This window comes from Plectropomus leopardus, chromosome 10 (genome assembly GCF_026936395.1).
Source record: "Plectropomus leopardus strain MGB_pleo_1.0 chromosome 10, ASM2693639v1, whole genome shotgun sequence".
Lineage (NCBI taxonomy): Eukaryota > Metazoa > Chordata > Actinopteri > Perciformes > Serranidae > Plectropomus > Plectropomus leopardus.
The window spans coordinates 33,585,815-33,723,661 of NC_142185.1; the positions used below are offsets into that span (position 1 = coordinate 33,585,815).

Genomic DNA, 137,847 nt, shown 5'->3' on the forward strand with positions numbered 1-137,847 from the left:
AAAGTTCAAGACATTAATATTACTCACATAGACTTTGTCATACTTCTGTCCATAGTAGGTGATGGGACACGAGTTGATGTTAATTTCCCCAAAACTGGTGAATGCCTGATTTGTTGCAGCTGCACCTGAAGATGTGGAGACACATTACACACATTAAGTCTGTGTAGGTTTATTTTTAGCTATATGCATGAACGTCCCTATAATTAAAAAAGGATCAAGTTGTGATCTCTCTACCATGCAGTCTCACTATATTGCTTTTGGCGAATAGTTAGAAAGCCAAATAATATTTAGAAGTTTGCTTTTATGCTGAGAATTACGTGTTTGCTAAATATGTAGCTGGAGCACAAATAAATCTGCCTACCTCTAAAGCTCACTTAAAAACACCCTTCTGCAGGGGTTATGTGCCAGACTATTGCTTGGCGCAATAACTTCACAGGGTCCATACTGGTTAAAAATGGATGCAGTGTGAAAAAAGTCAGTGTGTTTGAATTGTGAATCTACCTGCCAGAAGGCTGAGTGCAGTCAAGTGAAGTATGAAGCAGAACATGTTGGCGGTCTGCAGAAAAAGACCTGAAACAGTCAGATTTGACAACCCCAATTTCAAAAAGTTGTGATGCTGTGCAAAAGCTAATAAAAAAACAAATGCAACAACTTGCAAATCTTTTTTAACCTATATTCAGAAATAAAACAAAATAAAAACAATAGAAAGACACGATACTTAATATTTATATTGATAAACATTGTTTTATGAGGAAAAAACACTCATTTCGAATTTAATGCCTGCAGCACCGTTTAAAAAAGATGAGGCGTTCAACAAAAGCCTGGAAAAGTAAACATCTGGATCATAACAGGTGATAGTATCAAACTGATACGAAAGGGGCATCCAGTAGGCTCAGTTGTTCACAAGCTAGCATGGTCACTTTGTAAAAAACTGTGGACAAATAGTCCCACAGTTTAATGCACACTTGCAACAAATTGCAAAATGCATTTTGAAAACTGGCTTGTATGAATAGATGACTCTGCTATTCTGTCATTAGTAACTGATGAAGGAAAAAAATACAAAGTGCAAGATCACACTTTATTTTTAGTATGTCTCTATTCATTTATTTATTATTTATTATTTTTGTTTTTGCGTGTATTTGTTTGTTTGATTGATTGGATTTTACTTTGAAATGTATTTTGAAAATGTAAAAAATAATATGGAGAAATAATTATACAAACAAGCAGACAGACAAAAAAGGTAATATGTATAGACAACGGAAAAAAAAGTAAAGCAAAAGATGTTGACTTGGTTTACGTAATCAAAAAAGAGTGAGAAGTATAGACTTATTAAATTCCACCTTTCCCCATCAGTCATTGAATTTTAATTGACCAGCTTCTGGTAAACTTAATTTAATTTAATTATACTGTAATTATTTTAGCTGATATGCATATACCCACACATTTATTTATTTATTTATTTATTTATTTATTTATTTATTTATTTATTTGTTTATTTATTTGTTTATTTATTTGTTTATTTATTTATTTATTTAATTTCTGAAAAATATTTCTCATCTGTATTCAGCTATCCTAAAAACTGATACAAGAGTCAGAATATTTAAAGAGACAAGACATGAGTCAAAAGTTTCCAGGTCTTCTTACCTTCTGCAGGAGAGCCGGAAAGTTGAGCAGTTCTGTGAAGTTTTTCTGGGTGCTTCAGCACTCAGACTGATGTCTCTGCCTCGTCTCTGCAAGGACACAACAAACTGTCTGTCTTGTCCATGATCCTGTTTACTCGCCAGCACACTGGAGGAATTCTCACAGATTCTTCTTTTGTCTTTTTCAAAGTGGCTTCTGTCACAAAACATTCCAGTTTCCAAACACTGTAATTACCCGAGAGATAGTGACGCAGACTGTCATAACAACTTGACAATATCAGGTGTCAGTTGATCATGAATGCCATTACATAAATCAAACCTATTATGAAGAAATGCAGCTGACACAGCCTTTTACTTGACACTCTGATAACTGAGAAAATTGGCTTTATTTCTCACAAAAACATGGAAAAAAGTGATGAGTAACTGAACAAGAAATGACACAAAAATAAGCAAAAAAAAAAAAAATAGTGAAAATTACCTAAAATCAATACAAATAAAAAAAGAAAATTAAAAGACCAAAAACAGGAAATGACTTGAAAAAAAGTAAGTTTCAAACAAACAAGTAATCAAGTAATCAAACAAACAATAATAAATTAATTAATTTTTTTTTTCCCCAATCTTTTTGAAAGAAATCAGACCATTTGCTTACGTTTTAAAAGTTCAAAAGCTTGTGAAGGGCATTTGAACATGGGACGAAAAAAAACTGATCCAGGTTTCATAAAAAAATTAGACATAGAATATATCAAAGTGTAGAAAATACAGCATTGATCTTACCTTCATGTAAAAATGTAACAATTAATAATTGTTGGTTACAATTTGGGTTTAGGGTTAAATAAGTTTCCCTTATCCACAACAAAGTCTGACTTGTGTCTATATTTAGTTTCCAAATGGGCATTGCGTGTTCTGTAACTGGTTGGACATGTGTTAAAACTGCACAAAGACAAAAGAAAAATATCCCAAAGCTAAAATGTTCAGTTCAAAACAAGAGAGATCAGGTCTGGAATGTAACAGCTCAGGACAAAGTTTGACAGCTCTTTTGTACATGTTGTCACTCAGGAGTTTGAGTTCTCCTCTGACGAAAAATTCTGACAGATGCAAAGGCCAGGTGTGGCCAGCCATTCAGAGGAGCAAACAATGGTTGTACTACTTCAGAGACTTACACCATGTCACAAAAGCACACTCAAACACACATAAACTCCAAATTCCAGTAAGATGCCAAAAGGACACACAATTTTGATGGTGTTTCGACATTTGGAAGGAAAAAACATAATGACAATTTGTGTAGATTTCTGTTGTTTACACTTTATTCAATACAAACTGCATATTTTACATTTGTCCAGACTTTTCAATTAAGGGGCATCATTGAATACTTCATTCGTTCTTCACAGAAAAAAATGTCTTTCTCTACAATATGTTGGCATCACAGGAGTCAGGCTGTAGTATCTTTAATGTTACAATAAGCTTAACAGATTTTAGAAACCAGGGGTAACAAAAAGCATAGATCACTGGGTTTAGACAGGAGTTAAAAAAGAACAGCCAGGCCTCTATGGGCACAGAGGTAACACCAAACAAGTTGCTCGGTCCTAGAAGGGAGGAACAAAAATATGGGCAAAGGCATATCAAAAACATAACTACAACCACACCGAGAGTCCTGGCTGCTTTCATCTCAGATTTCTTAGCAGTTACTTTCACTGAACCTTGAAGAGTTACAGCTGCAACATGAGAGTGCATGGCACGAGCCTGAGACACAGCCACCACAAATACTCTCATATACAGAACTATGATGACAGTGACAGGACCCAGAAAAGTCAAAATAAGGTCAACAACTCCTGCTATGTAGTGAATGACAGTCACACACTCTCCCGAGCAGGAATTATACCTGCCTGGCTGTTTAAAGTTATCCTTCATGATGAGACTGTTGTAGAAAACAGAACAAACCCAACAAAGACAAATGCAGATTGTAACTCTTCTCTCAGTGACTCTGGCAGAGTAATGCAGAGGGTCACAAATGGCTACATATCGGTCGACTGAGATGAGCACCATGTTTCCTACTGATGCAGCTGTAATAATGTACGATAGATACAGATGCAGGACGCACATGATGTCACCAAATAACCAGCAGCCATCAGTGATGAACATTGTAAAGATCATGTTCAGGCCGACAAAGAAATCTGAGACAGCCAGAGAGAGGAGGAGGAGGTTGGTGGGGCTGTGGAGCTGCCTGAAAGAGGAGCATCATGTATTATTGTTAGTTGCTGTACTATGAATTGCAATTCTATTTAAATATTTAGCAGCTATAATACATTAATAAACTATAACAGCAATATGAAAAATATAGATAAGCACATACCACAATCTGACATTTTCCTATCTGCTTATGCATGAACCATAAATATCTGTACATCTATCACTTTCATAAATGGATTCAGATATGTCACTACTTGAAGTGTGAGATGGAGATGATGACCAGCAGGTTGAGAGTCACAGTGAAAACAGAGATGAAGGACAGCAGACTGAAAATAAGCACAGCCTCAGTTTGTGGACGCTTTGGCTTCCTGCAGGAAGTGTTGAGGAGTTGTGGAAAGCAGAGTTCACTTTCTTCCTCTGTCTCCATCATCAGAGAAAAGAGCTGAGAGGCTGCTGAGCTCTGGCAGCGTTATGACCAAACCTCTCTTTCTACAGAGGATTTATCTCTTTGTTCCACTCCATCCCATCGTCCCTTTCGCCCTGCTGCAGGTGTGGCCAGCCAGTCCCAAACTGAGCACCAAACAATGTTGTAACACTTTGGAGAGTTACATCATGTCAAGAAAGCACAAACAATTCAAATTAGTTGCAACAAGAACATAACGTTTTCATGGGCTCATTTTCCAAGTGTTGACTCAGTAGGACAATACGCCCAATTTTACACAATTCTTTTGAAATCAAACTTCAAGTGTATCTCACAAGTGAAAGACTGGATGACAGGTACTTCTGCATTAGCTGAGTTTTCTTTATAGATTTCGGTCTCTCCTCTGACAGTTCAATCATTTCCAACACGTTCTTGTCACATATCTCGTTTTGTCGCAATAAATAAATAAATATAAATGTAATGATAAGAGCTGTATAGAAGAATCGCATTTATGCAAGCAAGGAGCCTCCACTGGTTTGCAGCTGTTTCTCTGTACTGGTGACTTGCAAACAAGATTTTTCCAAGTATTAGGAGAAGTTTCAGGCAATGCTTTTACATCTTTTAGGTGGGCTTGTCAGGATAACTACTATTGCTGGAACATATATTGCCACAGAGATAATTGCGAAAAACAATATTATTGTTGTTGTGAGACCATTTTATGTCACTGATACAGTGATAATAGTGTGATAATAAGAGTACACATTTCAGAGAGCAACAGGCATTTAATTCTTACAAATATTTAGAGGCTAGAATGTGGGAAAAAAATTACATTACACCTATTAATATGTATAGGAAAGTTTAAATTAAATTAAAGCTGAAAGCAATGATGAAAAGGCCCTTGCATCCGAAGTATGTCGAGGTACTGATGGGACAATAAGTAAAGCGGTCATTCATGACTGTGAATGTCGGATAATGCGCACAGAGAGGTTGCACCCTGGAGTAAGCCATTTCACATGATGTAGTACTTCCATCGGCAATTAGGTGGCAGTGGAGGGGACACAAATTCCATGTCATCTTAGTGTACATCATTTGTTGACCAAACCATGTAATTTCATGTAAATCCAATAACAGTTGTCCCTCAGGGCTTACTTGCTCTTGTCAGTAGGTGGTGCTATTACAACTAGTGAATTTTGTCATACAGATGTGGTCAGGGCAGGACCCTTATCAAACAATGTACACCAAAGTTATAACAATGTCCTGTTTTGTGACTTGACATCAAAATGTTATGCAGCGTCTCGAGAAAACTGTCCAAGTTTTGCACGGATCTTTGATAACTTTTCCTCAGCAAGGGGTTGAGATTGGAAACACCAAAATTCACTCAGTCGGATTAATCCTGTAGGACAAGAGCGTAAAAGTATTAAAAAACATAATTTTCCTGTGGCCACTAGGTGGTGCTATTATGACTGGTAAAATCTTCACACAGATGTGTTCAGGGCAGGACCTTTATCAAACCTATGAGGTTTCAGGCAGATCGGACAATGTACACCAAAGTTACAACAATGTCCTTTTTTATGGCGAAACATCAAAATTGTACACCATGCCATGGTACAACCGTAAAAGTTTTGCATGGACCTCTGATAACTTTTAATCATGAAGGGGTTAGGATTGGACACACTCAATATGAAGTTAATCAGATTAATACTGTAGGAAAAGTTTGCAAAAGTACGAAGCCAGAAATCACCAAAAACCAGCACAAAATTCAAAATGGCCAACTTCCTGTTCGGTTTCGGGGGTGGATCCAGGAGGCTTTTTTTGTGTCTGGGCATGATACATAAGTGTACCGATTTTTGTAAATATAGGTTAAACTGGGTATTAGGGCTACATGTTAGAAGGTGCTGTGGAGCCATTTTTCTAAGCCTGTTTCTGAAACCACCAAAATATGAAAGTTTTTGCCAGGCTGGATGAGCATACTACTTTTCATGAGTTTTTGGGAATGTTTAGGCCTCCAAAATGTGATTCATTGGGGAGAAAAATAATAATTCCATGCATTCCAAGAGGTTCCACGCAGGATTCATGCCCGGGCCCCAATTACAGTAGGATAGGTACGGGAGTAGCCCAAAATCACTAATTTAAGCATCCAATTTGGGAAAGCAGCACAACAACTCATATCAAAAAAAAACCTTCCCTGTAGACACACACCGGTGCTTTCATACTTTGGCTGCTGTGCTGCCGGGATGGATGGCCTGGGAGCCCAGCGGTTTACTTGTGGATTTGCAAAGTTGACGATGAAGTTGTTGATAGTTAGGATTAGGGGAAGAAGGCACATGGTATTTTGTGGATGCAGTGAATGCTGTCTGGCCATTTGCTGTCAGAAATAACACCACGACATATTCCGTCCAGCCGCGCTCTCACCTGGAGTTAGTTGTGCAGCAGTGGTTCATGCATACTTAAAAGGTACCTTTAGGCCTTAGAAACTCTCCTGAAAGCACTGTCAAGGAGGCTCTATTTCACCAGTTCAGAATGAGAAGGGGCTGTTATATCACACAGAGGCTCTGCATGAATGTGTTGGTTTTTTTCTTCACTAAAACCATCTTGAATATGTGGGTCAGAAAATGTATTTAACTACATGGTACAGAAATGTTTTTAAGTTCAGCCTACAGCTGTCATCAAAATGCATTTTTATTATTGCACTCTAACCTATAACTGCTGTGCAGTGTAAAACCAAATATATAGGCTATAGCTATATAAGCTCTTGTAAAGAGTGCAGCAATTACAAAAGCAAGGACTGCAGCAACCATGGCATTGTAGTTGTTGTTTGAATATTTCCACAGCAACAATGAAACATACTTGTAGTCTGTCTAAGTGGCTTAACTTTGCATTCTTTCATCAGTGTAGACTCGATGATGATGATGATGATGATGATGATGATGATTAAACACGTCACACAACAACTGAAGTCTGCGAGGGCTCAGTCTGCTGGTTAAAAGGGTGGACATTTTGGTTCAGCCACAGTCTCCCACTACAATATGTTGGCATCGCAGGAGTCAGGCTGAAGTATCTTTAATGTTACAATAAGCTCAACAGATTTTGGAAACCAGGGGTAACAAAAAGCATAGATCCTTGGGTTTAGACAGGAGTTAAAAAAGAGCAGCCAGGCCTCTATGGGCACAGAGGTAACACCAAAAGAGTTGCTCTGTCCTAGAAGGGAGGAACAAAAATATGGACAAAGACATATCAAAAACATAACTACAACCACACCGAGAGTCCTGGCTGCTTTCATCTCAGATTTTCTAACATCGAATGACAAAAAAATTAAGAGGAGGACATGTAGATTTCTTTTACACACATTTTCATAAAAGGCAAACTGCTTGTTTTACATTTGTCCCAACTTAAGTTTCAGTAGCATCAATTAATAGTTCATTCGTTTCTCACAGGAAAAAAATCTCGGAATGACTGAACCCTCTCCTACTATAATATGTTAGCATCACAGGAGTCAGGCTGAAGTATCTTTAGTGTTACAATGAGCTTAATAGATTTTTGAAACCAGGGGTAGCAAAAAGCATAGATCACTGGGTTTAGACAGGAGTTAATATAGAACAGCCAGGCCTCCAAGGATAAAGAACTGAGGCCCAACAAGCTGTTCTGGCCTGCAAGAATGGAGCAAAAATATGGGCAAAGACATATCAGAAACACAACTACAACCACACCGAGAGTCCTGGCTGCTTTCATCTCAGATTTCTTAGCAGTTACTTTCACTGAACCTTGAAGAGTTACAGCTGCAACATGAGAGCGCATGGCACGAGCCTGAGACACAGCCACCACAAATACTTTCATATACAGAACTACAATGACAGTGACAGGACCCAGAAAAGTCAAAATAAGGTCAACAACTCCTGCTATGTAGTTAATGACAATCACACACTCTCCTGAGCAGGAATTATACCTGCCTGGTTGTTTCAAGTTATCCTTTATGATGAGACTGATGTAGAAAACAGAACAAACCCAACAAAGACAAATACAGATTTTAAGTCTTCTCACAGTGACTCTGGCAGAGTAATGCAGAGGGTCACAAATGGCTACATATCGGTCAACTGAGATGAGCACCATGTTTCCTACTGATGCAGATGTAATAATGTACGATAGATACAGATGCAGGACACACATGATGTCACCAAATAACCAGCAGCTGTCAGTGAAGAACATAGCAAAGATCATGAGGAAGCCGACAAAGAAATCTGAGACAGCCAGAGAGAGGAGGAGGAGGTTGGTGGAGCTGTGGAGCTGCCTGAAAGAGGAGCATCATGTATTACTGTTAGTTGCTGTACTATGAATTGCAATTCTATTTAAATATTTAGCAGCTATAATACATTAATAAACTATAACAGCAGTATAAAATGTATAGATAAGCACATACCACAATCTGACATTTTCCTATCTGCTTATGCATGAACCATAAATATCTGTACATCTATCACTTTCATAAATGGATTCAGATATGTCACTACTTGAAGTGTGAGATGGAGATGATGACCAGCAGGTTGAGAGTCACAGTGAAAACAGAGATGAAGGACAGCAGACTGAAAATAAGCACAGCCTCAGTGAGTGGACGCTTTGGCTTCCTGCAGGAAGAGTTGAGGAGTTGTGGAAAGCAGAGTTCACTTCCTTCCTCTGTCTCCATCATCAGAGAAAAGAGCTGAGAGGCTGCTGAGCTCTGGCAGCGTTATGCCCAAACCTCTCTTTCTACAGAGGATTTATCTCTTAGTTCCACTCCATCCCATCGTCCCTTTAAGCCCCTGCTGCAGGTGTGGCCAGCCAGTCCCAAACTGAGCACCAAACAATGTTGTAACACTTTGGAGAGTTACATCATGTCAAGACAGCACAAACAATTCAAATTAGTTGCAACAAGAACATAACGTTTTCATGGGCTCATTTTCCAAGTGTTGACTCAGTAGGACAATACGCCCAATTTTACACAATTCTTTTGAAATCAAACTTCAAGTGTATCTCACAAGTGAAAGACATGATGACGGGTACTTCTGCATTAGCTGAGTTTTCTTTATAGATTTCGGTCTCTCCTCTGACAGTTCAATCATTTCCAACACGTTCTTGTCCCATATCTCGTTTTGTCGCAATAAATAAATAAATATAAATGTAATGATAAGAGCTGTATAGAAGAATCGCATTTATGCAAGCAAGGAGCCTCCACTGGTTTGCAGCTGTTTCTCTGTACTGGTGACTTGCAAACAAGATTTTTCAAAGTACTAGGAGAAGTTTCAGGCAATGCTTTTACATCTTTTAGGTGGGCTTGTCAGGATAACTACTATTGCTGGAACATATATTGCCACAGAGATAATTGCGAAAAACAATATTAGTGTTGTTGTGAGACCATTTTATGTCACTGATACAGTGATAATAGTGTGATAATAAGAGTACACATTTCAGAGAGCAACAGGCATTTAATTCTTACAAATATTTAGAGGCTAGAATGTGGGAAAAAAATTACATTACACCTATTAATATGTACAGGAAAGTTTAAATTAAATTAAAGCTGAAAGCAATGATGAAAAGGCCCTTGCATCCGAAGTATGTCGAGGTACTGATGGGACAATAAGTAAAGCGGTCATTCATGACTGTGAATGTCGGATAATGCGCACAGAGAGGTTGCACCCTGGAGTAAGCCATTTCACATGGTGTAGTACTTCCATCGGCAATTAGGTGGCAGTGGAGGGGTCACAAATTCCATGTCATCTTAGTGTACATCATTTGTAGACCAAACCATGTAATTTCATGTAAATCCAATAACAGTTGTCCCTCACGGCTTACATGGTCTTGTCAGTAGGTGGCGCTATTACAACTGGTGAATTTTGTCATACAGATGTGGTCAGGGCAGGACCCTTATCAAACATAAAGTTTCAGGCAGATCGGACAATGTACACCAAAGTTATAACAATGTCCTGTTTTGTGACTTGACATCAAAATGTTATGCAGCGTCTCGAGAAAACTGTCAAAGTTTTTGACGGATCTTTGATAACTTTTCCTCAGCAAGGGGTTGAGATTGGAAACACCAAAATTCACTCAATCGGATTATTTCTGTAGAACAAGAACAAATAAGTAAAAAAAACATACTTTCCTGTGGCCACTAGGTGGTGCTATTACAACTGATAAAATCTTCACACAGATGTGTTTGGGGCAGGTCCTTTATTAAACCTATGAGGTTTCAGGCAGATCGGACAATGTACACCAAAGTTACAACAATGTCCTTTTTTATGGCGAGACATCAAAATTGTACACCGTGCAACAGGAAAACCGTAAAAGTTTTGCGCAGACCTTTGATAACCTTTAATCATGAAGGGGATTATGATTGGACACACCCAATTTGAAATCGATCGGACTTATCCTGTAGGACAAGTTCACAAAAGTACGAAGCCCACAATCACCAAAAATCAGCACAGAATTGAAAATGGCCAACCTCCTGTTGGGTTTCGGGGGTGGATCCAAGAGGCTTTTTTGTGCGTCTGGGCATGATACATAAGTGTACCGATTTTCGTAAATGTAGGTTAAACTGGGCATTGGGTCTACACGTTAGAAGGCGCTGTGGAGCCATTTTGCCAAGCCTGTTTCTGAATTTTGGAAAGCAGCACAACAACTCATGTTAAAAAAACCCTTCCCTGTAGACACACACCGGTGCTTTCATACTTTGGCTGGTGTGCTGCCGGGATGGATGGCCTGGGAGCCCAGTGGTTTACTTGTGGATTTGCAAAGTTGACGATGAAGTTGTTGATAGTTAGGATTAGGGGAAGAAGGCACATGGTATTTTGTGGATGCAGTGAATGCTGTCTGGCCATTTGCCGTCAGAAATAACACCACGACATATTCCGTCCAGCCGTGCTCTCACCTGGAGTTAGTTGTGCAGCAGTGGTTCATGCACACTTGAAAGGTACCTTTAGGCCTTGGAAACTCTACCGAAAACACTGTCAAGGAGGCTCTATTTCACCAGTTCAGAATGAGAAGGGGCTGTTATATCACACAGAGGCTCTGCATGAATGTGTTGGTTTTTTTTCTTCACTAAAACCATCTTGAATATGTGGGTCAGAAAATGTATTTAACTACATGGTACAGAATTGTTTTTAAGTTTAGCCTACAGCTGTCATCAAAATGCATTTTTATTATTGCACTCTAACCTATAACTGCTGTGCAGTGTAAAACCAAATATATAGGCTATAGCTATATAAGCTCTTGTAAAGAGTGCAGCAATTACAAAAGCAAGGACTGCAGCAACCATGGCATTGTAGTTGTTGTTTGAATATTTCCACAGCAACAATGAAACATACTTGGGGTCTGTCTAAGTGGCTTAACTTTGCATTCTTTCATCAGTGTAGACTCGATGATGATGATGATGATGATGATGATGATGATTAAACACGTCACACAGCAACTGAAGTCTGCGAGGGCTCAGTCTGCTGGTTAAAAGGGTGGACATTTTGGTTCAGCCACAGTCTCCCACTACAATATGTTGGCATCGCAGGAGTCAGGCTGAAGGATCTTTAATGTTACAATAAGCTTAACAGATTTTGGAAACCAGGGGTAACAAAAAGCATAGATCCTTGGGTTTAGACAGGAGTTAAAAAAGAGCAGCCAGGCCTCTATGGGCACAGAGGTAACACCAAAAGAGTTGCTCTGTCCTAGAAGGGAGGAACAAAAATATGGACAAAGACATATCAAAAACATAACTACAACCACACCGAGAGTCCTGGCTGCTTTCATCTCAGATTTTCTAACACCAAATGACAAAAAAATTAAGAGGAGGACATGTAGATTTCTGTTACACACATTTTTATAAAAGGCAAACTGCTTGTTTTACATTTGTCCCAACTTAAGTTTCAGTAGCATCAATAAATAGTTCATTCGTTTCTCACAGGAAAAAAATCTCGGAATGACTGAACCCTCTCCTACTATAATATGTTAGCATCACAGGAGTCAGGCTGAAGTATCTTTAATGTAACAATAAGCTTAACAGATTTTTGAAACCAGGGGTAGCAAAAAGCATAGATCACTGGGTTTAGACAGGAGTTAATATAGAACAGCCAGGCCTCCAAGAAAAAAGATGTAAGGCCCAACAAGCTGTTCTGGCCTGCAAGAATGGCACAAAAATATGGACAAAGGCATATCAGAAACATAACTACAACCACACCGAGAGTCCTGGCTGCTTTCATCTCAGATTTCTTAGCAGTTACTTTCACTGAACCTTGAAGAGTTACAGCTGCAACATGAGAGCGCATGGCACGAGCCTGAGACACAGCCACCACAAATACTTTCATATACAGAACTACAATGACAGTGACAGGACCCAGAAAAGTCACAATAAGGTCAACAACTCCTGCTATGTAGTTAATGACAATCACACACTCTCCTGAGCAGGAATTATACCTGCCTGGTTGTTTCAAGTTATCCTTCATGATGAGACTGATGTAGAAAACAGAACAAACCCAACAAAGACAAATACAGATTGTAACTCTTCTCACAGTGACTCTGGCAGAGTAATGCAGAGGGTCACAAATGGCTACATATCGGTCGACTGAGATGAGCACCATGTTTCCTACTGATGCAGCTGTAATAATGTACGATAGATACAGATACAGGACACACATGATGTCACCAAATAACCAGCAGCCATCAGTGATGAACATCTCAAAGATCATGAGGAAGCCGACAAAGAAATCTGAGACAGCCAGAGAGAGGAGGAGGAGGTTGGTGGAGCTGTGAAGCTGCCTGAAAGAGGAGCATCATGTATTATTGTTACTTGCTCTACTATGAATTGCAATTCTATTGTAGTATTTAGCAGCTATAATACATTAATAAACTATAACAGCAATATGAAAAATATAGATAAGCACATACCACAATCTGACATTTTCCTGTCTGCTTATGCATGAACTATAAATGTCTGTACATCTATCACTTTCATAAATGGATTCAGATATGTCACTACTTGAAGTGTGAGATGGAGATGATGACCAGCAGGTTGAGAGTCACAGTGAAAACAGAGATGAAGGACAGCAGACTGAAAATAAGCACAGCCTCAGTTTGTGGACGCTTTGGCTTCCTGCAGGAAGTGTTGAGGAGTTGTGGAAAGCAGAGTTCACTTCCTTCCTCTGTCTCCATCATCAGAGAAAAGAGCTGAGAGGCTGCTGAGCTCTGGCAGCGTTATGCCCAAACCTCTCTTTCTACAGAGGATTTATCTCTTAGTTCCACTCCATCCCATCGTCCCTTTCGCCCTGCTGCAGGTGTGGCCAGCCAGTCCCAAACTGAGCACCAAACAATGTTGTAACACTGTGGAGAGTTACATCATGTCAAGAAAGCACAAACAATTCAAATTAGTTGCAACAAGAACACAATGTTTTCATGGGCTCATTTTCCAAGTGTTGACTCCGTAGGACAATACGCCCAATTTTACACAATTCTTTTGAAATCAAACTTCAAGTGTATCTCACGAGTGACAGACTGGATGACAGGTACTTCTGCATTTGCTGAGTTTTCTTAATGGATTTCGGTCTCTCCTCTAACAGTTCAATCATTTCCAACACGTTCTTGTCCCATATCTCGTTTTGTTGCAATAAATAAATATAAATGTAATGATAAGAGCTGTATAGAAGAATCGCATTTATGCAAGCAAGGAGCCCCCACTGGTTTGCAGCTGTTTCTCTGTACTGGTGACTTGCAAACAAGATTTTTCAAAGTACTAGGAGAAGTTTCAGGCAATGCTTTTACATCTTTTAGGTGGGCTTGTCAGGATAACTACTATTGCTGGAACATATATTGCCACAGAGGTAATTGCGAAAAACAATATTAGTGTTGTTGTGAGACCATTTTATGTCACTGATACAGTGATAATAGTGTGATAATAAGAGTACACATTTCAGAGAGCAACAGGCATTTAATTTTTACAAATATTTACAGGCTAGAATGTGGGAAAAAATTAACATAACACCTATTAATATTTACAGGAAAGTTTAAATTAAATTAAAGCTGCAAGCAATGATGAAAAGGCCCTTGCATCCGAAGTATGTCGAGGTACTGATGGGACAATAAGTAAAGCGGTCATTCATGACTGTGAATGTCGGATAATGCGCACAGAGAGGTTGCACCCTGGAGTAAGCCATTTCACATGGTGTAGTACTTCCATCTGCAATTAGGTGGCAGTGGAGGGGACACAAATTCCATGTCATCTTGGTGTACATCATTTGTAGACCAAACCATGTAATTTCATGTAAATCCAATAACAGTTGTCCCTCAGGGCTTACTTGCTCTTGTCAGTAGGTGGCACTATTACAACTGGTGAATTTTGTCATACAGATGTGGTCAGGGCAGGACCCTTATCAAACATGTGAAGTTTCAGGCAGATCGGACAATGTACACCAAAGTTATAACAATGTCCTCTTTTGTGACTTGACATCAAAATGTTATGCTGCGTCTCGAGAAAACTGTCCAAGTTTTGCACGGATCTTTGATAACTTTTCCTCAGCAAGGGGTTGAGATTGGAAACACCAAAATTCACTCAATCGGATTATTTCTGTAGGACAAGAACAAATAAGTAAAAAAAAAACATAATTTCCTGTGGCCACTAGGTGGTGCTATTACAACTGATAAAATCTTCACACAGATGTGTTTGGGGCAGGTCCTTTATTAAACCTATGAGGTTTCAGGCAGATCGGACAATGTACACCAAAGTTACAACAATGTCCTTTTTTATGGCGAGACATCAAAATTGTACACCGTGCAACAGGAAAACCGTAAAAGTTTTGCGCAGACCTTTGATAACCTTTAATCATGACGGGGATTATGATTGGACACACCCAATTTGAAATCGATCGGACTTATCCTGTAGGACAAGTTCACAAAAGTACGAAGTCCACAATCACCAAAAATCAGCACAGAATTGAAAATGGCCAACCTCCTGTTGGGTTTCGGGGGTGGATCCAAGAGGCTTTTTTGTGCGTCTGGGCATGATACAGAAGTGTACTGATTTTCGTAAATGTAGGTTAAACTGGGCATTGGGTCTACATGTTAGAAGGTGCTGTGGAGCCATTTTGCCAAGCCTGTTTCTGAATTTTGGAAAGTAGCACAACAACTCATGTTAAAAAAAAAACCTTCCCTGTAGACACACACCAGTGCTTTCATACTTTGGCTGGTGTGCTGCCGGGATGGATGGCGTGGGAGCCCAGTGGTTTACTTGTGGATTTGCAAAGTTGACGATGAAGTTGTTGATAGTTAGGATTAGGGGAAGAAGGCACATGGTATTTTGTGGATGCAGTGAATGCTGTCTGGCCATTTGCTGTCAGAAATAACACCAAGACATATTCCGTCCAGCCGCGCTCTCACCTGGAGTTAGTTGTGCAGCAGTGGTTCATGCACACTTGAAAGGTACCTTTAGGCCTTAGAAACTCTCCTGAAAGCACTGTCAAGGAGGCTCTATTTCACCAGTACAGAACGAGAAGGGGCTGTTATATCACACAGAGGCTCTGCATGAATGTGTTGGTTTTTTTTCTTCACTAAAACCATCTTGAATATGTGGGTCAGAAAATGTATTTAACTACATGGTACAGAATTGTTTTTAAGTTTAGCCTACAGCTGTCATCAAAATGCATTTTTATTATTGCACTCTAACCTATAACTGCTGTGCAGTGTAAAACCAAATATATAGGCTATAGCTATATAAGCTCTTGTAAAGAGTGCAGCAATTACAAAAGCAAGGACTGCAGCAACCATGGCATTGTAGTTGTTGTTTGAATATTTCCACAGCAACAATGAAACATACTTGGGGTCTGTCTAAGTGGCTTAACTTTGCATTCTGTCATCAGTGTAGACTCGATGATGATGATGATGATGATGATGATGATGATTAAACATGTGACACAGCAACTGAAGTCTGCGAGGGCTCAGTCTGCTGGTTAAAAGGGTGGACATTTTGGTTCAGGCACAGTCTCCCACTACAATATGTTGGCATCGCAGGAGTCAGGCTGAAGGATCTTTAATGTTACAATAAGCTTAACAGATTTTGGAAACCAGGGGTAACAAAAAGCATAGATCACTGGGTTTAAACAGGAGTTAAAAAAGAACAGCCAGGCCTCTATGGGCACAGAGGTAACACCAAACAAGTTGCTCTGTCCTAGAAGGGAGGAACAAAAATATGGACAAAGGCATATCAAAAACGTAACTACAACCACACCGAGAGTCCTGGCTGCTTTCATCTCAGATTTCTTAGCAGTTACTTTCACTGAACCTTGAAGAGTTACAGCTGCAACATGAGAGCGCATGGCACGAGCCTGAGACACAGCCACCACAAATACTTTCATATACAGAACTACAATGACAGTGACAGGACCCAGAAAAGTCACAATAAGGTCAACAACTCCTGCTATGTAGTTAATGACAATCACACACTCTCCTGAGCAGGAATTATACCTGCCTGGTTGTTTCAAGTTATCCTTCATGATGAGACTGTTGTGTAGAACAGAACAAACCCAACAAAGACAAATACAGATTTTAACTCTTCTCACAGTGACTCTGGCAGAGTAATGCAGAGGGTCACAAATGGCTACATATCGGTCGACTGAGATGAGCACCATGTTTCCTACTGATGCAGCTGTAATAATGTACGATAGATACAGATGCAGGACACACATGATGTCACCAAATAACCAGCAGCCATCAGTGATGAACATCTCAAAGATCATGAGGAAGCCGACAAAAAAATCTGAGACAGCCAGAGAGAGGAGGAGGAGGTTGGTGGGGCTGTGGAGCTGCCTGAAAGAGGAGCATCATGTATTACTGTTAGTTGCTGTACTATGAATTGCAATTCTATTTAAATATTTAGCAGCTATAATACATTAATAAACTATAACAGCAGTATAAAAAGTATAGATAAGCACATACCACAATCTGACATTTTCCTATCTGCTTATGCATGAACCATAAATGTCTGTACATCTATCATCTTTCATAAATGGATTCAGATATGTCACTACTTGAAGTGTGAGATGGAGATGATGACCAGCAGGTTGAGAGTCACAGTGAAAACAGAGATGAAGGACAACAGACTGAAAATAAGCACAGCCTCAGTTTGTGGACGCTTTGGCTTCCTGCAGGAAGAGTTGAGGAGTTGTGGAAAGCAGAGTTCACTTCCTTCCTCTGTCTCCATCATCAGAGAAAAGAGCTGAGAGGCTGCTGAGCTCTGGCAGCGTTATGACCAAACCTCTCTTTCTACAGAGGATTTATCTCTTTGTTCCACTCCATCCCATCGTCCCTTTCGCCCTGCTGCAGGTGTGGCCAGCCAGTCCCAAACTGAGCACCAAACAATGTTGTAACACTTTGGAGAGTTACATCATGTCAAGAAAGCACAAACAATTCAAATTAGTTGCAACAAGAACACAATGTTTTCATGGGCTCATTTTCCAAGTGTTGACTCCGTAGGACAATACGCCCAATTTTACACAATTCTTTTGAAATCAAACTTCAAGTGTATCTCACGAGTGACAGACTGGATGACAGGTACTTCTGCATTTGCTGAGTTTTCTTAACAGATTTCGATCTCTCCTCTGACAGTTCAATCATTTCCAACACGTTCTTGTCCCATATCTCGTTTTGTTGCAATAAATAAATATAAATGTAATGATAAGAGCTGTATAGAAGAATCGCATTTATGCAAGCAAGGAGCCCCCACTGGTTTGCAGCTGTTTCTCTGTACTGGTGACTTGCAAACAAGATTTTTCAAAGTACTAGGAGAAGTTTCAGGCAATGCTTTTACATCTTTTAGGTGGGCTTGTCAGGATAACTACTATTGCTGGAACATATATTGCCACAGAGATAATTGCGAAAAACAATATTAGTGTTGTTGTGAGACCATTTTATGTCACTGATACAGTGATAATAGTGTGATAATAAGAGTACACATTTCAGAGAGCAACAGGCATTTAATTCTTACAAATATTTACAGGCTAGAATGTGGGAAAAAATTAACATAACACCTATTGATATGTAAGAGAAAGTTTAAATTAAATTAAAGCTGCAAGCAATGATGAAAAGGCCCTTACAGCCGAAGTATGTCGAGGTACTGATGGGACAATAAGTAAAGCGGTCATTCATGACTGTGAATGTCGGATAATGCGCACAGAGAGGTTGCACCCTGGAGTAAGCCATTTCACATGGTGTAGTACTTCCATCGGCAATTAGGTGGCAGTGGAGGGGACACAAATTCCATGTCATCTTGGTGTACATCATTTGTTGACCAAACCATGTAATTTCATGTAAATCCAATAACAGTTGTCCCTCAGGGCTTACTTCCTCTTGTCAGTAGGTGGTGCTATTACAACTAGTGAATTTTGTCATACAGATGTGGTCAGGGCAGGACCCTTATCAAACATGTGAAGTTTCAGGCAGATCGGACAATGTACACCAAAGTTATAACAATGTCCTCTTTTGTGGCTTGACATCAAAATGTGATGCTGCGTCTCGAGAAAACTGTCCAAGTTTTGCACGGATCTTTGATAACTTTTCCTCAGCAAGGGGTTGAGATTGGAAACACCAAAATTCACTCGATCGGATTAATCCTGTAGAGCGTAAAAGTATAAAAAAACATAATTTTCCTGTGGCCACTAGGTGGTGCTATTATGACTGGTAAAAATTGTCATACGTGTGTTCAGGGCAGGACCCTTATCAAACCTATAAGGTTAGAGGCTGATCAGACAATGTCCTTTTTTATGGCGAAACATCAAAATTGTACACCGTGCCACGGGACAACCATAAACGTTTTGCATGGACCTTTGATAACTTTTAATCATGAAGGGGTTAGGATTGGACACACTCAATATGAAGTTAATCAGATTAATACTGTAGGAAAAGTTTGCAAAAGTACGAAGCCAGAAATCACCAAAAACCAGCACAAAATTCAAAATGGCCAACTTCCTGTTCGGTTTCGGGGGTGCATCCAGGAGGCTTTTTTTGTGTCTGGGCATGATACATTAGTGTACCGATTTTTGTAAATATAGGTTAAACTGGGTATTAGGGCTACATGTTAGAAGGTGCTGTGGAGCCATTTTTCCAAGCCTGTTTCTGAAACCACCAAAATATGAAAGTTTTTGCCAGGCTGGATGAGCGTACTACTTTTCATGAGTTTTTGGGAATGTTTAGGTCTCAAAAATGTGATTCATTGGGGAGAAAAATAATAATTCCGTGCATTCCAAGAGGTTCCACGCAGGATTCATGCCCGGGCCCCAATTACAGTAGGATAGATGCAGGAGTAGCCCAAAATCACTAATTTAATCATCCAATTTGGGAAAGCAGCACAACAACTCATGTTAAAAAAAACCTTCCCTGTAGACACACACCAGTGCTTTCATACTTTGGCTAGTGTGCTGCCGGGATGGATGGCCTGGGAGCCCAGTGGTTTACTTGTGGATTTGCAAAGTTGACGATGAAGTTGTTGATAGTTAGGATTAGGGGAAGAAGGCACATGGTATTTTGTGGATGCAGTGAATGCTGTCTGGCCATTTGCTGTCAGAAATAACACCAAGACATATTCCGTCCAGCCGCGCTCTCACCTGGAGTTAGTTGTGCAGCAGTGGTTCATGCACACTTGAAAGGTACCTTTAGGCCTTGGAAACTCTACTGAAAGCACTGTCAAGGAGGCTCTATTTCACCAGTACAGAACGAGAGGGGGCTGTTATATCACACAGAGGCTCTGCATGAATGTGTTGGTTTTTTTCTTCACTAAAACCATCTTGAATATGTGGGTCAGAAAATGTATTTAACTGCATGGTACAGAAATGTTTTTAAGTTTAGCCTACAGCTGTCATCAAAATGCATTTTTATTATTGCACTCTAACCTATAACTGCTGTGCAGTGTAAAACCAAATATATAGGCTATAGCTATATAAGCTCTTGTAAAGAGTGCAGCAATTACAAAAGCAAGGACTGCAGCAACCATGGCATTGTAGTTGTTGTTTGAATATTTCCACAGCAACAATGAAACATACTTGGGGTCTGTCTAAGTGGCTTAACTTTGCATTCTTTCATCAGTGTAGACTCGATGATGATGATGATGATGATGATGATTAAACATGTGACACAGCAACTGAAGTCTGCGAGGGCTCAGTCTGCTGGTTAAAAGGGTGGACATTTTGGTTCAGCCACAGTCTCCCACTACAATATGTTGGCATCGCAGGAGTCAGGCTGAAGGATCTTTAATGTTACAATAAGCTTAACAGATTTTGGAAACCAGGGGTAACAAAAAGCATAGATCACTGGGTTTAAACAGGAGTTAAAAAAGAGCAGCCAGGCCTCTATGGGCACAGAGGTAACACCAAACAAGTTGCTCTGTCCTAGAAGGGAGGAACAAAAATATGGGCAAAGGCATATCAAAAACATAACTACAACCACACCGAGAGTCCTGGCTGCTTTCATCTCAGATTTCTTAGCAGTTACTTTCACTGAACCTTGAAGAGTTACAGCTGCAACATGAGAGCGCATGGCACGAGCCTGAGACACAGCCACCACAAATACTTTCATATACAGAACTATGATGACAGTGACAGGACCCAGAAAAGTCATAATAAGGTCAACAACTCCTGCTATGTAGTTAATGACAATCACACACTCTCCTGAGCAGGAATTATATCTGCCTGGTTGTTTCAAGTTATCCTTCATGATGAGACTGATGTAGAAAACAGAACAAACCCAACAAAGACAAATACAGATTGTAACTCTTCTCACAGTGACTCTGGCAGAGTAATGCAGAGGGTCACAAATGGCTACATATCGGTCGACTGATATGAGCACCATGTTTCCTACTGATGCAGCTGTAATAATGTACGATAGATACAGATGCAGGACACACATGATGTCTCCAAATAACCAGCAGCCATCAGTGATGAACATTGCAAAGATCATGTTCAGGCCGACAAAGAAATCTGAGACAGCCAGAGAGAGGAGGAGGAGGTTGGTGGGGCTGTGGAGCTGCCTGAAAGAGGAGCATCATGTATTATTGTTAGTTGCTCTACTAATTGCAATTCTATTGTAATATTTAGCAACTAATATTATAATACATTTATAAACTTTAACAGCAGTATGAAATATAGATAAGCACATACCAATCTGACATTTTCCTATCTGCTTATGCATGAACAATAAATATCTGTACATCTATCATCTTTCATAAATGGATTCAGATATGTCACTACTTGAAGTGTGAGATGGAGATGATGACCAGCAGGTTGAGAGTCACAGTGAAAACAGAGATGAAGGACAGCAGACTGAAAATAAGCACAGCCTCAGTGAGTGGACGCTTTGGCTTCCTGCAGGAAGAGTTGAGGAGTTGTGGAAAGCAGAGTTCACTTTCTTCCAGGGGCTCCATTATCAGAAAAGAAGAGATGAGAGGATATGCTGCTGAGCTCTGACAGATTTGTGACCAAACCTCTCCATCTGCAGCTGATTTATCACTTTACACCACTTCATCCCATCCTCCCTGTTACCTCAGTACAGGTGTGGCCAGTTGTGACCAGCCAGTCACTGAGCATCAAACAATAGTTTGAACACTTGAGAGTTACATCATGTCAACAAAGTACAGGCAAACAGTTAGGAACTTCATATTTTGACTAAGACTCAGAGGAGTATATATATATATATATATAGAGAGAGAGAGAGAGAGAGAGACAGAGAGAGAGAGAGAGGAAAAGTTTTAACCCAAAAATGATCAGACTGAATTCAGCTACAAGCTTCAAGTTACTTCTGTGTCAGCACAGTTTCCTTCCTTCAGCTGGATTTCAGTCTGTCCTCTGACAGTTCAATCATCTCTGTTTGATATGTTGATTCCTCAGCTACCATTTGGGCTAGTCTTTGCCATACAGAAATGTGAAAGTTGTACGTCTATTGAATTTCAGTAAGTAATATGAAGTAAAAACATATGTAAATCATGTACAAACTATACATAAAACCTGTTAAAATAGCAACAATTTCATGTATTGACATATACATATGTCCAGCCTACATAAATATGTCAGACATATACTTATATATTTACAGGCCTGTATGTGTCATAGGTTTTATAAATAAACATAACCTCATGTTGCCAATCACATTTAAACACAGATTTTTTTTCTTTGTATCCATCGAAAGCCTAAAGATTTGTTTAACTAAGAAGCAGTAAAGAAAATGTGGCATAACTTGTGGGACACATAGCTACCTGTGCCCTGTTGGGACACATAGTCAGGTCTACATGCATGCTGATGGGACACATAGCTACAGTCACAATGTTGGGACACATAGCAAGGCCTAAATGCATCCTGTTGAGACATATTACTCCCTTCTCTCTTGGGAGACATGCTACATGCACCTATTTGGGATACACACCAACATCTGCCCTGTTGGGACAAAGAGCTACATGCACTCTTTTAGGACACATAGGTAAGCCTACACGTGCCCTGTTTGGACCATAGACTGTTAAAAAAAAAAAAAAAAAAACGACATCATGACAGTTCGACAGTTTGCCCAAAGTGTAACATCTGGATGGTTCCCTAGTGCCTGGATGCCTAAAGCCCGCCCCTTCATGATGGTGAATGGGACATATGCCAAAGGAAAAACTCAAAGTACACGCCAAATGAATTTTTCCCAGTGTTTTGGTATGAATTAAATTTGTATGAAAACAAATTGAAAAAAGGAAAAGAGGAATTACATATATGCAGACAAAGAGCTGTTTGTGGTTTGTAAGCAATGGGTTGACGCACCATAGTTAAGCCAGGGGAGGGAGGAGTGTAACTGGATATGTTTAAGGGCTTATTTAATTCATCTATGGCAGTGGTTGACCCTTTGTTCCTTTGACAGCACAGACCATTAATCCTAATCTCACCCAGTTTTGGGTGATCTTCGTTTTACCGCCAAGTCAGGTGTGATGAGTTTCATTAGTGTGTGTAAAAGGAAAATGGGGACGCCACAAGCTTGCACACTTTGTGTGTGTTTTTTTAAATAATATTTTTATGTGGCTAAATAATTCAGGGTAAAATGATCAGACTTCTTTTTTTACCTATCAGTATTGTCTAATTGTACGCTATTGTAATTTGTATTTACAAACCCCAATTCCAATGAAGTTGGGACATTGTGTGAAACGTAAATAAAAACAGAATACAATGATTTGCGAATCCTTTTCAACCTATATTCAGTTGAATGCACTACAAAGACAAGATGTTTAATGTTCAAAGTGATAAACTTTATTGTTTTTTTTATTTTTGCAAATGTAGCCAAGTTAGGACCCATGAGGGACTTCTGGTGTTAGTAAAACAAGCCAACAACGCCACCTTGGGACTCTCACCCAAAGAATGTTAATATATCTAATACCTGACCCTTCAACATTTAAAAAAAACACAGGTAGAACCACAAATGAATACAAAGGCATATGTTTAGAAAAATATAAATACGATCTTTTTTTTTTTTTTATTCCCATTAAAAAATAGTTTTTAAAACAATGATCTTTATTAATTTAATTTAATAATGACTGGAAATGTGCAAAACAGCTGGAGGTCACATGAGGTGGAAAGGAACACCACTACTTACATAGCAGGATTATCAGGTCAAACCTAAAAACAAAAATAGCAGCACACAACACATCTAATGAAAAACAGAAGGCACATCTAATGAAAAATAAAATCACAAGACAAGGCCTGACCAAATAATCCATGCAACCACAGCCACGGCCTCCTATACAGCCTGGACAGGAGTCCTTCAAACTGTTCCTGAGCAGAGTCTTTTTAGTTAAAACTGTTGTATTTCTAACCAAAAACAAAACTCTGGATGTAAAGCTAACAAAAAAAGGAAAAAACAACAACAAAAGGCAGGTAAAAAGACAAGGCAACAGTGGCCAACTGTAACAAAAACATAGCGTATTAGTCACCAATAAATAACAAACATCACACAACAGTAATGATAAAAGTAACAAACAATTAAGTTACCTCAGCTGTTCGCGACCTCACAACAACATTACTCCGTGCTCGTAATCCTCAAACCACGTACCCTCTGCACATTAGACACACCTAACGTAACAATGGCGCTCGTTGCAACACAGCATGCAACAGCTCGTACCTGCTCCTGACCCGGAGTCCTAAGAGACCTAGGGGAGCTCCCGCAGGTAATTTATTCCCCCCGGACCCAAAAGGGTTAACAGTTATTGGTTGGTGTAACCAGCTAATCAGCCGGTTACCGGTTACCCGTTTGTGGGCAAATAGTCCAACAGTTTAAGAACAACGTTCCTCAACGTACAATCGCAAAGAATTTAGGGATTTCATCGTCTACAGTCCATAATAACATAAAAAGATTCAGAGAATCTGGAGAAATCTCTGCAAGTAAGCGGCAAGGCCGAAAACCAACATTGAATGCCCGTAACCTTTGATCCCTCAGGATCACTGCATTAAAAACTAACATCATTCTGTAAAGGATATTACCATGTGGGCTCAGGAACACTTCGGAAAAACCATTATCAGTTAACACAGTTCATCGCAACATCTACAAATGCAAGTTAAAACTTGATCATGCAAAGCGAAACCCATTATAAACAACACCTAGAAACGCCACCGGCTTCTCTGGGCCCAAGTTTATCTGAGATCAACTGACGCAAAGTGGAAAAGTGTGCTGTGGTCTGACGAGTCCACATTTCAAATTGTCTTTGGAAATCATGGACGTCATGTCCTCCGGGCCAAAGAGGAAAAGGACCATCCAGACTTTTATCAGCACAAAGTTCAAAAGCCAGCATCTGTGATGTGTTAGTGCCCATGGCATGGGTAACTTGCACATCTGTAAAGGCACCATTAATGCTGAAAGGTACATACAGGTTTTGGAGCAACACATGCTGCCATTCCACCTACAAAACCTCAACGATTAGTGTCCTCAGTCCCCAAACGCTTATTGAGTGTTGTTAAAAGGAAAGGTGATGTAACACAGTGGTAAACATGCCCCTGTCCCAGCTTTTATAGAATGTGTTGCAGGCATCAAATTCAAAATGAGAGAATATTTTCAAAAAAATAATAAAGTTTATCAGTTTGAACATTGAATATCTTGTCTTTGTTGTGTATTCAATTGAATAAAGGTTGAAAAGGATTTGCAAATTATTGTATTCTGTTTTTACTTACATTTAACATAAAGTTCATTGTAGTAAATGACTACATTTCAGAGTATTCTTACCCTGTTACATTTCTACATTTGTATTCTATATATATATCATTGCCATATACTAGATTTGCTGACCACTCACATTAGAACCTTTTTTTCTCATATTTTTTTTGTGCTACTGCAAAAACCAAAATTTCCCCTTTTATGCTCAATAAAGGCTTATCATATCTTATTATCTTGTGGAATTAAGTAAACCTGTCAGTTCACAATAAAATGGAGATTTATCAGCATTACATATATGGCCACTTACATGTCCTAATATCTGTATACAGCTACATTATAGTGTGTTGTAAATGATTTATTACATATGTACATACAGCTTATAATGCTATATAAGAAGGGCTAATATGAAGAGTGTTACCTATAATGGTTGGCTGAAAAACAATTTGATTTCGGGTGTTGTTGTTCATGGTGTTGATGGAGAGACAAAAATATTATGGGCTCCTACTTCAAAGTAAATAGTATGTGACATTGATTGACATTTCTGACTGTTCAACAACACAGAGCCTCTGACTCAAACCCATAAACAGAGCACCAGTCCAAGGCAAACTAAAGACAGGCAGCACATTATATTGATAAAGACACATATGACATTGAATGACAAAAAAAAAATGGAGATGAGGACATGTAGATTTCTGTTGCACACATTTTATAAAATGCAAACTCCTTGTTTTACTTGTGTCCCAACTTAAGGTTCAGTAGCATCAAAAAATACTTCATTCCTTTTTCACAGAAAAAAAAAATCTCAGAATGACTGAACCCTCTCCCACTACAATATGTTGGCATCACAGGAGTCAGGCTGAAGTATCTTAAATGTCACAATGAGCTTAATAGATTTTTGAAACCAGGGGTAGCAAAAAGCATAGATCACTGGGTTTAGACAGGAGTTAAAATAGAACAGCCAGGCCTCGAAGACGAATGAACTAAGGCCCAACAAGCTGTTCTGGCCTGCAAGAATGGAACAAAAATATGGGCAAAGACATATCAGAAACACAACTACAACCACACCAAGAGTCCTGGCTGCTTTCATCTCAGATTTCTTAGCAGTTACTTTCTCTGAACCTTGAAGAGTTACAGCTGCAACATGAGAGCGCATGGCACGAGCCTGAGACACAGCCACCACAAATACTCTCATATACAGAACTATGATGATAGTGACAGGACCCAGAAAAGTCAAAATAAGGTCAACAACTCCTGCTATGTAGTTAATGACAATCACACACTCTCCCAAGCAGGAATTATACCTGCCTGGTTGTTTTAAGTTATCCTTTATGATGAGACTGATGTAGAAAACAGAACAAACCCAACAAAGACAAACTCGTATTGTAACTCTTCTCACAGTGACTCTGGCAGAGTAATGCAGAGGGTCACAAATGGCTACATATCGGTCGACTGAGATGAGCACCACGTTTCCTACTGATGCAGCTGTAATAATGTACGATAGATACAGATGCAGGACACACATGATGTCTCCGAATAACCAGCAGCCGTCTATGATGAACATCTCAAAAAACATCACCAGGCCCACGAAGAAATCTGAGACAGCCAGAGAGAGGAGGAGGAGGTTGCTGGGGCTGTGGAGCTGCCTGAAAGAGGAGCATCATGTATAATTATTTCTAGTATCAGTTGCAACTCCATTAAAATATTAACCAGTCAAATTTCAACAGTAAAATATCAGAGCAGTTTTTAATCATAGGTCAACACAAAGCCAGATCTACCATATACCTATATTTTCCTTTTTTTTAATGAACCATTAATTTCTGTACATCCATCACTTTCATAAATGGATTCAGATATGTCACTACTTGAAGTGTGAGATGGAGATGATGACCAGCAGGTTGAGAGTCACAGTGAAAACAGAGATGAAGGACAGGATACTGTAAATAAGTGCAGCCTCAGTGAGTGGACGCTTTGGTTTCCTGCAGGAAGAGTTGAGAAAGTGTGGAAAGCAGAGTTCACTTTCTTCCAGGGGCTCCATCATCAGAGATAAAGGATGAGAGGGAAGCTGTTGAGTTTGGCAGCGTTATGACAAAATTTACTTACTACAGAGGATTTATCTCTTTGTTCCACTCCACCCCATCGTCCCTTTCGCCCTGCTGCAGGTGTGGCCAGCCAGTCCCAAACTGAGCACCAAACAATGTTGTAACACTTTGGAGAGTTACATCATGTCAAGAAAGCACAAACAATTCAAATTAGTTGGTAGAACAATATTCCCTTTTTTTATAATTCTATTTTTAGCCTCACATTTGTGTCTAGTGTGTTCTCATTCCAACTCTTATGACATCACTACTTATGACATTTTAGGTATCCTTCTGCGTCAGCTGTTTCCACTCCGGGATGTTGTTATCGTGATGTCAACAAATGCACATGGTGGGATGAAGCAGCACGGTCCTCTTGTTTACACAACAGCACATGGAAGCCTGCGAGGACCGTCACCTATGGTTAGGTTTAGGCAAAAGAGGCACATGTATACATGTAGAAAAATAAAAACTCATATCCGCACAGGAAGTGAACTGCAGACTCCTGCATGAAATTCTTATGTTTGTGGGACCACCCACCTTGTAAGTGCACTTGCACACCTTATATTACATTGTTACCGGCAGCATTAATACTGTACCTGGTGCTGTCCTTTAGTATTTTTTAATGCACAACCAGTTCTGTCGGGCCATGTTCGAAAGTGACACCACCTGTGTGTGTTGTATGTGGATACCCCTGGTGCCATCCAGCCGTCCTGCGGTGTATAATAACTACACCACCGGATCTGTCTGAGCACATTCGCATGTCATCACCTAATCGTTTTATCATATTAGACATTTTTGTCATAATTACAACATAAATTCCTGAGTCATGGCCAAAAACATGTTTTGTGAGTTTACAGTGACCTTGACCTTTGGCCTTTCACCACCAAATTTGTATGTATTTTTATTATGAAGTGTAAGTGGACATTTGTGCCAAATTTTAGGAAATTCCTTCAAGCACTTTTTGGACGCAAGGTCACCTTGACCTTTGACCATCAAAATCTAATCAGTTCATTGTTGAGTCCAAATGGTTGTTTGTGCCAAATTTGCACCAAAAAAATGCCTCAAGGAATTTTTGAGATATCACATTCATGAGGATAAGATAGATACAATGTCATGGTGAACTTGACCTTTGTCCACCAAATTCTAATCAGTTCATCACTGAGTTAAGTGGACTTTTGTGCCAGATTTGAACAAATTGCCTCAAAGACTGGGAGGGACAACCCAAAAATAAAATGCCTTCAGCCACAGCTATCACTGGTGTGCAGACATAAAAACATATAAGTGATGGTTCAGGATTTTTTAAGTGAGTCTGTTTGAGATACTTATATATAGTCTGTGCCCTATACACTGACACATTTTTTTTTAAAAAACTTTAATTTACTTGTACAGTGTGCAGCTGTACTGTGTGTTAAATGACTCGGACTGGAGTAAGGGGCAAAAAAAAAAAAACTTGACTTAGACATTCCTAGTCATTATTGTTTATTAATGCATTTTTCATAATGTGGGCACCCATAAGTGAGGGCTGGTGTGTCAACAGCTAATTAATAACTACAGTAAAAGAAAAAAAGGATGTAAAACTCTCAAATGTGACTTTATAAGAGAACTTATAATTGTTTAAATGCCCACGCAAGTTGGCTTGATTTCTTTCAAAAACGTGAGAAGAAGGCAAAAAGCAACTCAGGAAGAAATGTCCCAGAACTAGCAAAAAATGTAAAAAGTGCAAGAAATATACTTAAAACTTAGTGATAAATAAATAAAACAAATGTGCTTAAAAATAATAATTCTGTTAATTGTGTTTAAATATATAATTATGCAAATTCGAAATACTTTTTTACATTTTTCCCCTAGCTTCTTTAAAAAGTTTTTTTTTTTAAATCTACTAATATATTGCAGTTTGTGGAACACGTCTTAACAAGTTGCATCAATTTGCTCTGGCTTCAAAGATTCGAATACTTGTACTGGCGTGTGAATGCAGCACAAGAAGAGTGATGTCGATCCAGGTTTCAGAGGAAACAGACACTTTAAATGTCCTAATGCCTCTGATACAACTGCACTGTAAAGTGGGTTTTAAATGCATGTATACAGCTTTTTAATTTAAGTAAGGAGGGTTAACACAGAGTGTTACTTACTGCGGTTTATTTTAGCCTATGTTGTGGCTGTTGAATGAAGCCTGAGATAAGATGTTTTTGTTCATGGTGTTGATGAAGAGATTATAAAAAAACATTATAGTTAGACCGACCTAAAAGTAAATGTACATCCTATTTCTTCAGTATTTGACATAAATTCTCTGACTGTTCAGGAACAACATGAGTTTTTCAAATCACACAGTGACACTGACTGAGTTCCAATAACAGGGCAGCAGCAGGCAGATTTCTGTGACTTGTCCATTATAAAAGTAACATACTTTACATTCATCCCTTTAACAACTGGATCAACATCAGTTTCTTGTGCTGCATTGAGATGCGTTTTACCAGTATTAAACCTCTGAAACCTGAGAAAATGGGTTTGATTTCTTTCAAAAACACATGAAAAAACACAATAAGCAACTTGATAAAACTGCAGAAAAAAGCAAAAGAAGTCAAGGAAATTATCTATAAGTTATCTGTAGGGGATTATTAGATATGATCAAAAAATCCAGATCCAGAAAACTATATTTATAATTCTCTTAATACTATATTTAATATTATGTCACAGAAAAAATCCCACTTTCTTGAGTTAATTCTTTTTTAATTTGTTTTTTTTTGTTTGCTTTTTATCCTTTCCTTTCTCTAATTTTATTTTTTAGGTTATTTTCTGTAGCTTTTTGTTAATTTCTTGCTAATTTTTGGGCCATTTCTTGTGAAGCTGCTCTTCACCCTCCTTCTAAGTTTGTGAAAGAAATCAATCCAATTTAAGGGTAGTCATTATAACTTGAATAAACTTAAAGTTTTATGAGCAGTTTGAGTTAGATACAAATATAATCGTTTGTGTGTGATATCCGAGACATAAACAGCAGTGCAGAAATACTGAGTTGTGGGTATAAACAGTAACAAAAGGTTACATTTGTAAACTGAGAACCATAAATAAAAGTTCCCTCTTCTCAGAAAAGGTATTATGACTACATATACTCTCTCTACAGTATGTTGGCATCACAAGAGTCTGGCTTAAATATTCTCAATGTAACAATGAGTTTAACAGATTTTAGAAACCAGGGGTAGCAAAAAGCATAGATCACTGGGTTTAAACAGGAGTTAAAAAAGAACAGCCACGTCTCAATGGGGAAAGAGGTGACGCCAAACAGGCTGTCCTGGCCTGCAAGAGCGGTACAGTAAAACGGGCAAAGGCATATCAGAAACACGATTATGACGATACCGAGAGTCCTGGCTGCTTTCATCTCAGACTTTTTTGCAGCTACTTTGACTGATTTTTTGTGTGTGACAGCTGCAACATGAGAGCGCATAGCACGAGCCTGAGACACAGCCACCACAAATACTCTCATATACAGAACTACAATGACGGTGACGGGGCCGAGGAAGGTCAAAACAAGGTCAGCAACTCCTGCTATGTAGTGAATGACAACAACACAGTCTCCGGTACATGAGTGATACCTGCCTGGTTGTTTCAAGCTATCCTTCATGATGAGACTGTTGTATAAAACAGAGCAGAACCAACAAAGGCAGTTACACACTGTTACTCCTTTCACTGTGACTATGGTCGGGTAATGCAGAGGGTCACAAATGGCTACATATCGGTCGACTGATATGAGCACCATGGTTCCTACTGAGGATGAGGTGATAATATATGATAGATACAGATGCAGAATACACATGATGTCACCAAATAACCAGCAGCCGTCTGTAAGGAACATCTCAAAAAACATGAAGAGGCCCACGAAGAAATCTGAGACAGCCAGAGAGAGGAGGAGGAGGTTGGTGGGGCTGTGGAGCTGCCTGAAAGAGGAGCATCATGTATAATTGTTTGTAGCATCAACCTGTCGTAGAGTAAAATATCAAAGCAGTGTTTAAATCAAAGGTCAACACAAAGCCATTAATGTCAGTGTGTATATCACTTTCACAAATTATTAAGATATGTCACTACTTGAAGTGTGAGATGGAGATGATGACCAGCAGGTTGAGAATCACAGTGAGCAGAGAGATGAAGGACAGCAGACTGAAAATAAGTGCAGCCTCGGTGAGCGGATGCTTTGGCTTCCTGCAGGAGGTGTTGAGGAGTTGTGGAAAGCAGAGTTCACTTCCTTCCAGAAGCTCCATCATCAGAGAAAAGAGACGAGACACTGCTGAGCTTTTGCAGCGTTCTGACCAAACCTCTCTTTCATCCAGGTGATTTATCACTTTTCTTCAGTCCATCCCCTTATCTCCTTTGCCCTACAACAGCAATGTTTTTTTTTTTTTGTTTTTTTTATTTCGACTGGGGTTCCTCCTCCTATTTTGTCCACTGAGCCACTTTCTTTCTTTGCCTATAGATACCTAAAGACCCACAATGTGAGTAAAAAGTGGTAAACACTACCAACTCTATGACAGGCCAACGGAAGTATACAAGGAATACATAGTTAAAGGAAGGAAGGCCCCAATCACACACATTTTATCATGCCTCTACAGTGGCAATAGCTAAGGCTGGAGGCATTATGTTTTCAGGTGGTCCAAATGCCCCAATCATGTGAATGCGCAGCCCATTCTAACTCTGAACTCGTCGAATATGTCTGCTCTGTCAGTGCTTTCGGCATACGAATATGACACCAAAAGCTGACATTTTGTCCAACTGACGTCAGATGAGAATGCGCTCGGACCACAGACTGGACAACATGACAGCTGCCCCCAAGTGTAACTTTTCAATCTGGATTGCCCCCTGGTGTCTGACTGCAGTATAGCTCATAAAGCCCGCCCCTCAATGTTAGTGAATGGGACATAGGTCAAACTAAAAAGTCAAAGTAGATGCCAAATAACTTTTTCCCAAAGATGGTTTCTGTCATTGAAGTTAATTCTCATCACCCTGATGTTTGTTCAACTGTTTGTTTTTATGATCAGTTCAGTTTTATTGAGGTATTTAATTACACATTTACCGCCATGACTGACTGCTGTGACAGCCAATCTGTGCACTTGCATTCAATGGAGCTGCTTGCAAACTCCCCCACCGTGGATATCACTACTGCACAGACTCCGGCTCTAAATGACATCATCAGCTCAAGATGGCAAGGCCCCTATCCCGGATATTTCATCTTGACTTAAGCATTGCGTGGTTGAGTGGGGGCACGTTATCAATATTTATTTACATTCTATGGTTTGGATAGAACTGGATCGATGGCACCATTGCAGTTTTGCGAAATATAGCTTTGTAGAAACACCTTATACGAACTGAAAACTTGAATTACAATGATTTTTTTGGCATGTTACCATTAGGTGTATTTTATATTGGCAATTTCAATTTGCGCAATTTGAGGATTAATGGAAATGTCTCACATCACTCTGCAGGCTGGTGGAAATGGAAAATTCCTTTTAACCCTTTGAAACCTGAGCAAATTGACTTGATGTCTTTGGTAAGAGGGTGACCAGCATCTTAAGAAGAAATGACCCAAAATTAGTACAAAGTTATGAGAAAATTGCCTAAAAATGAGCCCAAAAAAAGAGAAAGAAGTTTTAAAAAATGAAAAGAAAATGATCTAAAGAAAGTACTTAACCTTTAGAAACATGAAGTGACTTTACTTTTCTTGTGCTGCTTTCAGATGCCTTTGGCGAGTATTTAAACTTTGGAGCAAAGCAGCATGATTTCTTTCAGAAACATGGGAAAAAGCAATGAGCAACTTGATAATAATGTTCCACAAGTTAGTAGATTTGGAAAATTACTTTTTTAAAAAATCTAGAGGAAACATAATATTTATAATTATCATAATGACATATGTTTTTATGGTTTTTTTTTTAAACTTTGTTTTACGGTTGATATTTTTAATATCAATTTTCAGGTAATTTTATCTTACTTTTAACTAATTTCTTTCTAACTTTTGGGTAATTTCTTCTCTTGTTGCTCATTGCCTTCTTACCATACTTTTTGAAAGAAATTGAGCCAATTTGCTTTGGTTTCAAAAAACCTTTTATGTAACATAATTTATGATGATAACAACAGATGAAAAAGTCTGCTGCAGAAAGTAAAGTAGGGAGGAGCTTGGTACTGAAAGATTTGTCACCAGAGGAGGTGACGAAGGACGGACAGGGAGGAGAGATATGAATCCTATATGAATGCGTGAAAGAAACCTGTGGTCAGAGAGCTGCCAGAGCTCAGCAGCATCTTGTCTCTTTTCACTGATGATGGAGCTGCTGGAAGGAAGTGAACTCTGCTTCCCACAGCTCCTCAACACTTCTTGCAGGAAGACCGTGCGTCCACAATCTGCAGCCATGCTCATTTCCATTCTGCTGTCTTTTATTTCTCTGCTCACTGCAACTCTTAACCTGCTGGTCATCATCTCTATCTCACACTACAAGTAATATATGTTTTTTGTGTATCTGATGTTTGTATTTGCTGGAACTGATGCCACAAATAATGAGTGTGTTGCTCTCTTATGCCTCCAGGCAGCTCCACACCCCCACCAACCTCCTCCTGCTCTCTCTGGCTGTCTCAGATTTCTTCATCAGCCTCCTGATGTTGCTTCAAATTATGCTCATAGATGGCTGCTGGTATTTCGGTGACGTGTTGTGTGCTGTGTATTATGTTTCAGATTATGTTATCACCTCAGCCTCCATAGGAACCATGGTGCTCATATCAGTCGATCGATATTTGGCTATATGTGATCCTATGCATTACTCCACCAAAGTCACACAACAAAGGGTTAAAATCTGTGTTTCTATATGCTGGGTATGCGCCACTGTTTTTCACACTGTGCGCTTTAAGAATAACCTGAAGCAAGTGGGCAGGTTTAACTCCTGCGTTGGACAATGTGTGCTGGTCATTGATTATGCTGCTGGACTTTCAGATCTCATTTTGTCTTTCATCGGTCCTGTCACTGTCATCGTTATTCTGTACATGAGAGTGTTTGTGGTGGCTGTGTCTCAGGCTCAAGCCATGCGCTCTCACATTATAGCTGTCTCACTCACGGTTACACGCACCTCAGTGGGTGTAATGGCGAAGAAATCGGAGCTGAAAGCAGCCAGGACCCTTGGGATTGTTATTGTCGTGTTTCTGATATGCCTTTGCCCATATTATTGTGTCACACTTACAGGCCAGGAAGCCATGATTAATGCTTCATCAGCAGTCTTTATAATATGTCTGTTCTATTTTAACTCCTGTCTGAACCCTCTCATCTACGCCCTGTTTTACCCCTGGTTTAGAAAGTCTATCAAACTCATTGTTACACTGCAGATACTGAAGACTGACTCCAGTCAGGCCAACGTACTGTAAAGGGAGTGTGACATACAAAGAAATGCTTTCGAAATTTTTGAGTCCACATAGTTGTAACAGACAAGTTGTTCCACTTTAATACAGACAAACTGTCCACTTTAATACAAGCTGCACATTTTAACACAGACAAACTGGCCCTCTTTGATACAGACTATATACTTAAATAAAAGCTGCACATTTTAATATTGACAAACTGGCCCTCTTTAATACACACAAACTATATACCTTATTACAAGCTGCACATTTTATATAGACAAACTGGCCACTTTAATACAGACTAACTGTGCAGTTTAATACAGACCAACTGGTGAGGAAAATTTCACATTTTCATTTGAGATTCATTTTTTTCTTCATATTATGTCAGTGAATTAGACAACGTAAAATGTGAGAAAACTGAGAGAGGTGTGCCTTCTTTGGTGACATAGATAAATGCAATATATTTTATATATTAAAGTAATTGGTATATGAGAAACATAATGTCCTTTTTCCCCTCAAATGTTATCATGTTTTATATCATGTCCCTTGTAGGGGACATCAGGTCAATATTTTCCATAAAAATTATATTTAGGCATCTGGACTGATGACAAATTCACCTTCAAATCTCATATAGATGCACTATCAAAAAATGAGAATGAAGCTTGTTGTATATGCAGATACAACTCTAAGTTTTAGTGCTTGTGAAAGGCACCTGAACACATCAAAAGAAAACGGATGTTGAGCCAGGCTTTACAGGGTTAACAATAATTCACTGAAAAACATGTTATATACAATCTGAAACATTTTCAATGTTTTAAAATGAATTGCTTGTCTCTAGGCTGCAATGAACTGTATAATTTGAAGTCAAACTAAATTAATAAATAAATAATCTCATACATGTCACCTGCCCCTGGTGGATTATTAATGCACTGCAGGCAGTGGGCACTAGAGATGGCAAATTTGAAACTTTGAAACGTTTCAACATTTTCGAACCATTGTTTTGAAACATTTTGATATGTTTCAAAACCTGTTCGCTTAACAATGACATCCATGGGCAGAAGCTGGCTTTGAAGTTATCACTCCCTCTTCCCCATCCCAAAAGGCGATAGGTATCATGCAAATACAATCAAACTGGCAATCATTTATTTACTTCTTGTAGGATATAGTGACTGTTTCTTAGCATTATTATGTGACCTAATGATGCTGGTCCTGCGCTATAGTTAGTTGATAGTGCAGACACCCAGAAATAATACAATGCATGTTTTTATGATATGATGGCTGTGGGTTCAGAAATTACAGTTTGAATGGGTTTCAATGGTGCATCTTTTCTACTTGAATGTAACAATTTTGCTTACACAATGCATTTTAGATACATTGTAGGAGCCGAGAAATTCACAGATTAAATAGAAAATCATGCCATATGCATTAACACAACCAAAATTTTCTAAAAATGAAGAATGAAAAGTAAGGGTCCCCAGGGGTTCAATTATTATTATTATTATTATTATTATTATTAATAATATTATCATTATTATTATTATTATTATTATCATTATTACTTAATATATATGATATCTATCTATCTGCCTAACTATCTATCTATCAAACAGCTGCAGCACAGTCCTCAGAAATCTCTCTCAGTTTAATCAACACAACACCGGAAACGCCAGCATTTCCCGTGGTCCTTTAGTTTAATAATACATCCATGATATGTCCCAATTCTGACGTGTTCACGTGACGTTTAGAAACCGGAAGTGACGAAACACTTCGAAATAGCGCATTTTTAATAAAACAAACAAACATGGCGGCCCCCGTTCTCCAATCTGCAGATGTCTTCCAAGGAAATCTTGGCTCATTGTAAGGTTACGGTAAGAATAACTTTTATATTGTCACTTTTACTTCATTATGAATGTCTACTGAATTGAAACAACTCATAATTACTCATTTTTCAGTAGTTTCTATAGTAAAATCGGGTGGAAAGGTATTATACTTCAGGTGTTTAATCCCAGGAGTCCTGCAGAACCGCTGGTGATCTCGGCAGACATTTCTGTGCGTGAAAGCCTCTTTTTTAAAGCTAGTGTGAAAGTGGTGGTATCATTTGAAACTAGACAGTCTAATGCAGACCTGGGCATTTCACGGGCCGCGGGCCGGATCCGGCCCGCCTGATGGTTCTACCCGGCCCGCAATTGTGTGCGTGAAACCTATAAACTTGATAAATAAATAAAATTAAATAACGTAAATTGGCTTTTATTTTGAAACGCTTGTCTGTCGTGAGTTTGCTTCTTCCTGTGTCACAAGTAGCTTCAGCTGCTTTGACATCCGGCTGAGGTGCGTCAGTTTGTGAGCGCACACCAGAGCTTTGTTTTGTTGTTTTGTGCATCACAGAGGCGATTTTGAGGGGCCTGCTACTCGAAATGAGCGTTGAAGAAACGCATAAGGGCGATCACGAATGTAGTGTTTAATAAGCCATCGACTGCTGTATGTTTTCACGGATGTTGGCGGTAAAGCAGCGTGCTTAACTTGCAAGGAACATGTTGCAATATTAAAAGACTATACCTTGAGACAAAATGCGGAAAATGTAGAAATATGTGAAATGATCAAAGCAGCTGGACCAAAATGCTCACAGTCTCCTGTCCTTATACATAAGAGTTGGACACTGTCCCAAGTGATGGGAAACTTAAGCTGGCAGGCTTGCAGTCTGATGTGTTTGCACAGTGCTTCAGATGAGTGACAGTACTGACATGTCACTCATGTTTAAAGAGGAGAGCTTCCCACACATGAGAAGACTAGTGCTCACATTATTTTGTTACGCTTTGTTATGTTCTCCCTCATTTTTTATTTTCTTTCTTTTTTCTTTTACATTGACAATACAAAGTGACAAACAAAGTCATGTTCTGAAAAAAAGGGTTAAATAAGTAACGTGCATGTGCGTTTAGGTCAGGAGATGGTGCACAGGATTTTTTTCCCCATCAGGCTAAATCTTGCTTTTAGGGACCTCCAGTGTATCTTTGTATCTTTTGGTGTGCTGAGATTTTTTTTTTTTAATTTTCTTTTTTTTTTGTTTTGTTTGGTGTATGGTGTGTGATAATTGTTTTTAGTGTTGGAGGTTTGTTCTGTTTAGGGACTGCAAATGTAAACTAGCTAATAGCTTAATCTGGCATGAATCATCTCTCCTAATTTTGAGATTAATGTTTTTATCACGGTACTTGCTAAGATAATAATGCTCTGTTTTTCTGCGGCCTCTCTCTGCTGATGCTGGCCTCTTTGTGCTTGATTTTGTTATTATCATCATTACTATTATTATTGTTGTTATTATTATTAACAAGAATGTCCTTCCTCAGATGCAGACAATTATATCAGAAATAAATCAACAAGACATGCTCAAAAATGGGCTTATTGTTTGATCTATTCAAATCTCCTGCTCACTGATAACTGAAAGATTAAAACTAGCTCCACAGCCTGTTGGGCATCACTGTGATATCAGTGTGTGACTGCAGGACCAGTCGATGTTGAAGGAGCAGGTCTTGTTGATATGTCCTACGAACTGAGCAGGAAAAATTGTTGAACAATTGACAGTTTCTGAAGTTTCTTGGGAGTTGATGACCAATCATTTTATAACTTTCTACAAGAAAAATTGATTGACAAACAAAAAGCATGATCCTCATGTTAGAATTACAAGACTGACGTTAAATCAAACGTCTGACTGAGCTCCGAATTCTCCACAAAACACCCCATTCAGTGTTGTCAGATGCATGATAATTATCATATATGTACGACAATTTTGCCCTCTGTACGATGCATGATCAATAACTCCAAAATCAATGTAATGTGCAATAATTTTACCACTGTGACACTTACAAAGAGCACTTTTTTAAAAACACACAGTTTAGTTAAAACGTCTCATTTTCTGGCTCCTACATCCGTGTTTACGCATCACTTCTCACATGATCTCCTTACAGCCAATAAGGTTTGGTGAAAGCCATGATGACGTGAGGTGACAGGTCACGTTTGTCGAGCACACACCGCTTTTGTTTGTTTTCATAAACACACGGCCGCCGGTCATTTAGATACTTGTTTACTGAAGTTATGAATTAATGTTATTAACAGTAAAAGGCAGAAACACGACGCAGAGGGGGCGGCAGGACATTAATCACAACTGTTTCCGCAAACAACCGAATAAAAAAGATGCATATGTTGGTGAGAAGCATCAGAATGATGGAATGCTCTGTGATAAAGTGCGGCTGAGCAGAGCAGTCAAGGTTTCGTGCAAATTAGGTGCATTAATTGCATCTGGAACAAAATATTGCTTTTTAGGTTTTGACACAGCAGGCGGTCCGAGCTGGACGACAGCAGGCCTGTTCTGACTCCACAGGAATGAGGAGAAAATGTTTCAAAATGTGTTTGAAAGGAATAAATGTGACACTCGTGTGAATTTTGTCTTTGAATAATACCTCTGGCTGTCCTCTGTGTCTCTCAGGTCAGGATTGTATTGACATCGATTCCAAGTACAAGCAGGAGGGGAGGGTCCAGTTTGTGATTGATGCAGTGTATGCCATGGCCCACGCCCTTGCAACATGCAGAGGGACCTGTGTCCCGTAAACTCCGGCACCTGCCCCGAGATGGACCTGGTAGGAGGAAACATCTGCATCATCAGCTTCAATGGTAAGTGGACGGATGGTCCTCTACTCCTGCAGGACATCAAGTCCTTCTTTACTGTCCGTGCCGTGCACTTTGAGGGACGAGATCGCACCTGACTCACTGAGACGAGAGCAGCTTCAATATAAAAATGAGGACAATGGGACGACATTTTGGAATCAGAGGCCTTCTAGTTTCAGTTTGTATTTGGAGCCGTATCGACCCATCACATTAAAGTCACAAATACCGTGATGACACAGCCAGTTACTGTTGAGAGTACGTCCTCCAGTACGGGGACACCGGGCCCCCCCCCCCCAGGAGCCAGACCGGGAAGGGGTTGGAGCTTGTAGGTGAGCGTCTTTTGGGTGGGTCTTTGGCCATAGGGCCCAGTCAGGCTCAGCCCAAATAAGTAACATGCTGCCACCACCCTGTGGGCCCGCCACCCGCAGGGTCAGAATCAGGCCCGGGCACCCGGGCAGCAGGCAGGGGCGGGGCCCCTGGCGTGCTGACCCCTGGCTTCATAGACTTGCTCCAGCAGGTCTGTAACTCTCGGCTGCATGCCGTGCATCCCGGGGGAGGATGGGGACGTGGAATCCAAGTGGTCCATGTTCAGAACCTCTATTGTGGGAACGGCTGCTTGCAGCTTAAATTGTAAATTTGAGTATTTCTTCTCTTTACCCTCCACAACAGCTGATGGAGGCAGCGGCAGACCAACAACTTCCACCGTTCAGCGGAGTAAAATGACTGCTTTTCTCAAGGAAGACTGGTGTTTTTGATGCAACTGCTTCAGATCTCCTTTCGGTAAGGGCTGTCTTATTCTTATTAAATATTCTGAATATTGTGAATACTTAAACTTATCTTAGGTGGGCCTTTTTTAGGTGGCTTAAAACTAATCATTGCATGAGTTTGCTCAATGCTGTTTTATTATATGTACGTGATGCAGCAGTTTTCTGTCCCAAAGTTGCTGTAAATAAACAGCTGTGATTGTGATTTGCTCTGTAGCAACTAGCTAAAAAAGGGAGCATATCGCCATCTACTATGGTGGAGTTTAGCATAGTTTAACAATAAATCGATTTTCCACCCCAGTGCTGGTTTACTGGGACAAAGACAGAGGTACAATTAAATGGATAGAGCTATAAATAGAGTTCGACTTATCTGTGCATGTAAAAGTACTGGCGGGTCGATTGACCTCTGACCTCAAGATATCTGAATGAAAATGAGATCTTGAGGTACCCATAAGTCTCCCCTTTACAAACTTGCCCACTTCATGCAAATCCCCTTTATGCAAAACATAAAGGTTTTTGCATGCAGTATAAATGTGTTTTTTGTTTTTTTTTTTGCTTATTCTAAACATGGTGTATTTAAATTTTTCTGTACACTGAGGTCCCTAAACAGCCTTGGAGTGACATAAATTGGGCATGACTGAAAGCAGAGACACTAGAAACTTTAATGAGCCCAGTTTTATTTATGTGTGATGTTCACCCCATAATAGCTGTTTTATTGTAGTAATATACTTGACTTCACTGTCTCATGTGACCCATTGTGATAATGTCTTTTGTGGCAAATATAAAGTCTATCTTTGTCTGAATATGGACAGAAACATGTATTCTTTGCCCAACGCAATGCACTATAAAGTTGGTAAAAAGGTTCCTGTTTGGGGAAAAATCACATAAACCAGCTGATGTGTTCCAATCACAATGAAAAATGTGTTTTTTTGTGATCAGTTACTTTCCTAAAATGCCTGAAATATCAAATACAATCGAAAGGGCCCATAAACACCTCAATTTAAAGAAATTACAATTTTCTGGCTATTATTTCATGGTTTGGACTTTACAGGGTTAAGACAGTGCTTCAGTTAGTGTACTGAACTCCCTTTTTTAACCTGTTCAAGTTAAGGCTCGTGTTTACAACTATACAACTTAATTTATAAGCAGAGCACTTTTATCCAGCAAGAGGAAAATTGGCCATGTTGGAGGTCAAACCCATGTGCTCCTGATCGTGAGGCAGCAGTGCAAACCACATAATTCCTACCAGTCAAAATCATTTGCGCAAGCACACACTTTTCCCAGGAGAATACCAGTTAACCAGATCACACTCTTGTGTGCATTAATGTCTTTTGAGAGCAGCAAAATGAGGGAAATGTGGAAAAGGGTACACAGATTGTTGCACTAACCTCCAGAGAAAATCTGTAAATTAAATTCAAAGATCGAGTCTTTGGGATTGTTGGCTATATAGAAGCTGATTTTACTTGTTTGCACAAATTATTTATTTGCAATACAGATTATTAATTCAAACTGATATTTTAAGCACACCAAAAACACAGAACAATATTGTTCCAAAGCAGCAGTTGATTTACTTAATTTTATGTGAAACTGGTCCTGACTGCACGTGAACCCTTTGAAACAGGAACAACATCTGTTTTCTCAGCTGCATTCAGAGGCCTTTCACTTTAAAACCTTGACAAATCCATTTAATTTCTTTTGAAAACATGGCTAAAAAGGCATTGAGCAACTTAAGAAGAGATGTCCCACAAATTGCAAGAAATTAGGAAAAGGTGACAAGAAGTACCTGAAAATACCTTTTGTAAAATAAGGAGAAAGATAGAGGGGGAGAAATTATTAGAAGTTAATAATAATTTAAAATAGGAACAAATGTCCAGAAATGATTATTAATTATTTTTAATAACAACGATTATGATTTTAATTTTAATAACCCATTCTATAAATTTTGTTTTGCTGCTTTTTTGTTTTTTTTAATTTTTTATTATTATTTTTTATTTATTTTCTTTACTTTGTGTACTTATTATTATTATTATTATTATTATTATTATTATAAGTAGAAGAAAAAATATTAGAAGTTTATGATATTTAAAAAATTGGGACAAATGTCCAGAAATTATTATTTATTCTTTTTTATTTATATGATTATTATAACAAAACAAAAATATGTATATAGACGAGTTAATTATAAAATTAAATGTTCTATCCATATATTTTTATTCTGTTTCATTTTTTGGTTTGTCTTTTATTTTTACCTTATTCTTTTTTCATTTGCTTCATTTGCTTGTCAAAGTACTTTGTGTTTTTAAAAGTCCTATATAAATTAAGTTAATAATAATAATAATAATAATAATAACAACAATTATTATTATTATTATTATTATTATTATTATTATTATTATTATTAAGAATAATAATAATATTAATATTATTAATATTATTATTATTATATAGAGAAGCAGCTGGCTCCTGTTGTACATTATGTACTTTGGCCCCAAGTCAAAGTCTGGTCATCCCTGAATTATACATTTATGTTGCTGAGAAAAACAATTACTATACTGCACCCTCTTATATCTTTGCTACCATATTAATTACAGAGGCATATTGGTATTTTCTTTCCAGTGTAGAACTGAAAAATAACAGAATTGATTGTAAGATAGTGAACATGAATCATGACAGTATTATAATACAAGAACAATACTGTTACGCCAGCAATTGCACCTTTTGACTTATAGATAAATAATGTTCAATAATAACAGCTAATACATTTCTACCTTCACAGTTTTATTCACACAGTTTATCTACAGTATTTTAGTATCACAAGAGTCAGGCTGCAGGATCTTAAGTGTAACAATGAGTTTTATAGATTTTCTAAACCAGGGGTAAAAAAAAGCATAGATCACAGGGTTAAGACAAGAATTGAAATACAGCAGCCACCCTACGAAGGATGAGGATGAGTTGCTTTCTTCAATATTCTCACCTATAAGGGATGGAGTATAATATGGACAGAAGCATAATAGAAACACAACAACAACAATTCCAAGAGTCGTGGCTGCTTTCATCTCAGATTTCTTAGCAGTTACACTCACTGAACCCTGAGGTGTGATGGCTGCAATATGAGAGCTCATGGCACGAGCCTGAGACACAGCCACCACAAATACTCTCATATACAGAACTATGATGACAGTTATTGGGCCAACAAATGTAAAAACAAGGTCAATAGCTCCTGTGATGTGGTTAAGGATTACTACACACTCTCCGTAGCAGGAATTCTGTGAATTATGTCCTCCTAGAAAGTCCTTAAAAATAAAACAGTTATAGAGAACGGAGCAAATCCAACACACACAAACACAGATTTTTGTTCTGTCCAGAGTGATTCTGGTGGTGTAATGTAGAGGGTCACATATTGCCAAATAACGATCAATTGATATGAGCACCATATTTCCCACAGAAGACGAGGTGATGATAAAATCAGCAACATAGAACAGAGCACACATGAGATCACCCAGGAGCCAGCAAGCCTCGGCTAAAAGGATATCAGCAGGCATCAGCAGGAGGCCCACGAGGAAGTCTGACACAGCCAGGGAGAAGATGAGGAAGTTTGTGGGGCTGTGGAGCTGCCTGGAGAGGAAGAATATCATCACTTACAAGATTATCATCATGGCTTGTTAGTCACAGTATCAAAAGCATTCTTGTAGGCATAATTATCTTCCAAAGTACCTAATTTAATTATTTTGCCACAGCATTATGTTGAAATACACAACAATTTTAGTAAGGATTTTCAACACACAGAATTATGAACTCGAACATTTACATTTAAACATTTCATATAAATAAACGCTGAGGATTTAACTCTGCCTGAAATGGGAGATAGAGATGATGACAAGCAGGTTGAGAGTTGTAGTAAGCAGAGCGATGAAGTACAGCAGAGTGTAAGCAAGTATGACATCTGACTTAGACGGCACCGGTTTCTTGCAGGAATTGTTGAGGAGTTGTGGAAAGCAGAGTCCATCCCCTTGTGAAGTCTCCATCTTTGGATAGAGGTACCAAGAAGCTGCGGATTTCTGGCAGACCTCTCTGTCACACAACCGACTTATCTCTGCCAGTGACGACTCTTTGGTCCATTGGGCTTTAGGTAAAATTCCTAGGGGGCACACTTAGTTGAGGAGAATAGCAGAGAGAAATGATCACCACCAGGTGGTGAAATGGATCATATGACACCGGTGTATGCTGGACCAGCCCGTTTCAATTCTTAACTCAGGAAATACTGCCATCTTGACAGTGCTTTTGATGTAATATCACAATGCAAAAAAGGCCCCTTTTTTGTGCGCATGAAATGCCGCTGGAGGGTGTCAGATGAGATGGTGGCCGAAAAGAACCATTCGTGTTGTTTTTAGATGTCGATGGATGGCCAGACTGCACCTGCCACACCCACATAATATGCACATGGGCGGCCTCACACGACCCAACAAAATCTACCCATCCGAATTTTTTATTCCTGATTTTACTGTGTGACTCCGTCCCCTAATCCTAACCGCCTGTGCCAGCATGTGTGATGGTTGATGTTCCAACATTAGTTGCCATGTGCTTTTGTTGTCTAAAAATAACCATTTGCATCTTCATCCCCCCATGTGCTTGTGTTGACATCATGGTAGCGCCATCCCAGAACATACATATATATATATATATATATATATATATATATATATATATATATATATATATATATATATATATATATATATATATATATATATATATATATATGTGTGTGTGTGTGTGTGGACATCCAATACATAGTGGCAGCATGTGAGGACTTGGCACGAGAAGGTGTGACTGGACAGGTCTGGTGAATCCAAATGTGTACTTAGAATGAACTGCTCATCTGGTTGTGGCTCCTGTTCAAGAGGCCTTTAACTCATATATATTGCACAGAACGACTAGATCCTGTTTTCTTCATAGTCTCAAGAAGTAAAAGTAAAACACAAAAGCTCCAATTAAAAAGAAAGGCAATTTATTTTACAGAATGTTTAACTATTGAATGTAAACACTGGCTTATTTAAATTTTTATTTCACATAGGGTTAGGGTTAGGGTTAGCCCACTTGATCAGCTCCAAGTGTGACAGATGTATGTTTTGCACATAGACTGTAGGCTATATAAAGGCACATATATAAAGCAGAGCTCCAAAAACTGTAGTCTCTTGTATCTGGTGACACCCTCTGAGAGACACTTTAACTTCACAGCAAGAGTGGATCGCTGCACGTTCTGATCCTAATGTACCTCATGCTATGTCTGTCACTTTTTATTAAGTTAGCTTCAGTTTAAATAGGAGCTTTTGTCTTCAAAAGGCGCTATGTAAGGCCATTGAGAAGAGAAGGGATTTTCCCATCCTAGAAACATATGGATTGCTGCAACCGACCCCTGTCCTCCTGTCATTTTGCAAATGACAAGAGCCAAAGTATCCAGTATTACTCCACAGTCAGCTAAAGGCCAAAAATATTGATATGAATATCACCACCACAATATAAATTACAGTAGCATATTTTATTCTAATTTCCAGTGTATTGATACAATAAACACAGTAGTTTCTGATATGAGAATACATGAGAATAATATGAGAACAAAAAAGAAATATATGAGGACAACACTGTTTCACCGGCCATTACACCTTCAAACTTTTCTTTAGTGACTTACTGATAACAGCAAATACATTTTTATCCTCACAGTTTTATTTATTTTACTCACCAGTTTGTCTATAGTATTTTAGTATCACATGAGTCAGGCTGCAGTATCTTAAGTGTAACAATGAGTTTGATAGATTTTCTAAACCAGGGGTAAAAAGAGGCATAGATCAGAGGGTTAAGACAGGAGTTGAAATACAGCAGCCACACTACAACAGATGAGGATGAACTGCTGTCTTCAATATTCTCACCTATAAGGGATGGAGTATAATATGGACAGAAGCATAATAGAAAAACAACAACAACAATTCCAAGAGTCGTGGCTGCTTTCATCTCAGATTTCTTAGCAGTTACACTCACTGAACCCTGAGGTGTGATGGCTGCAATATGAGAGCGCATGGCACGAGCCTGAGACACAGCCACCACAAATACTCTCATATACAGAACTATGATGACAGTTATTGGGCCAACAAAGGTAAAAACAAGGTCAACAGCTCCTGTGATGTGGTTAAGGATTACTACACACTCTCCGTAGCAGGAATTCTGTGAGTCAGGTCGTCTTAGAAATTCCTTTAAAATGAAACAATTATAGAGAACGGAGCAGATCCAACACACACAAACACAGATTTTTGTTCTGTCCAGAGTGATTCTGGTGGTGTAATGTAGAGGGTCACATATTGCCAAATAACGATCAATTGATATGAGCACCATATTTCCCACAGAAGAAGAGGTGATGATAAAATCTACAATATAGTACAGAGCACACATGAGATCACCCAGGAGCCAGCAAGCCTCGGTTAAAAGGATTTCAATCGGCATCAGCAGGAGGCCCACGAGGAAGTCTGACACAGCCAGGGAGAGGATGAGGAAGTTTGTGGGGCTGTGGAGCTGCCTGGAGAGGAAGAATATCATCACTTACAAGATTATCATCATGGCTTGTTAGTCACAGCAGTGAATGCATGAATCTCTTCTTAAGTGCCTGATTTACTTATTTTGTGACAACATTCTATTTGAATAGACAGTTGTTTTAGTGCAGAATTATAATCAACTGGCACATTCACATTAAAATAATTATTGCAAATTTTCATAAAGAAAATAAATGTTGAGAGTTTAACTCTGCCTGAAGTGAGAGATCGAGATGATGACAAGCAGGTTGAGAGCTGCAGTGAGCAGAGAGATGAAGTACAGCAGAACGTAAGATAACATGACATCAGACTTAGACGGCGTGGGTTTTCTGCAGGAATTGTTGGGGAGTTGTGGAAAGCAGAGTTCATCTTCTTGTGGAGTCTCCATCTTCCAAGAGAGGTGGCAAGAAGCTACCAAGTACTAGAAAGCCTCTCTGATGTACAACCGATTTATTCCTCCCTGTCATGAATGTTAAGTCTTTTGGGCTCTAGGAAGAAATTCTCAGTGGGCGCAATCAGATAAGGAGAAAAGCAGGAGGAACTTGATCACCACCAGGTGATGAATTGGATCAAACGGCAGGGGAGTCTGATGGACCAGCCCGTTCTCGTTCTGAGCTCATAATTTTTAAAATACTGGATCCTTGACAGGTCTTTTTAAGATAAGATCAGAATGAAAAAAGGCAACTTCTGTGTGTGCATGAAATGCCGCTGGACGGCGTCAGATGAGAATGTGGCTGGACAGAGCCATTCACTTTGTGGTTATACACCAGCGGTAGGCTGAACTACACCTTCCTTGTCAACATCATAAGTACACAGGCAACGTCAATTGAGAATACAGCCGGACAGAATCTGTTGGGTCCACATGAAATGCAGCAGGACTGCATCACTTTGCTGCAATGACTCCTATTGGGCAGGCAGGTCCAACAAACCCACCCTGGACTTTCATGCAGGAGTCCAGTGTTTGCTTCCTGTATGGTTTTGATGGGTTTTTTTACCCCTCACTATGTGCCACCTTCCCCTAATTCTAACCATCCATGCCTGCATGTGCGTTTGCTGACGTTTCGGCGTTGGTTGCCATGTGCTTGTGTTGTGTAATGATAACTATGTGCCACCTCATCCCGCCATGTACATTTGTTGACATCATGGTATCACCACCGAGTAAACTCAACAGCAGAAGCAGAGGTTTCTCTGTGGCAAGGAGCTCATTTAAATTTGCCCTAAGGTGCTGAAGGCTCTTCACATTGCTTGGCTGGCTTGGCTGACCCACCTTTTTCAGTGTCGTAGAAACTGGTAACAGTACTTGCTTAATGACAGACTGGGGTGTTAGTTTTACAATTTTAAAAAGGAGGACTGAATCACACTGACCAGCCTCTCTGAAAAATCTTATGCCAGGGGGCTGGAAAGCAGTCTAAGACCTTTTGTCAAAACTTGTATCCTCGGAGAGAAATACAGATTATTTCCAGGTCTTGGAACAGTGGCCAGCTCTTTACCCTTGCAGAGTTGTAAAGGGGATCATAGGAGGTTACTCAACTATTCTGTTTGTGTTTTTCTGTTGCCCCTGGAGTCCTGTGGAGAGTTGTGCGGGAGTATGTGGTATGGGTAGAGGATTGCCATAAGTTTTCTATTCCTTTTTATAACAAGAATCATATCAGTGTCCATATCCTTGGCACAGAATCAAATATGTTTTCAGTGGGAGTCGGGGTCTGCCAGAGTTGGTCTTTGTTACCAGCTCTGACTGAATGTGAGACCGCCTTGGACAGGATCTCAAGTCGCATCTGTCCAGTTGGTGGAACTCAGAATTGCTTCTGTGCTCTTTGCAAATGATGAGGCTCTGTTGGTTCAGATAGGTGGAACAGCACAGGATGGCGAACAAAAGGCCCGAAGCACAGAGGGAACCGCACAGAAAGACTGCCAGCAGGCCAAATAGTTCTTGGTGCAGGGTTATTTGCAAAATAGAGCTTCAGGAGGGTCACAAAAGGCACTGAGGTGGACTGGGACAATTAAAAGTGGGGTTGCTGTAGTTTAGGGGGGAGAGCGGGTCGTCCACTAATCGGGAGATCAGTTGCTGTTCCAGTCTGCTTGTTTAAGTATCCTTGCTCAAGATATTGACCCCCAAAATGTTGTCCTGTGACATTGGTGTATCACTGCGTATAAATGCTTAAAACCAGTAGCTGGTGGCACCTTGTATGGTAACCTTGACCAAAAAGTGTTCAAACGTGTGAAATGTGACATGTGGTGAGAAAATACTTTGAGTGGTTGAAAGACTAGAACTGTGCTGTACAATTGCAGGTCTGTTTACCATTTACTAGTAGAGGGAGAGCTAAGGGCCTGATTAACAAAAGAGGGCCAGGACATCCAGTTGGAGGTTAACACAAGTTGCAAGCTAAATAACCACATGCATGTTGAAGCAAGTGGGGCCCCATAGCTGTGGGAGCAGTTTGGCAGTGTCAGTGGGCTGGAGACAACAGCCTGTGGCCAACTGGAGATCAGAAACATAGCTGGGTCACTGACCAGGGATCAGAGAAGGTTATTTAGGAGGGCCAGAACGTAATCAGCGAAGACTACAGGGGCGGCTGACTGGATTAGCACAGCACACTCTCATCCCAAGTCGTCACGCAATGCCGCTTTGCAGTGGACTTCAGTGTCTGCATATTACGCTCCTGTTTTTTTTCTGTGTCTGTTGTTGACGTTCCAGGATGGTGCTACCTTGATGTTAACAAATGCACATGGGGGTATCATGCGGATGCAACAGGTTTCATCTAGCTGTGATCTCAACTAATGTAGACGGTCCTCTATCATGCTTTTGTGGCAGGTGCCATCCGGTTATCCGGCACGGATAATATCACAACCAACACCGTGTTCTCAGCTGAATTTGTCCAGCAGGGTAGTATGGGGATGCAAAGGGTGGCTTTTGGTGTCAGGATTTTACGCTGAAAGCACTGTGAAAGCGGCAGACTGTGACAACTTTGGAATGAGAACAGGCTGGTCAGTATTGGCAACTGCAGGGGGCTGAGTTCAACAACACGACAGAACATGGATTCTATTAAGTTAAGCCTCTTTATTGCAAGAACTTTTTCATTTTACATCTAAACAGTGCATTAACTTATTTTTCTAAAATCATTTGAGGAGAGGAATAGGCAAAGTAGTAACAGAATCTGCATTAGAGTTAAGAATAAACCATCAGTTTGAATGATATTACTCTGAGTTCACAAAAACACACACACACACACTCACAAACACACAAAAGTATGATGTGGGAAAATACATGAAAACTGAGATATCTGCTTAACAAATGAACCCTTCTTATTTTCACTCATGCATTTGCTAAGGAAAAAAATTAATATAGTGTGCTCGAGTGCTACTCAGCGTACGGCCAGCAGGCCAAAATTGGCCCCAATGGGGTGCCAGGTGACCATTTTCTTAATCACAATAAAATAAATGATTCCCACTAAGAATTATTTTGTACTTTTAAGTATACATAAGAAGCTGGAGTGCACATAAAAGTATCATAATAGAGCTTGTTTATCAAAAAAGTGCCAGTGGATGATCTCCGTACCCCTTAACAGAGGTCTCAGCTGAGCTCCCAATGTTCCAAAATCCAAGAAATGACCTCAAATCCCAGAATTCCCATGAAATTTTAGAATTGTTCCAAAATCCTAGAAACAACATGTCTTATTGTAAAAGTGGCCCCAAGCAAAACAAGTTGAGTATTCTCGCTTACTCGATAGTTAGGCTTTAACTAAGCTCCAAATGCACAAGAATCCTCTATTATTCCACAGTCAGCTAAAGGCCAAACATATTGATTTGAATATTACTGCCACAATATAATTGATAGTGCTTTGATTCTAATTTCCAGTGTAGTGATACAATGAACACAGCAGTTTCTGATAATGAGCATGAGTCACATTGGTATAAAACTATAAGAACAACACTGTTTCACCGGCCATTACACCTTCTGAATTTTCTTAAGTGACTTACTGATAACAGCAAATACATTTTTATCCTCACAATTTTGTTCATTTTACTCACCAGTTTGTCTACAGTATTTTAGTATCACATGAGTCAGGCTGCAGTATCTTAATTGTTACAATGAGTTTGATAGATTTTCTAAACCAGGGGTAAAAAGAGGCATAGATCAGAGGGTTAAGACAGGAGTTGAAATACAGCAGCCACATGACAAAGGATGAGGATGAACTGCTTTCTTCGATATCCTCACCTATAAGGGATGGAGTAAAATGTGGACAGAAGCATAATAGAAACACAACAACAACAATTCCAAGAGTCGTGGCTGCTTTCATCTCAGATTTCTTAGCAGTTACACTCACTGAACCCTGAGGTGTGATGGCTGCAATATGAGAGCGCATGGCACGAGCCTGAGACACAGCCACCACAAATACTCTCATATACAGAACTATGATGACAGTTATTGGGCCAACAAAGGTAAAAACAAGGTCAACAGCTCCTGTGATGTGGTTAAGGATTACTACACACTCTCCGTAGCAGGAATTCTGAGAGTCAGGTCGTCGCATAGAGTACTTTATGATAAAACAATTATAGAGAACGGAGCAGATCCAACACAGACAAACACAGATTTTTGTTCTGTCCAGAGTGATTCTGGTGGTGTAATGTAGAGGGTCACATATTGCCAAATAACGATCAATTGATATGAGCACCATATTTCCCACAGAAGACGAGATGATGATAAAATCTACAATATAGTACAGAGCACACATGAGATCACCCAGGAGCCAGCAAGCCTCGGCTAAAAATATGCCAATCGGCATCAGCAGGAGGCCCACAAGGAAGTCTGACACAGCCAGGGAGAGGATGAGGAAGTTTGTGGGGCTGTGGAGCTGCCTGGAGAGGAAGAATATCATCACTTACAAGATTATCATAATCACAGTGTGACGATCACAGCAGTAATGCATGAATATCTTCATTAGTGCCTGATTTACTTATTTTGTCACAACATTATATATGAATTGACAGTTGTTTTAGTATGGATTTTTAAAACACAGAATTATAATCAACTGGAACATTCACATTAAAATAATTATTGCAAATTTTCATAAAGAAAATAAATGTTGAGAGTTTAACTCTGCCTGAAGTGAGAGATCGAGATGATGACAAGCAGGTTGAGAGCTGCAGTGAGCAGAGAGATGAAGTACAGCAGAATGTAAGATAACATGACATCAGACTTAGACGGCGTGGGTTTTCTGCAGGAATTGTTGGGGAGTTGTGGAAAGCAGAGTTCATCTTCTTGTGGAGTCTCCATCTTCCAAGAGAGGTGGCAAGAAGCTACCAAGTACTAGAAAGCCTCTCTGATGTACAACCGATTTATTCCTCCCTGTCATGAATGTTAAGTCTTTTGGGCTCTAGGAAGAAATTCTCAGTGGGCGCAATCAGATAAGGAGAAAAGCAGGAGGAACTTGATCACCACCAGGTGATGAATTGGATCAAACGGCAGGGGAGTCTGATGGACCAGCCCGTTCTCGTTCTGAGCTCATAATTTTTAAAATACTGGATCCTTGACAGGTCTTTTTAAGATAAGATCAGAATAAAAAAAGGCAACTTCTGTGTGTGCATGAAATGCCGCTGGACGGCGTCAGATGAGAATGTGGCTGGACAGAGCCATTCACTTTGTGGTTATACGCCAGCGGTAGGCTGAACTACACCTTCCTTGTCAACATCATAAGTACACAGGCAACGTCAATTGAGAATACAGCCGGACAGAATCTGTTGGGTCCACATGAAATGCAGCAGGACTGCATCACTTTGCTGCAATGACTCCTATTGGGCAGGCAGGTCCAACAAACCCACCCTGGACTTTCATGCAGGAGTCCAGTGTTTGCTTCCTGTATGGTTTTGATGGGTTTTTTTACCCCTCACTATGTGCCACCTTCCCCTAATTCTAACCATCCATGCCTGCATGTGCGTTTGCTGACGTTTCGGCGTTGGTTGCCATGTGCTTGTGTTGTGTAATGATAACTATGTGCCACCTCATCCCGCCATGTACATTTGTTGACATCATGGTATCACCACCGAGTAAACTCAACAGCAGAAGCAGAGGTTTCTCTGTGGCAAGGAGCTCATTTAAATTTGCCCTAAGGTGCTGAAGGCTCTTCACATTGCTTGGCTGGCTTGGCTGACCCACCTTTTTCAGTGTCGTAGAAACTGGTAACAGTACTTGCTTAATGACAGACTGGGGTGTTAGTTTTACAATTTTAAAAAGGAGGACTGAATCACACTGACCAGCCTCTCTGAAAAATCTTATGCCAGGGGGCTGGAAAGCAGTCTAAGACCTTTTGTCAAAACTTGTATCCTCGGAGAGAAATACAGATTATTTCCAGGTCTTGGAACAGTGGCCAGCTCTTTACCCTTGCAGAGTTGTAAAGGGGATCATAGGAGGTTACTCAACTATTCTGTTTGTGTTTTTCTGTTGCCCCTGGAGTCCTGTGGAGAGTTGTGGGAGTATGTGGTATGGGTAGAGGATTGCCATAAGTTTTCTATTCCTTTTTATAACAAGAATCATATCAGTGTCCATATCCTTGGCACAGAATCAAATATGTTTTCAGTGGGAGTCGGGGTCTGCCAGAGTTGGTCTTTGTTACCAGCTCTGACTGAATGTGAGACCGCCTTGGACAGGATCTCAAGTCGCATCCGTCCAGTTGGTGGAACTCAGAATTGCTTCTGTGCTCTTTGCAAATGATGAGGCTCTGTTGGTTCAGATAGGAACAGCACAGGATGGAGAACAAAAGGCCCGAAGCACAGAGGGAACCGCACAGAAAGACTGCCAGCAGGCCAAATAGTTCTTGGTGCAGGGTTATTTGCAAAATAGAGCTTCAGGAATGTCACAAAAGGCACTGAGGTGGACTGGGACAATTAAAAGTGGGGTTGCTGTAGTTTAGGGGGGAGAGCGGGTCGTCCACTAATCGGGAGATCAGTTGCTGTTCCAGTCTGCTTGTTTAAGTATCCTTGCTCAAGATATTGACCCCCAAAATGTTGTCCTGTGACATTGGTGTATCACTGCGTATAAATGCTTAAAACCAGTAGCTGGTGGCACCTTGTATGGTAACCTTGACCAAAAAGTGTTCAAACGTGTGAAATGTGACATGTGGTGAGAAAATACTTTGAGTGGTTGAAAGACTAGAACTGTGCTGTACAATTGCAGGTCTGTTTACCATTTACTAGTAGAGGGAGAGCTAAGGGCCTGATTAACAAAAGTGGGCCATGACATCCAGTTGGAGGTTAACACAAGTTGCAAGCTAAATAACCACATGCATGTTGAAGCAAGTGGGGCCCCATAGCTGTGGGAGCAGTTTGGCAGTGTCAGTGGGCTGGAGACAACAGCCTGTGGCCAACTGGAGATCAGAAACATAGCTGGGTCACTGACCAGGGATCAGAGAAGGTTATTTAGGAGGGCCAGAACGTAATCAGCGAAGACTACAGGGGCGGCTGACTGGATTAGCACAGCACACTCTCATCCCAAGTCGTCACGCAATGCCGCTTTGCAGTGGACTTCAGTGTCTGCATATTACACTCCTGTTTTTTTTCTGTGTCTGTTGTTGACGTTCCAGGATGGTGCTACCTTGATGTTAACAAATGCACATGGGGGTATCATGCGGATGCAACAGGTTTCATCTAGCTGTGATCTCAACTAATGTAGACGGTCCTCTATCATGCTTTTGTGGCAGGTGCCATCCGGTTATCCGGCACGGATAATATCACAACCAACACCGTGTTCTCAGCTGAATTTGTCCAGCAGGGTAGTATGGGGATGCAAAGGGTGGCTTTTGGTGTCAGGATTTTACGCTGAAAGCACTGTGAAAGCGGCAGACTGTGACAACTTTGGAATGAGAACAGGCTGGTCAGTATTGGCAACTGCAGGGGCTGAGTTCAACAACATGACAGAACATGGATTCTATTAAGTTAAGCCTCTTTATTGCAAGAACTTTTTCATTTTACATCTAAACAGTGCATTAACTTATTTTTCTAAAATCATTTGAGGAGAGGAATAGGCAAAGTAGTAACAGAATCTGCATTAGAGTTAAGAATAAACCATCAGTTTGAATGATATTACTCTGAGTTCACAAAAACACACACACACACACTCACAAACACACAAAAGTATGATGTGGGAAAATACATGAAAACTGAGATATCTGCTTAACAAATGAACCCTTCTCATTTTCAATTATGCATTTATGTTGCTAAGAAAAAAAAATAGTTTCGTGTGCTCGAGTGCTACTCAGCGTACGGCCAGCAGGCCAAAATTGGCCCCAATGGGGTGCCAGGTGACCATTTTCTTAATCACAATAAAAATAAATGATTCCCACTAGGAATTATTTTGTACTTTTAAGTATACATTAGAAGCTAGAGTGCACATAAAAGTATCAAAATAGAGCTTATTTGTCAAAAAGTGCCATTGGATGATCTCCGTACCCCTTAACAGAGGTCTCAGCTGAGCTCCCAATGTTCCAAAATCCAAGAAATGACCTCAAATCCCAGAAATGTCATGAAATTTTAGAATTTTTCCAAAATCCTTGAAACATCGTGTCTTATTGTAAAAGTGGCCCCCAAGCAAAACAAGTTGAGTATTCTCGCTCTACTCGATAGTTAGGCTTTAACTAAGCTCCAAATGCACAAGAATCCTCTATTATTCCACAGTCAGCTAAAGGCCAAACATATCGATTTGAATATTACTGCCACAATATAATTCATAGTGGTTTGATTCTAATTTCCAGTGTAGTGATACAATGAACACAGCAGTTTCTGATAGTGAACATGAGTCACATTGGTATAAAACTATAAGAACAACACTGTTTCACCGGCCATTACACCTTCTGAATTTTCTTCAATGACTTACTGATAACAGCAAATACATTTTTATTCTCACAGTTTTATTAATTTTACTCACCAGTTTATCTACAGTATTTTAGTATCACATGAGTCAGGCTGCAGTATCTTAATTGTTACAATGAGTTTGATAGATTTTCTAAACCAGGGGTAAAAAGAGGCATAGATCAGAGGGTTAAGACAGGAGTTGAAATACAGCAGCCACACTACAATGGATGAGGATGAACTGCTTTCTTCAATATTCTCACCTATAAGGGATGGAGTATAATATGGACAGAAGCATAATAGAAACACAACAACAACAATTCCAAGAGTCGTGGCTGCTTTCATCTCAGATTTCTTAGCAGTTACACTCACTGAACCCTGAGGTGTGATGGCTGCAATATGAGAGCGCATGGCACGAGCCTGAGACACAGCCACCACAAATACTCTCATATACAGAACTATGATGACAGTTATTGGGCCAACAAATGTAAAAACAAGGTCAACAGCTCCTGTGATGTGGTTAAGGATTACTACACACTCTCCGTAGCAGGAATTCTGAGAGTCAGGTCGTCTCATAGAGTACTTTATGATAAAACAATTATAGAGAACGGAGCAGATCCAACACAGACAAACACAGATTTTTGTTCTGTCCAGAGTGATTCTGGTGGTGTAATGTAGAGGGTCACATATTGCCAAATAACGATCAATTGATATGAGCACCATATTTCCCACAGAAGAAGAGGTGACGATAAAATCTACAAGATAGTACAGAGCACACATGAGATCACCCAGGAGCCAGCAAGCCTCGGCTAAAAATATGCCATTCGGCATCAGCAGGAGGCCCACGAGGAAGTCTGACACAGCCAGGGAGAGGATGAGGAAGTTTGTGGGGCTGTGGAGCTGCCTGGAGAGGAAGAATATCATCACTTACAAGATTATCATCATGGCTTGTTAGTCACAGCAGTGAATGCATGAATCTCTTCTTAAGTGCCTGATTTACTTATTTTGTGACAACATTATATTTGAATACACAATTATTTTAGAACAGATTTTTTTAAAACAGAGTTATTATTTAGTGGCACATTCACATTAACTTAATTTTTGTCAATTTTCATCAAGAAAATACATGTTGAGAGTTTCTCTGCCTGAAGTGAGAGATCGAGATGATGACAAGCAGGTTGAGAGCTGCAGTGAGCAGAGAGATGAAGGACAGCAGAATGTAAGATAGCATGACATCAGACTTAGACGGCGTGGGTTTTCTGCAGGAATTGTTGAGTTGTGGAAAGCAGAGTTCATGTTCTTGTGGAGTCTCCATCTTCCAAGAGAGGTGGCAAGAAGCTGCTGAGTACTAGAAAACCTCTCTGTTGTACAACCGATTTATCTCTCCTCGTGACGATTCTAAAGTCTGTTGGGCTCCAGGCAAATATTCCCACGGGGCACAGAAGAGGAAAGGACCAGAGAGCACTGATTACCACCAGGATGATGAATTCAATCTAATTGCAGGGGAGTCTGCCGGACCACCCCATGCCCATTCTGAGCTCCTAACTTGTAAAATACGACTGCTATGACAGCGCTTTTGGCGTAAGATTGTGCCAAGGCATGAGGTATAAGGTAATATAAGGTGATAACACAGCCGACCAGAGCAGTTTATGTTGTTGTTATATGCCAGTGGAAAGCTGGACCGCACTTCCGTGTCAGTGTTATACGTGCACAGGCAACGTCACTTGAGAATGCAGCTGTGGAGGAACCTGTTGCATCTGCATGAACTGCAGCAGGATGGCATCAGATGGAAACACTGCCGGTAACGACATGAACGAGTGTTTCAACATTAAACTAGGATGCCTGTAGGGCAGATGGGTCAAACAAACCTCAGACTTTCATGCAGGAGTCCAGTGTTCACTTCCCTTCTGAATGTGACTGGCTTATTTTACACCTTCCCATGTGTCACCTTCCCCTGATTCTTACCATCCATGCCAGCATGTGCATTTGTTGACGTTATGGCATTGGTTGGAGGATGGCATCTCCTTCAGTCTGCATGTTGAAGTATCCTTGGGCGAGATACTAAACCCCAAATTGCGCCCGTGTGCTATGGGTGTGTCACTGCATGTGAATGCTTAAGCTTAGTACCAGGTGGCACTTGTTAACGTCCGCCACCAGTGTGTAAACGTGTGACTGAATGAATGTGACATGTAGTGTTAAAGTGGACTGAGTGGTCAGAAGGTGAGAATGTAGCTAAACAAATGCAGGGTCATTTACCATTTACTAATAGAGGGAAAGCTGAGGGCCTTGTTAACAAAAGGGGAGTCAAGACATCAAGTAGAAGTTTAGGACAAGCTGCCAGCTAAAAATCACATCAGTGCTGGGGCAAGAGAGGGCCATAGATGCAGGGGCAGCCCAGCCCGTTCTTATTGCAAAACTGCTGAATGCTGTCGCTTTTGTAGTGCTTTTGGTGTAAGATCCCTATACAAAAAGCCATCTTTCCCCTCAGCATGATATGCTGCTGGATGGTGTTGGCTAAGAACACAGCTGACAGAACAGTTCATGGGGTTATTTTACACCGGCGGATGGCCTGATGGCATCTGTGGCAGCATGATGCGTGAATGGTTGGTGTCAGTTGAGAACGCAGATGGAACCTATCGCATCCATACAATATGCAGTTAAGTGGATTGGTCCGACAAGCCCTGGACTTTCAAGCAGGAGTCCAGTGTTCGCTTCTCACCTGAATGTATTTTTTTTCTACACCTTACAATGGGCATTTTTACCCAAACCTAACTATTTGTGCCAGCATGTGCATTTGTTGATATCCCTGTGTTGGTTGCCATGTGATTGAGAAAAGTTCAAGCAGCGTGCACATCCAAAAGTGATAAAACCTAGGTTTTTGAACAAGCAAAAATAGATATGAAAGAATAAATAAAGTCTGCACACTAGTCCATGCTCCCATGCCCTTATTTATTCTTTCATTGCCATGTGATTGCATGATCATCCCACCATGTACGTTTGTTGACATCATGGTAGCAGCATCCCGGAACATCAACAGCAGCCGTAGGATACCTAGAGTGTAATATGTAGATGCATAAATCCACTGCAAAGCGGCAATATGTGATGACGACACGAGAACATGTTGGGCAGACTGGCAGGGTCATCTGGCTGGAGACCACAGCATGTGATCCACTGGGCATCAGAAACATATTTGGGGTCCCTGACTAGGGATCAGAGAAGACCATTGAGGTGGGCCAGCAGGGAATCAGTGAAGACTAAGGGGTCAGCTTAGTTGGAGTGTGGAGACGACTGCGGGACATACAATATATCAAGTTAAACCTCTTTATTGCAAGAAGTTTGAACATATCCTTTCATAAGAAGCTCAGCCAGGTTCATGGCATAATAGAGGCTGCATAACTCTGCTTTCTTCTCTTAGTTATGGCCGTTCAGTCAGTCCTACTGAGAGAAAGCTGTCACAAGAGAGAGAAAGGAAGGAGGGATGTGGAGGAAGAGAAGAGATAAATCAGTTGTATGGTAGAGAGTTTCAGGCAGACAGCTGACAGAGCACAGCAGCATATGATCTCTGTCTCTTTCTGAGAATGACAACCTCTGAAGAAGCTGAACTTTGCTTTCCACAACTTCTAAACGCCTCCTGCAGGAAGACCATGCGTCCGTACTCTGTATCCATGCTCACTTACTTTTTACTGTCTTCCATCTCTCTGCTCACTGTGACCCTCAACCTGCTGGTTATCATCTCCATCTCCCACTTCAAGTAGTCAAAGATTTTATCAATTATTACAACAGACTGTAAAGGAATATGTATCATTGCTTTTATTTGCTGTTATGACAAGTGACGCTACAAATAATGCTAAGTATGTTGCTCTACTATCTTTCCAGGCAGCTTCACAGCCCCACCAACCTGCTCCTGCTCTCTCTGGCTGTCTCAGATTTCTTCGTGGGTCTCCTCATGTTCTTTCAAATTATGCTTATAGACGGCTGCTGGTTTCTTGGTGACCTCATGTGTATTCTTTATTATGTTCTGGACTATATCATTACCTCTGCCTCAATAGGAACCATGGTGCTCATATCTGTTGACCGCTATGTGGCTATTTGTGATCCTCTGCATTACTCCACCAAAGTCACAGTAAAAAGAGTTCAAGTCTGTCTTTGTCTGTGTTGGATATGTTCTGCTGTCTGTCACAGTCTGATGTTGATGGATAACCTGGAGCAACCCGGCAAGTTTAATTCCTGCTCTGGAGAGTGTGTGGTTGTCATCAACTACATCGCTGGTTTTGTAGATCTGTTTTTGTCTTTTCTCGGTCCTGTCGCTGTCATAATAGTTCTGTATCTGAGAGTATTTGTGGTGGCTGTGTCTCAGGCTCGTGCCGTACGCTCTCATGTTGCAGCTGTCACTCTTCAGTGTTCAGTGAAAGTAACTGCTAAAAAATCTGAGATGAAAGCAGCCAGGACTCTCGGTGTTGTTATTGTTGTGTTTCTAATATGTGTGTGTCCATATTTTTGTGTTGCACTAACAGGACAGGACACCTTACTCAATGCTTCATCTGCTGCCTTTGTGATCTGTTTGTTCTACTTTAACTCCTGCCTGAATCCTGTCATCTATGCCTTTTTTTACCCCTGGTTTAGAAAATCTATCAAGCTCATTGTCACACTGAAGGTACTGCAGCCCGGCTCCCGTGAGGCCAACATGCTGTAGAGAGACTGTGCGTGATGCCTAAAATGAGACTCTTGTGTGGTCAGAAAAGTGTACTTGGTCATGATGATGAATAATTAAATAGCAGATGTGAAAATCTGGGTAAAGTGTCTTTTGTATAAAAACTTTTACATGCATATCATATAATACAAAACAATACAATGCAATACACTATAATATTTTTTTAATATTGAATTACTGTTTTATTTTTTTGCACTGTAGCCAGCTTGAAAACTACTACTACTTCTCTAGAAATTTTATCAAACTATCATGTGAGATACTGAAGCCTGTAACGCAAACATAGTGTACAGTCAGTCAGGCAGTCAGTCAAATTTAAAGATCCTTGGATGATGAAAAAAAATGTTGGTGGCATTTTTTGATCCCAATAGGTGTTTAGTTACATTGCATGACGTAAAAGTCACAGTAAAAAGAGTTCAAGTCTGTGTTTGTCTGTGTTGGATATGTTCTGCTGTCTGTCACAGTCTGATGTTGATGGATAACCTGGAACAACCCGGCAGGTTTAATTCCTGCTCTGGAGAGTGTGTGGTTGTCATCAACTACATCGCTGGTTTTGTAGATCTGTTTTTGTCTTTTCTCGGTCCTGTCGCTGTCATAATAGTTCTGTATCTGAGAGTATTTGTGGTGGCTGTGTCTCAGGCTCGTGCCGTACGCTCTCATGTTGCAGCTGTCACTCTTCAGTGTTCAGTGAAAGTAACTGCTAAAAAATCTGAGATGAAAGCAGCCAGGACTCTCGGTGTTGTTATTGTTGTGTTTCTAATATGTGTGTGTCCATATTTTTGTGTTGCACTAACAGGACAGGACACCTTACTCAATGCTTCATCTGCTGCCTTTGTGATCTGTTTGTTCTACTTTAACTCCTGCCTGAATCCTGTCATCTATGCCTTTTTTTACCCCTGGTTTAGAAAATCTATCAAGCTCATTGTCACACTGAAGGTACTGCAGCCCGGCTCCCGTGAGGCCAACATGCTGTAGAGAGACTGTGCGTGATGCCTAAAATGAGACTCTTGTGTGGTCAGAAAAGTGTACTTGGTCATGATGATGAATAATTAAATAGCAGATGTGAAAATCTGGGTAAAGTGTCTTTTGTATAAAAACTTTTACATGCATATCATATAATACAAAACAATACAATGCAATACACTATAATATTTTTTTAATATTGAATTACTGTTTTATTTTTTTGCACTGTAGCCAGCTTGAAAACTACTACTACTTCTCTAGAAATTTTATCAAACTATCATGTGAGATACTGAAGCCTGTAACGCAAACATAGTGTACAGTCAGTCAGGCAGTCAGTCAAATTTAAAGATCCTTGGATGATGAAAAAAAATGTTGGTGGCATTTTTTGATCCCAATAGGTGTTTAGTTACATTGCATGATGGGGCAGCTGAAGACCTTGAAGGGGTAATGAAAGAGCAAATCTTGTTAGCCTTTTTAGGAAAAGGAAACTGTAAACATCCTTTCAAGGGGCATGTCACAGATTTTAAAAATCTAAAGTCTGAATCAAATTATCTTCAGTGCTGCCACCACCAAAGACTGGCGTTCTTAGCACTTTGTAGAAAAGTGAGATTACCACCATCAAGGGGTTAACCTTAAGTTTATATGTAAATTAGTCATAAGACCAAGAAGCTCTTGCAAAACATAACAAACGAGTAGTCCTTTTTGTTCTTGTTTCTGTTGCATGCACATTACAAAAGGCAACAATAGGCATGCACAAATTTAGGAAATCTGCACTTTAGAAGTACTTTTTGAAAAATAATAGTTTTAGTGATCTAAATCTCAGTTCGCTTGTAGAAAAAGTATCAGTTTTCAGAAATATCTAAATGCCCAGACAAGGCCTACATTGGCAAGTGTCCATGGGAAAATAACATGTTTTTTTGCATTTAGTGGTTCTTAGACTATGTGTCCCTTACAATCACGTTCAGGCCTCGAGAATATGATTGTAATGTCAGCAGTAGTGACTCAAAGAACAAGAGGATGATTCAGTTGAGTTTATCCGGTGCCTCAGTTTATCCAGTTTCAAAACACACAGAGATAGTGAACATTTGCTGTGTTATCAACTGCCATGAGTGCTCTCACGACAGTGCACAACAACATGATGTCAGTGCACAACAACAGTAAGCACATTTACATGCCACAACCTTTGCTTTTGGTTTTACTTGGGACAGGAAATGTTAATGCCTGGATGAAAGTCATGTTTTGTTTGACCCATCCACATTCCTTCCCTCATGCTTTGGCTGACTTTCTTTCTCTTTATAGTATCTCCGTTACTCACAGTGTCAAGTGCTGCCACAAGTGAAAGCGAGACAAAGCGTTGGAATTTGACACCATGGGAAGCAGAATGGGCTATTATGGCAATGGTTCTGTATTAGTTCCTTGTGCAAGAGGTCTTTAACCTGTGGAGGGACTTCTCATGCAAAATTTTTTCTCAATTCATGAAACGATTGTGAAATGGAATATAGAAATGATCAGGTCTCAGACTGAAAACCAATTATGTACTTTTCGCTTCAGTCACTGCTTGTGTCTTCTGTTTTGATGAGTGATGCTACAAATAATGCTAAGTATGTTGCTCTACTATCTTTCCAGGCAGCTTCACAGCCCCACCAACCTGCTCCTGCTCTCTCTGGCTGTCTCAGATTTCTTCGTGGGTCTCCTCATGTTCTTTCAAATCATGCTTATAGACGGCTGCTGGTTTCTTGGTGACATCATGTGTATTCTTTATGTTCTGGACTATATCATTACCTCTGCCTAGGAGCCATGGTTCTTATAGCAGTCAAACGCTATGTGGCTATTTGTGATCCTCTGCATTACTCCACCAAAGTCACAGTAAAAAGAGTTCAAGTCTGTGTTTGTCTATGTTGGATATGTTCTGCTGTCTGTCACAGTCTGATGTTGATGGATAACCTGGAGCAACCCGGCAGGTTTAATTCCTGCTCTGGAGAGTGTGTGGTTGTCATCAACTACATCGCTGGTTTTGCAGATCTGTTTTTGTCTTTTCTCGGTCCTGTCGCTGTCATAATAGTTCTGTATATGAGAGTATTTGTGGTGGCTGTGTCTCAGGCTCATGTCATGCGCTCTCATGTTGAAGGTAACTGCTAAGAAATCTGAGATGAAAGCAGCCAGGACTCTCGGTGTTGTTATTGTTGTGTTTCTAGTTTGTGCGTGTCCAAAACTCTTACATGCAGATCATACCTGCCTTTACCTTGTGTGTTACAATATTGTTGTCTTAAATATAATTATTATTTTATATTCAATTCAGTGAAGCTACTCAGAAAACTTCTTTGACTCAGATCTCTTTTACTATCACTTGAGATGCTAAATGCCTCCTGTGAGGCCAGCATGGCGCACAGCCACTGACATGAAATCTTAAGACACAATTCAGGGGTGATGAAAGAGCTATTATTGGCTAAATCAGCAGGGAGGGTTCACTTGGTCCACTTTTTATGCCTCCACGCTGGAGATAGCTGAAGGGCATTATGTCATCCACATGTTCTTCCATCAATCCCACTCTTGTGAACAGGGTTGAGGGAATTTCCTCAAAGTTAGCCCAAATGTCCACTTGGGCTCAGGGACGAACAGATTAGATTTTGGTGGTTATAGGTTAAAGATCAAGGCTACTGTGACCTCATCAGTCTCATTCTTGTGAATGTGAAATCTTTAGAGCTGGACCCAGATATTTGGATATTTGTTAGTTGATGAAGTATTCTGTTTTCTATTATGTGTTTGGATATTCGTTGTGTTTTGTTTTTTTGTTGTTTTTTTTTTGCAGAGGACGAACGTCATTTCATTGTTAGTGAGAAAAAAAAGCCTATACATCTTCAGTCTTAGATTTGTTGGAGTTAGTATGCTCTTCTATTACAGTACATAGAAAGGTAATTGAACCAAACACCTCGAAAGTTTGAGTCAGTCTGCTCAGCCCCCCTCTTCTCTCTCCGTTTATCGTGATCCTGCTTTTGCAGCTGTCACACACACATTGACAGGAATGATAATTTTGACTGATATCAAAGGGTTTATCAACTGAGTCAAGTCATTTTTCATGTCAGTGTGCACCAGAACGCAAACATGGTAGCCCCCATAAGTGAGGACACTTATCATTTCACACGCATAACGAAATTGAACTACTTTATAACACGGGACACAGATTATTGTACTGAGTAACTGTTGAAGTTTTTAATTGTACAAACTGTGCCACAACCGCTGTCAAGCAGTCGGCAAAACAAAAATTATATTTACTTTCGGTGCTGGGTAAATTTTAAAATGTGGCTTATCAAATCAGGAGAGAATCAAAAAAAATTCTGATTGCTTAAGCTAATGCAACCAACAAGAATAAGCAGGAGGGCTTCCACATGACAGGATGGTGTCAGCGGACAACACGGCAGCACAGAGTCAATCGCAGTGTTATTACATGCCGATCGACGGCTGGAGGGCACTAGTCGTCGCTGCATTATATGCTGCTGGACAGCGTTAGGTTGAAAAAACGCTGATAATGGCGTGATATAAACAGTGTAAGGTCCCCTTGTGAGGTGGGTGCAAGGGGTGGTGGACGGGTACAACTAACTCCAGATTTTAATACGGTAGTATTGTGATTGCCTCCTGTCTGATTGTTTTTTTTCTACACTTTGTTATTTGCATCCTTTGCCGAATCCTAACCATCTGTTCCAACCTTTGTGTTTGTTGACTTCCTGGCACAGGTTGCCATGTGCTGTAGTTCCCTAAACAGAAGCTCATGCAGCATAATCCCACCATGTGCTGCTGTTGACATCACAGTAGCGGCATCCTGCAATGTAAAGAGCAGATGCAGAAGTATACCTCGAGTGTGATATGTAGATACGGTTGAATGTGTTGGTCACTGCAGGGTAGATATCATGTACCTGCTGATGTCTGTGGTTTACAGACTTTGGTCCTGCATCAAAAACCGATCCTCTAAAGTCCCCTATCTTCTTGTGGATTTAAACAGCTTTAAATTACAGCTAAAAGTTGGGATTGTGTCCTGACAATTTCTAATTACACAGTGTCAGCTGCTCTTGAGAGCACAGCCAGCACAACGACAATGTGAAACTGTGCAGTTAATCAAGCATTATATGAAACTAATGAATAAACCCCAAGTAACTTCACTATTGCAGTAGGACTGAAAGTCATTTTTGTCAGAATATTTTATTGTAACATACAGCGTAAAGACACATACTATGCTGTGTTTATACAACGATCATTCACCGGACTCACCGTGTCTTTTATTAAATTTCTCACCACCATGGTCCAGTATATTTTTTTGTTCATACTAAAAGTTTAATTTTAAGGCTTCACACACAGTCTCTCTACAGCATGTTGGCCTCACAGGAGCCGAGCTGCAGTATCTTCAGTGTGACAATGAGCTTAATAGATTTTCTAAACCAGGGGTAAAAAAAGGCATAGATGACAGGATTCAGACAGGAGTTAAAGTAGAACAAACAGATCACAAAGGCAGCAGATGGAGCATTGAGTAAGGTGTCCTGACCAGATAATGTAACACAAAAGTATGGACAGAGACATATTAGAAACACAACAACAACAACACCGAGAGTCGTGGCTGCTTTCATCTCAGATTTTTTGGCAGTTACTCTCACTGAACACTGAAGAGTGACAGCTACAACATGAGAGCGCATGGCACGAGCCTGAGACACAGCCACCACAAATACTCTCATATACAGAACTACAATGACAGTGACAGGACCGAGAAAGGACAAAAACAGATCTGCAAAACCAGCGATGTAGTTAATGACAAACACACACTCTCCAGAGCAGGAAATAAACCTGCCGGGTTGCTCCAGGTTATCCATCAGCAGCAAACTGTGACAGAAAAAAGACCATAACCAACACAGACAGACACAGATCTGAACTCTTCTGTGTGTGACTCTGGTGGAGTAATGCAGAGGACAGCAAATAGCCACATATCGATCGACTGATATGAGCACCATGGTTCCTATTGAGGCAGAGGTCACAATGAATGATAGATACTGATACAGAGTACACATGATGTCACCAAGGAGCCAGCAGCCATCTATAAGCATAATTTGAAAGAACATGAGGAGACCCACGAAGAAATCTGAGACAGCCAGAGAGAGCAGGAGCAGGTTGGTGGAGCTGTGAAGCTGCCTGGAGAGGAAGACCAGCAATACATTTATCAATATTTATGACATCAATTATCATCAGATAAAAAGCAGATAGAGCAAAGACTAACATCTTTTTCCTCACAGTTTGATACCAAGAAATACTTGTTATTACTATCTACCAGTCTCATTCTTTAATGAAATATTCAGCTACTTGAAGTGGGAGATAGAGATGATGACCAGCAGGTTAAGAGCTGCAGTGAGCAGAGAGATGGAGGACAGCAGAACGTAGACCAGCACTGAGTCAAAGTGAGGACGCTTTGGCTTCCTGCAGGAGGCGTTTAGGAGTTGTGGGAAGCAGAGTTCAAATCCCTCCAAGCTCTCCATCACCAGAGAGAGGAGAAGCTGCTGAACTCCAGCCGCTGTCTGACCAGAGCTTCCTGTCACATAACTAATTTATCTCTGTCCTCTCTGCCCTCTGCCCCCCCCCCCCCACACCTTTGTTGCTGTTTATCTCTCCGTATAGTTTCCATGCTCATCTTCCTCACTCTCAATCTTCATCCTTTCCCTCCCTCCATGTCTTTTTTTTTTCTTTTCAATACTCTCTGCACTCCAGAATCATAGATTATGACCAACATCAACCTTGTTCATAAGAGGAAAATATAACAAAAATGACCTTCCTCTTCACCTCTTTTGCTGTTTATTTCTCTCAGCTATAACTTCGTGTTCATCCTCCTCAATGTTGGGGATGACTGTGATCCGTGTTTTTGTCCGCCTGATGTCTGGTATCAGAGTCGGCTGTGCTGAAGCTGTAGGCCACATGTTGCTCTCCTCCACCACATTCTCAGTCTCTGAACTCATCACATGGAGCCTCTCTGTCAGTGACCTTGCACGTCTACATGTGACGTTTTGGGTATCCCGCTGTGTCAGCTGTTTACGCTCCAGGATGCCATTACTGTGATTTCAGCAAATGGACATGGTGGCTTCAAGCAGCATGATCCTTATGTTTACACAACAGCACATGGTGACCAACACCACTGTAACCTTGACCTTGACCAAATTCTAACCAGTTCCTCCTTGCCTCCAATTGGAAGTTTTTGCCAAATTTAAAGAAATTCCCCCAAGATGTTCTTGATGTATTGTGTACACAAGAATGAAATGGACACAAGGTTACAGTGACCTTGACCACATGCATAGTTTAAAGAAATTACCTCAAGGCCCTCTTGAGATATCCCATCTACTGCAATGAGAAGGAAACAAGATCAGGGTTGACCTGGACTTTTGACTACCAGATCCTTATTGTGAAGTCCAATAGGACATATGTGCCAGTTTTGAAAAAAATCCCTCAAGGTCTTCTTGAGATATTGTGTTCATGAGAATGAGATGGACTCAAGGTCACAGTCACATCTTGACCTTTGACCACCAGAATTGTAATCAATTCATTTTTGAGTTCAAGTGGAATTTTGTGTGAAATTTAAAGAAATTCCCTCAACTTGTTCTTGAGATACTGCATTCACAATACTGAGAAGGATGCAAGGTCACAGGGACCTTGATCCTTGCCCACCAAATCAGTTCATTTTTTTAGTTCAAGACGTCAGTTTTACCAAATTTAAAGAAATTCTCTCAAGGCCCTCTTGAAATATTGGGATCGTGAGAATGAGATGGACTCACGATGACCTTGACCTTTGACCGCCAAATTCTAATCAGTTTGTTTTATAGTCCAAATGGATGTTTGTACCAAATTAAGAATGAACCAGATATGGCCACAGTGACCTAGAACCTTTACCACCCAAATCTAATCAGGTAATCACTGAGTCCAAATGGTTGTTTGTGCCAAATTGAAGGAATTCCTTCAAGGCGTTTTTAGTATATCACGTTAACAAGAACTGAGGGGACAGACGGGCCGACAAACCATTAACAAAAATGTTACCTGCCACAGCTTTTGGCAGCAATGAGGCATAAAGATACATACTCTCCCTTTTACCTATAACCCTTTTACCTACAACAGGTAAAAGGGTCTCAGACTGAAAACCAATTATGTACTTCGCTTCAGTCACTGCTTGTGTCTTCTGTTTTGATGAGTGATGCTACAAATAATGCTAAGTATGTTGCTCTACTATCTTTCCAGGCAGCTTCACAGCTCCACCAACCTGCTCCTGCTCTCTCTGGCTGTCTCAGAGTTCTTCGTGGGTCTCCTCATGTTCTTTCAAATCATGCTTATAGACAGCTGCTGGCTCCTTGGTGACCTCATGTGTATTCTTTATGTTCTGGACTATATCATTACCTCTGCCTCAATAGGAGCCATGGTTCTTATAGCAGTCAAACGCTATGTGGCTATTTGTGATCCTCTGCATTACTCCACCAAAGTCACAGTAAAAAGAGTTCAAGTCTGTCTTTGTCTATGTTGGATATGTTCTGCTGTCTGTCACAGTCTGATGTTGATGGATAACCTGGAGCAACCCGGCAGGTTTAATTGCTGCTCTGGAGAGTGTGTGGTTGTCATCAACTACATCGCTGGTTTTGCAGATCTGTTTTTGTCTTTTCTCGGTCCTGTCGCTGTCATAATAGTTCTGTATATGAGAGTATTTGTGGTGGCTGTGTCTCAGGCTCATGTCATGCGCTCTCATGTTGAAGGTAACTGCTAAGAAATCTGAGATGAAAGCAGCCAGGACTCTCGGTGTTGTTATTGTTGTGTTTCTAGTTTGTGCGTGTCCAAAACTCTTACATGCAGATCATACCTGCCTTTACCTTGTGTGCACCATGGTTCCTATTGAGGCAGCTGTAATAATGTATGTTAGATACTGATACAGAGTACACATGATGTCACCAAGGAGCCAGCAGCCGTCTATAAGCATAATTTGAAAGAACATGAGGAGACCCACGAAGAAATCTGAGACAGCCAGAGAGAGCAGGAGCAGGTTGGTGGGGCTGTGAAGCTGCCTGGAGAGGAAGACCAGCAATACATTTATCAATATTTATGACATCAATTATCATCAGATAAAAAGCAGATAGAGCAAAGACTAACATCATTTTCCTCACAGTTTGATACCAAGAAATACTTGTTATTACTATCTACCAGTCTCATTCTTTAATGAAATATTCAGCTACTTGAAGTGGGAGATAGAGATGATGACCAGCAGGTTAAGAGCTGCAGTGAGAAGTGGGATGAATGACAGCAGAACGTAGACCAGCACTGACTCAAAGTGAGGACGATTTGGCTTCCTGCAGGAGGCGTTTAGGAGTTGTGGGAAGCAGAGTTCAAATTCCTTCAAGATCTCCATCACCAGAGAGAGGAGAAGCTGCTGAACTCCAGCCGCTGTCTGACCAGAGCTTCCTGTCACATCACTAATTTATCTCTGTCCTCTCTGCCCCCCCCAATCATCACCTCTGTTACTATGTATCTGTCCGTAGAGATTGAAGCACCATGGTTTCCATGCTCATCTTCCTCAAAGTCAATCTTCATCCTTTCCCTCCCTCTATGTCTTCCATCCCCAGTTCCCCGTCCTCCATTTCTCTCACTCTTTTTTCCTTTCACTCCTCTGCACTCTAGAATTGTAGACTATTTTACCAACTTGAACCTTGTTAGTAAGAGAAAATTAACGGCTTCTGGAGATCAAGAGTGACAGTAAAAAGATAACAGTCAACATAAATCCAACATTTGACACAGCGGATTATAGAATTTTGGTGGAAGACCTGAGTTGGGCCTTTTGACATTGTTCTGAAATGCACAGTGGATTACAGGATTTTGGTGAGTGACCTGAAGACCTGGGTTGGTCCTACAGACAATGTTCTGCAATGCCCAACCCTTTCGCAGTGCACAAGTCATGAGCGCACAGTAGTATAAGGCCAAATATCCTACATCGTCTGTTATGCTTCAGTTACTTTAATTATTGTGGTATACTTGTCTACATACTATTTTTTTGTGAGTGTCAAAATCTCCGCAAAATGACTCTTTCACGATCAAGATGCAACCCATTCCGTTTAGTAACATTTTGAAAGTCTAAAAAAACGACAAGAATAAATTATTTGATCACCATTCAAGCTAGCAAAGCACTAAACAGTAAGTCAGCCGCTTTGCCAGCAGAAGTTACCCGCTCGAGCAGAGTGCGTTTGCTCTATGGGCCCGGTATTTGTGGAAGATCTGGGTACTTTCATACCACAGAAAGTTTTTATTCCAAGTCTTCACATTTTACCGCTTTGCAGTGGACTTCCACGTCTAAACATTATGCTCTAGATATCATTCTGTGGCTGCTATTTAAGCTGTGGGATGCTGATGTTAACAAAAGCACATGGTTTGATTACGCTGCACAAAAAGCACACGGCATCCAATGCCAGGACATCAACAAAAACATTTGCTAGCATGGATGGTTAAGATTAGGCAATAGAGTCATTACTGGCATCTTTTCAGCCTAACGCTGTCCAGCAGCATATCATGCAGACGTGACATGTTCTGTCCGGACGTGTTCTCAGCTGACACTGCCCATCGGCATATCATACTGCCGTGGTAGGTGTCATCAGGCTGTCAGAGCCTTACGCTATCCAGCAGTGTATCATGACACTGCAAACAGTTCTGTCCTACCAAGTTTTCACCAAATATTTAGAACATACAACATAAAACACTACATGGCCAAGGATTCATTTCAGTTTGTGCCATACCATTGTTCCCACAGCCCAAAATTCCCAATCCTTACATTTAACCCCCCTCCATTAATAACATTAGTTTTATTAGTTTTACTTTATTTAATTACTAACTTTTTTTGTATTATGATTTGTGATTTAATTTGTATAAATCTGTAACCAGCAGGAAGGATTTGGAGTAAGGGTGGGAGGGGGTATGTGGATCGGTCAGTGTTCTGTATGTTGTATGCCGTGTTCATTCTGACATCCCGGATATGTCTTTGTTCAGTGATGAAACTGTGTAAAATCAAAAAAAAGATACGAGAAGGAAAGAAAGAGTATCAGTCAATCTTGGTTTTTTCACGGGATCGCTGACAGCTGACCTTTCCTGATTCAACTGTGGGAACTGCTAAGGAACACAAGGGGCCATGATTTTTGGTTTTGTTTAGAGAGCACTGAGCAAATTCAACATTGCTAGGCAAATGGAAGTACACTGCAAAAAGTGAAGTCTGAGATTAAATATGTGCCTGTTTTTTTGTCTGTTCAGATATGGGGCTGTTTTTATGTTTGATCTGATTTAAGCATATTCGTCCTTGGCATTTGTAGTGTTGCTGTGCAGGTTTAAGATATAATTCTTAAACATATAGCTTTATTATAAGACCATGGCACTGGCAATTGCTAAATTTAAGCACATTTTCGTTTATATTGAGACAATGATGATCTTAAATCTGCTCCTTGTGTCTAGACAAATATACTTGTTTTAAATCTGGCTGCACAAGTTTTTTAGGATAGCTGTGGTGCTGTGATGAGATATTTTTATTTGTTTCAAAAAACTCGATAAGAGAAATTTTCTTGTCCTGTTGGCAGATAATTTTGCAGTTGTAGGTAATATTTCCTCCATTTTATTGCTTTTTTTCTATTTTTGAGAGCTGATTTCTTTGCAGTGCAGAAAACTTCTGAATAGTCTAGGCATATTATACTACCAAAGTTTGCATCCTTCAGTCTCCCTGTCTTACACACACACACACACACACACACACACACACACACACACACACACACACACACACACACACACACACACACAAACACATTCTCCCTGACTGACTCGGGCCCAAGAGACTGGATTCATGTCATGCACTTAACAAAACAAACATCCACATTTAGTTAATGCTCTCTTATGAATCGCTCTCATTAAGGATTCACACCTTCTTGTATCCATGTCAGATGATTGCAAACTCTAATCTCGGAGGGATTTTTCCAATCAGAGGTGTTAAGAAAACCGTCCATGTTCCAAAGTAAACACATGATGTAAAATACACACAACAAGACATGATGCAAACTCTGCGAGGAGAAAAACAATTCGACCTATCAACACATGATGCAACCTCATCTGTTATTTCATGTTACAATTCATAAAGTCTAAACTTTTCTTGGATCTATTAATACTTAAAAATCTTGTAAATGTTCTCTGATTTATTAATTTCTAATTTTGTAAAATCATTTAACAAACCACACTTAATTTTCCATACTCTTATGACCTGTTGCACCTCAGAAATGGCCTCATGGTGATGGATGTTGTGCATACCAATGTTATATCACTCTGTCTGCTGTTCAAGCAGCTCTTTGTCACTAGCTGGGTTTCCATTACAGATCTGCGCAAAAATGAAGTGCAGTTTTCAAAATTTCAATGAAACACAATTGCGAGATGACTATGTTTCTGTTGAGTGAGATTAAGCGACTTTTCTCGCGTTATTACGTGACTTTCCTTTTCCCGTAACATTCCAAGAAGCACAGCGATGGATATCCAAAACATTGGTAGTTTTATTTCTATTGCAGCCACTCATTAAAGCAGATCTAACATAATTTCTTTGTCTCGTATAAGAGTTGAGAAGATCTCGGTCTCTTCCTTCGTCCACACATACCGAGCCATGTTTTGTAGAGAGTCATGTGACTTTGTTGTACCTTTTTCCTTCTTCTTTGGGTTTAGTGGCGGTTGACATCCATAAAGTCACATTACCGGCACCCAGTGTTGTACATCATTTGAGCTATAAACGTGAAAAAAAAAATGTTTTCCAAAATATGGCTGACAGCTGAAATACAACCTCATGCGAGCATAAAAACGTTTGTTTTTTTTCTTAAATTGACATTTTCAATAGGCATATATTGTGTTTGCTATTTCAATTTGAGCCATTTGAGGGCTGATGGAAACCTGCCTCTGAGGGTGAAACACAAACACCACCTTGTCACGGTTTGCAAACATGATCTATGTTTGGGCTTAAGAACACAGTTTTGGCCTCACAAATTAACAGCCTCTTCTGATAGGAAAAATGATGATATTTTAGTAATAAACAACCGCTTTTGAGGCACTATGCAAGGTGAAAACACAGCAGCATATCACTAAAAACACTCGCATTTGGTGATTATATGGGAACGCAACAATGACTTGGGAAAAAAACAAGCGTTTTGGTTGTTTGTTGGCCTCAAACAGCCGTCTGCAGCTTTGCAGGTGTCTCAACTTAAGCTGCATTTACACAAGAGACAGCAACATTTAGACACAGAAGTCCACTGCAAAACCGGCAATATGTGACGACTTGGGATGAGAAATTGTTGGAATAGCTGGTGCATCCGGCCTGAGGTCTCAAAGTAAAAAAATATCTGGTGCAACTGGCTCCAGATGTTGTTATACAAGATGCAGCAAAACTCATTTAATTCCCAAAGACACCTGTGCGTTTGTGATTTACAGTCCTTGTGTGAACTTCATCTCCATCACTTTAACCAAGTTTAACTACATGGTGCTATTATCTAAAAGAACAGTACAGATTCTTTCCATGATGACAAATTATTTTGAAAACATGCGCAAACACATAGAATAAGTAACTGTATCTGTGGGTGTGCACCTGTTATATACTTTCTCAGTATATTTGAGCATGACAGCTGGAATGTGTCCATTCAAACAAATGACATAAGATGCTTTTGTTTGGCTCCAGGCAGCTCCGCACCTTCAAAAACATGTTTGTAATGTCGCCAGTTCACAGGCCTTCAGACAGTAATTACAGGCTGCTTTTGTTGTTCTTTATAATCCTCCTCATCCCACAGAATCACTGAGAAAATAGTCTGTGTTTGTCTATTTTGGGACTAATTCCAGTTGTAGGCAGTGTGGGATCGCCAGTGCAGCTTGGCAGCTTTTGACCCCTTTTCAGCCCACTTTACTTTTTTTATTAGAAAAAAACCCCAAAAAACTAATATTTGTGTGAGTATTTGTGTTAGTTTTTTCAGATGATCCTTTTTTCTTTTGCCCGTAGTATCTTCTTCTGTCTGTATTATTATTATGTATTTATTTATTTGTGTATTATTATTATTATTATTATTATTAGTTTGTATTATTCTTATTATTTTCAGTATACATGACCTCAATACTTCCTGTCTAAAGCCCATGATATATCATTTTTCTGTCTGTGATTTAGGAGGTGTGTTAAACTTTTTGTTATGCAACAACATTGTATTTTATTTGTTCAAATAGATGTTGGGTAAATGTGCTGAAAAGATCAACATCCTCATATCAGCAGATGGCAGCTGATGTCTTGCATCTACACAGTATGTGACAGTAATACTGTCTGCGATACTGCAGTGTCTCCCTCTAACGTCTATGTTCAGTGTTACATCTACAGTGCAGCCTGCTGATGTCATTTAACCCTTTGATACCTAAGCATCTTGGCTTAATTTCTCACTAAAATATGTGAAGAAGGCAATGAGCAACTTAAGAAAAAATGATCCAAAAATTCATTTTAAAAAAGTGCAATAAAATTGCCTGAAAATTAGCAGTAAAAGTAAAACAATTAAAAAGGGAAATAACCTAAAAATGTGCTTCAAAATTCTAAACATTTTCTGTAACATAATTTAGAATATGCAATTAGTGAACTTTATGATATTCCTGATTTTTTTTTTTACCTAGACATTTTTTTCTTCGATATTTTTCTAAACCTACTAATTTCTTATGTTACATAAAGTATAACATAGTATAAAGTATAACATAAAATGTCCAGAAACAGAATGTGTGTGTGTGTGTGTGTGTGTGTGTGTGTGTGTGTGTGTGTGTGTGTGTAATTTTAATTGTATTTTCTTGTCACCTTGTAGCCTAATTTATTTGTTTATTTCAGATTGCATGACATTTCTTGCAAAGTTGCCTATTACAAGGTTTTTTTGTGTGTTTTTGAAAAAAAACAACAACAAGGTTTTGTGAGATTCCACGTTTAAATGTTCGCGCAAGGCCTCTGAACGCGCACAAAAAACTGACACTGATCCAGGTGTTCAAGGGTTAATCCACCCGCTGACCGCCAGGTGACCAAAACAAACACACCTGGATGTTGCACGTTAGCCTGACTGAAGCTAACATGCTAAGGTGCTCACCTGGATTTACCGGCGGTTACTTTTGTTTTCAGGGAGGAACTTTTGCTTTCTGTGAGGAGTGTGAGGACATTCTGCAGTTTTTGACAATGTCCCCTGATGTGTCTGCACTCAGGTCAACACGATGGAAAACTTTGAGGAGCGCTGTGGGACAGAGAGGCCCAGTGGACTGGTTATAGTGGGACAGAGACGGAGTGGACAGGTTACACTAACGCCATGCTCTGATAATAAAGCGGTGGAGAAGCTGAAGAGGACTCGGCGGTGCACGCGGCTCACAGTGACTTTCATACAGGTGAGTAAAACAACTCCAGCTGATCATGTCAGCAGCCACTGAGCTGCCGGGCAATGATGCATGTGTGCTCTACACTGTAATCTGTGCAGTGTGTGTGTGTGTGTGTGTGTGTGTGTGTGTGTGGCTGCAGCCGCTGTGCAGGTTAATGTTCAGACAGCTCCATGTTGTCTGCCTTGATGTTGATTTTATTCTTCGGTTCATTGTATATGAAATGTCAGGTACTGCTTTTAGCTCATCCTGTCTCTAGACCGGTGATACTAAATTTAAGGCCTTCAGGCCGAATCTGCCGATAGGATGACATAAAGTGATTCTCACTGCGAATTGAACTTTCAGCAGAAGCTACATAAGGCATCAGAGTGCATAAAACAGCATCAAAAAAGAGCTTGTTTATAATTTTTTTTTTAAGTCCCATGGGAGGATCCCCCGCATCCCTGACATAAACAGGTGATTAAGTAGATAAAGTAGACATTATGTTACCTATGAAACTTTTCAGTACAGTGAAGTAAAAAAGTAAGTTGTGCCAACAAAATAATCATAAAAATCAAACTGAACATGATTTAAAGTTGTAATATCAAAGAGGCACCTGTGGCGATAGGTGGTAACAATAGTGTGTTTGTTGGCAGAGTGCCTACATTGCCATGTGTAGTCCCAGTCCCAACATGGGCCCTTGGTTTTATTCTTTGATTACTGGTTGTCTTTTCCTCAAGTTTTAATGCATTGTCTGCCTTGGCAGCAGTCACGCTACAAAGTGACGTTTGCTTGTCTACACAAAACAGATGGGGGTGTCAGACGTTTGATGACCGTGACCTGCAGGGCCACTGCAGCTCCCAAGAGCTACTATATGAAACGGTTGCAAAGATGAATTTGTTAGGATATACATGAAATCACTCACTGGAAGCATCATATAGCTTATTTTAACTTGGCTGTTGGATGCACTGATAGAAAAAAATCATCATACATATCTGTATAATATCAAGGTGCCGCACTGAATACAACTTAAAGAGCAGAGGCGGATGAACAGTAACAGCCAGCATGGTCGCTTCAGACAGTCTTTGTCTCTCCCTGCTGTTTATCTTCAGTAGTACAGCAGTTTTCGACTCATTTTAGAATGAAAAGATGTGCAAAAGTGAGACTATAATACCAGCTGCATGAAAAGCACAGTGTTTTCTGTCTTTACATTCAGCATGAGGCCTGTGGTGAAGGAGGATGAGTCTGCTACCCGCAGTAAATGTCTAAAGTCGTATTCTTTTGCACAGGAGCTTTCCTCATTTCCATATAGACGGAGCTGTTAGGATCCTTGTCGCTGCTCTGAAACACAGAAACAGAACACGTGTCTTAGAGTTCACTTAATCATATTTACCTCAATGCATGCGTCCAACAGTGTTGGAGAGAGGCTCTATTCCCAGTGGGCAATGTTAGAGACAAATAACACTGTTTCTCTACAGCTGATATGTAGACAGTGATTTGGGGAAGCTAAAGGAAATTAAAGCTTATTTTAGTTCAAAACAAACTACACCTTACAGGGAAATGGTAGAAGTGGGAGAGTTTAAAAATGAATTTTTGTATGCCCTAAAACCAGGCTCTGATAAAGTTTTGTGTGCCAAAACGTGGGAAACTGAGGTCATAGTATTGATATTTGAGATTGCAGCTATCCCAGTGTATAAGGTATTGCACAGAGAATAGGCTCTAATGACGGCTTCTTTACCATATTGCACTAACCTAAAAAATAAAATTGCAAACCTATGTCCTAAAGTCTTAAAAACATCCTAAAATCCTAGAAATGTCCTAAAATCCTAGGAAATCATAGAAAAGTGCAAAAAGAAATGTCCCAAAACCTTTGCAATGTACTAAAATCCTAACATCCTAAATTCATATAAATATCCAAAACTCTTAGAAATGTCTTAAAATCCTGGAAAAAATCGTTAAGGCTTAAAAACCTTGCAGAATCCTAGAAATGTCCTAAAATTCTAGCATTGTGCTACAATCATAGAAACATCATCAAATCCTTGAAATATCCTAAAAATACCCTAAAATCTGAGGAATGTCCTTAAATTCTAGAATCATGTGACACATAAATAAATGGCCCCTGGCCTCTTGCCATTTTGCAAAAGTGGCCCTCAGACAAAGCAAACTGAGTATGGCTGCTATTCGATGAGCAGCAGTAGACTGTAGGAGGTGAACGGTGGCTGTGGAGAAGGTCAGCTCATTCTGCTTTGATGATTCTGTTTGAAAAACCCACTAAGTGACCTTAATGGTCTCCAGTTAGAGGTGATTGTCAGCTGTGTATTCAGTTTGAGGCATTAATCAGAGTCAGCTCTTTAATGTTTTCATGCTGCAACACCACGAGCAGCTCAGCTATAGAAATGTATCGAAACAAACCGATACGCAGACGTTAAAAGTGAGATGGACAGACAATAAATAAAAGAGACAGATAGTCACCCGCTCTCTAAGGTAGAAGGAGGTGATGATGCAGCTGTACAGGCACGTCAGAGCCAGCAGACCACTCAGAATCCACCTCAGCTTATCAGACTGAGGAGGAGGAGGAGGAGGAGGAGGAGGAGGAGGAGGAGGAGGTAGAGTGTGATGTACGCAGGGCTCTTCCTTTTGACCTGACAAAAACATGTTGAGGCAATTTCCTGTTTGTACTTTTCTGGTTTTACACAATATTTCAGGACTGATGTGTATCAAAAACAAATATTTAACAAATATTGATATTACACACATTCTTATCGCTCTGTGCTCAAAATGAGATTTTCAAAATCAAACTTTAAAAAAATATTATACATTAATGTGATTTTCTACTTTCATTGAGTTTTTTTTAACCAGCATCAATCCTAATCATAAATATCAAATATTTATTAATTTTCAGAATTTTAACCTTTTAAATATCAGGTTTTTGTGATGATGCCACCATGTTTTAAGATGAAAAAAATGATCACAGTCCTGGGATAATTTGCAGCAACATTGATTTTTATACATAATTATTTTTTGTCTGTCAAACACTCAGCTGTTCTGGAGTCAAAGTCATTTACATGATTGTTCAACACTTCTGCCCTCGCTGCGTTTTGGCGTGAGATTTTCCTCTGTGTCATGAGAGCGTGAAACAGAGCCCAAAAGCGTGAGACGCACGGCAGATGTGTGGGAATTGGCAGAGAGTTAACAGAATTTTTAAATAACCGAAATACCCAACATGGGCAAGATTATGTCGATTAGAGGTTCTGATGATGGTTTTGATTATTTTTGGATTAATTACCCAGCAGTACTCCTTAAAAAATATTGTTCCGATCTGGACTTCGGTCCATCAGTTGGTGATGCCTGGCTTACAGGTACATGTGATGAGTCAGTGGTATGGGCGCTATTAATAGCCACCTCCGTGCATATTGGTCGCACGCAAAACCTGGCAGGAGAGAGGCAGTTTGTATAACTGCTCCAGTCAGAGCGAGCTGCCGGGCATGTCCGCACGCTGAAGCGGGCTGTTGGACATGTCCGAGCGATGAGCAGGCTGTCGGACATGTCGATGTTGGAGTGGGCTGTCATACATGAGCTGTTGGACATGTCCACACCCAGGACCGGGCTGTTGGACATGTCTGCGCGCTTAAGTGGGCTGTCGGACATGTGCCGTCGAACACATCCGCGTGCTGGAGCGGGCTGTTGGAAATGAGCTGTCGGACATGTCCACGCACAGGAGTGGGCTGTCAGACATGTCCGCGCTGGAGCGGTTTAATGCTGTGGCTGTCAAACACTTCTAGAGTAAAAGTCGTTCACTGCATTTGGTTCGCCGGGCGCTATTCTTTATCATTGGCTGTTCGTGTTGTCTGTCAAAACATGGCTCGAATGCATTCTATTGACATTTTATTGATTACGTCTCATATTTCAATCGAGGGAAAGTTATTTTGCGGTTGATATCGTTATTGTTTTATCACCCAGCCCTAAATAGAGATACACATAATCATGTGAATGGTATATGACTTCATTTATACACTGCTTTATATTTGTAGAGGCACTACGGATCATCCAAAGGGTTAAACGTACCTGGCAGTAGGCTGGTCGGTGCTCCTGTCTTGGTGTAATCTAGATCATCTATTTTCACCGTGAACTGACACTGGTATTTCATGCTCATGGCCTCTGGCGTGATGTTGAGGATGATGAAAAGCCACTTTTTGGGATTGGCTCGATACATGGTGATGTTCTTACAGTCTTTCATTCCCTTCTGGCAGAGCGGACGTTTGTTTCTGAGAGTAAACAAGTATACATAAACAGACAACAACCAAGACCGAGTTTTTTAGGCTATACTCGCCTTTCTTGACCAGTTTTCCTAGATCTTGATGGAAAATGTCATGATGTCAAGGAAAGATGTGAAGGAGAATTCAGTGGGAAAAAAAACGAGGTGTTCAGAAAATCTGACTGCGCTTACAATCCTTCCAATAACGGTGATGAAGAAATGGCAGAGTGATTCTTTTAGTGTTGAGGCAGGTGTGCTGTGACCTGTGCAGGGTTTGTGTGTAATTATTATGTGTAGGGCATTTGTGCAATAATCTTGTTTAGCATTTAAGGGCAATTGTGCAACACCTGGGTTCAGGGCAATACTCTTGAGGTGTGTAGATTCATACTGTGTGTTAACTGTAGTTTGATTGCGTGTCGCCTGTGTTCTCTCGACCGGGTGTATGGATTTGGGGAGGATACTGTGTTAATTGTAGTCTGACTGTATGTCTATGTGGTCGTGTTGCTTGTGTCTCTTAAACTTCTCTCTAAGGGAGACATTTAAGGCTTATCTTATCTTAACTTATCTTATCTCATCTTATCTTATCATGCATATCTGAGCACATTCTCAATGTTTTGTGGACCAATCAGATTGCTTGGTTGGATCTACCTGTTTAATATTAGACTTTCAAGCATATACATCGAATCTATTTTAATAAGTTAAAAGTACTTGAAGTGTGCAGCTGTACTATCCAGGTATATATAAGTAATCGAAAATGGACTCTTTATCAGCAAATACTTAATATTTAATGACTCAGATCAGGACAGGGGGCCAGACAACTTGATCATGACATCCCTTAATGCTTTTAATTAAGAATTGATGCCATGGGCTACATTTAAAGAGTACAAATATAAATAAAATAAAAATATTATTTATATATATATATATATATAACAAAATATAATATAATGGTAAATATATAAAATATGAAAGAGAGTATTGCAAAAAGGGCGGGTGTTATCTTTACCCAGACAAAGATAAAACACTGGGGAATCTTATTTCAGGACACCAGAATACTTACATTGAAATGGCGTTGAGTCGAACATCTTCGACAGAGGCAACGTTTGCGGTGTGTTCACAGCTGATCGAAGCCGACCCGTCTGGGTTCACAGCCTGACTCTGCGGCTGAATGACCTCAAAACCTGATGAATTACAAAGATCCAGCATCAAGCGTATCCCCTTTGATCACACGACTTTTGTTTGTTCATTTTCAGAAAAATGTTTCAGTTTCATTTAAAAGTTAATGTTTTCAGTCAGCACGTCTTTTTTGAGTGCAGCTGCTGTGTGTCTGAAATACAGAAGATGAACAATAACAAATGTAGAAGCATCTCAGCCTGTTTAAACCCAAGCAAAATGGCTTGATTTGTTTCAACATGTAGAGGGCGATGAGGAACTTGGCCCAAAACTTAGCAAGAAATGAGTAAAAGTTTATAAAAGTACCTCAAAATCAGACAAAAATAGAGAAAGAAAGTAGTAATAAGTTATAAGAAAATTACCTGAAAATTAGCAAGAATTTTTTTAAAAGTTGTTTTTTCAATTCTGAAAAAAGCAACAAAAATGCAAAAAAAACCCATTAAACATAAATTAGTAAAATATTATATTAAAATTATATGAAAATTTGTATATTTTTTTTTTTTAAATTTGTATAAAAATTCATTTTTCCCTAGTTTTTTGATCATGTCTTATAATATTTTAGGCCACTTTTTGTCACCTTCTATAGATTTGTTTTGCAATTTGTGGACAGTTTCTTACCAAGTTGCTTTTTACGATTTTTCTCATGCTTTGGAGAGAAATCAGACCAATTTTCTGAAGTGTCAGAGGTTTAAACGCTAGTTTAGGCACCGGAGCGCAGCACGAGAAAACTGTCCATCCTGATGTTTAAGAGTAAAAGGAAAAAACTTGTGGAAAGCAATGGTTGAAATTTCTTTGGAAAAAAAGTTTAAAGTTTAAAATAAAATGAATAACTATGTGAATCCCTGTAGTCAGTAGATGCTGAAGTGGAGAGTCTTACCATGGCTTGATTGGAGGTTGAAGCTCAGAAAAATGATGAAGGTGTTGAAGCTGTAAGCTCTCATCTCTGCCTCCCTGCTCCTCTTCGCTCTGTGATGAACAGTGGATACAAACCGATCGCTGAACAAAAACACCAGCCAACACAACAAACGGCTCAGTGTTATGCCGAGCTCTTTATTAAACAGGAAAAAGATGGTTTGTGAGGTTGGCCTTGATGCTGAGTTAACCAATTTCTGTGTTTCTATGGTGATGACTCCAGACTGACTTCTCAGTCAAAGTGTTGTCTTTGTGCGTTGTTTCTGTGGGTGTAACTCTTTCCTGTAGCTAACTGTCATTATACAAAAGAAACTGCGATCTTCTGTTTACAGACCAACAGGAAATAGCACCCATTCCGGTACAGAAGGAAATATATATGTCTGTGTACTTTAGTAGAAAATGCTAGAATTTACAAATTACGGGCGCATTAGGGGTCTTTTTTTTGGTGGCTGACTTTAATGAACCCTGACTTAAATGAATCCTGACTTACAATACACTTCCTTACTCTAACCCCAGTCATGGATAGATTACTGAACAGGTCATATGGGCCCAAAGTGTCACTCGCAAAATGACAAACTACCATACAACAGAAGAGACTCGACATGATCAAAAAGAGACACAAAACCACAGAGAGACATAAAACCACCGCAAAGTCTGTGTGTCTTTCTCCTTTGTAGGAGAGGTGAAGGGGCCCTTTGTGCCATTCTCCACCCATGATCACACTAAATATATTACATCATTTAAAACCCGGTTGCCTTTCCTTACCTATTTTAAAACCTTGCCATTTAAACAATTTGTAGCTGTTTTATGAATTAGTTCACTTATGTACCGAACATGCACAAGCTGAGACTGGTCTTCTCTATTTGTTTGGTTTATGTGTTTATTCACTATTATTATTATTATTATTATTTATTTTATTTTATTTTTTGGTTACTCTGGTTAAACCTGGATATGAGGGTGTGGGTTGGCATCTGTGTAAATGACATTCAGGTATATACATGTATTCACATGTCGAATGATTATTTTCTTGAAAACATAAATAAAGTTGCCATCGACCAAAAAAGACAAACAAAAACATTGTCCATGCTAGATATGTAAAGAAAATAAATTGACTAGTCAATTGACAAAATAATCAATCATAATCTATTTTGATAAACGATTCATAATGTTGGTCATTTCTGAAAACAAAAAGGGCAGATATGTAATAGTTTCTAAAATTGACAACTTGCTGGAGAATTATTGGAGATTTCACATTTTTTGATTTTAGACTGAAGCTCAGATAAAACAAGTAATGTGAAAACTTTTTTTTTTTTGACTGTTTTCTGATGTTTTAATAAACCGAAAGATTAACTTTGATTTGACTTTGATTTCATTTAATTACAGCCCTAATCAAGTCTAAGGTGTCAAAAAAATATTCAAAAAACTGAGGAAATGTACATCCAAATGTTTTGTCTTCATTTAAAAAACGTTGTACGCAGCTTCCTTCTGTAAATCCCCAAATAGACCTGGAATTGACCGCGTGTGGTTCAGCCTTATGTCGCATCCTCTACACGCCCCATACAACCTGATCACCCAGAAATTAACTTTAAAAATCACGGATTTTTCAACTGCAAATGCTGTGAAAAAAATATAATGCCAACCAGGTCCATTTTTCTGTAGACATAATGGGAAAATGTTAATTTACAAATTTGCCATTTCGTAAAATGTTGATGGTTATAAAGTCAGTCCAGGGACACGATCAATCTCAAAACCCTGTGCACCGTTTTGCCAAAGTTTCCAGACTGAACGACATGTTTCCTTAAAACTGGTTTTGTGGTGTGTTTTTTTCAGTGTTTGGTGGGAGTGTCAGAGTTGTATCTAATCAGCAGTGAGATTGATAGAAATCGTTCTGGTAGATCTTTAAAATGTTTGTTTTTAAATTGCACTTGTTTTGGCAAAGTAGACATACGTTTTTTCATGTTGTTGAAGCTCATTTGACCCAAAGTGAATTTGCTTTATGTAGCCGGTTGCTGTTATCTCTGCTAGAGCTGCATGTGTCTGTCCATTAATTTTTATCAACATGAAATGTCCTCTGAAAGAAAATGATGTGATCTGGTGTAATTGGAGTCAGCAGTGTGAGTCCACATCCTGTTATTCTGAGTTCTGTGAAATCTCTGTGCGTGTGTGTGTGTGAGCGAGACAAATCAAAACCACAGACACAATCAGCATTAGAAGCCTGGAATCTGCCCTGTGATTGGTTCGTCTGAGGTCTGCTCCTCCTTTGTGAAAAGATTAGATAAAAACTGTTCACTGTCAGTCTGCTTATAACACCGTTTCTTCTCTTTTGTTTTTTTTTTTGACCTCACAGCAAAGTCCTCTTGTTTGTAATCTTGCTTCTTTGTATTAGTCAGTGTAGAAAAGTCCACCGCTGATGACGTTTTGTACAGACATTAATTATCCCCAGTGGATGACATATGCTAACTTTGGTGATCCCATGACTTTTCCTCTTGTGCCACCATAAGATTTAAACATGGTTTTGGATAAGCTCCAAATAAAAGCAGTCATTTATGTCTGCTGCTAATCAGCAAATGTTTGCATGTTAACAAGCATGGTAAGCTCACCTGCTTACCTGGTTAATATCGTAATTGTGAGCATGTTAGCATGCTTATGCTTGCATGTAGCACAAAGCACAGTTGTGCTCCGTCTCGTACAAGAATGTAAAATGGACACAAAGTCAATGCAATACAAAACAGTGCCAATGCAAAGTCAGTGAGGTTTTTTGTTGTGGTGTTCAAATACAGCTGCTTTATCAGTGCTTTCAGCATAAGATCTCGACACCAAAAACCACCTTCTGTGTCTGCATAATGCGCCGCTGGACAGCATCAGCTGAGAATGTGGGTGGACGGCACCTGGTCCAACAAACCCCAGACTTTCATGTGAGTCTGAATGTGATGGGGGGTATTCTACACCTAACCATGTGTCTCTTCCTCTAATCCTAACCATCCGTACCAGCATGTGCTTTTTTGGCATCCCAGCGTTGGTTTTGCTTCCATTGTCTAAACATAACCACTTACAGTGTATTTCCATCACGTGCTTGTGTTCAAACACTGGTAAATTTGCTAAAACTAGGGTATAGACTGCTACAGAGTTGTGTACACAGCAGACAAGCATGTCTTTCTGTGTGTTTGTGTGTGCGTGGGGGTGTTATTTTGGTGTGTCTGTTTGACATCATGGACAGGCAGGAGAGCAGGTAAATAGGAAGGAGCATGGACAGATGTCTGTGAAAACTTTATAGTTGTTTCTCATCTTTATATATCTTTAACTTATTCAGTCTCTCTTTCAAACTCAGACTAACAAGGACTGACCTTTCAGCGCTGTTTAGGAGGGGATGGACTGTAATTAGTGGCTGTGTGTCATTGCAGCTGAAATAAGCGTGTGTGTTTTATTTCGATCAAAGCCAATCAGAGCTGGAAGCCTGAAATACCTGGAACTACTGCAGAATCATATGAACTGAGTTAATCCCGATTGTACACTTTCCTATTGAATTAAAAAGCCAGATGTTTGCGGGTTTTTTGCACAGTTGGAATGAGGCTTCGGGATGAGAGTGTGTTGTTCACACCTACTTTAAGCCGTGATCAGCCAGGTGAATGGAGGTGAGACTGGGTTTGGACTCTGTGGCTCTTTCTGTCACTTCTTGTGATGATCTGATGCTGTGAATGTCTTCCAAAAGAGGCCGTCTGGAAAATGTGCTCTGTTATCCTCATATTTAAACAATATTGCATTTCTCCCGTATCTATGACAGCCGTTTTGTCATTCTGACTTCAAGTGTGGCTGTTCAAAACAATTGTCAACTCTCCAACGTGGTCAAACAACTTGTCCTACAAAAATGTCCTTGTTAAGCACAACCCAACCCCAAAAGTGACATACTTGTGGCTGTAGAGCAGAAAGCAAGTCACGCACCTGAAAGTCATGTCAGCAACATAACTAGGGCAACACATCAGATATTAAATGTTTTAAATGTCAAGCTGATTCTGAGGAAGTGGCTCAAAACTTTTACCTCAAACAGGCTGCAGACAACTGTAATGCCCTTTGTTTGATAATGTAGACAAGCGGTGGCCTTCAAATGTGCATGCAAAGCCAAAAATGCTACTGCAAAACTTATATCACTGCGTTGAAGAGTGAGAATTGCTGAAGTTATTGACACTGTTGCTGCTGTTAGAACCGCACTGCTGGCCACCGCCATTTCTTCTCAGTCTCCTCCATGTTTGCTTGGGACGTGCGAGGTGAGAGCTGTGTGCACTGCAAGTTTAAATTTTTGAAACCGGAGCAAACTGGCTTGATTTTCTTTTTTCAAGAACATGGAAAGAAGGCAATGAGCAACTCAACAAGAAATGACCAAAAAAATTAATTAAAACTTATACCCATTAGAAAATTACCTGGAAATTAGTGCAGAAAAAAAACAGGATATGACCTGAAAATATGCTAAAGAAATAAATGTCAATAGAATATATTTTGAAGATATAATTATAATAACTCTAAATATATATATATATTCATTTTTTAAAATTAATTTACAAATTATTTTCTTTCTCTCTCTCTCTAATTTTCAGATAATTTTCTTGTCATCTTCTACCAATTTCATGCAATTTACAGGACATTTCATGCCAAGTTGTCCATTGCCATCACCTTTTTTGTCCACCTGCCACTTTTGCTTGTGCACTCCAAAATCTACCAGCCACTCAGACACTTGCATAATTTACCAGCATTTGGCTGATGGCTGGTGCTATTTTCCAAAACCTGGTTGCAATCTTCACCACTAGATGGCACTAAATCCCCCTAAATCTTACATACTGGGACCTCAAACCTATGAAAAATGGGAGCAAAAAAGGAAAAGGAAAAAATGGAAAATGCATGTTTCTTACATGAACAGAATCAATAATATCAACCTGTTTAATAAACTATTAATTACTTGGATTATAGTTGTCTGCTGCTTGTCTGTGTAGTGTATTTGTTAGAAAACTGCTTTTGTTTGGTCTTCAGTACGCCAATGCTTTGGCAGCAAAATAGAAATCAAGCTTATAAGGTCCAATATGTTAACTGAGCGGTTCTCATTGTGGATCCACAACTTCAGATCTAAAAATAAACCCCTAAATAATTTCTTTAAGTGCCACAGTCAAATTTAAACCTCTTTGTCTTTCCTCATGTTGTGACTTTGTACACTTGGGTGATGTATAAGATGATATACTTGTATTCAAACTTCACAAATCTGCAATTTAAAGTTAAGAAACTTTATTTTGAGGAAACATCCAACGTGAATATTTGCTGAACATTGCAATGGCAACAAAATATACTGACATCAGGTATCAATACACTCATAGGCAAATAAGTTTGATAGCTGTTAATGCACCATAATGACTCAAAGCATTGCATTTTCTCAGCTGGAGCGTTTTGCCACAATAACACTTTAAAATTCCTTTTAAATGTCGAAAAATGTGTTGGACATATTTAATTTTTACTAGTTATCAACCTACAAACGTGTGTTCATAATTATGCCAACAGTACGTAACAGCTAATTATTATTCCTTTTAAATTATGTGAAAAGCTTGATTTTTACGAGGAATCATTTAAAAATATGTGTTTATAAATATGGTAGTTAAATGCTTAATTACCATAATTATAAACACACATTTCTAAGTTGATAACCCATACAAGTTATTTTTTCCCAACCACATTATCTGAAAAAAATTCCAAAGTGTTATTTATTGCCATATTTTTGAACACACGTTTTCTGTTAATTACTCATAAAATGAAGTTGTTCCAACATTTATTTTTTTTTACATTTTTTTAAAGGAATTTTAAAGTGCTGAGTTTTGAATGAAACAAGTTTGTGCACAGTATTAGCCATACAAGCCTTCTTAGCTGCAGTTAGTGGAGGACCTACAAGTGCCCCTCATAAGTTGCGTCTACAAAAATGTAAACATTATAATTTACTTTTAAAAAAAGTAAAGCATGCACAGACACCAAAAATGTCAGTTAGGTGTTTTTCTAAAGCTGTGGTGTAAAATAAAAGGTCTATAATGACCATATTTCCAAGTAACCTTCCATTTAAAATCAATGGTACTCCAATACCTCTGGGCCGATATGGTGCAGCGTTGGACATGATGGGCCCATGATTGTTTTTCATGCAAATTTTCAACATGAAAATGCGGCATTCGCCTTGTGAGGCACAAAAAGCCCTGCTCTGGCAGCCTCCCGCCTCCCTTGTTGACACTGAACAGTCTGCAAATGGAAAAAATACAGATTTTAAGAAAAACAACTAATTGTAACTACTGAAGACATATCGATCGTGCTGCAAATACCTGTGATACTATTGCTAAAAAGATCACAACAATAACTAGAGGTGTGAACAAGTCATTGCTTTGCAAGTCTCAAAAAAGGCTCAAGTCTTTACATTCCAGACCAAGTAATGCAGTTTAAGGAACAGAATAATGGTTGTTGGTTTTTATGACCTCGTGTCGGGGACAGCTGAGGCTGGAGGTGTGTGATGTTTTTGCGTTGTCCATCTGTACTTCTGGCCCTTTTTTGTGAACACGATGTCTCAAGAACGCCTTGAGGGACTCAACGATGAACTGTTGAGATTTTGGTGGTCATAGGTCAGGGTTTAAGGTCACTGTGACCTTGTCTGTCCCATATCTCAAGAACACCTTGAGGAAATTTCTACAAATTTGGCACAAATGTTTGAGCAGACTCGAGGATGAGCTGATTAGAATCTGGTGGTCAAAGGTGCCTCATACAACATGTTTTTGGCTTTAATTTAGGAACCCTGCAAGAATCACCTTGAAACTGTGCTTGATTTTATAGATCTTCTGTGTGTGAAGCGTCCATGTTTTCACACACATGGATGTAAACTCCAGTTGACTGGAGCGCGGTGGCAAACAACAACGAGTATATTTAGTCCAGTCTTTAGGGGTGAAGGAAGGTATTTTCAAGTCAAAACACTCAAGTCCAAGTTAAGTTACATGTCACTGGTGGGTCAAAAAAGTCAAAAATCATCTACTTAGTGACTCAATAACAGCAACAATCTATAATAACAACATTCAATTATTAATGCTCTGACCTGGAAGTAGATAATGATGAAGAGGACAAACATGACCAGTATGACCAGTACAACCACAGGAACACTGACTGGTGCGTTCCTCTCATCACGCTCCTCATCCTCTCCTCCATCACCTTGGTGTGCAGTCTGTCTCTGAGCCCCAAGCAGAGGACAGTCTGAGCTCCCTGTGGACAAAGAAAATGAATTAGTAAAACTGAAAGTGAGACGAAAGATGTGTCGGCTCAGCGGGTGACTGTGCACGTGAGTGTCTGCTGGTCACGTGTGGGCGTCTCACCTAAGACATGAATGAGTGTGCCGTTTCCGGTGAGCCGCAGGTACGGTGGTGGGTAGAAGACCTCGATCTCACAGCGATATATATCCGTGTGTGTGGCGTTTAGTCCGGACACCGTCACCTCCACGGCGCCCTCCCTCACCTGAGCAGAGCACTGCACCTAAACCACATCACACCTGAGTCAGACTCCAACAGAAAACAGTCTTTTTAACTGGAATCATGACATATGAAGTTTGTCATGACGACCAAAGACACGAGTAAAAGAACCAAAACAGGAACTCTTTGGTGCTCATAAATGACCTCATCCATGTGCAGGATGTGACATAAAATAGATCATTTATTTTGGGATTTTTTGGGAATGTAGTAGCCCAAATTGTTTAAAGACATGAGGCCCAAGATCAGTTTTGTTGTGCTGCATTCAGACTCCTTTCACAAGCTTTTCAATCTCTTAAATATGAAGAAATTGGTTTGTTTTCTTTTAAAAACATCAGGAAGCAATGAGCAACATGGCAAGAAATGTCCCACAAATTGCAAAAAAATAGTACATGGTGATGAAGCTGGGGGGTGATTTAATTTGATCAAAAAGATTAGGGAATAATGTCTAAAAAAGTACAGTTTATATATATATATATATATATATATATATATATATATATATATATATATATTGTGCTACAGAAAAAAAAAAATTTAACCCTCTTTTTAAGGTCTTTTTGTTTTATAATTTTTTCTTTTTATCTTATTTTCGGGTAATTTTCTTGTAACTTTTTACTAATTTCTTGCTAATCTTTGGGCCATTTCTTAAGTTGTTTATATCCCTCGCCCCATTTTTTGAAAGAAATCCAGCCAATTTGCTCAGGGTTTAAAGGATTAATTGATCTATAATACATGGTCTGAAGTGCATGGTGCAAGTGCATTTAGGGTGTGTTCAGGGCGCATAGTCAGGATGCAAAGTCCTCATCCCAAGTCATCACATATTGCCAGTTGACTTCCGAGTCTATATATTACGCTGTATCCTTATGTGTCTGTTGTTAATATTCTGGGATGATCCCTGCCTCTTTTTGTAGGAAGCTGATTGATAAAAAACACCATTTCAGATTTTTCAATGTTAAAAACATTACTCTGGATTTTGGACTTACTTCTCCCTCTTTCCGCACATCTGTCTCTGTCTGCTCTGTGGAGTTGAGTGTGGACGAGCAGAGTTCCTGGGTGCTGTAGAGGCCTCTCAGCAGGGTCACACGGAGCTCCTCGGGGTCAGGGTAGGGGTAGTGCTGGGTTTGGTCGGAGGAGGCTTGAATCTGGTTGTAGGAGGGTCGGGGTTGGACGGAGCACTGGACCTTTGCCGTCCCGTCACTGCTGACCACTTTATAGGGCTGGATCACCTTCACAGCTGGCAGAAAAAGGAAAAGTTGATTGGGGACATTTAGGAAATGGACTGTTTGGTCTTTTGCCTGATTTAAAGTTGCTGATGCGGGGGTTTTTCTGATTGTGATTCGCTCTGCCTTTCAGCTCAAACTCACAGTGGTGTGAGCTGTGTATTCAGTTTTAATCAGGCTGTGGCTGACGTCAGTTCATCTTAAATTGATTGTTTGGCTGAGAATTAGACATGGAGGTTTTAGTTACCTGAAGAGGTCAAGTGAAGAAAAATAGATTAAAAAAACAGTCTCTTAAACACGTACACTGTAACATGAGTTGATTTACTTAAAATATGTTTGGATGCCGATTGCTTTGAAAAATGTAAATACATTGAAGTATTGCTCTTAAAATCTGCTTGACCAGCTTTTTTGACCAGCTGAAGGTATGTTTTTGCATGAATTCTGATATTTTAGCTGGCCATACCAGCTTGTGATGGTCACTCTAGCAGGAACTTCAATGGATAAACATTGAACACTGAAACCAAATCCATGTCCTCAGGTGTGGAGAAATACCCGTGTCATGAGGGCGAAGTATGAAAAGCAAAGGGCATAAATCCATTAAGTCTGCTGTCACTGGATATGCACAAAGATAAATGTTTGCAGCTTGACAGGGTGGTCACACCAGCATGTCCGGCTGGTGGCCCACCCAGCTAAACCATCAAAGACCAGCAAGAACTGGGCCGGGATCATTTCAGACCATCTCCGACTGGCTAAAACCATTATGTTTGCGTTCTATCTAAGTGTTAAGTTTACTTAAAATTTAGTTATATTTACTCAATTTTGTGAAGTTGTTGCAACTTAAAAATGTCAAGTTTAATTAAATCAATCTTTCTAAGTTGTAGCAACTTCAGTGAATCATTTTTACTGTGCTTCATGTTGCAAACTAGTCAGTCATATTTGTATTTTCTTAAACACTCGTATCTCCAAACTTCATCATTGGTAAAATCCTCTTTGTAATGATCAAATTAAGTACAAGGTAATGTTGCATACTAAAAATGAAAGTGGAATTACATCATACTTAAGTTAATATAGCTAAGTTTCAAGCAAACTTAACAATTAGAGACAAAGTAGTTATGCTTACTTAACTTTTTCATGGCAATCATTTCCAAAGTTTAACTTGCATAAGATCAACTTGTCAAATTTTACGGTGTATCTTTTGTCATCTGATGGAAAAAGCGTTACCAGTCCATAAACACAACATCACAATCATCACATCAGTAAAAGTCTGTTTACACTCACCGCTGTACACAGGCAGGCAGAAGCTGAGGACTGTCAGCTGGATCCATGCCATCACACAGTGAGTCAGGAACATCCTACAGTATCTCACACAGTCACACAACAAGACACTTAAAAATATTCACAAAGGTCTGTCGAGCACACACCCTCACACTGAGCAAATTTACTTAAAAGACAGCAAAAACAGTGAAACTTACCTTTATAGTCGTGCATTTCCATCCACTGTCATGGAAACCGCCTTCCACAGGAAATGATGATGATGTTTTGCCGGTAAAGACACGACGAGTTGAACTGGCTGTGGTTCTGCAAAAAGCTAGAGAAGAGCTTAATTCAGTGATTTTTAGTGTGTAGTTCTTCTTCTTTTTCTCAAAAAAGAAAAAGAAAAAACAGAAAAAAACACTAACAATTTATTACTGTGTATGTACAAAGCCACAATACACAATACAATTTATTCCGATGATGAAAATCATAAAAGAAAACAAAAACTTGTCTAAACTTGATGCCCATTTAAATTAAAAATGTTCTTTAAGTAGGTTAATATGCCTCGGAAACAAAATTACTGTGCTCAACTTTTTTGCAGTTAGCGCTTGTGGAAAGTTTCGTATTGAAAGTTAATCGACTTGTTCATGTGGAAACTTTTGCAGATTGATATTTAGTTTGAATTCCTTTTGATCAAACTACTGAATCTCTATGAATATTCCCATGCAAGATTAAAATGATGGTGCTATCAGAGTTTAATGTAATCCTGATTCCTGTATTCTGCCTTCAAATTTAATGATACATCAATTTCCATCTGCCTTAAACTGACGATTGTACCACAACATCACTTTAAACTGAAATCTTCTGATGATTTCACTTTGGAGTTGTTTATTTTAGGCAAAAAAATCACTCTGTTTAAGGGAGTCAGGAGGATATCTGAAGAGTTTTGTTCTCAAGTCAAAACATTTTCAGCTCAGATACATGAGTCTCTCCTTAAGTTAGCGCTTAGTTGAGCAAATCCTGAATCAGTATGACTTCCTTGTTACTGACTTAACAATGTGCAAATGAGGGGCAGCCTCTGCCACATTCACAATGGAGCAAAATAGGATGTTCTCTTATCGTGAGAAGAGAAAAGGTGCAAAGAGCAGAGTGATTGCGTCATGCTTTGAGTGGGATGTACAATAGAAACTGCTGCTGCTGCTTAACTGCGATCACTTACTCTGACTGAAGAATGCATTACACTCGAGGAAAGATAGTAAATATTTCACAGCCTATGTTGCTCTTTTTTAAAGATAGCAGATGTTTTTTAGTCTATTTTCACATGTTTTTGTGTGTATGTGACTAGAGAGCGCTGCAGCCAGCATCACTGAAACTAGCTGCAATGTATCCACTCAGCATTTGTGCACAATCAAGTTCAAGAGCCACTGAAAACTCCTCCTTTGACTCCAAAAGATGGAACAGGATTTAGGGACAAATTTTAATTTCATTTTTTAAACTATACTTTTAGAGTTTAGAGTAGCATGAAAGTCAAGCGCTCACTTAATGGAAAAAATCTGGGGACCAAAACAAAAGTACGCTGACTTGAAGCAATATCAGTTGACTGAGAAGTATCTGACTGCTCCCAAGTAAACTGACAGTGCTAAAATGCCCTGAGTGGTTACATGTCAGCCTCTCACTTATATTGGACCAGTTTAAAAAAAGGTATTCCCATTAGTCATGTAGACACAAAATTATCAGAAAATGAGGTCCAGGTTTAAAAATACCAGTTACCCTTAAGCATGAAAAAACTTAGCTGTACAAGGCAGAGGTACCACTGTTACAGACAACACTAAATGCAAGTACTAGAGCTCCAAGTGAGGAGAAAAAATGCTGATGATGTTCCTAAATTCATGACAGAATATGATATGATATGATATCATGTTTTAAATGCAGGAATTAACTGGACTGACTTCAGTTCTCAGATGCCTTTCACAAGTATTTACACCTTTGAAACCCGAGCGAATTAGTTTGCTTTATTTTGAAAACATGGGGGAAAGGCAATGAGGAAGCAGCAAAAAAAAATTCCCAGAAATTGAAAGGAATTAGTGAATGCTGAGCCAAAAAATGAAGAGAAAAAGAGAGAGAGAGAAAATGACTAGAAAATTCAAACAAAAACAAACAAAAAACTGGTAAAAAAGAAAAATGTTCAAAAAAATGTTTCATTATAATTATTATAATGTATTTACAATTATGTTACAGGAAAAAAAAAATCTTAGCTCTTATTTTCAGGTATTTTCCTTTTTTATTTTCAAGTAATTTTAATTATTTTTGACAATATTTTGGGTAATTTCTTGTAAAGTTACCCATCGCCTTCTTCATATGTTCTGAAAAGGAATAGTGACAAATTGCACAAGTTTCAAATGGCTGAAGACGAGCTAAAGATCAGCAGTGAGGATAGATGGTCGTCTTCAGAGTCTGTCATCAGCTTAATTTGAAAGGAGACGCACCATAAAAAGAGATCAATAAAGACAAAATGCTGTCAAAATTTCACAGGTTTATTTTTTTATCAAGAGATATAAAACATGACAATTGTACATTTTAACATGATTTGTTAAAGTGCAGTGAGTAAGGACAGAGTACAGAGCCTGTGCACTTGGCTTTGTGAGTTGCAGCACATCATCTTGACAGTGCAGAGCAGCGTATCCGGAGACGCCTCAGCTGACTGAAATAGCTTCAAGTCAAGCAGTTGTTTTTTTGCTATTCAGTGTATTTCTGGGGACGTTTGGGCCTCACACTTTTGCTCTGGAGTGAGCGCTCTTGACTTTCGCGTCACTCTTTGCTGCAAGCAGCTGTGTGCACGATGCGGCGGCACAGAGGAAGAGGAGACTCCGCACCGTGGACTCTGAGACAACATTATCCTCCCTCGTCTGCTTATAGTTGGTGAATTTACAGCTCACAGAAACTTAATGTGCAACAGCCTCTGGCTTACTGTCTTGTGTCGGCTGTTAGTTTGTTGAAGTAAAAACGAATATTCGTGAGTTGAGTGAATTGTGAGTTGGCTACAGCTTTTTTAAGTACACTTTTATTATTATTAGGCCTACTTGTATTTTGTAAAAAAAAAAAAAATAGCCAATTCATTTAGATCCGGGTTGATTATAAAACATTTGGGGCTGAAGTCTTTGACGCCCAGGCCGAATGACACCGCTGAGCTGCTCCATGATGTAAAGTAACACCTCGTTTTTATGGGGCAATAGCTTTTATTTTACCTGCACATTCTATTTACCTCAGCGCTGTCATTGAATGAATGTAAACTGTATTAATACAGAAAATTACACTGAAAAACATTAAAATCTTTCTCATATTGCTGATCATTATCTCGATAGAAAACCTGAAAACACCTCAAAACTGTATCCTGTTATTAGTAATTTGGGGTTCAAATGGAGTGTGTGATGCAATATGTGACAGTTTCTGATATGTCATCAAAGTTAATTCTTCTTTGGAAATTTAATATCACTTTGCTGATTCGTCTTGTGTGCATTTCTCTCATGCCTAGCACACTTGATAGGCACTGATAAGGTGCAAACAATGGAAAGTAGCTATTTCTGGTCAGCGTGTGTTCAGATAGATTGACAGTGGAAGTGCTGATGTTGTGACATTCTGAATCCTCCTGACGTCTCATCAGTGTTTTGCCTGGAAACGCTCTGTGGGGTTAAGCCCCGTTCTTACTGAAGATACAGTCAGCACTACAGTCTTCAGTCACCCCGGAAAACAGCGGTTTACTTGTGCTGCTGTCATTGTTTCAGTTTAGCATGAAGTGCAAAAATATCATAAGAAGCTGTTGGTTTGTTTGCAATTCAGAAAAAGTCATCACATGAAGCTGGTTTCAGTACTTAACCCTCTGATATCTGAGCAAATTAAACATAAATAGCAAGAAATTAGTAAAACATTACAAGAAAATCACCTGAACATAGAAAGAAAAAAAAGTAAAACTCAAAAAGTATAAACAAATTATTAAAAAGATAATGACCTGAAAAGAAGTAAAAAAAAAAAAAAAGATGGTATATGTATTTAAAAGAGAAACAAGAAAATGACCTTAAAAAGTGAAATAAAATAGTATAACTTAATTTTAAATCTATGATCATAAGAATTATAAATGTAGTTTTCTGGACATTTTCCCTTTTTTGATAATATCTAACCACCCCCACACAGTTGATTTTCAAGTCATTTTCTTGTCACATTTTCCTTTTTTTTTTTTTTTTTTTCTTTTTGCAATTTTCTGGACTTTCTGGACATTTTCAAAAGAAATCAAACCAATTACTCAGGTCATCATCATCAGAGATTTAAATGTTTGTGAGAGACGTCTGAACAAGAGCACAAGAGTGCGATGAATGTATATATAACTGATTTGATGTTTAGCTTAGTATTTTCTTTTTTTTTAATTTTCAAAAAAATCTTTTCTTTTTTGCATATTTTCAGGTAATTTTCTTTTTATTTATTCTTCTTTTTTCACATTTTCTTTTTTTGGCTTATTTTTGATAGTTATTAAAGTTACTTCTTGTACACATATCTTGCTCATTTTTGGGCCTTCTCTTGAGTCGCTCATTAACGCCGTCTTAAATTCCAAAAAAATCCAGCCTGTTAAAATATATAGCTATGATATTTCTTTGCAGTTATCACAAGTTGTTGTTAAACTTTGCTCGGTTTCCTGATCTCTCCTGGTCTGGTGTTGACATACACGTTCGTATCGTCCTCATTTCTCTTCTTCTTCCTCTGAAGGAATACAAGACAAAGAAGGCAGTGATTGACATGATTGGCAGATACTCCTCGCCTGTGATTGGTTGTTTTTGTGCAGGCAGGGTGGATTCTTGCAAAAGCTGCGAGAAGCACAATGAGGTGAAACAACCTGTTTTTTTTTTTTGTTGTTTTTTTTCGCAAATTGTCTCGGCAAATGTGTGTGCATGTAAGCATCCTGAATCCATAAGCAAAATAAGTCAATTGATTTTTTGTATCGTATCACTATTACTGCTGGAAAAACACAGATGAACCACAATAAAACACCCATGTCTGATCTCTAAAAAGCAGCTGGAAACACAGTTATGGCTAAAAAAAAATACATGCATTTATTATTCAATTTAATTTTAAGCTTTTTTTTATGTAATTTTCGTGTTTATTTTTAGTTGTTGTTTTTTTACTTTTCACTTTTTTAGTAAATTGTTTTGTCATTCTTTTGTTTTAAAAAAAAATCTCTTTTTGGCTTATTTTTAGTTAGTATATTAGTTATTAAAGTTACTGACAAAGTCAGCTCATATATATCACATTAGAAATGTTGATATGATACATATGAAATGTACAATGAAACGTATCCGTGATTTGCAGAAATGTACAATGCCAACATTTTCTTCCAGCGACTCGGCTGTGCAGATAAACATGTTCTAGTCACACAACATATTTTTATTTTTATATTTTTTCACATTTAATTTCATTTTCATATTTTGTTGTTTGTGTTTTTTGTGATTTTCTTTTAACTTTCTTTTCCTTTTTTTTAGGTAATTGTCCTATTATTTTTCTTTTTTTTACTTATTTTTATGTTTTCTCTTTTTGACTTATTTTCCAGTCATTTATTAGTCTCTAAAGTTACTTCTTGTAACTTTTTACTCTTATTTTCCTAATTTTTGGGTCATTTCTTCAGGTGCTCATAGCTGCCTGCTCATGTTTTTGAGAAAAAAAAACAATCTATTCACTTAGGTGTTAAAGGGTAAACAGCTGTGATATTTCTTTATAATTGCCATAAGTTGTTAAACTTTGCTGTTTTTCTGACCTCTCCAGGTCTGGTGTTGACATACACGTTTGTATGCTCTTCATCTCTGGTCTTCTTTTTCCTCTTGAGGAAAACAAGACAAAGAAAAAGAGAAGAATTTTACTTTAGCTGACTGATACTTTTTAAAATCTGTACAGTATAAGACACTGAGTGAAGTCATTTTTCATATTTACCCATATCACTATGGTAACGCAGGTGATTGACAGGCTGTAGATCAATAAAACTCCGCATCCCGCCCACATCACCTCGTGTGGGATGAACGGGGTCCTGACTGGACAGCTCTGATAGGCTTCAGAAGTCACATTAATCGCCTGCAAAGGCTGCTTTTCTATGAATGGATCAGAACAGAAGTCATTTTAATAAAATATAACTTAACTGACTGTACGTTAGTGTTTTTGGTCGTGCGTTTTACCTGCCACTATGACTGCAGTGGTGACGCAGTCTTCACTGAGCGGTGGAGGATAAATCACCCTCCTCTTGCAGACGTACTCTCCGCTGCTGTTGGCTTTGACTTTAAACTGACCGAAAAACAAACTCTCTGCAGAAGCAGACAGCTACAGAAAGAAAGAGAGAGAGTGATGTTTTGTTTTTTTTTTAATACAAAACAAACATTAACTACTTCTATATACAGTAGACATAAAACATACACACACACACACACACACACACACAAAACGTGTTTAGTGTTTTCTGATATTTTCTTTTTTTTTTTAGCTGCATAAATATTTTTACTCCCTGCATTGTGTTGTTGATTTTAATATATCTGATGCTTTGGCAATATTGTCCAAGTAACATTCATGCCAATGAAGCAGTTTCAATTGAAACCGAGAGAGAAAGACAGAGAGAGAAATTTGAATTTTGAATTTGAAAGAGAGAGAAAGATTCATATTAATGACATCTATGTTCTTATTGTTAATTTGTCAAATTTGGCAGCTTGGTCACTGGCCGTACACTTTAGCCCTCTGAGTTTTGGATACTCAGGGATAACCTCAATTTCTGCTCATTTTAAAATCTAAAATAAAAGACTTAGAAGCAGATTTAGGATGTCGATGTTTTCAGCCTGCCTCTTTATACAACTAACTCCCAGGAAGTTCTCTTCTGACTCGTAGGTGGTTGTCTTTTAATGCAAATTTTAGTGCTTATGTTCTGTATTTTGTCCCCCTTTGTGTTCTCACTGCTGACTGTCTTTTTCAGGTCTAACCTTAATCTCAGTGGGACCAACCTGGTTCAATAAAAGTTAAATAAAAAATACATTTAAAACATTTTAAAAAAAGCGGCATCCCAGAACGTCAGCAGCAGAAGGACGCCCAGAGCGTAATATGAAGTCCACTGCCTGTAGGGTCCGCTTTAATATTATACACACACGTATCACTCTGTGCACAAGCTTACAGTAAAAGTTATACTTCAATATTATTTTCTTCTTTCATTAAGTTAATTGTTTTACCAACATAAGACCTAATCATAAATATCAAATATACAGAAATTTTCTGAATTTTAATTTTTCAAATGGCAGGTTTTTGTCTCTATGTCACCATATTTTCAAATAAAATTATTATTATTATTTTTTTAATAATCACATCACGGGATATGTCAGTGATTTGCAGCAACATTGATTCTGACGGTGCTCTTAATGCGTGCGTGTGCGTGTGTGTGTGTGTGTGTGTGTGTGTGTGTGTGCGTGTGTGTGTGTGTGTGTGTGTGTGTGTGTGTGTGTGTGTGTGTGTGCGTGCGTGCGTGCGTGCGTGCGTGTGTGTGTGTGTGCGTGTGTGTGTGTGCTCGTGTGTGTGTGCTCGTGTGTGTGCGTGCGTGCGTGTGTGCGTGTGTGTGTGCGTGCGTGCGTGCGTGTGCGTGTGTGTGTGTGTGTGTGTGTGAAGGTGTTGGCAGACTTCAAACACCGGAGGTCAGTGAAAACAAGGTTTACAGCAGGTTACTGTGAACAGAATAACTGCTCCCAGTTTTCTAATCCTGCTCGCTGACAACTGCTTTTTCTGCCGTCTGTGCCGCAGTGCTGCATGTTGACGCTATAATAACACTAATCTGAGCCAGGCGAGGTCACAAATCATAAGCAGAGCAAGTCACACATGAACACACCCTGTGATGAGTTTGGGTACAGTCAGAAGTTCAGGAAATGTTTATTCTGTGCAGCGGACACCTCGGTTTATCATCCAGTTTGTGCTGCCATCTGTTGGTCTGTGTCTTTGTCCACAGCCTGTGAGGCTCAATGCAACAATGAGGGACTGCTTGTGCGTACGTGATTTATGCGTCTGATTTTTCTTTGTAAAGAATCGTCCCCTCACAGAGTTCAGTGCAGTGTCGTCCTGGAGCAGAGGTGAGAAACTGTGGCTTCCTAATGTGGCTCAACTCTTCTTGTAAACTTGTCAGTGGAGCTCAGTAAAGACGAGAAATTGAATTTGAAGGAGAGAATATAAAGAGAACTCATAAGGGGGCTATGTCCATTTTCTTGTTATTAGCATTTTCTTACATTTTTTAAAGGCCAAAATACATTCAATCAAACAGTAGCAACGGACACCAGCTGACTGGCATAAACAAATCACAGCAAAACACAAGAGACGAACATGATCTGGTGAAGGAAACCAGAACATGAAAGGGCATAGATAAAAAAACAACAATAATAATAATAGTGATAATAATAAATAAATAATAAAATAGAATAAAGTAATACGGGAGGCTGTTTTGAGATTAATCCAAGTTAGTATAATTATTGGAAGGCGTACAGGTGCCTTTCCAACCATGAAAGGGGGCTTACTCTGTTACTGGGGGCCACTGAAATGTTGAAGAAATTTTTCCCGTTTCAAATAATAACCCTCCATCCTGCCAAGTAGAGAGAATGGGCTCGTGGCACGTAGATTATCCCAGTCTGTGACTGACGGTGCGTGAGCTGACTTCCATAATACACATAATAGCAGTCTCACCCACAGTCCCCCCAACAGAAATAAGGAACGTCATGTCCAATAATTCTCTGGATACAGTCATGAACAGACGTCCAGAAGTCCTTCACTTTAGGACATGAAGACATGAGTTAGCGTAGCCTCCTGGGTCACTTTTAAGTTTGATCCTATGCAGTCTAGATGGTGTCCAATACTCTGTTTATAATTTTGAACTAAATTAACCTAGTACGGATATCAAGCGACATGTACTTAGAATTATGTAACATTTCCTTTTCTGAAAATATGGTTTCCAAGTCTCTCCTGTGCATTTTTCAAGGGACTAGTGAAGGTACATTTTTGCAGCAACATGAAGTAGTAAAGTGATGCTTCATGACCGCTACCAAAGCTCGAGATAATTAAGGAAGGGTTTGCACCCTTTTGGGGGCTGTTGGGGTTTTAAAGGTTGATTTAATCAAACTCCAAATTTGCAAATATTACCAGTATTCACGTTTGTTTAACCTAAATTCAACTATGTCCATTTTCAAAATTTATACAGGTTATTCCTGTGGTCCAAGACAGTACCAAAATATTAGGAAACATGAACAACTTTCTCCCAAAATCCAAACAGTGCTAAAACTCAATTATGTGGTGCAAGCAAATATAAATCTGGAGCCGCACCATAGACAATGACAACGAAAGCTCCAGATAAATACTGAGAGCAGGCAGGGGAAGCTTCTGAGTATATGAGCATATAATTTCTGTTTCACAACTGAGAACTCTTCAACAGAATAAAGCCCATTTGGGTATAAAATAATAATAATAATAATAATTATTATTATTATTATTATTATTATAATTATAATAATTCTAATAATATAAACAGTCTGTAGGTCCATAAAATCAGGCTCAATGTAGCAGCTCTAAACTTTATACTCGATGATATCACAGTTTGACACCTGATTTATGGTGCTCGACACTTTTTATGAAATAAAACAAAATTAAAAAGACGCACAAAGTTATCGGTGTATGCTTCATTAAAAGTTAATCAGGCACAAACACCTTTTTCAGTTATACTTTATCATTGTGATATATTTCCCATATGTCCCTCTGACAACTGTTTGCTTTTATCTCTTTATTTGCGCTACTTTGTACAGTATCTTTTTGCATTTTGATAATGGATGAAATTAGTGGGTAAATTGAAGAGAAACAAAATTTTAAAACTAACTACTTAGTTCTTATTGAGAAAACAAAAGCGGAAGGAATAAGGAAGCTGCAGGATAAATATATGTTTAGATTAAGTCGTAAAATACCGGTGTGGGAGTACTTGAGACCATTTTTTTAGCTGACAGAAACAGACACGCCGTCCGTGAGCGTCAGCGACAGACGCAGCACGCATTCTAGCATTCAGTTTTATTCATAAAGTCCATTATTACAAATCACAATTTGCCTCAGAGGGCTTTGGAGCACACGACATCCCTCTGTCCTGAAAAATCCCCCAAAAAACCCTTTGACGGGGGAAAAAAAAGGTTGAAACCATATTTTCGGATGCACAGACTAAACTGTTAAGTGGAAAGGTTGCATCGAGACACTGTGTGTGATGCACTGTGCTTACTCAATCGCATTACGTGATTAAATGTGTCCTCAACATAACAAAATTTCTGCGTGTGTGTGACATGAAAGCGAGGCATCCAGTGATACTTTTCAATGTCAAGAAAAAATCATTTCTGCCGAGCATTACTCATTCAAAAGTGTCAAGTACCGTACCATAAATCAGGTTTTACTTACTCTGGTTTGTGGCTGTGAGAGAGAGAAAGCTCATGTTCATAAATATTGATTGAACTTTCCAAGGACATCAAAAGAAAATATTGGGGTTTTTTTAGGTAGTGCTCCTCTTTAAATGTTGCAAAAAAACCTGATATCTGATATCTATAAAAGTTTTTGATGTCATTTCTTCTGTAGATTAAAACGAAATGAGGACACCAATGAAACCCACAGACCTTCATAACATTACACCAGTACGGAAGTTTGTACACACACACACACACACACATATATATAAATACTGTATATGGAGGCACATAAACTTACAGACCTGATTCAGATACATTCGTGTGATGCTGCTGTCCTTAAAGAGAAGCTCGTACTGGAGCTCTGAGCTCTTGGCTGAGACGGAGGGACAGGACACGGACACCTCGCTGAGTTCTGACACGGTGATGGTCGGCCCAACTGACAAAACAAGCAGACAAGACGCAGCCTGGGTGTCAGAACCTGAAACACTTTTTTAAATCAGTTTCAAATCAGTAAATCAATCATCATGAGACAACTGAACTCAGCGCACTGTTTATCGAAACTACACCAAATGCAGAAAAAGGAAGGCACCTTATTAGACTGGAGCTGAACTTTTTATCGAGGACACAGTCCAGCCCAGTTTACTGGCCCCGTGAAATAACAAGTAGTCCATTAAGTGGGAAAAAGGCAAGGATATAGGAGTTGAAGTGTCTCTATAAGTGGTAATTGTTTGCTGTAAATAAAGTTTTATACATATATATATATGTGTATATATGTATATGTGTGTGTATATATATATATATATATATATATATATATATATATATATATATATGTATGTATGTATATATGTGTGTGTGTGTGTGTGTGTGTGTATATGTATGTATGTATGTATGTATGTGTGTATATATATATATATATGTATATATATAAACATAAAACGAACTTGCATGATCACTTTGAGAGCATGTAGATAATCTCTCTATATTTATCTATTTATAAATTAGTTGCAGTCCTTATTATTGTGTTGTTCGTATTTCTTTTGTGTGGCTTTTAGCAAATATGGATGTTTTAATAGTTCTCATATATTTTCACTGTTTTCACTGTGAGCTGCTACGACAACTGAAATTTATCCATTTGGGATTAATTAAGGTTTATCTGATTTTAACTGATATATTTCATTGTTTTTACAGATCATAATCTGACACCCCCACCACACACACACACACACACACACACGCACACACACACACACTCTCCCTAAAGACTCATCTGACTCAAACGGCAGAGATTACCGCAACAAATATCCTATAAATTCATTTAAAAATGCTTTATAATGTGTTATGATTATTGTTACAGAGCTGAAGGTTTATGGGTGTAATAAGTATAATCATACAGTGCAATAAGCAGATTATGATGCATTTCACGCATGTTTATGGGCGTCATTGAAAGTGTTACCCAGTTATTAAACAGCTTTAAGATGTATTTTACCAGACTACGTCACTCCTGACTTCAGTGTCTGTTTCCAGACGCAGCTCATGAAAGCGCCCGCAGTCATTCTGAAAGTCGTGATGTTGGTCAAATAATACGTTTGAGCAGTTTCATTGCGTCACTGACTTTTACTTTAGTTTAATTCTGAAGCAAAAATGTTGTGTCTTCTCACCTGTGCAGCGTGGTTTCTTTCCGTCACTCAAACACACAATCAGCATCCACAGGAGCCCCGCTCTCATCTTGTCCTCCTGATCGGCCGCGACTGATAAGCGGTGCTTGATTGTAGTCTATACGGAGGAGGGTTTCTTTTTCTGTTTCTTTCACTGCAAGTTTGCAAAGGGTTTTCACACACACCCCTGCACACAGGCTGGTGAACACACACATGCCATCTGTGTTCAATATTAGAGACGTTCAACACCTTAAGAGAAATGTGTGAATCAGATAGGAAGACTTCCTGTGAGAGGCTGTGAAAAGACAATAGAAGCAATGTAACCACACACAAACACACACAAAGGCTCACAGATAAGCCTGCAAAAACACATGCACACACATATAGGCAAATACATGTACAAATGCATCATGCATGTCAATATTATTATTCAGATTTGCATAAGAGACATACAAATAAAATCCCTGGACACACACGCACGCACACACACACACACACATACACACACACACACACACACACACACACACACACACACACACAAACTCACATACAGTTCATAAGGGGTATTACAGACCACAGTACCACCAACATTTAGGGGGAAGATGATCACACCTCTGACAAGTTACTAGCAACACTTGTGTCCCTCTCCTCAGCTAAACGGTCATATTTAAGATATTTTTAAAAAGGCCATGCGTTTGATCAATAGCTCCCCACCCACCCCAACCTAGACTCCCCCTCCGACATAATAACAGAACTAGGAGCCATGATTTATTTGTCTGATGCGCTTTATTTTATTTTATTTTATTTTATTTTATTTTATTTTATTTTATTTTATTTTATTTTATTTTATTTTATTTTATTTTATTTTATTTTATTATTTGTATTGTTATTATTATGTTTCTATCATTATTATTATTATTATTATTATTATTATTATTATTATTAGTAGTAGTAGTAGTAGTAGTAGTAGTAGTAGTAGTAGTAATAGTATCTTATAATATTTTGACTTTGATGACCACGTTTTAGCAAAGAAATATTGCAAAGCTCAAGTCTGTCGTGTCTCGACCAGCTAGATATGATTATTCATGCCTTTGTTTCCCTCTGCGCTGGACTACTGCAACACACTTTTTACATTTCTTGGCAAATCATTACTGAACCGTCAATGAATAATCCAAAACGCTGCTTTCGGGCTGTTAACCCGATCCACCTGGGCAACACACATCACTCTGATTTTAGTGTCTTTAAACTGTCTTTCTATCAGGTTCAGGATTTATATTAAGATACTTGTTCTCTCGTACCGAGCCCTCCATGGTCAGGCACCTGACATTCTCCATCCCATCATAAGTATCTGATGTGACGTACCTCTGGCCATGTTATTTAGTGCCTTTTTCTCCATGTTTTTAAAGATGTCAAACCAATTTGCTCCGATGTCAAAGGGTTAAAGAGCTTGTGAGAGGAATTTGAACGCAGCACAAGAAAACTGATGTAGATCCAGGTTTCAAAGGGTTAAAGCAGCTACGATGAGTTTTCTGGTTATGAAACATCAAAATTTAATACTGATGCTTCTGCTAACCCACATAAGCAAACGAGACAGTTAGCAAGAAGAGAAGCTATTCCCACACAGTTATTTTTAACAGTGTCTGTCCCAGTGTCTGATTTCTTATGAAACCAGCGTTTCTGGTGGCGTCTGTGCTGCCGGAAAAGGGTTTGTTGTCAATGATTCACTACATTTCTAGTAGCTATCGTTCAACTAGAAATTGGTGTATTTTTAGCCAGACATCACTGCATGTTCAGCATTGAATCATCTCCAAAACTGTGTATTTTAAGCCAAAATGTGATCTTTTCCTAACTATAACGTGTGGTTAACACTTAGTTAACGACAGCATTGTTGAAGCATAAAGAAACGTGATGTTTCAACATACCTGCTACATAATAACGTGACACTGTATGTCCTTGATTTGCAGAAACTGACATTGCCAACATTAAATCTAGTGATGTAGACTCAGACTTTATTTGTATTGCACTCTTCATATTCGCAAACTGTAACACAAAATGCTTCAAATGGTAAAACCAGAATCCCCCCAACAATAGGAGTGCTCATTAAAACCAGAAACGTCCCAACATCCTGCTAAAATCCTAGACTTGTCCAATAATCCTAGAAACATCCTAAAATCCTCAAAATGTCCTCAAATCCTGGAAATGTCTCAAAATATATCAAAATAATTATCTTTGTCCCTTCTCTCCTTCTTCTGTCCCTTTTTTCACTGCCAGTGTTTCCGTGCTTAGAAGTTCGTGTCACTTTCGTAACTCCGTATTGATATTGAAGCTATTGTCTTCACTGCCTTCGTACAAATGTTCAGTCTTATGTTCCATAAAAGACTAGGTGGAAAATTTTAATTCCTATTTCCGTCAAACAGCTATTGTGAGCCAACGGGGGACGTCCCGCTGCAACCGACTGCACCTCCACATTTATGTCTGCCTGTCTCTCTGTAAAGCTAATGATGATGTAATGACGGAAAAATGACATTTTTGTCCATCGTGGAGTCTCTTCATACTGAAACCTCATGATGATGTAAAACTGTGGTTGAGGTGTTAAATTTGAGTGATTTTCATGAAAAAACAGAAAAAAAGGTCAAAACCAGTGAGGTTTCCACCCACTCAGTGTCACACGCACACACACACACACACACACACACACACACACACACACACACACACACACACACACACACACACAGAGAGAGAGTATGTGGTTTACAGCTGCAGCTTGTATTACCTCCTCTTCCTTCCTCTCTGCTGTGTGTGTGATTGTTCTGCTGTAGGATACAACGCTCTTACGTACATGTTTAGAATATTTTTTCTTCGTCTTTTCAGAAAAAAATAAAGTCTTAAATCTTGGCTCAGAGGTAGAATGTCACTAAGTGCAAACTCTTAAGTTTAAGTTCAGTTTTGAAGTACTTGTGCTGATCCTTTAAAATGCATTTAAACCTCTGAGAAAAACATGGCTAAAAAGGCAAGTAGCAACTTGGCAAGAGATGTCCTGCGAATTACAAAAAAAAAAAACATTACAAAGAGAAGACAACCTAAAACTTTTGTGGGGGGTGGTTTTTTTTTGTTTTGTTTTTAGGAGAGAGTGGGAAAAGTGTGAGCAACAGAATTATTTAAAGAAAAATAGAGAAAGATGTCCAGAAATCTAGTTATAATTATTAGGAATTATTTTATCTATCTATTTATTTCTATTTATTTGTTTGTTTGTTTATGCATTCATTGATTTATTCACTTTCCCCCCCCCTTTTTTTTTTTTTTGGTTTTTACATTTTTTGTTTTCTCTCTTTAGGGTTATTTTCATGTTCAAGAAATCAAGCCATTTTGCATTCAGTTTTTAAAAGGTTTTATTTTCAAAGCATTAAATCGGAGTTTAAATCCAGTACTTTTACTGTTACCTGAGTACTTTTACAATCTGGAATTAACACTTGTAGTTCAGTATTAGACTGAAATATCCACATTGCTAATATTCTTGGCTGTACCACTTTAATCAATGTCAAATATGTGTTTAGGTTATTGTGACTTGGCTGTTTGACCGTCACTGTGCAAAGTTTGACACAAGCCAACTATTCTTTTGAAAGTAACACAATTTGGATATTCATAGATTAGAGTTCTTCATTTGGGCGGAAGATAATGTGTAATTTAATACATATTAAGTGTGCTGCATTTTGGCAGATACTGTGCATGTTAATGTAAAATGCTGTTTGTTCGTCACAGCTGTTAACACAGACAGTGTCTGACCACTAGAGGTCACACTTCAGCTTAAATAGAAGCTAACTGTGTGTGTGTGTGTGTGTGTGTGTGTGTGTGTGTGTGTGTGTGTGTAACCTTTTCAGAAAGTTTTTGTTTTGTTTATTTATCAAATGTCTTCCTTTTTTAACTATAAACAAGCAGATGTATGTGGTCAGTTCAATTTACAACAGTTTATTATTTATTTATAGTTCATTAATATTTTTCCTCTTTAAGACAGAGAGGAAGAAAAGAATAGAAAACAATATAATTAAAGTAAAATAAAAAATCAGATAGAATAAAACAGAATAAGATAAATAGCAGTTAGAATAGAATAGAACAGAGTAGAATAGAACAGAATAGAACAGAATAGAATAGAATAGAATAGAATACAATGGATTAAAATAGAACAGAATAGAATTAATTAGAATAGAACAGAGCAGAATAGAATAGAACAGAGCAGAACAGAATAGAACAGAACAGAACAGAACAGAATAGAACAGAATAGAATAGAATACAATGGATTAAAATAGAACAGAATAGAATTAATTAGAATAGAACAGAATAGAATAGAATACAATGGATTAAAATAGAACAGAATAGAATTAATTAGAATAGAACAGAACAGAATAGAATAGAACAGAATAGAACAGAATAGAACAGAATAGAGTGACCTCATCAGGGCTGATTGGTTGAGGCTGATGTCTGGGTTGGGCAGGACAGGAAACAAGGCACCGGGAACGCGCAGGGCATGGATACGCGCTCCCGCTGAGTTTTTTGGGATCCGGTGGAGAGCTGAGGACGCGTCAAGTCAGACTCAAAAAAACCGGAAATGACATGATTTCAGCTTCAGAGTAAAAGACCAATGCTTGAAACGGATATGGTCGTCGACTACTTGGTTAATTGTTTTATTTTTTAATAATTTCTGTTAGAAGTTCCCAAAATGTGGGTTGGGATACTGTGTGAGATGAAGGCTTGGGATGTTTTTTCTCTTTTGAATTACAGTGTAACTCTTCAGGGTTTTGGAATTACTGAAATAAAACAAAAAGAGAAACAACAGCACGTTTGTTGACCTGGTTAAAACCAGCAGTCAAATGTATAAATTAGAGCTCCAATTAGACATTATTACAAGCCCAAACATTTGGGAATCACTGGTATAGACTAATATTTCACCTGCAAACATTTAATTAAGCTCCATTAATCTGGAAAGCAGCAATGCACTGTAGATGAGTCAAATAGGCCATTCAGTCCATCAGTAACATCAGCAAAATAGGCTGTATTAGCGAATATTTTAACATGTTGCACGGAGACAAATGAAGAAAGAAAATTATGAAAGGTTTTGACAGTGACAGTGTATTAAAAAATTAATTCAATACGCAACACCATTAGGCTATATAAGATTATATATTGAAGCCTGCGATTGAAAATAAATAGATCAAAAATAAATAAAAAGGTTTAGGGGCTTAATCTTTTATACTTTGCAGTAGGGATGCAAAATAATATCAGCAATTTTGGCCAATAATGGCCACTTTTGAAAAATGACAGGAGGCCAGGGGTCCATCACAGCAGCCCCACACATGCTTTTAGGAGTTTAGGATGTTTCTCATGGGATGTTTTTAGGATTTTATGTAATGTCTAGGATTTAAGGACATTTCTAGGGTTTTATGATAATGTTAGGGTTTTAGGACATATCTATGAGTTTAGGATGTTTCTAGGATTTGGACTTTAGGACATTTCTAGGATTTGTGGACTTTTGGAATATTTAAGGACAAGTCTAGGATTTTAGGATTTTAGGACTTGAGTAGCCTAACCTCTGTTAGGGGTTGTTAACTGATGCTTTTTTTAATAAACAAGCTCTACGTTGATGCTGTTTTCTGGCACCTTAAAAGTACAGAAAACAATTCACAAGTTGAGAACCACTGGTTTATAGTTTCAGCAGTAAGGGAGTCTTATTGTGAAAGTCCGTCCCGGAAGCCGGTCCCTTCGCCTGCCTGTGCTCTGACTCCGGTGGCAGCGGTGTTGGGATTCAGTGTGGCAGCAGGGAAATCAGGGAAATCTGGGATATCTGGGAAAGGGGAGTCGGCGAAACCCGGGACTAAACCGGCCGAAATCCCGACGAAGCTTCGGCCGTCTCACCGCGGGCTCTCCTGCCTCCTCCACCGGTCATTTCTGCTCTGTCTCCCCGGCTGCTGCTGCGGTTTTTCTGCCAGAAATCTCCCTGGATCCGCACAGTAAGTAGCCCAATTCCCCTTCACCTAAACGCATCTCTATCCCACCACACTCACCCTGCGTTCTCCTTTTTTATCACTATTTCTCTTTAGAATAAAATTCATCTCCGGTTAAAAACGCAGCATTTTGGACGTTTACTGTGTGACTGAAGGGAGAGCGGATCCTTTAATTAACATCCGCTGGAATAAAAGCCAATTAATCCCGTTAGCGGCTGCATGTGTGTGCAGAGAAAGGAGAAGGGGTGGAGGTGGAGATGGTGGAGGGGCTGACAGAGAAAACCAGAAAAAGGGGCTTTCAGTCACACCAGCCGGTGAAATGCATTAAAGCCGTGTGTGCATATGCACACTCGGGGCTGATTTGTGCCGTTCAGCGCCGTTATTCGTTGTGCATGTGTGTGTTTTTCGGCGCTGTGTGAAACGCCGCAGGGCCTGCAGAGCACACACACTCCCGGCCTGGATGCGCAGGTTCGCCGGGGAGCAGCAGCCGGCTGACAGCGCCTCTCCAGCCGGATTATTAGCGCTGAGTGCTGCAGCTCGGAGGCCAGCCTGAGCTGACACAAGCAAGGCGTGGCATTCATATAGCATTACACAGCCATGGGCGTGTTCCCCCGCAGCTGCCACACTTTAAAATCTATTCAGATGCATCATATGGATCTGTAAATATGACTGCATCTTTGTGTTTGGTGCTTTTTGCTTGTATTTTCTTTGATGAGCAGCCTGCTCAGGGTTTGCCTCAAGTCCCATTTAAAAGTCATTTAAAATTCAGCATCATCAGACATGCAGGCCTGCCATCTGTCTGTCTGTCTGTCTGTCTGTCTGTGTGTGTCTGTCTGTGGGTCCACCTGTCTCACCACACTGTCCTCCTGCTACTGTCTCACTGTCTGACCTCATACAGTAAACCTGCCTGTCATGTCCTCCTGCTGCATGGTTGGTCTGCCTCGTGTCACAATTAGGATTTACAACACACATTTTGTGATCATTCTGCCACATTGAACATTAGTGTTTATTTGATACTCAGTTTATGGCCCACTGGCCAAATTTGGCCCTGGATTAGGGTGCAGTGTGGCCCCTCAACCATTTTCTAATTGACAATAAAAATAAAATGACTCTCAGAGGACTTGTTTTTGTAATTTTAGTATACAGAAGGTGCCAGAGTGCATAAACAGCCTTAAAAAAGAGCTTGTTCATCAAAAAAGTGCCAGTTGAGGGTCCCCTGCAAACCCCAACAAAGGTCCTAGCTAAACCCCCAAGGTCCTAAAATCATAGAAATGTCTTAAAATCCTAAATATGTCTAAAAGTCCTAAAAATGACTAGAAATCCTAGATATGTCTTAAAATCCTAAAAAAATGTCCTAAAATCTAAGGTACTCCCTAAGGTAATCTTAGAGACAACCTAAAGTCCTGAAATCTCCTGAAAACCTAGAAAAACCTCAAAATCATCAAGACACATCTTAAAACCCTAGAAATATCCTGATTCCCAGAAATGTCTAAAAATCATAAACAGATTAAAAGAGATAAGATTCTAAAAAGATAAAAGATTCTAGAAACATCCTAAAACCTTAGAAATGTTCTAAAATCTGAGAAACACCTGAATACCCCTGAATTGGCCTAAAGTCCTGGAAACATAAAATCCTAGAAACGTCCCAATATGCTAGAAATGTTCTAAGATTCCAGAATTATCTTAAAATCCCAGAAACAACCTGAAGTCCAGAAAATGTTCTGAAATCTTAGAAATGACCTATAAATAACCCCAAATCCTAAACTGTTGTAAAAAAAATCTTAGAAACACCCTAAAATCCCAGAAACAACCTAAAGTCCTCGAGATGTTCTTAAATCCTAGAAATGACCTAAAATCATAGAAATGTCCTAAAACCTTAAAAAAAATATGTATGGGGCTGCTGCAACTGGCCCCTGGCCTTCTGTTATTTTACAAAAGTGGCCCCCAGGAAAAGCAAATGTCCCTGCTGTCCCCCACAGTAAACCTGTCTGTCGTGTCTTTCTGCAGCCTGGTTCATTTGTCTCGAGCCAAAGTTAGGATTTCCAACAGGGTTGGTGGTAGAAATATTGTGATCAGACTTTCACAATGAACATTGTTGTTTATTCGATCACTTCAGGAGTTTTTATATTTCAATAAAAGTCTTAAATTGATGCTTTTTGATGTAAAGTTAAACATGCTGTCGTTAAAGTTAGCATGTCAGATTGTTGTGGGGGTTAAAGGGATGGTTCACATTTCTCTGGGTAACCACTATTGACTGGTGCTTTAACAATAACGACACCTTAGTTTGAGAAATAGAAACATTTTGCAGCAAAATAACGTTTTAATTTTAGTAGGAGCTTTACGGCTTTAAGAACCAGAGCAAACATGAATACGTTAAGTAACCAAAGATTTGATGCTTTGACTGTTTTCAGTTTGCAGCTCCATGGACACATTTAGGTCATATCAGGTCTGAAAGATGTGAGTCAGTTATTGGTGGCGTGCAAAATCATCAGGTCATCCGCCGCTGCTGCAGATGGAGAAAAAGATGCAAACCTATTGACCGTAGAACCTCCATTTGATTGGCACTCAGAGATCACAAAATCCTTCTCAATAAACAGCAACAAAATGTATAAATAAATATACTTAAAAACTCGTTGTGACGCAGTAGTAGTGCACCTATGGCAGTAAATGTACTGTGAAGGTTTTAGATTGTCCATGAATAACAGTTGCAGCTCCTCAACACGAACGTTTCCGTGTCCATTTATGTTTGCACATACATGTCATGTGCACGTAACCCTTTGAAAGACGGGGCAGCGCCGAAAACCCCGGTGTTATCCGAACGCTGGGTTTCACCAGCGGTGAAGTCCTGAAGTCCTAACCCAGTAAAATACATATTTGTAGAAGTAAAATACTTTCCTTCGACAGGCAGGTGGTAAAAAAAAGTAAATTCCAGACCCCGGTCAGTGCCAAAGAAGTGTTAAGATTTCATACCCAGAACTAACCCTTCCTGATGGAAATATATTCATTTCAGAGTTGTTGGTGAGAAATTTTTGCCCTTTCCATCAGAAGTGTGCAGTGAGCACGTTTCCCTGCTCTTCAGCCAAAGCAAACTGGGAAAAGTTTGACCTCACAGTCACCTTTAAAAAGGGAAACAGAAAACACACGGTTAAATGCCCTTTACTGTCGCCAAGACTTCTAATGCGTTCCAGTCACTCATTGATGTTCACACATGAGATAATAACTGATGATTACAACGAACCACGCAGTGAATTCAAGTGTGATCTCAAACAAAACAAAACATTTCCTTTGTTCAAACTGGGGGGCGGCTGATATCGTTTTGCAGAGCTGATACGGATTATTAGTAGTTAATGAGACAGATGATCAATATTTGGAACTGATTTGCATTTACAATTAAAATGAAAATCTTTCTGACAATATTGGAATATAACAAACTCCAACACTAAACTTTGTTTAAATGCCTTTAGCAAATATTTCATCAAAATTGAAACTTTGAAATTGAAACGTAAAAGTTCCTCCCATGCCGACACATTAATTAATTTTATCGGCGATCATTGAAATAAAAATGCTGATACAGATAGTCTGCAAGATGCCGAATATCAGCCCCAATGATCAGGCAGGCTGATAATCTGTAGATCCTTAGTTAAATGTCTTTTCTGTGCAAAGATTTCTAATTTATTACACTCTTGCTCTGATGTTAATACACAGCCCAATTAAAACATGAAATAACTGATGATTTTACTGAACAACACAACAAATTCAACTGTGATTTCAAACCAAACTAAGATTTTCCTTCAAATGTTCTGTAAAACCGGACGTTGGGGGATTCTGTCTGTAACCAAACCGTCACCGCTGATCGCTCACACACACTTGAGACGTCCGTCCTCTTTAACACACTCGCGTGCGGCAAAGTGGGGCACGTTTCAACATCTCCCCGGTGGTGTTGAGGGTTAACTGGAGTATAAAAATCCCCACTGGCCTACTTCAGCTAAATGCTGCTCTGACTGTCAGCTTCACATCTGAGACCTGCAGAGTCCTGAGCTCCTGATTCAGCTCCCCTCACGGTTTGTTGGTGGATCACTTTGCTCGTGCTGCTTTTAGAAGACGTTTATACCTTTAAACTGCACCTGTGATTGTGGCATTATTAAGAAACATACCTCAGAATTTCTAAATACTCTGGTATAGCATAATACTGCAATACCGCCCAAGTTTAGTGTCCAAGTTCAGTACTCAGTTAAGTGTTTTGTCTCAAGTGTTTTGCACAAACAGGAAATGATACCAGGCTCGAGTTAACTGACATCAGTCAGACTGCGACGCTGGAGTGTGACAGACTTTTAAACTTTGCAAACAAAAACAATGTTTTTACAAGTTTGTTTTCTAAGTTTTTACTGCAGCTGTTTTATGAACAGCTACATTTTGTTTGAATGTTTTGCAGCTGTGAGCAGCTCCTCCAGTTTCAACTTCACAGTAAAAATGTGGCGTTTATTCGCACAAATAATTTCACAGCATACATTTTTGTCATGCTTGCAGCAGGAGCACACTGCATGAATACCTGATATGAGCAGATGTGGAATTTGCTAAAAAAAATCATCTTTTACACTGGAAATATAACAATAAAAGAGATTTTCATGTGATCATTGAGTGCATTCCAGTTTCAGAGAGGATGATTTCTAATCTTGAGTTTTCTTATAGCTCCACCCACAGGGCAAGATACTGGATTTTTGGGCCGATACCGATACTGGGGAGTAGAAAATTCCAATATTGGTATATGTAATTATGAAATGCATAACCTCAAACATAGATATAAACTACTTGTTACAAAGATAGTGTAATGGAGGCAGATTATTTTATACTCTTATAATAAACTTTAATGTCCAAGCTGAAATCAGTGCACAGAAACAGTAAACTTCATAGAAAATTTTATCGTTCTATACGACTCAATTTATAAGCCGATACCATTATATCAATGATGGGCTAATACGGGTCGATAAAATCTGCTGACAGATATATCTGTCAGGCTTTATTCTCTAAAGTCCGGTGGAAAAAAAAATTGAATAATTAGCATGAACTGGCCAAAATGTGTTGAAAAAATATGGGCATATCGGATATCGGCAGAAAATCAAATATCTAACATGGGATTGACAGATTATCGTCCTGGCCAATTATTTGGGCCTATTTTTGGCATTTTTCTGGTTATATGTATGGGCAATATATTTTAATGATCACCGATAAAGTTAATTAATTGAAAAGAGCAAAGACAGTGTCAGCTGTCAACTTTTATTTTGTAAAACCTCATTTTTATTTATTCATTTTTTATTTAATTTTTATTCGACTTTATATTAAAAAAAGTTGCTGGGAACTTGCTGTATATGAGGTCGAACTCCTCTGTTTTGATTAAACATTTGCTAAATGCATTTAAATAAAGTTTTGTGTTGGAGTTTGCGATATTCTAAATATTAACTGAAAGAGTTTCATTTTTATTTTCAAATGCATATCGTTTCCAAATATCAGTTATCTGTCTCATTAAACTCTAATAATCGATATCAGTATCAGCCCTGAGAAACCAATATCGGTCAAATCATAGTGCATATATCAGCATTAATTGGCCAAAATAATTTCTAAAAAGTACTGGCATATAGAATATTTTCAGAAAATCAAATATCAGGCATCCGTACTTCAGTGTCTTGCTCAGCAACACTTGAACACACGAGTGTTTTGGGAATTGTACATCTGCATTTGACGGCACCGGGAGGCCTGCGTGTGGCTGATGTACGCTTCCTCTGGCAGCTCCGCCGTCGTCGTGTAAACATCAGACTCGATGCTGGTTACATCTGCATCAGCTGCTCTTCTGCAGTTTCTCTCAATATTCTCGCTGGTGGCTACGAGGGGTCAAACCAGGTCACCATCTGATGTTGTTGTTTTCTCCTTCCTGTCTCTGTCTGTCTTTCTGTGTCTCTCTCTCTTTCGCCAAGTGTATGGAAAAGTCATCCCTGCTTCTCTCAGGAAATTCCTCCTGGTCCCAGGAGAGAGACAGACAGAGAGACAGGGAGACAGGGAGACAGGGAGACAGGGAGGGTGTGAAGGAGCAGCAGAGCAGAGCTGCTACACTGTAAAGTCGGACAAGTTGATCTTACTTAAATTAATCTTGGATTACCTTGAAAAAAAGGAAAGTAAATCTAACTATAGATGTAAAGTTATCTTAACTTTGTATCAAATTATTAAGTTTACTCAAAATGTAGCTGCATTTACTTAATTTCTGGAAGTTGTTGCAACTTAAAAATGACAACTGAAATTAACTTGATCTTTTTAAGTGTTAGAAACGTCAGTAAACAAAGTTAGTCTGACTTAACTTGATCATCACAAAGAGGATTTCACTAACGATGAAGTTATAGAAATAAAGTATAAAGTATTTTAACTATGAAAAGTTAGTAACCAGGATGCCTTTAAATTTAAGCTGACTGAATTTGAGAAGACACGTTGAGGTAAACTGGTAACGATACAACTTGTCAACATTTTAAATCAGCCTGGACACTAACTTTTTTAAGTGAGATCAAATATTTACATTTTACAGTGTTGGAGGTCTGTGAGTTCTGATTTGTTAACACGTTGAAGAAAATTCAAATATGATTGGCTGGTTTGCAACCAGCAGAATACAGATATATACCTCAGTAAACTTGGTTTACTGAAGTTTCTAAAACTGCGGAAGATTTATTTGATTAAATTTAATTAAACTTGGCATTTTTGAGTTACAACAACTTTACACAACCAAGTAAATATAACTACATTTTAAATAAACTCAACAACTCATCAATAACTTCCAAAGTAAACATGAAATAAGATTAATTGTCATATATACTTACTTTTTCTAAGGCAACCAGTTTTGATTGATTGATTTTTCAAAGTAAAATCGACTTGTCTGATTTTACAGTGTACAGAGGGATACTCCAGGCCTCCTTTTATTATTTAGTCTCTTTTAGATTGCTGGGTGTCTCTGTGTCCTCTCCACTCTCATTCTCCGCCGTTGTCTCCGCCAGTGTCTCCGAATGTCTGCTCTGCTCTCATTCTTCAGTTATTGGTATCTTATCGGCCACGAGAAGCTGGAAATTATCGGTTTTTCGGTATCGAAATAATCATTATTGTGTGAAATAGTGATTTGATGTCTGTTGTGATATGTATCGATATCAACATCGACTGATATTAAAAATAATTATTGTGAAAATGCTTTTTTCCATATCGCCCAGCCGTACTCTAACCTGTAGTACTGTAGTACTGTAGTGTAATGCAGCACTCATGTGTAGTATCTGTATCGCAGTCTGTTCTGCTGTGTCAGTGCTGAACCTGCAGAGACTTTGCACATTAAATCAGGAATGGAGCAGGAAACTGGAGGGTGTGTGTGTGTGTGTGTGTGTGTGTGTGTGTGTGTGTGTGTGTGTGTCTGTGTCTGTGTCTGTGTGTGTGTGTCTGTGTCTGTGTCTGTGTGTGTCTGTGTGTGTGTGTGTGTGTGTGTGTGTGTGTGTGTGTGTGTGTGTGTGTGTCTGTGTGTAGGGTGTGTTCTCCATTCCAGTTTGTCTGCTCGACACTTAACTGCTTAATTCAATACGATTAGGGTTTGCAGATAAAACATACGCCATCATGGCTGACTGACGGCTGGTTGCTATGGCGGTTTGCAACATCCTCCATGTTGAAAATCACGCTAGGTGGCTAGCCTAAATGCTACATATTAATCGTCTTGAGTTAATGATTTTAGTTTTGCTGTGATTTACTTCATTCTACCTCCGTCCTCATCTATTCTTCATTCTTTTCTTATTGTCTGTCATTACTTGAATATCTGTTGTCTGTCTTGGTGAGTTTGTTTGAGATGTACCTGCATTTTTATGTTTTCACATTATCATTGTGTCAGTGGCAGAAAGTGATATTAAAATGTCATTTATTGCAGTTATTTCTGGGCCAATGGGCCTCATGCAAGAGAGATAGAAGAACAAATGTTCTCATTTTCGCGTATATAAAGGGTTCGTTTTTATTTTGTCAGTACTTATGGATTTCTTGGGATTCCCCAATGTTTTCTTATTTTTGCTTTTTGCATCTATAGAGGAGTCTTGCCTACCTTTCCAGCGTAAGGCATGCTAATTTTAAAGCAGTAAAAATATTTTTTGGTAATCATATTGACATCGCACCCCCTAAAAGCCCTTTTTTTCTGTGCACAGAATTCTTTTATTTCTCTGCACTTTGTGTGAATATTGCACACCTGCAAGCTTTTGAAATCGTTTTTGCGTTTGTGTGGACAGAGATATTTTTGCAAAACGAACGGAATTATTTTTTAAAACAAAGGGGAAAATATGTTTTAAAAGATGTCTGCATAGATAAAGAAAGGGTTTAAGATAACTCGATGGCTCCAGAGCTTTGTGTTGCTGAACGTTTGGTTTTTGGTGGCAGTTTCGGAGCCTCTGGCCTCAGGGCGGCACACATAACCAAAATGATGACCCAGCTGACCAGCCAAGGTAGATTAATAGTCATGTTCACATGTAAAGTGATAAAACGGCCTAGTTTCACTCAGGTTGAGATTAAATAGTGGATTAATGTTTAAAGGAGAGCTTGTATTGAAGCTCAACTAAATCCTCAATGTTTGATTTTTTTAATAAAGTCAAAATCCAGCAGGAAAACTGAATACTATCTTATGAAAATCAAAGACTACAGTAATGTCTTTTATATGGATAGATAGATTGATAGACAGATGGGCATAGATATATAGATGTAGATAGATGTATAAATAGACATAAAAATGTAGATGGATATATAAAGAAATATATAGGTGTAGATAGATAGATAAATATATATAGATGTAGATATATAGATAGATGGATAGATAGATGATAGACAGATATATGAAGATTTATATAGATGTAGATATATAATGATATAGATAGATAGATGAAGATATATGTAGATGTGGATATATATATAGATAAATAGGTATATGAAGATATAGGTAGGTAGATAGATAGATGTGATTGCACTATAATGCAGTTTGAAAGTCATCAGAGAACAATAAGGTGAAAAAGCAGGTGTGATTATTGTTATTTAAAGACATTTGAGGACATTTTGAGGTCACTCAGTATTTTAAACATTCAGCCTGCCTGTGATTTCTGTTTTCAGGCTTTAAAAGCTGCATCTGTATCTTATATCCTGTTATTTGTCATATTAATGCTGAGCTGTGTGTGTTTGTGTGTGCGCACGCTGATAACATTTTCTGCTGTTTGTTGTTGAAACAGGCGACTGGCAGCTGAATGCAGTGACTCAGCCTGTGTGTGTGTGTGTGTGTGTGTGTGTGTGTGTGTGTGTGTGTGTGTGTGTGTGTGTGTGTGTGTGTGTGTGTGTGTGTGTGAGAGACTCCCTAACACACGAACACATTGTATTAATGCAGTATCCAGATGAGGTAACCGTACTCCAGTTTCCTCTGTCTCCCTTTAGTTAACTGCTCTGTAAAGTAAACACAGTGGATTCGGGACAAACAGCCGATCAGTTTCAAGTCCTGGTGGTTTGTTTAGTATTTTAACATGTGCAGATATTATAAAGAAAAGCTGGATTTCGCTGCTGATAGGATTTCCACGTGCACCGGGGAAACCCTGACAAACCCTTCAGAGTTCAGAGGTCAGGAGGCCATTTAGAAAACCGAAGCCGGTCTGAAGGACATTCCTCTCATAGTCCCAATGATGTGGTCAAAGGACGAGGAATTCTGCAAAAACAAACTCGTCAGTGTTTCCCACAGAATTAGGATGTGTGTGTGGCGGGAGCTGACGACGGAGGGGTGACTGTCAGCGAACGTCTGGGTTTTTATCAGCCGAATATCAGCTGATATCAGTGTTCAGTCAATAAATCGCTGCATCCCTACGTCTTAAATGTTAAATGTTGCTGCTGCTGTAAAAGAAGTAAACTAGTAAGGTTTTGATTTAAATCCAGCATTGACCAATTTAATCAAAGAAACTGTGAACAAGATTAAAAATCTGACCAAATACTCAAAATGACAGCAGACCAGGGGCCAGTCACAGCAGCCCCATGCATGTTTAGGACATTTTTAGGCTTGTAAGACTTTTCCAGGATTTCAGAACATTTCTATGAGTTTAGGACATTTCTAGGATTTTAGGACATTTCAAAAACTTTAGGACCTTTCTAGGATTTTAGGACATTTCAAGAACTTTAGGACATTTCTTGGATTTCAGGAGATTAATAGGATTTTAGGATATTCATAGGATTTCAGGACATTTCCAGTATTTTAAGACAATCCTTAAGTCAATCCTTAAGACAGGCCCGTGAGTTGAGTATTGCTGCTCAAAACACAGGACACATTTTTGGTTGCTACCAAAAATGCATTGCAAATCGATACTCAGTCTGAGCGCATTCAGTGATTGGGATGTGCTGATCAAGATTTTTTCCCCTGATCCATGTCATTTAATTATATTCAGATACAGAGTTCGGTTTTTAAAAGTAATCCAATTTAGAAAAAATATGTTTAAACAGCTGAGTAGTTCTGCATTGAGTTAACATAGCTTCCAAATATAACAGCATCAGGGATTTAGCTTTTGTTTTGTTTGTATGGAGGGGAATATTTGTGTGGATCTGTTGTGGCAGGAAGCCTTGGACTCCCTTCATCATCTCCAGTTCGAAGGGAAAGTTCATATCCAGTTTTGCACCAACAGCAGCAGCACTGTCTGCGTCTCTGAATCTCTTTAATTCCACACAGATGTCGAGTCATTCTGGCTGCTGTTGCTGCGTTACTGCGCAGCCTTCGTTCTTGGAAAATTTAATCTCATTTCTTCTTCTCGGTGTGTGAGTATTTTTTTTTTTATTCTTTTATTTTTTCCTTTCGTGTTTTTCTTCAGCTGCATTACTCTCGCCAAGCCACTTCCCTCCCTCTCTCTCTCTCTCTTTGTCTCCGTGTCTGTGTCCCTCGACCCTCGTGGAGATTCGGGGGCAGGCTGTGCAGCTGGGAATCAGGACTGTCGTTTTGACTGTGTTGAACGGAGGCTGTTTTGACTTTACATTCTGCCTTAGAAATGATGGAAGAAGCATTCAAATCCTTCACTAAACATTCAGATAAAAAAATAACAACTCTATTATCCATCAGAAGGCAATTAAAATGTGTCTTTAAAATGACTCACAAGTAAAGTAACACACAATATTAAACAGAGTAATAATAACTAGGGTTGGGCTGGTGTGAAGATTTTCAAACCAGTTTGATATTAAACCAAACACCAGACCGGTTTCTTGAATTTTGCCAGGTGTCCCACATGACTCAGCAGCTGCTCCACAGTGTGACATAATGACACCGTGTCCTAACAGAAAGCAAGAGTCTGACTATCACATATCATCGCATAAAACCACACTGTCTCCATTAAATATGCACCTCTGTTTGTTTATGTAAACAAAACAAATAGCTATCAGCTGTGTGCTCAAGATCAGACTGGTGATGTAAACACGTAAAAGATGGGTGAGTAGCCATTTTGCTATTTTCCTAAATTTTTAAGATGACTTTATAAATCAGAAAACATGCATTTTAGTTGTGTAATATTTACTGGTAATGACAAACAAGATAGCCAACAGCAAGTAACTTTAGCCTAGCTCGTTCTTAGGGACGGCCATGTACCTTAGAAGAAACATTCAGCTTGTTTCAGCCAGCTGACATTGTGTTTCGGTTTTTGTAGTCAAATAAGGAGGTTTCATATGAATAATTCATTATTTGATCTTCATAAATCCACTGGTCCTCATCTACTGCGGCGCTTTCAAAGCCAGCATCAGATATATACAGAAAAACAGCGTCTGATGAAAGTTAATCTGACAACAGCACTTGCAGTCAGTAAGGACAGCTTTTTTGTCGGCTCCAAATCCAAAATGTTGTCATACTGGTGCAGTTTTAGTCTTTTTGTAAGAGAATACTTCTTTTATCTCCTCTCATCACCCCAAAAAGTAAACAAACGTGCGCTGCTTTCCCCCTTCTGCTAAAATTCGATCTCTGCCGTGTTGCCGACACCAGGCGCCTCGGCTCTGCAGTAAATTAAATCACCTGTATGACACTAGTTGCTCTATCAGAGCTTTACAAACATGATGTTATATTATTCACGCTGTCACATTGCTTACTAATGCAGTTTGAGCTGGATTTAGCGCTGTGACTTAGGCTACTTTTAAAATTGCGTGAACATGACATAATGTCAAATGCTGTTTGTGCATAAATCAAACTAGTTTAAGCCTGGACACTGGACTGAAAAAAATGGAAATTGACCCAACTCTAGTAAAAACACATAGTAGTAGTAAAAAAGTAGGGAAAACAAAGATAGATACAGTAATGCCACAGTTTTAATTAAGTTTTATTTATTTATTTTTCAAAATCATACCTGCTTTTTCCCTATAAAAAAATGTCTTTTTTTCCCTAAAAAGACAAAAAATACTGACTAAAAATCTGTCAAAAAGGCAAAAAAAAAGGAGTCAAACAGATAATCCATCGGCAGCATGTTTACAGACAGAAAGGGCAAAGTTAGCTGTTAGCTTGTTAGCTTTTCATTGTTGTACAAAGCAGTAAAACAAGTCCCAGACTCAGTGCTAATTATACCCGAGCTGTGCCACACAGCCTTTCATGTGTGTGTCACCGATGTTTGAAGGAGATGTTGCTATTATAAAGTGTGTGTGTGAGAGGGCGAGACAAAGTGAGAGTGTGTTTGGGGTTTGTCGGTCGGCCCGTTTGTAGTTTCTGTTGACTCAGTGAGTTGAGAGCGTGTGCACGTGTGGGTGTCCGCTGGCCCGTAAGCCCGTCTGTTTTCCATCGCTCATACTGAGAGAGAAGAGTACAGGCGCTGACCTGTGTGTGTGTGTGTGTGTGTGTGTGTGTGTGTGTGTGTGTGTGTGTGTGTGTGTGTGTGTGTGTGTGTGTGTGTGTGTGTGTGTGTTAATGTTATGGCTTGGTGTCCGCCTGGAACAGCTACTGTTTTTCTGTGCTGGCTCTTTCACACGTTGAAAACACACGCACACTCGCACGTGAAGCGGGTCCAGACCAAACCACAGCGACCTCCTTCATCCAGACAGCTCTCAGTCGAGATGGAAAATATGCGAGCTTCTTTTCTGTCTGCAGACTTTTGTCTCGGCGTGAATCAAAACAGCGTGTGTGGATGTAGACTGTCGCTGCGTGGAGAGAGTGCATGACTGGATCAGCCGTGACAGAGGTCGTGCTTCACGCTCGCCGTGGTATCTGCACCGTGGCCACCCGACAGACAGAAATGACTGGGCACAGCTTTTATTTTGGGAAATTGACAACACACTATCAGCGCAAGAATCAACTGTGGTTGACTTGTGACTGGAGAGTCGCCAGCTCAAATCCTCCGACCGGTTTGGAAAAATGTGTGGATGGAAAGTGAATGCGGAATAAGCTCGCCTACTTCAGCAATTACTGTGTAGGTGTCTTTCAGCAAGGAACAGTTCGCCCCAAACTCCTCAACTCGGTTAAAAAACAGATGTACTTTGCAGTCAGTGCATGGCCAAATCCCAATCTCCACATTCAGGGACTCATGGACTTGGAGGCAAATTCCCGGGAAATCTGCAGGGGCTGTCTCACTGTCAAATCGTCAAGTTCATGAGGGATTTCACGCAGACATTTCGAAACTAAAGGGTAACTAAATCCCCAAACCACTAGCATTTTTTCAATCATTTTTATTGCTTTTTCATAGCAGTATATAAGTATATATACCACGCTTTGGTTTTACATTTAAATCATCCTTAAACAAATGAATTAGCATTTTCGACAATCAGCTGTTCATTATTCAGTTATCATTATGTGTATTTTATGATTATCAAATCAATCTGCAGATGATTAGCAAATCTATTGACACGTCTGGTGAGATATGCATTGAATCTGACGCATGCATCAGACAAATCAAAATCGACGCCAGAACAGGCGGAGCGAAGCGTCATGCTGCAAACCAGCAGACTGATGAGTTAGTGAAGTTTTTAAAGTGCAAGCGTTAGTTTAATTCTCTCTGACAGGTGAGGCTGGGCCGGAGACAGCCTCCTCAGCCTCCTCAGCCCAGGACTTGTTAGAACTGGAGGTCTGATGGTTTTTAGCTGAGTCAGATGCTCGTTCTCTGCTCTGTCATTATATGATTAGCTCCATAACGCTGTATAAGCGTGTGTCATTTCTGTGTCGGGGTTTATGTGTCTGAGCAGGTTTTTCAGTGGTGAAGATTTATCACTCTTCCAGCCCTCCTGGTCTCAGAGTTCAGAGGAGACACCAGGGGCGTGTCTAGGATCTGAGGACATTGGGGGCTCAGTCTGAACCTCTGTAGTGGGGGCCGGGAGGATCCTTCTTCTTGATAAACAAGCTCTTTTTTGGTGCTTTACACCTTCTGTTATTAAAAATGTATTGACTTGAGGTGGAAAAATAGTATATATTTTTGTTTTTCCAGGGATTTTTAACATTAAATGGGGCTGTTCATTATTTATGAGAGGGGAGGGGGTGGTGCAAAAAGGGGTAGGCATGTTAAATAATTCTTAAAGCAGGACGTGGGCATCCACCTTTAAATGGCTTTATCAATGATTTTTTAAAAAAAGAAAATGCATGTGTTTGGAGGGAATGTTTTCTTTTAAAAATGTTGGGATTTTTATTTTTCTTTTAAATTTGTTGTTGATTTTTTTCCCCCACAAAACTTTTTTGGCAATAGTTTTTTCTTTAAAAAATCTTGGTGATTTTTATTCTTTTTTCTTCACATCTTTTGGCTTTTTTATTCTTTAAAAAAATTGCTGTTTTTTTTCTTTTAATTTTCAGGGGCTTTTGGGTTAAAGAAAATGTGTCTTTCAAACCCATGGGCCCATCAAAATAAAAGTCAACAATATTGCGCCATTTTGTTATAGACAAACTGTGAAAACACAAATTATTGTTGGATTTCTAAATTTCTCGTGGTCCTTGAACACAACATGTGGCATGAATACTTCATGCATTTTCCCTGAGTCACTCATGGAGGCTTGAGGAAAAAATATTTCAAGCTTTGAGGAGGGTATAAAAAGAAGAAAAAAATGACGCCATCCTCCTCCTTTGATAAATAAAGAACAGTCCCTTAGGGCCTAGGCCTAATTACTGCTGAACTCTGCGTTATAAATATAAAAAAATGAACATATTCTCACACACATGAAAAATACACCCACAGAACAGACTTTCTGTCACTTTTTGTTCCCTCCTTTCCTGTTTCGCTCTCATGTTGAAAAGGTTGTCGTTGGTTCCTGCTGGCCGATGTTGTTTCTGGCAGAAACTGTTTCAACCGAGGACAGACCGAAGTGGAAAGTTTTACTTTTTTTTCATACTGTGCGGCATTTAGTTTGGGTGTCACTGTGTGTGTGTTGAAGGAAAATTCTACTCTTTAACCACTGTTGTGTAATGGGAGCTATAATTGGCCTGTTTTTGGAGGGTTTTTTTGGCGGGGTTGTTTAGTGTCGGTGTCGTGTGGGTGTTTGAGACAAGGTGTGGATGCTTGGGGTGGCCTGAATGAAGGAGCAGATATCAATTCTGACCATATTACACTTATTATTTTGTAATCTGATCTGATCAACTACCACCCTGCAAATATAAAATTAAAAAAAAATGTTTTCTGAGTTAAATGCTGGTAGGCTAGTTATTTCCCCCCATAGAAACGTAGATATCGCCTTCCAGGTTTGACGTGCATCTGCGCTGGCACCATGATGGAGAGGTTAAAATCCGCAAGTAAACATCACATGTGCATTGAGATGCAGATTTCACTTTAAAATTGACTGCAACTTGCCTACTTTACAACCGATTTTCATGAAATCTGTTTTTTTTAATAAATATTAGAAAGTGAGCATGATAGTGGTTACTTGATAAGTTAACCCCTCCTCCAAAAATCTGCACTAACCCTTTATGTGTGCAGCGTTCACTAGATGCAGACACACAGATGCAGTCAACCTTGTCAGTCTTACTTTCTCCTCCCCGCTCCTCTTCCTCCCTGTAGCAGTAGTTTAACCCAGTAGCTCAGTGACCTTGCGTTGAGTGTATGAGACGGTGTTCACACTGCGTGTGTGTGTGTGTGTGTGTGTAAAGGCAGTAACGCAGGGTGCTGTGATTCTTCCTGACAGTTCTGCAGTGCGACCGACTCCTCTGCAGCAATGCTAAACCTGTATGCGTGTGTGTGTGTGTGTGTGTGTGTGTGTGTGTGTGTGTGTGTGTGTGTGTGTGTGTCTCTGCTCACACTGGCACATGTGCCCAAACATAAATTAGGAGGAAACATATTTCCTCCATGTTGGTTTTGAAGGATTCTGCGTTGGTCATTGTGAAAGGTTTTCACTGCCGCACACTGAGGTGGTGTTACACGCTTTAACTGTCCTCACAGCAGGAGGTCCAAGGTCCATTACTTGGGACATCCGCGTTTACCCAAACAGGGCTGCCTTTAAACCTGTCTTGATAATTAAGTTATCGACTTATCGAGGTTAGCATAAGTGTCAAGGTCATGTCCATATATCGTACGATATTCCTGTTGTTTTTTACAAGAAAAATGTCACTAGTTTTTTAGCCAACGTGATACCAGAATGGACAGAAGGCTGTTACTGATCACTGGCACAGTGTGAGCATTTTTTAATCATAATAATAATACGTTTTATTTACAGAGCGCTTTTAAAGAATCTCAAAGACTCTTTACAAAACTTGAAAAAGATCATAAAATAAAATGATTTTTTTCACAGAGCCTGAGCCAAATGAACAATATACTATACATATCCATATATATCTATATATATCTTTATTTATTTTTTTTTACTCTAAATTGTACTCAAATATTCACTTTGTTATTAAACATATTATTTTATTAATAAACATCCATCAGCTTTAGCTTCTGCTGACCTCACAATCAGCTTAATTCATTTACTTCTTCTTTGTGAGCTGGTGCAGGGATGAACATTTTGCACACAAGCTGCTTTCTTGACTGAGGAAACATCTTGCACTATTTTTATGTGTCAGCAAAAGTTCCAGATTGGATAAAGAGGAAATGCCGAAACACATCAACCCAGCTGCTCACTCGCAGATGATGTTTTTGGAGATGTTTAACACGCTGCTGTCACAAAGTTTTAAACTGTAATATTTAAATGCAGCTCAGTCAGCTGTAGGTCACATTTCTAATTCATTTTCTCAGTTAAGTTACATTTTTTAAATTTTGATTTTACAACATTAACTGGAATTTCACACCCTACTGCCGCCAGACGAGCACCATTTGTTTTATTTTCTCTTTTATTCGGTTTTGTTGCCCTGCAGTGCTGGCAGCTTGTGCCCCATTTGAATAAAACAAGCAGGCTGCAGATTTGACCTGAGGGTGTGTGTGTGTGTGTGTGTGTGTGTGTGTGTGTGTGTGTGTGTGTGTGTGTGTGTGTGTGTGTGTGTGTGTGTGTGTGTGTGCGCGCCTGTGACATGCTGTGCTGTGTTTGTTACCAGGCAGAATAGTCTGTAATGCCAGGCCCTGACTCTGGCAGAGTCGAGGGTTTGATTCCCACTGGAACTGAAGAAGAGTTCATATTAAAAAAAACTCACTTCAGATGTTTTGAATGTTGGCTGTGTTTTCCAGCTTCAGAGACAAACTGGGGTGACGGGACTTAAACCGTCGACCTTGTCTGTCTCTATACGTCTGCGGCCTTCAGCTGCTGTAGACTAAACTGTCTGCTGTCAAGAGACACGCTGTTCTAAATAGGTGTGCTGGGGTGCATCTATCTACCACCCCTATGCTTAAAGCTTCTCAGTTTCAAGAATCTCTCTCTCTCTCTCACACACACACACACACACACACACACACACACAGAGTCACACACATACATGTTGTCTTTCTATACTTGTGAGGACCCTCATTAGCGCTATGCATTCCCCAGCCTCAGGGCCATGCACGGAAATTTTAAGAGGGAAGGTGCTCATGCAAAAGAAATGGCCACTCATGATTATTATTATTATCTTTTAATTAAGTTACACACAGTTATGCTTGGGCAGTGTCACAATATTATGGTAAGCAGAGTATTTAGAAATCCCAAAGGTATGTTTTTCAATACTGTCAAAAATACAGGTGGTCCTCTCGCAATTAAACTCACTGTATGTGGTGCACAGCACGCACCACTAGAGCTCAGTCTTTACTGGTGGAACAGGCAGCTGACCTGAAAGACATAGTGACACCTAGTGGTGGAGGGAGAAGATAAAGGACTGTGAACAGCCGACAGCCAGCAGACAGAGAGAGACCATGGCCGTGTTTTTTCATATCTAACTTGGTGAATTAAGAATTTATTTATTTTTCATATTTATTTATTCGGAGCTGGTGATTGTTGTAACTGTAGACTTACTAACTAGATCGCAAGCAAGAATAACCGAGACGGTTTGGGTTTTGTTTCTGTCACGTTTCAATGATGAGTGTTTTATGATGAGTTAATAAGGCAGTTAAGCTTCTCAGTCTTTGGTGTTAAAGAGAAAGTTAAATGCAAAAGTTGTATTTTGCTGTTTAATATGGAAAATAGGTTTGAGAATATTATTTTTCTAAACTTCTGTGGGTCTCAGTTGTGTATGGGTTAGTCTGAAAAGCTGAAAGTGTATTCACCATCATACACCATATACCCAAAGTCATACGGTGTGTGCCGGGTTATGGTGTGGACTGCAGTGTTTACATTATACTGGCATTTGCTTACAATGCGTAAGAATTTTAAAAGGGGCAAACATAATTCAAATTGAAGTGCTTCCTTTTCTTGTGTAGAGTCAGGTTTTTACTTCTCTGGACATTTTCTGCACCTACAACCCAAATGACAACACGGTTACAGTATGAGCATGAAAACGTACTCAGCTTTAAACTGGCATGTTATGGTCACATGTTAGGAACATGCATACTGACCTATCAAAATAAAATTGGTGGATCTCACGTGGTTACTTAGTGACGTATGTTTGTGCTGCCACCAGGATTGTTTTTTCTTGATGCTTTGTGGAAGCAAATGATTAAGCAATGCATTAGAAATGTTGTAACAATGTCTTTATTGTTTTAATTAAATGTTTCCCAGTTTGCCAGTTATTCTGATAATTTGTTGTGGAAACTATAATCAAGGCATTATACACACTATTAACCGAGCAGCCCCCCTTAAATTAGATTTTTTTAGCTCTCATTACGGGTGAAGTAACAGCGAGGGGAAGCTTTTGTTTTCAATCTGAGATTTTAAAGCCTCTGTTTTGGCAGGTCGTGTTGTTTCATAATATCCTTTAATGCGGCCTGTTGGGCAACAGAGGAGTCATAAATTGTCCGGGAAGGAGAACCAGAGCGTCAGAATCTCAAAGCCTCAACAAACGTTTTAGTATTCATCAGGAGTAGTGACTGCAAAAGTTAAAAAGTGAGAAAGTAACCTCTGCGGTGTGCAAGTATTTTCAAGCACCTATTTTTCAGGGTACAGCAGTAAAACAAAGTTAACCTTTTAGAACGCATCAGGAAGTATACAGCATGTCATGTGACGAGGGACAGCCAGTCACCGCCGGCAGAAATCTTTCCTTTTTACCATAAATATCAGTCTGTGACCAAGATGGAGAGGTTAATCATTTTAGTGCAGGGTTACACAGAGATTTACATCCGTCTCATGGACAGTATTTCAAAAACAACGTCAGGAAGACAAGACGATCAGCTCTGAACTTTTGGGTTCTGGTGCTATGATGCAGTGCAGATTTATGGTCACTTAGCAACATGAGGTGCAACCTGCCTCTACGCCCTTAAAAGTTTGCTCTAGAGCCGCATGCAGTGTTCAGCCTCATGTTTTCCAGGCAACATAGCCTGTTGTCTCCGCCATTATTGATAGCTTGTGAATAGAGTATAGGATCTTGATTAGCAGTAGTGTGCAGCACAAAGCATCATGGGACTTCAGGATGTGGAAGCTACTGTAGAGACTGGTACCAATAGACAATGAGAGTTTAAAAACAAACAGGCACGATAAACATTTGCTGCATCGTCAGCTGCCATAGCTGTTCTAATGACCAGCATGCGAAACGGATCACCAATGAAGTGCAATTTTTCTTTTTTAGTTTTTCAGTGTGGAAGCAAAACCATGGATCTCAGGTCGCGGACTTAACAAAGAGGCATCACATGGCATCATGGGTAGCAGCTGTAAGACAAACAAACATCAGCTTCAGCAACAATTACTGACATTTGTTCGTGTGTTCGCAGCATTTTCACAGATAAGTAAAAGCAAGTTGAACTGTTACGTAGCTGCCGTTAGTTCCTCTAACAGCCGTCGCTGTTGTCTTTCTTTGTTCGTTACTTGCAACAAACGAATGATTAGATTGAAAAACAACTAAAATACCCTCCACCCTTAACAAATACCCTTAACATACGGCCAATGTTAATCACTGCGATGGAAACCAGAAAAAGATAATTGTTGTGATTGGTCATTAGGTTTCTTAACTTTGTACAAAAGATCTTGTATCCATCCATTTGTAAATTATAATTTATGGATTGAAGTGTAGGTGCTCATGCTCCATACAAGGTATGAAAACAAAGTTACATTTGGCAGCTTGTTGAAACAGCTGACCAATCCTTGTGTTAATATGGATCAAGGCCGTTTAATTCCTTCATTTTTTTCAATCTAGCAGCCCATTGATTGTAGAGTCTGTTGTCTGGGACGCCTTCAGTTCATCTTTTGGCAGATTGCTCCATGACGTTGTTGCCTATTTTCTATTGTATTAGCAAGACATTTGCCTCAGACAGCCAGTAGGCTATTGCAGGCTTCATCAACAGAAGAAAAAACACAACTTTCGAGCTACATGCTCTTCATCAGACTAATGAAAGGCGTGTAGCTCGAAACGTCACCTCGGTGGTACTTCAGTCATTGGAGGATAACCAAATGTGCAGACTTTTTGTAAAACTTAGTCAGCACAAAACTGAGCACCAAAAAATATCAAAGCTCAAAAAACTCAGTAACAGCTCTAAGAGGAGCATCTCCAGATCAGACGGAAGTATGTAAGGATGCGATAAAAGGTGCTTGTTTTGTGGACAGATCTGACTAAATGGTGGATGCAATAATGTCAGTTAATCTGTGATGGAACTGTGACTGTTTGGGTTGCTATGGCGAGTTTTTAGATGAAATTAGCTGACGGTAGCAGAACAGCTGTACTTCATGTACCCACCCTCATGTGGTAACGCTCCACCGAACTGATGTGGTTGTGACATCTTTACACTCTCATCTCATTTCAGGAATTAAAAACTGATGTGTCATTTAAAACAGTTCCTCGTCCCGCTGTGTTGCAACTGATTACATCACAAGAAAGTATTAGGAAGAATTAGCTAATAACACTGTTTCAAAACAGCTCGTGGTTGACCATGTGCCCTCTGTGAATAACTCTGAGGGGACTGGTTGTGGTTAATGTCTTTTGATTGTGGGTTTATCGCAGTCACTTCTATAAATATCATTCTGTTGTGGTTCGCGTCTCCTAATGAGTGTCATTGATTCAGAGCTTCCCAACATCTCTGTGGATCATCTGTCCTGCAAACATTTATGTTTTGGTTTGTTAGTTTGGGATTGTTCATTGTCTTTTGCCATCCAGGATTTAGAGATAACAGCTGAATAAAAATGACACTCTCTCAGTCTTTAAGGACGCCTAAAAGACAGACAAACGAAATGCAGCTTTAGCTTAAAAACTTATGCAATGGAGAATGGCAACGTTACACCCAAATTTAGCTTGAGCTCTTCAAAATTCTGCACAAATGCAGAAACAAACCCTTTTGAGTTTGTAAAGTCATACTCCTCAGCCCATTTCATCAATGTAAATGCTGAGATAATACATCAGTACATACTGACTCATGATTTCATGTCTCATACCAGCTGAGAAACGCCTCACATTGCACTTGCTCAGCTTTTTACGGGCCGACATTAAAAGCCGTGTCTGAGACTCCAATCTACTATTACCACAACTGCCATGTAGTTTTGTATCTTGATGTAGCATGCAAAAGATTTTATATGTTTTTTGGGGGGGGGGCTGGCTCTTTGGAACAAAGCAAATAACAACTGTTGGAATATTCATTATAGACTGGTAATACTTTAAGAAACCACGTCTGGCTGAGCACAAAACCAACTCATCTCACAAATATCTCATTTTAAGACAAAATATAAATACATTAATGGGTTCTGATGTATTACAATAGATAATAAGCTAGCAGTGACATTAACCCTTTAAGAACAAGCAAATTGGTTTGATGTATTTTAAAAACTAAAAGGCAATGAGAAACTTAAGAGGGAATGACCCTAAAATTAGAAAAAAAGAAATGAAAAAGTAAATGAAAATAAATAAACATCAAGGAAATGACATGAAAAAAGTGCTTAATAATAATAATAATTCAATTGATTACAGTATCTGCTTTCTATCTCGTTTGTGGTCTGATTTGCAGTCACTGAATTTGTCGTGTTTTATCCAGAACTGTTTTCACGGTTGCTTCCAGCAAAACATTGTCCTCAACCTTCAGAACCTGAAAGTGTTTTTTCAGCCTACACATCTGTGCACTTACGCGCACTGTGAGGGCAGCCGAGAGCCCGTCCTCGTACGATCTTTCATTACTTAGTGAAGCCCTTCAGGCTGAGCTGTGGACACTTTTATTATGTAATCGTTTCTGGACGACAAAGGCACCGGAGCCGTGAGCTGCATTGGCTCTTTTTTTACGAGATTTCTTGGCGAAAACAAAGTTAAATAACACCAGCTTTGTTTTTAGGCATATTGCAGTCAGCTGTGCAGGTTTGTGATGGCGGCCTGTCACGGGACAGTTGCTGGTTGGAATCTCCACACTGATTTAGATGATCTATGCCGCAGAGCCAATGAGAAACATTGATGAACCCATGAGCAGTGCGCTGGTGGAGAGCAGATAAGTGCATGTCTGTCCCAACAATGGTGTTCTTGTAGTTCCAGTGATCATATGAGAGCTGTTTATGATCTTAGGCAAGAAGGATTGGTGTGTGTGTGTGTGTGTGTGTGTGTGTGTGTGTGTGTATGTGTGTAATTGTCTTCTGTGCATGTGACCAAGATGTTGACACTTTTTTATATTTGTATGACATCATTAGTTTATGGAAGGACACACACGTGCACACATTCATGTGACAGATGAAATCATGCACAGTGCAAAACACTTGCACACATATTTAAAGGGATGATTCATATTTTCTTTTGAAGAGGGGTTATATAGGGTACTTAACTGTAGACAGTAGCTTGGTTTCCATTACAGATTTGCACAAAATGTAAGTGAGATTTTCGAAATTTCAATTAAACACAATTGCGAGATGACTGCATTTCCGTCGAGTGATATTATGCGACGTTACATGACTTTCCTGTCACGATAACATTCCAGTAACCATGGCGATGGATGTTCAAAACATTGGTAGGTTCATTTCTATTGCAGCCACTCAATAAAGCCGATCTAATATTGCCTTCATATCTTTGTCTCCTGTAGGAGTGTCCGTCCACACATACCGAGCCATGTTTTGTAGAATGTCATGTGACTTTATTCTTTGGGCTTAGTGGCGTTTGGCATATAAAGTCGCATTATCGCCACCTGGTGTTTCAGCTCACATGAGCTCTAAAAGCCAAAAAAAAATGTTTCCAAATAAGGCTTTTTGTAATCGCCTGAAATTAGGGCTGGGCGATAAAACGATGTCAATTGCGATATAACTTTTCCTCAATTGAAATATGAGATAACAACGAAAAAGGAGTTATCGGTTATCAGTATCTTATTAGCCACGAGAAGCTAGAAATTATCAGTTTATCGGTATCAGCTGAAATAATCGCTGTCATGCATCACTGGTTATGATATCTTCATATCTCACTTAGGAGTCAAAGGGAACCTTTAAGCTTGACAGAAATAGTGATTTGATGTATATCATGATATATATCAATATCGACTGAGGAGACAAAATTATTGTGATAAGACTTTTCTATCCAACCTCAATTTGCGCAATTTGAGTTTTAATCTGTAAAACTCAAACCTGTAAACCTGTGTTACATACGGTAGATGTCAGTCAGGTTGGAGAAACAGGCTGGAACGCCGAAATGGAAGCTAGGCAATGCACTGCTGATGATGGGAAAGCAACAAAACATGTTTTAGCTACTATGGCTGCATAGAATACCATTTAATTGGCTTCGAAGCTTCAGAGAGATTCACTCATGAATATTCAAAGCTTCAGAACCTGCAGTCACTGCGCATAAAATCATACCAGCTCTGAGGCGAGTCGGGCAACCGGATGCAGCCCAACTAATTTCGTTGCAAAAGCAAACTCAAAAGATACAAACTATCCCTTTAACTTTGACAGACACACTTCCATCACTCACTGTGTGTGTGTGTGTGTGTGTGTGTGTGTGTGTGTGTGTGTGTGTGTGTGTGTGTGTGTGTGAATTCCCGGTAAAGGTCAGATGTGTCTACGGCATGATTGAATCTGACTGGATGACGTCCCGACGTAATGAGCTGTGATGATTTAGTGAAATGTCACCAATTCCAGCTGAATCAGCAAACGCAGGTCAAAAAGAAGGAAAACGAGCGGCTTCGAAGTAAAAAATTGAGTGAAAGGGAAAGAAAAGAGGCAGAGAGCAGATGTGAAGGAGAGCAGTGGGTCGAGAGACACGAGGACACTTTGGGAAAGAGAGAGAGAGAGAGAGAGAGAGAGAGAGGACGGAAGTGTATTTAAATATTGTTGCCTGTCAGTTATTTTTAGGTCACACACATCCAGCCTGCTCAGCAAGAGGGAAACACACACACTAGTGCCACCTGCTGACTGTACATTTGGTGTGTAGACAGCTGTCAGGTGTGTGTGTGTGTGTGTGTGTGTGTGTGTGTGTGTGTGTGTGTGTGTGTGTGTGTGTGTGTGCGTGCGTGTGTGTGTGTGTGTGTGTGTGTGTGTGTGTGTGTGTGTGTGTTTTGATGAGCTGCCTCCAGTCTTTGTGCTAAGCTATAGTCCAGGGATCCTCAGATTACTTTGCTTGGGGGCCACTTATTCAAAATCACAGGCTGCCAGGGGCCAGTCACAGCATCCTCGTACATGTTTCTAGCATTTTAGGACATTTTGGGTATTTTAGCAGTATTTCACTTAAGGACTTTTCTCAAGTTTTAGGAGGTTTCTAGGATTTTAGGGTGTCTATGGTTTCAGGACATTTCTAAGACTTTAAGATGTTTATTGGATTATAGGACATCTTAGGAGGTTCCTAGGATTTAGGACGTACTTAGGAATTTAGGACATTTCTAGAATTTTAGAATGACTAGGATTTTAGGACATTCCTAGGATTCTGGGCATTTCTAGGATTTTAAGGGATTTTCTCAGATTTAAGGACGCTTTATTATGATTTTAGGAAGTCTTGAGGATTTCAGGACATTTCTAAGATTTAGGACATTTCTAGGATTTCAGGACGTTCTTGTAACTTTTGAAGTTTTTAGGTTTTCTGGACATTAGGGTCTCGGCGAGGACCTCTGTCTGAATGTGTGGGGGAATCCTCAGCTGGCACTTTTTTTGGTGAACAGACTATATTTAAAGCTTTATGCACTCTGGCACTTTATGTAAACTAAATGTACAAAAACATTCCCACTGTGAATCACTTTATTTTTATTGTGAATTACAAAGTAGTTGGGGGGCCAGCCAGCACCTTATTGGGGGCCAGATTTGGCCCGCAGGCTATAAGTTGAGCATCACTGCTGTAGGCAACAGACAGCTCTCAGTCCTGAACCAAAGAAGACAGATAATTTACATACATTCTCGTCTGTAAAACTGCAATTTAATCTAAATTTATCAGACGTTATTTATATCAATAAATCTCCCGAAATGACAGTGTTCCGTTAAAAACTATCCCTATCTACAATCCCCAAATCTTTAAACATCAGCCTAACCAAAGCCAATTGTCAGACTGTGGTTTTCATATAGTGCTGTCAGCAGGATGGAAGACGTACGTTTGCTTCTCTCTGCGTCCAGAGGAAATATGATCATGTACAATAATAAATTTTCTCTTTCTGTGTGTGTGTCTGCAGGCTGATTGAATTCCTCCACTGTGATCTGTGTTGGAGCTGGACTGAGCAGCGTTAGCAGACCAAAGGTAAACAGCTTTAAATCCACTCTTATCGCTTCATATCTCGCTGTCACATGTGGAAAGTTCTGCTTTGTGTTTGTGCGTGCTCGCTGCTGCCTGATTGTTTGATAGCGTTCACTTTACAGAGTTTTGTACTCTGTCACACTATAAGGCCAAAAGTATCTTGACTGGTGCAGAAATAAAGAAATAAAGTCCATTTTCCCAGGTATCGTAGGGTTAAGACTTGTAGGATATGTTGATATCGTGAATGTTTTAGGAGCCTTCTTTGGACATGTTTGCAGTGCATTCAGAATATTTTGCGTCGTGGCCTCTTGGCTGTTTACGGTCACAAACAGGTGCATAATACCCAAATCAGCATGCCCAAAGGAGAAGCCCACATTTCTGGTCAGAAAAAGAAGATACACACCTACTTTGAAACATTATAAAAGACTTGGATACAAACGGGGTTTGGATATACATCATTAACCCAACGCTGACCTTTTCAAGAGTGTGGTTAAGGGAATGAAAGAGGGCGGCTGTGCTCACATGGTCCAACAAGCACGTGTGGAAAACTTAAAAGTGTCCACATATTTTTGGCCATGTAGTGTGTTCGGTAATGTTTCCAAAATGTTAGGATTGGCTCTGCCACTGCCACTACTATTATGGCTTCACGCGGCCCACCTTTAGAGCCGCCCCCTCTCAGCTCTCGGCTGTAATGTTATTTAAACTGGTCTTTGGGGTCTGGAAAGGTTTGAGCTGACATCTGGTTCAGACACGCCGTGTAACATTAGCGATTATCCCACAGTGTTCATAGCTGCGGCATACCCAAAGCACAGCATATTTTCTATTAACGTCCTGTATATCACTTGCTCTGCTTCAGTATGTAAATATCAGGCCGCTGATGGTCACGGAGCTACGTAGAGGTTTCCAAAATAAATGTTCTCGTAGTGACTTTATGACGATTAATCATTCCCAGCCTCTTATGGGCTTCTGTGTTCTTTATGTTCCATCCCTGTTGAGATCTGTGGAAAACTAAATGTCTCTGCGGCAAGAGGCTCCATCGTTTACCCGCAGCCAACTCTTGAGAGCCAGAAATATAAATCTGTGGTTCAGCGCAAACTAATTCCTGGATACTTAAAACGCAAGTCATGTCATTTAACGTAACAGCCTGAAGGGGTTCGGTAGAAACAGTGGAAAAGTGACATGATACCGTTTGTGCGTTTGAACTTTTTTTTGTTCTGAATAGTAAAGTTTCTGTGTTGTCTCCAAAAATTAACAAGAGCTCACCATTAAACACTGTGAACTCATGCTCGCTGGTCATCTTGTGCCAAATGGTCGGCAAGGGTAATAATAAGAAATTATTGTAAAACTAAAATTTAGAATTTTGATAAAAGGCAGGGGTCCCACAGTCATGATAAACCTGGAAAGGTCATGGAATTTCACATTTCTATTTTCCAGGCCTGGAAAAGTCAGGGAATTAATTTGCGCTCGCAGGACCTGTTTATGCTTTCTGTGTTAAATGTTCGGACAGAAACTGGCTTTTGGGTATTTTGCAC

General features: G+C 39.4%; 19 protein-coding genes, 1 long non-coding RNA gene and 1 pseudogene across 77 annotated transcripts in view; 6 read left to right on the forward strand and 15 right to left on the reverse strand.

The window, feature by feature from the left end:
* Positions 1-3,044: 3,044 nt before the first annotated feature.
* On the reverse strand, positions 3,045-4,301 carry LOC148188579 (trace amine-associated receptor 13c-like). Of its 5 annotated transcripts, none has more exons than XM_088082753.1 (2): positions 4,082-4,301; positions 3,045-3,861 (listed from the first exon to the last, which is right to left on the reverse strand). In XM_088082753.1, exons 1-2 carry the CDS (start codon positions 4,255-4,257, stop codon positions 3,045-3,047), a joined length of 993 nt encoding a protein of 330 aa, XP_087938879.1. In that variant the 5' UTR covers positions 4,258-4,301. The 5 variants fall into 5 exon arrangements, with proteins under 5 accessions (XP_087938879.1, XP_087938878.1, XP_087938877.1 ...); XM_088082752.1 differs by having other exon boundaries at positions 4,193-4,257; XM_088082751.1 differs by having other exon boundaries at positions 3,045-3,857; positions 4,168-4,257.
* A 3,415-nt stretch (positions 4,302-7,716) lies between these two features.
* LOC148188580 (trace amine-associated receptor 13c-like) lies at positions 7,717-8,973 on the reverse strand. Of its 6 annotated transcripts, none has more exons than XM_088082758.1 (2): positions 8,754-8,973; positions 7,717-8,533 (listed from the first exon to the last, which is right to left on the reverse strand). In XM_088082758.1, the coding sequence occupies exons 1-2, from the start codon at positions 8,927-8,929 to the stop codon at positions 7,717-7,719; spliced, it is 993 nt and encodes a 330-aa protein (XP_087938884.1). In that variant the 5' UTR covers positions 8,930-8,973. The 6 variants fall into 6 exon arrangements, with proteins under 6 accessions (XP_087938884.1, XP_087938883.1, XP_087938882.1 ...); XM_088082757.1 differs by having other exon boundaries at positions 8,865-8,929; XM_088082756.1 differs by having other exon boundaries at positions 7,717-8,529; positions 8,840-8,929.
* A 3,227-nt stretch (positions 8,974-12,200) lies between these two features.
* On the reverse strand, positions 12,201-13,457 carry LOC121939343 (trace amine-associated receptor 13c-like). 5 transcript variants are annotated; one of them, XM_088082764.1, is made up of 2 exons: positions 13,238-13,457; positions 12,201-13,017 (listed from the first exon to the last, which is right to left on the reverse strand). In XM_088082764.1, exons 1-2 carry the CDS (start codon positions 13,411-13,413, stop codon positions 12,201-12,203), a joined length of 993 nt encoding a protein of 330 aa, XP_087938890.1. In that variant the 5' UTR covers positions 13,414-13,457. The 5 variants fall into 5 exon arrangements, with proteins under 5 accessions (XP_087938890.1, XP_087938889.1, XP_087938892.1 ...); XM_088082763.1 differs by having other exon boundaries at positions 12,201-13,013; positions 13,324-13,413; XM_088082766.1 differs by having other exon boundaries at positions 13,349-13,410.
* Positions 13,458-16,235: 2,778 nt separating this feature from the next.
* On the reverse strand, positions 16,236-17,493 carry LOC148188581 (trace amine-associated receptor 13c-like). Of its 5 annotated transcripts, none has more exons than XM_088082770.1 (2): positions 17,274-17,493; positions 16,236-17,052 (listed from the first exon to the last, which is right to left on the reverse strand). In XM_088082770.1, the coding sequence occupies exons 1-2, from the start codon at positions 17,447-17,449 to the stop codon at positions 16,236-16,238; spliced, it is 993 nt and encodes a 330-aa protein (XP_087938896.1). In that variant the 5' UTR covers positions 17,450-17,493. The 5 variants fall into 5 exon arrangements, with proteins under 5 accessions (XP_087938896.1, XP_087938894.1, XP_087938898.1 ...); XM_088082768.1 differs by having other exon boundaries at positions 16,236-17,048; positions 17,360-17,449; XM_088082772.1 differs by having other exon boundaries at positions 17,385-17,446.
* Positions 17,494-20,445: 2,952 nt separating this feature from the next.
* Positions 20,446-21,784, reverse strand: LOC121947731 (trace amine-associated receptor 13c-like). Of its 7 annotated transcripts, none has more exons than XM_088082779.1 (2): positions 21,774-21,784; positions 20,446-21,262 (listed from the first exon to the last, which is right to left on the reverse strand). In XM_088082779.1, the coding sequence occupies exon 2, from the start codon at positions 21,190-21,192 to the stop codon at positions 20,446-20,448; it is 747 nt and encodes a 248-aa protein (XP_087938905.1). In that variant the 5' UTR covers positions 21,193-21,262; positions 21,774-21,784. The 7 variants fall into 7 exon arrangements, with proteins under 7 accessions (XP_087938905.1, XP_042348754.2, XP_087938902.1 ...); XM_042492820.2 differs by lacking the exon at positions 21,774-21,784 and adding an exon at positions 21,483-21,708; XM_088082776.1 differs by lacking the exon at positions 21,774-21,784 and adding an exon at positions 21,594-21,655.
* Positions 21,785-26,224: 4,440 nt separating this feature from the next.
* Positions 26,225-27,436, reverse strand: LOC121948450 (trace amine-associated receptor 13c-like). Of its 4 annotated transcripts, none has more exons than XM_088082781.1 (2): positions 27,366-27,436; positions 26,225-27,041 (listed from the first exon to the last, which is right to left on the reverse strand). In XM_088082781.1, the coding sequence occupies exons 1-2, from the start codon at positions 27,434-27,436 to the stop codon at positions 26,225-26,227; spliced, it is 888 nt and encodes a 295-aa protein (XP_087938907.1). The 4 variants fall into 4 exon arrangements, with proteins under 4 accessions (XP_087938907.1, XP_042349780.2, XP_087938906.1 ...); XM_042493846.2 differs by having other exon boundaries at positions 27,261-27,436; XM_088082780.1 differs by having other exon boundaries at positions 26,225-27,071; positions 27,261-27,436.
* Positions 27,437-30,588: 3,152 nt separating this feature from the next.
* Positions 30,589-31,729, reverse strand: LOC121948362 (trace amine-associated receptor 13c-like). 6 transcript variants are annotated; one of them, XM_088082784.1, is made up of 2 exons: positions 31,653-31,729; positions 30,589-31,405 (listed from the first exon to the last, which is right to left on the reverse strand). In XM_088082784.1, exons 1-2 carry the CDS (start codon positions 31,727-31,729, stop codon positions 30,589-30,591), a joined length of 894 nt encoding a protein of 297 aa, XP_087938910.1. The 6 variants fall into 6 exon arrangements, with proteins under 6 accessions (XP_087938910.1, XP_042349685.2, XP_087938912.1 ...); XM_042493751.2 differs by having other exon boundaries at positions 31,554-31,729; XM_088082786.1 differs by having other exon boundaries at positions 31,665-31,726.
* A 2,043-nt stretch (positions 31,730-33,772) lies between these two features.
* Positions 33,773-34,862, forward strand: LOC121948400 (trace amine-associated receptor 8a-like). Of its 5 annotated transcripts, none has more exons than XM_042493795.2 (2): positions 33,773-33,948; positions 34,037-34,862. In XM_042493795.2, the coding sequence occupies exons 1-2, from the start codon at positions 33,773-33,775 to the stop codon at positions 34,860-34,862; spliced, it is 1,002 nt and encodes a 333-aa protein (XP_042349729.2). The 5 variants fall into 5 exon arrangements, with proteins under 5 accessions (XP_042349729.2, XP_087938914.1, XP_087938915.1 ...); XM_088082788.1 differs by having other exon boundaries at positions 33,776-33,966; positions 34,013-34,862; XM_088082789.1 differs by having other exon boundaries at positions 33,776-33,856; positions 34,041-34,862.
* Positions 34,863-36,630: 1,768 nt separating this feature from the next.
* LOC148188582 (uncharacterized) lies at positions 36,631-75,742 on the forward strand. Of its 2 annotated transcripts, none has more exons than XR_015777719.1 (4): positions 36,631-36,706; positions 39,316-39,500; positions 40,164-40,274; positions 75,617-75,742. It is a non-coding gene; the product is annotated as an uncharacterized LOC148188582 (long non-coding RNA). The 2 variants fall into 2 exon arrangements; XR_015777718.1 differs by lacking the exon at positions 75,617-75,742 and adding an exon at positions 43,704-43,849.
* Positions 43,054-44,785, reverse strand: LOC148188583 (trace amine-associated receptor 13c-like). Of its 4 annotated transcripts, none has more exons than XM_088083679.1 (2): positions 44,207-44,785; positions 43,054-43,873 (listed from the first exon to the last, which is right to left on the reverse strand). In XM_088083679.1, the coding sequence occupies exons 1-2, from the start codon at positions 44,281-44,283 to the stop codon at positions 43,054-43,056; spliced, it is 897 nt and encodes a 298-aa protein (XP_087939805.1). In that variant the 5' UTR covers positions 44,284-44,785. The 4 variants fall into 4 exon arrangements, with proteins under 4 accessions (XP_087939805.1, XP_087939804.1, XP_087939803.1 ...); XM_088083678.1 differs by having other exon boundaries at positions 44,137-44,785; XM_088083677.1 differs by having other exon boundaries at positions 44,111-44,785.
* LOC148188584 (trace amine-associated receptor 13c-like) lies at positions 45,524-47,227 on the reverse strand. 4 transcript variants are annotated; one of them, XM_088082794.1, is made up of 2 exons: positions 47,151-47,227; positions 45,524-46,826 (listed from the first exon to the last, which is right to left on the reverse strand). In XM_088082794.1, exons 1-2 carry the CDS (start codon positions 47,225-47,227, stop codon positions 46,007-46,009), a joined length of 897 nt encoding a protein of 298 aa, XP_087938920.1. In that variant the 3' UTR covers positions 45,524-46,006. The 4 variants fall into 4 exon arrangements, with proteins under 4 accessions (XP_087938920.1, XP_087938918.1, XP_087938921.1 ...); XM_088082792.1 differs by having other exon boundaries at positions 47,055-47,227; XM_088082795.1 differs by having other exon boundaries at positions 47,144-47,208.
* LOC121940782 (trace amine-associated receptor 13c-like) lies at positions 50,877-52,114 on the reverse strand. Of its 5 annotated transcripts, none has more exons than XM_088082799.1 (2): positions 52,038-52,114; positions 50,877-51,696 (listed from the first exon to the last, which is right to left on the reverse strand). In XM_088082799.1, exons 1-2 carry the CDS (start codon positions 52,112-52,114, stop codon positions 50,877-50,879), a joined length of 897 nt encoding a protein of 298 aa, XP_087938925.1. The 5 variants fall into 5 exon arrangements, with proteins under 5 accessions (XP_087938925.1, XP_087938923.1, XP_087938922.1 ...); XM_088082797.1 differs by having other exon boundaries at positions 51,942-52,114; XM_088082796.1 differs by having other exon boundaries at positions 50,877-51,718; positions 51,937-52,114.
* LOC148188585 (trace amine-associated receptor 13c-like) lies at positions 55,765-57,177 on the reverse strand. Of its 4 annotated transcripts, none has more exons than XM_088082804.1 (2): positions 56,922-57,177; positions 55,765-56,584 (listed from the first exon to the last, which is right to left on the reverse strand). In XM_088082804.1, exons 1-2 carry the CDS (start codon positions 56,993-56,995, stop codon positions 55,765-55,767), a joined length of 894 nt encoding a protein of 297 aa, XP_087938930.1. In that variant the 5' UTR covers positions 56,996-57,177. The 4 variants fall into 4 exon arrangements, with proteins under 4 accessions (XP_087938930.1, XP_087938927.1, XP_087938931.1 ...); XM_088082801.1 differs by having other exon boundaries at positions 56,826-57,177; XM_088082805.1 differs by having other exon boundaries at positions 56,915-56,976.
* LOC148188586 (trace amine-associated receptor 13c-like) lies at positions 59,259-60,373 on the forward strand. Its single transcript, XM_088082806.1, has 2 exons — positions 59,259-59,431; positions 59,557-60,373. Exons 1-2 carry the CDS (start codon positions 59,259-59,261, stop codon positions 60,371-60,373), a joined length of 990 nt encoding a protein of 329 aa, XP_087938932.1.
* Positions 60,731-61,363, forward strand: LOC121965631 (trace amine-associated receptor 8c-like). Its single transcript, XM_042515764.2, has one exon. It carries the CDS (start codon positions 60,731-60,733, stop codon positions 61,361-61,363), a length of 633 nt encoding a protein of 210 aa, XP_042371698.2.
* Positions 62,955-63,917, forward strand: LOC148188587 (trace amine-associated receptor 13c-like; annotated as a pseudogene).
* On the reverse strand, positions 65,707-73,802 carry LOC148188588 (trace amine-associated receptor 13c-like). 6 transcript variants are annotated; one of them, XM_088083671.1, is made up of 4 exons: positions 73,784-73,802; positions 67,166-67,190; positions 66,692-66,955; positions 65,707-66,523 (listed from the first exon to the last, which is right to left on the reverse strand). In XM_088083671.1, exons 3-4 carry the CDS (start codon positions 66,862-66,864, stop codon positions 65,707-65,709), a joined length of 990 nt encoding a protein of 329 aa, XP_087939797.1. In that variant the 5' UTR covers positions 66,865-66,955; positions 67,166-67,190; positions 73,784-73,802. The 6 variants fall into 6 exon arrangements, with proteins under 6 accessions (XP_087939797.1, XP_087939800.1, XP_087939799.1 ...); XM_088083674.1 differs by lacking the exons at positions 66,692-66,955; positions 67,166-67,190; positions 73,784-73,802 and adding exons at positions 68,780-68,786; positions 69,689-69,939; XM_088083673.1 differs by lacking the exons at positions 66,692-66,955; positions 67,166-67,190; positions 73,784-73,802 and adding exons at positions 69,305-69,417; positions 69,586-69,939 and having other exon boundaries at positions 65,707-66,428.
* Positions 75,743-76,164: 422 nt separating the features above from the next.
* Positions 76,165-82,363, reverse strand: LOC121965779 (uncharacterized). Its single transcript, XM_088083681.1, has 5 exons — positions 82,066-82,363; positions 81,076-81,196; positions 79,826-80,025; positions 78,233-78,402; positions 76,165-77,101 (listed from the first exon to the last, which is right to left on the reverse strand). The coding sequence occupies exons 1-5, from the start codon at positions 82,127-82,129 to the stop codon at positions 77,009-77,011; spliced, it is 648 nt and encodes a 215-aa protein (XP_087939807.1). The 5' UTR covers positions 82,130-82,363; the 3' UTR covers positions 76,165-77,008.
* A 4,988-nt stretch (positions 82,364-87,351) lies between these two features.
* Positions 87,352-92,310, reverse strand: cd28 (CD28 molecule). Its single transcript, XM_088082807.1, has 5 exons — positions 92,122-92,310; positions 90,607-90,857; positions 89,471-89,627; positions 89,197-89,360; positions 87,352-88,358 (listed from the first exon to the last, which is right to left on the reverse strand). The coding sequence occupies exons 1-5, from the start codon at positions 92,192-92,194 to the stop codon at positions 88,272-88,274; spliced, it is 732 nt and encodes a 243-aa protein (XP_087938933.1). The 5' UTR covers positions 92,195-92,310; the 3' UTR covers positions 87,352-88,271.
* A 2,879-nt stretch (positions 92,311-95,189) lies between these two features.
* On the reverse strand, positions 95,190-104,527 carry LOC148188590 (uncharacterized). The gene is made up of 6 exons (XM_088083682.1): positions 104,234-104,527; positions 102,875-103,008; positions 98,307-98,448; positions 98,068-98,222; positions 97,895-97,957; positions 95,190-96,846 (listed from the first exon to the last, which is right to left on the reverse strand). Exons 1-6 carry the CDS (start codon positions 104,298-104,300, stop codon positions 96,763-96,765), a joined length of 645 nt encoding a protein of 214 aa, XP_087939808.1. The 5' UTR covers positions 104,301-104,527; the 3' UTR covers positions 95,190-96,762.
* A 5,479-nt stretch (positions 104,528-110,006) lies between these two features.
* raph1a (Ras association (RalGDS/AF-6) and pleckstrin homology domains 1a) overlaps positions 110,007-137,847 on the forward strand; it is a 108,416-nt gene continuing 80,575 nt past the window's right edge. For all 4 annotated transcript variants that reach the window (XM_042495348.2, XM_042495350.2, XM_042495349.2 and 1 more), the window contains exons 1-2: positions 110,007-110,238; positions 136,254-136,318. The gene's annotated coding sequence lies outside the window, so the exon portion shown is untranslated. The remainder of the gene's footprint in view (positions 110,239-136,253; positions 136,319-137,847) is intronic.

Coding starts and splice junctions, on each gene's coding strand:
- LOC121948450 (XM_042493846.2), bottom strand. CDS start 27,436: ATGATGGAGCCCCTGGAAGAAAGTGAACTCTGCTTTCCACACTTTCTC. Junction 27,042..27,260: donor ATCTCCATCTCACACTTCAA/GTAGTGACATAT, acceptor CTCCTCTTTCAG/GCAGCTCCACAGCCCCAGCA.
- LOC121965631 (XM_042515764.2), top strand. CDS start 60,731: ATGTTGGTGGCATTTTTTGATCCCAATAGGTGTTTAGTTACATTGCAT.
- LOC148188586 (XM_088082806.1), top strand. CDS start 59,259: ATGACAACCTCTGAAGAAGCTGAACTTTGCTTTCCACAACTTCTAAAC. Junction 59,432..59,556: donor ATCTCCATCTCCCACTTCAA/GTAGTCAAAGAT, acceptor CTATCTTTCCAG/GCAGCTTCACAGCCCCACCA.
- LOC148188579 (XM_088082753.1), bottom strand. CDS start 4,257: ATGATGGAGACAGAGGAAGAAAGTGAACTCTGCTTTCCACAACTCCTC. Junction 3,862..4,081: donor ATCTCCATCTCACACTTCAA/GTAGTGACATAT, acceptor CTCCTCTTTCAG/GCAGCTCCACAGCCCCACCA.
- LOC148188590 (XM_088083682.1), bottom strand. CDS start 104,300: ATGAGAGCGGGGCTCCTGTGGATGCTGATTGTGTGTTTGAGTGACGGA. Junction 98,223..98,306: donor CACTGCAGTCATAGTGGCAG/GTAAAACGCACG, acceptor ATCCATTCATAG/AAAAGCAGCCTTTGCAGGCG. Junction 97,958..98,067: donor GCGTTACCATAGTGATATGG/GTAAATATGAAA, acceptor GTTTTCCTCAAG/AGGAAAAAGAAGACCAGAGA.
- LOC148188584 (XM_088082792.1), bottom strand. CDS start 47,227: ATGGAGACTCCACAAGAAGATGAACTCTGCTTTCCACAACTCCCCAAC. Junction 46,827..47,054: donor ATCTCGATCTCTCACTTCAG/GCAGAGTTAAAC, acceptor CTTCCTCTCCAG/GCAGCTCCACAGCCCCACAA.
- LOC148188583 (XM_088083677.1), bottom strand. CDS start 44,283: ATGGAGACTTCACAAGGGGATGGACTCTGCTTTCCACAACTCCTCAAC. Junction 43,874..44,110: donor ATCTCTATCTCCCATTTCAG/GCAGAGTTAAAT, acceptor CTTCCTCTCCAG/GCAGCTCCACAGCCCCACAA.
- LOC121947731 (XM_042492820.2), bottom strand. CDS start 21,655: ATGGAGCCCCTGGAAGAAAGTGAACTCTGCTTTCCACAACTCCTCAAC. Junction 21,263..21,482: donor ATCTCCATCTCACACTTCAA/GTAGTGACATAT, acceptor CTCCTCTTTCAG/GCAGCTCCACAGCCCCACCA.
- LOC148188588 (XM_088083673.1), bottom strand. CDS start 69,758: ATGGAGATCTTGAAGGAATTTGAACTCTGCTTCCCACAACTCCTAAAC. Junction 69,418..69,585: donor ATCTCTATCTCCCACTTCAA/GTAGCTGAATAT, acceptor CTTCCTCTCCAG/GCAGCTTCACAGCCCCACCA. Junction 66,429..69,304: donor AGACGGCTGCTGGCTCCTTG/GTGACATCATGT, acceptor TTATGCTTATAG/ATGGCTGCTGGCTCCTTGGT.
- LOC121948400 (XM_042493795.2), top strand. CDS start 33,773: ATGATGGAGCTGCTGGAAGGAAGTGAACTCTGCTTCCCACAGCTCCTC. Junction 33,949..34,036: donor ATCTCTATCTCACACTACAA/GTAATATATGTT, acceptor TTATGCCTCCAG/GCAGCTCCACACCCCCACCA.
- cd28 (XM_088082807.1), bottom strand. CDS start 92,194: ATGTTCCTGACTCACTGTGTGATGGCATGGATCCAGCTGACAGTCCTC. Junction 89,628..90,606: donor ATGTGCGGAAAGAGGGAGAA/GTAAGTCCAAAA, acceptor GATGTGGTTTAG/GTGCAGTGCTCTGCTCAGGT. Junction 89,361..89,470: donor CACACTCATTCATGTCTTAG/GTGAGACGCCCA, acceptor CTTTGTCCACAG/GGAGCTCAGACTGTCCTCTG.
- LOC148188581 (XM_088082770.1), bottom strand. CDS start 17,449: ATGATGGAGACAGAGGAAGGAAGTGAACTCTGCTTTCCACAACTCCTC. Junction 17,053..17,273: donor ATCTCCATCTCACACTTCAA/GTAGTGACATAT, acceptor CTCCTCTTTCAG/GCAGCTCCACAGCCCCACCA.
- LOC121940782 (XM_088082796.1), bottom strand. CDS start 52,114: ATGGAGACTCCACAAGAAGATGAACTCTGCTTTCCACAACTCCCCAAC. Junction 51,719..51,936: donor GATCTCTCACTTCAGGCAGA/GTTAAACTCTCA, acceptor TAATCTTGTAAG/TGATGATATTCTTCCTCTCC.
- LOC121948362 (XM_042493751.2), bottom strand. CDS start 31,729: ATGATGGAGCTTCTGGAAGGAAGTGAACTCTGCTTTCCACAACTCCTC. Junction 31,406..31,553: donor ATCTCCATCTCACACTTCAA/GTAGTGACATAT, acceptor CTCCTCTTTCAG/GCAGCTCCACAGCCCCACCA.
- LOC148188580 (XM_088082758.1), bottom strand. CDS start 8,929: ATGATGGAGACAGAGGAAGGAAGTGAACTCTGCTTTCCACAACTCCTC. Junction 8,534..8,753: donor ATCTCCATCTCACACTTCAA/GTAGTGACATAT, acceptor CTCCTCTTTCAG/GCAGCTCCACAGCTCCACCA.
- LOC121965779 (XM_088083681.1), bottom strand. CDS start 82,129: ATGAGAGCTTACAGCTTCAACACCTTCATCATTTTTCTGAGCTTCAAC. Junction 80,026..81,075: donor CGACTCAACGCCATTTCAAT/GTAAGTATTCTG, acceptor GTTTACTCTCAG/AAACAAACGTCCGCTCTGCC. Junction 78,403..79,825: donor ACCGACCAGCCTACTGCCAG/GTACGTTTAACC, acceptor TGTTTTTGTCAG/GTCAAAAGGAAGAGCCCTGC.
- LOC121939343 (XM_088082764.1), bottom strand. CDS start 13,413: ATGATGGAGACAGAGGAAGGAAGTGAACTCTGCTTTCCACAACTCCTC. Junction 13,018..13,237: donor ATCTCCATCTCACACTTCAA/GTAGTGACATAT, acceptor CTCCTCTTTCAG/GCAGCTTCACAGCTCCACCA.
- LOC148188585 (XM_088082801.1), bottom strand. CDS start 56,995: ATGGAGACTCCACAAGAACATGAACTCTGCTTTCCACAACTCAACAAT. Junction 56,585..56,825: donor ATCTCGATCTCTCACTTCAG/GCAGAGAAACTC, acceptor CTTCCTCTCCAG/GCAGCTCCACAGCCCCACAA.